At 35.5% G+C, this 144179-nt stretch overlaps 2 protein-coding genes and 1 long non-coding RNA gene across 5 annotated transcripts in view; 2 read left to right on the top strand and 1 right to left on the bottom strand.

Moving 5' to 3' along the window:
• Positions 1 to 60645, top strand: part of LOC145283836 (enoyl-[acyl-carrier-protein] reductase [NADPH] FabL-like) — a 63172-nt gene extending 2527 nt beyond the window's left edge. The window contains exons 1-2 of one of the 3 annotated variants that reach the window (XM_080132933.1): positions 40347 to 40481; positions 59185 to 60645. In XM_080132933.1, the coding sequence (XP_079989059.1) occupies positions 59197 to 59976 (780 nt within the window). In that variant the 5' untranslated portion in view covers positions 40347 to 40481; positions 59185 to 59196 and the 3' untranslated portion in view covers positions 59977 to 60645. Of the gene's footprint in view, positions 1 to 40346; positions 40482 to 41706; positions 41767 to 59184 lie in introns of those variants that run through there. The other 2 variants (XM_080132934.1, XM_080132932.1) reach the window with 2 other exon arrangements.
• LOC145283837 (uncharacterized) lies at positions 25896 to 41303 on the bottom strand. The gene is made up of 2 exons (XR_013868766.1): positions 41208 to 41303; positions 25896 to 26758 (listed from the first exon to the last, which is right to left on the bottom strand). It is a non-coding gene; the product is annotated as an uncharacterized LOC145283837 (long non-coding RNA).
• Positions 60646 to 86521: 25876 nt separating the features above from the next.
• LOC145283833 (protein TRC8 homolog) lies at positions 86522 to 133693 on the top strand. The gene is made up of 2 exons (XM_080132930.1): positions 86522 to 86827; positions 131374 to 133693. Exons 1-2 carry the CDS (start codon positions 86647 to 86649, stop codon positions 133116 to 133118), a joined length of 1926 nt encoding a protein of 641 aa, XP_079989056.1. The 5' UTR covers positions 86522 to 86646; the 3' UTR covers positions 133119 to 133693.
• Positions 133694 to 144179: the final 10486 nt, after the last annotated feature.

Genomic DNA, 144179 nt, shown 5'->3' with positions numbered 1-144179 from the left:
TCTAAGATCTTCATGCCATACCCTATCAAAAGCCTTAGATATAATTTGTTTGAGTCACCAGCTCTAGGAAGGTTGTCATCCAAGACTTGAGAGGCCCCTCTCCCCTTAGGTTTAGCTTTAGTTTTCCTTCTCCTAGACGTATGACCTGGGAAGATTTATGGGTCATCAGCACCGAGAGGCTTTGCTCTGCGCCTGGGTCCTAATCCAGGTATTTCTGCGACCCCGCGTGGGTAGTTAATGTTACTGGGTTAGTTTGTAGATGTTATATATCTACTGATAAATTACACTCCTCAAAGTGATTAAGGGACATTGCTATTTCATTGTTACTGGAGGAGGGGGGTGAGTAAAAGTTCATGCAGTGGAAGCAACTATATTTGCAACAGATGGATGGAGTTCGTATATGGTTTAATATTTTTCCTTTAAATTTAGAATTTTTGTTTTTGTCCTTATTTTTATGTTCGCTTAGGAATAGGATAACGCATTACAGAATGGTTTGATATAAAGAATTAACTAAAAATGTGATTGCTCAGGCTCTGGGTATTTTAGATGGCAGGAGGGTTAAGATGTATCTTCAATGTAGATACAAGTAATGTCATTTTTGATATGGTGTATAATACAGTACAGGTATAATTGGAAATAAAATTATAAGCTATGTTGTGTTCAGTTTGTATAATAAAGTAAATAGATATATGGGCAGATTTCCCGCAGGTGGCCAGAAAGTGGGTGCTTATTTTACATTAAATTTATATAGGAAAGTGATCCCCCACTTTTTGAAAAAGTAATTTCTTCATATCATGGAAACTACTTATCTGCCCCAAATTTAAATGTGATATTCGTTTTCAGCACCAACAAAACCCCACAAAAGTCGTCATTTTAAAGTTTTTTGAGGAGTTGGAAATAAACTTGACATTGACCCTTTTCTGTTTTTTATGTTATATATTAGTACATCAGGGGTCATTTAGAGTTAAAAGTTTATTTAATGTGCCAATCTGAACGAGAGAAAATCGTGATTAAAATGTGTATGTCTCGTGTAAATAGCTAATGAAGAATATGAAATATGGCTGACGTTCTTTACACCAGATGGGTGATCAAAAAGTCAGATCGAGCGTACCGGAAAACGAAATGAGACCAAATTGATAACTTGGAAATGTAAAATGAAAATACTTTAATGGTTAATATTTTTAAGCTAAATAATTTAAACATTTTTTATTTTGGCTGACGTATTCTGAATACTTTATTGGGCCTTTAAAAACAATTATATCATTTTTTATGCTAAAACTCATGAATAAATATCCAGAGTATTTTGCATTTATTCATACGTATTTCATAGTAAACTGCTGGATTGCCATGAAATAAAATACGGTTTTGTTTTTAAAATCTCAAAACGGTTTTCATGGTAAACAGCTGAAGATCCCTACAATAATATTAAAACTAGCGTAAATTCTTGGAGACAAAAACTGATGCAGCGATTACAAGTAATTGAGTTTCTAAAGAAGACTTGGAACTAAAATATTTTTTCATATAGTTTTGAATATTGAAAAACTCTAAGACTATATATATATATATATATATATATATATATATATATATATATGACAATTAAGCTACATAGAATATTCCGTGGTTCATTCTCCTGAGAATTCGTCAGGCTTATGCCATATATATATTTTTTATAATTGCCATTTATATTTTCATAACTTTATATATATAAAGCTGAATGTCTGTGTGTGGTCACGAATAGGCTCCTATATGGTTGACTATTTTAAAAAACTGATTACATATAATGATAGATGTATTGAGACGCAGGAATGGGCATGTTTGATCTGGCAGAACGGTGGTTCATTAAAATTGTGGGGTCTGCGTTCACGCCTGGTCCACAAAGTATGGAAAAAAAAAACGTTTACAAATGTTTTTGATATAGATGTACATAAGAATACTTTGATAAATATGTTTTAACTTAAATAGGATTGGTATAATAAAATTGTGGGGTCTGCGTTCGCGCCTGGCCTCCATAGAATGGAAATAGGCACAAACTTTAATAAAGACTTTTCATATCTATCTGCGTAAGTATACTTTGATAATTATGTTTCAGTTTGAAGAAATATGGTATAATAAAATTATGGGGTGTTCGTTCGCACATGACCTCCATAGAATGGAAATATGTCACAAAGTTTAACAAGGTTTTTTTTATATAGATCCACAGAATATTGTGATAAGTGTTTCAGTGTGAACAGGTATGGTATAATAAATTATGGAGTTTATCTATTTTATTTTTACTTTCATCATATTTTGCTTTGGTTTTGATACCCCCAAATACGAAGCTATCTCTTTACAACCCTTCCTTTTCATAACCGATCATACTTTCATAAATCAGAGTCCATTTTCTGTAGGCTGTTTTTGAACCCAGTCAACGACGGGGACTTTTGGTAGTGTATATATATAATATATATATATATATATATATATATATATATATATATATATATATATATATATGTATTAGTCTTGAAGTTGTTCAATATTCAAAACTATATGGAAAAATATTTTAGTTCCATAAGCTTGACGAATTCTCACGAGAATGAAACGTGGAATATTCTGTGTAGCTTAATTGCCATATATATTTTCATAATTGCCTGACGGATTCTCACGAGAATAGAATGCAGAATATTCTGTGTAGCTTAATTGCCATATATATTTTCATAACTTACTACCTAGCTCTACCTATGTATTGAGCACTGTCGAAGTAAATACTGAAAAATTTACGCATAAAATTATATGTCTGTATATTAATTTATGTGATTAAATGAAGTAATCATACATGTATGTGTATGACTTGAAACTTCAAAATGGCATAATAAAAGAAAGCATAAAAGGTAATTGTGACTTCTTTCCCGATTTTCAGATTTTGTAAACATGCCCCTATGCATTTTCTTTTCTTTTAATGAATTGATAGGTGCTATTTCTTTTGAGGAGTTAAGGGCAAAATAGATTCATTGATTTATATAATAATTAGATAAATGATTTTGCACTACAAAACAGGTGCTGCCAAGAATTGTGAATGTCAACATACTTAAAAGAATATTACTCAATGTCTTGTAAAGTTGGAATATAAACTTTTGTTATTTATTTGTTATATATATATATATATATATATATATATATATATATATATATATATATATATAGAGAGAGAGAGAGAGAGAGTTCAACGTGGTCAACGGCCAACTAGCACCATGTATATTTGTGTGTGTGTATATGTGTATTGGGGTAGAGAGGGCTCCCGTAAACCATGGTGAAGGCAACCTTTCTAGAAGCAAATCTCTGATTTAAAAAACCATAAAGCGGAAGACCAGTACCCGCATTAAGCTGGTCTGCAGTTTAATTTGTTGCTGGCTATCTTGCTCTTGCTTGTTGCTGGATCTCAACATTTTGAACCGAGAGAGAGACTTAGCTGTCGTACAAAGCTAAGACTCTGTAACATGTATCTCAGACATTTGGGCTCATGGATTTTAAATGTCTGAGGGAGTGGCACTTGTCTGACAAGACGTTGCAATCATCATATATATATATATATATTATATAGTCTTGAAAGTTTTTCAACATTTAAAACTGTGAAAAAAGAAACTATTAATCTTAGTGGAAAAGTCTTTTGTTTGTAACTGCCAACACCATTCCATTTTAGTATACTTTTCAAATAGTCATAATAATAAATGCATTGCCTAGCATTGAATGCTAGCAAAAGGGATAGACAATTTCTATTCAAATCAAGTTGATGACCAATTTCTTTCTAATTCTCTCTCATGTGATCTTGATCATGTGGTCCAATGGGGGAAGAGGTGGCTGGTTACTTTTAATACATCTAAAACCAAGCTTCTATCTTTCCATCATCAACACTCTGATTCCCGTCTTGCATCAATTGAAATGAATGGCTCTCATCTCGTCTTGGAGAGGCTACATGTTTTGACAAGCTTCTAGGTCTGACCTTTACTCCTGATCTGAAATGTACATCAAATCCGTTGCCAAGGATGCTGGAAAAATGGTGGGATCGTTTTACTGCTCCAGTAGATATCTCACTGCTGATGCAATTCTCTACCTGTATAAGAGCCATGTCTAAGGATGGAGTTCTGTTGCCACATCTGGGCAGGAGCTGCTAGAAACACCTTATCCTGCCTTGATAGAGTTCAGAGTGGACTCCGTAGCCTTTTATCTTTTTTTTTTTTTTTTTTTTTTTACACAGTGATCACCACTTATCAAGGCCCGGAAGCCACTCAGGGATAAGGGTTATTGCAAGTACATTACGTTAGTGAGGAGATTTGATGAAGTGTTTAATTAGGGGGGGGCGGTTCATTAGGAATTTGTTAACATTAGACTTGAAGACATCCAAGTTGTAGTCCGGAGGGAAGCAGGCAGACGGAACAGAGTTCCACAGGCGTGCAGTTCTAAGAAAGAAGCTTTGTTCATGAAATCCGCGTATCTTCCCTGCAACCTCTTTCCCACAGAAGAGACGTGACGAACCTGTTTCTGCTTTATCGTGATTTTCATGGAAGTGCTCATCTGAGCTCCAATCTGTGGTTCCCCCCTCGTCTAGCTGAAGCCATTCTCAATAATTTCCCCTACTCTTTATCTATGCCTAAACCTAAACATAGATTCCATGAACAAAGCTTCTTTCTTAGAACTCCATGCCTGTGGAACTCTGAGTTTGTCAGAGCACATTCCATTAAAATACTTGTAAAACAGGCATAAAAATGCAACATTTTGGTGATAGGACAGTGGTTGCAGCCTGGTGTTAATGCAGGATATATTAGATTGGTGCTTCTTTTTTGAACGCAGTCTCAGATTGAGAGATTAGTGGCAGATGGACCAACCCAGATGTGGCAACAATACTCCATGCATGGTGGCTTTGCAGAGGTTCAGGATACTCTCATGTGAGTAATCTTCTAGCACGATAGAGGGAACCCATCTTCTTTGCAGCAGCTTTTGCGATGTCCTCAATGTATTTATTCCAATTCATATTTCTTGTGAATGTTAAGCCAAGGAGTTTAAAGGAAGAACTCTCAGTTATTAGTAATGCTTGCTGGGAAGTCTATTATATAAATCTCACCTGCCTGTTTAAATGTATGTATGTATATTTGTATGTCTGCCTAAAACTTTCGACAGAGGCGGCGGATTTTCACGAGATTGGTATCGTTTTGAAGCTCAACCTTTCAGATGACAAATATCGAAAAATTGGCTGAAAACATTAATTTCTTCGCCTTCAACTGGGCACTTTTCTGCAAGGAGGGGTCACCTTTTTCGCCGATATTTTCGAAAGTCATCTCTTTTCGATTGACTAGGCTTAATTTGAACCTACGTCACCTACATACGTACATACATACATACATACATTTAAACAGACAGGTGAGATTTATATTATAGAAGATTATGCCATCCTCAAGTTTTATATCCAAATAAAGAAATGTTCCAGTGTGTTCACAATTTAATTATAACTCCCCTGGATACATCAAATGTTTAGTGTTTTCAAACTCGTCTTTTGATGATTCTTCTGGATTAGTATGGTGACACGTTTGTTTTTTTTTTTTTTTGTTTTTTATGTCTCATTTGTAAGATAGTCTTATTCAAAATTTTTGGCCAGTTTTGTAATGGAGGTTGGTTTAGTAGCCCGTTGTTATGAGTCAGTGCTCACAATAGTGGCTCGATGTTGATGGTCAGTTTCTGAGAGATCTTTACCTCCTGCTCCTCTGGGCAGATACAGCCTTGGTAGACACTGGTTTTTGTACAATACTCTGTAAAGTGAACATTTTTCTCATTTTAGTGTCTAATCTGTTAATGTTCGTTTGTGGCCAGTCAGTGATGTCAAAGCTGTGTGTTATCACTGGCATAGCTAGTTAGTTAATGACACTTTGCTAACTTACTGTGTTTACTCTGTTTGAGAGTCATGCAAGGTGGAATAAATGTTCACATACAAAACAAGAAAAACATTTTTATCTTAAAATCATAATTTATTATACCATTTTTTTTAAAATTCTAATTCATTCCAAAACAGGTAAATTTCCACTGATGTAAGGGGCTACTGTGAATTAGAGACCATAGGGACACTCTTAAGTAGGTGTTATGTGGCTGTTATGCTCAAACCGTGTTTGTTAAAGTTCAAACGTCTTTCAGACCCCCACACTGTCTGGTACTGCTGCAAAGGAACAAACAAACAAAAATGAATAAACCGACTTGGCTTTTTTTTTTGTTTTAGCAAAAGATATTTATTACCATTACTTTCTATTTCTTTTTTTTTTATTCTAACTATTAATTTCATCTGTCATGAGATTAATAACACCCTGCCGTCTCAACACCAGCTTAAAAGTCTCTTGCCACCACCATGGGGCCACATGTCCATCTCACTCGATACATGTTTTTCTTTCTGCTCCTCACCACGTGATGCATTTTTCTCCCCTTATTTTTCTTCAGATACAAGCCCCCACACACTTGCCAATATGCATACACACTTAAATGGCTGCTGCTGCTAATACCTTCACTAGCCATCCATCTATCGGCTGCTACTGATATCTTTACACATGGTCATACACGCTTTGTAACATAGGAAGTTGAGCAGTGAGATGTCTCTTCATATTACATTTAAATTTCCACATGTCAGTACAATCAGGAATGCAAGAAACAGGGAGTGAATTCCAAAGTCTAGCTATTCGATGGAAGAAACCATTAGAATAGAAATCTAAGGGATGCAATAGTGAAGGGGCATAATTTTGCTTCTTGTTGAGTTAAGTGGGTGTATTTACGTCGAGGAAACACAAGTATTGCAATTGATCAGAGCACATCCCATTAAAGTACTTATAAAACAAGCATATCATATTCTTTTAAAAGTTAAGTCTTGACAGTTTTATTCAAAACTATCCCTATTACCTTTGCAAATCACCTAAAATTAATACCTTTATACTAGACTTTTAAGAATGTTAAAAACGGACAAAATTTATAGCCTATTGACTTAGAATGAGTACCATATATTTCGGCGTATAAGATGACCCTTAAATTAAAAAATCATCTTTAAAAACCACTATTTCATAAGATACCGGGTGTTGCAATCTGTAACCTAGGCTAAACAAACATGGTTTCGTGATTTAACAGTCATCTTATACAACCGATATATGATAAATTTATTAAAGTTTGCTCCAATTTGGTACCTTGTCTTATCTGACGGTCGCCTTATACGCCAAAATATATGGTAATTTATGCCCAATTGAAGGTTGAATATGATAAAATTTGTGTTCATTTTTGCATTAAATACTAATCCCTGTTAATCAATATTGATTCCTAACTGTGCATCAAACATACCATCATACTTAGTTCATAACAAAGGTTCATACAAAATTTCAGTCAGATTTTCCCAGTAGTTTCCAAGAAAAAGTGGAACTTAAGTACTAATCCCTACTGGTTCCTATTAATCTCCAACTGTGTATCGAACAGATACCATAATACTTAGTTCTAGCTGAATCCACTATTGAAAACTTTCCTCACTCTTTATCTATGCCTAAATCAAAACATAGATTCCATGAACAAAGCTTCTTTCTTAGAACTGCACGCCTGTGGAACTCTGTTCCGTCTGGCTGCTTCTCATCTGACTATAACCTGGATGTCTTCAAGTCTAACTTAAACAAATTCCTGATGAACCGCCCCCTTAAGTAGACACTTTATTAAATCTCCACACTAACGTACTGTACTTACAATAACCCTTATCCCTGAGTGGCTTCCGGGCCTTGATAAGTGGTGACCATCTTGTAAAAAAAAAAAAAAGAAAGAAAATGTTTGCTGCGCCTTATAACAAAGTTCCATATAAAATTCCAGCCACACAGACAAAGAGAAATAAAATATAGATTCTCCCTTTTAGCTTATTCATATTAATGACATTATCTTTTAAATGATTGCAAGATGAGTCCTAATTCTTGCCCGAATACTGACCTCCTGTTTATTGCCATCTACCCTCCTAATAGTTTCTCTACCACCTCACCTATCTTAGTCCTAAAACTCATAATCTAATTCACACCTTCCCTGCCTCTCACTCCTAGCCTGTACTCTTTATCAAATTTATGTATATATATATATATTAGGCACCGCCAAAACTGGGGGGGCAGGTCAGTACTTTTTGACGGACCGTCTTTTTAAAAATCTACCAAAAATCAGGTAATTATCCGATCAATACGAAATTTTCAGCGATTATTAGGAGAAGAATGAACTTTATAACAGTGTACTTATTTTTCATAAACGATATTTATATATATATTTTTTTTTGCTTACAAAACCCCCCCTTGTTTTGAAGTGGGAACAAATATGCTTAAAATAATCATCTGAAACTGAACAAAACATATTGTGTTGTTGTAAGGGACAGAATTATAGATTTAAAAAAAAAAAAAAAAAAAAATTGTTTGCATACCTTATTTTGACGTCTGAATATCAGAACTTCGATTGTGTTTAATTATCCCGCTTTTGAGTTTTGAAGTGTGAAATTCGGTGAATATGTTAAGTAAAATAATTAATTTAAGTTAAGCAAAACAAAAAAAAATTTTTTTTTATATTTATACGAAAAAAGCCATTTTAAAATTTTTGATAAATAAATTAACAATTTTTTTTTAGCGAGCCGAATAATGCATGACCATTATTAAACAGAGCATGCTTTGAATAATCGATACAAAAAAAAAAAATTCGATAAATATTGTGCCCTTTGTGTTAAAAATAGCATCATTTTTTTCGATCTCGTTTGAAAACGTTTGCCGCCTTTCGACTACGGTGGACCAAACGCGCTGAAATAATTTTTTTTTATTCTGCTTTAAATTGCCCCCTCCCCCCATTTTGGGGAGCCTGGCCCCCACACACATACACATTAAAAACCAAACTCATACAAATGGTCACCCATCTGGTACTGGCCAGCCTCAGCTTAATAATATATTGAAATTTTCGTCACTGAAAAATAAGTTTTTTTGGCCTGTTTAGTCTTCCATAGTTTTCGTCTCATCGAAAGAAAACGTAAACAGAGTCGATCTGAACTCTTCGGCGACGCGAAATATCTGGTTACATATATGAATAAGTGGAATTATTTGAAATTCAGGTACTTATATTATAATATTTTTGCATATTCTCTTAGAAAATCATCCTAAATCTTAGTTAGACAATAAATGAATAAATAAATTATTTCAAAAACCCTTTTTTTTTAAATATTTAAGTACGTTTTTTGTGCAAGACAAAAAATAACAATTGTTAACTTTTTGGGAAAATTTAACATTTAAAATTGAATTAAAAATAGTAGAAAAAGTTTTACATTATTCTGTTTTCTATATGATAAAATTCAGGGTTTTATCTTTCTGGAAAAAAAAAAGTTACTCAGAAATAATGGATTTTAATAAATGTAATTTAGTTTTAAAAAACAACAACAACTTGATTTTGCGGCCATTTTTGGCGGTGCCTAATATATATATATATACATATATATATATATATATATATATATATATATATATATATATAATTATTTACTATAATAATTAAATACCTACAAACACTAGTGTTTCATCCTTTCGGGAATCATCAGTGCATGATGTCACAATTAACACCAGTCGATAGATCCGAACCCGACGACACAAGCCATCTCTGGCTTGATTAGCAAGGACCGTATAGAGATATGTGGTAAAAAAACAAGGATAAAAAGTGCTCAATATGTTAGTAGAACCAAATATGTTTTTAATTATGACAACCTCAAGTGCATTAACTTAATTCATTGAAAATTGTTTCAATAGACAGGATAAAAATTATCCGTCAATATCGTCAGATGATTCAAGTTTTAACTTGAATCATCTGACGATATTGAAGATTAAAATTATCCGTCTATATCGTCAGATGATTCAAGTTTTAACTTGAATCATCTGACGATATTGACGGATAATTTTTATCCTGTCTATTGAAACAATTTTCAATGAATTAAGTTAATGCAATTGAGGTTGTCATAATTAAAAAAATTATATATATACTAGCAGTTCAGTGCGGCTTTGCTTGGGCCCTATGTACTGTTCATAACTTTGTGTGCATATGTATATGTATATATTAAAACGTTTGACTCATGTCCAGGTAACCTACATCTAAAATTTCAAGTGTTTAGACCCAAAATTGATGGACGAGTTTGGTAGATTTTGCAAAGTCAACTCTTTCAACTTTGACCTGTTGGTAGTCAAATTTTTGCTCAAAAACTGATTAAAAAGCTTGCTGCATGTCAGAATACCCTTTATGTAAAATTTCAAATGTTTAGATCCAAATTTGGCTGAATAGTTTGCTAGAGACCGTAAAGGTAAAATCTTTTGAACTTTGACCCCTTAGTAGCCAAATTTTCGGCCATTAACCGATTACATATCTTGCCTTATGTCTGAATACACTTTATGTAAAATTTCAAATGTTTAGACTGAGTAATTTGGTAGAGACCGCATTGGTGAAATTTGTTTAATATGACCCCAATTTTGACTCCTTAACATTTATTGTTTTGAGCTCAAATCAAATTAAAAAGTTTGATCCATATCAAAGTAACTTAGATCTAAAATTTCAAGTGTTTAGACCCAAAATTGGCAAAGGAGTTTGATAGAGTTTTTAATGGTCAAATCGTTGAACTTGAACCCCTTAACAGCAAAATTTCTGTCCAAAAAGATTAAAAAGATTTTCTCAACTCTCAATACCCCTTTGTCAAATCTCGAGTCTGTAGACTGAAAATTGACAGAGTAGTTTGGTAGGGAAATGTACACACACAGACAATTTCACTTTAATATATATATATATATATATATATACTAGCATTTCATCCCGGCATTGCCCAGGTCTTTGGCTGTGTGTGTTGAGCAAAAAAAAAAAAATGGTAGTAGAAAGGCAGGCTCGAACCCGTACCGTGAAGGACGAAAAGAATGGGGAAAAAAAACCTGACGTCTTTGTCGTTACGACCATCGCCAAACCGGAAGTGACATAGGTTTAAATTAAGGCTAGACAATAGAAAGGAGAGGATGACTTTCAAAAATATCAGCGAAAAAACGACCCCCCCCCCGTGTAGAAAAGTGCCCAGTTGAAGGTGAAGATATTAATGTTTTTAGCCAATTTTTCGATATTTGTCGTCTGAAAGGTCGAACTTCAAAACGATACTGATCTTGTAAAAATCCGTCGCCTCTGTCGAAAGTTTTAGGCACATATGCAAACATACGTACATGCATGCATACATACATACATACATTTATATATTGGTAACTAAAAATTTTCGACCCAAACCGATTAAAAAGCTTGCCCTATCTCTAAATACCCTTTATGTAAAATTTCAAATGTTTAGACCAGAAATTGTCTGAGTAATTTGGTAGAAACCACAGAGGTCAAATTTGGTAGAGTTATCAAAGGTCAAATCGTTGAACTTTGACCCCTTAATAGCCAAATTTCTGGCCGAAAATGAATTACAGATTTTCCTAAATCTCAGTACCCTGTATATCAAATTTCGAGTCTGTAGACTTAAAATTGAGTTATTGCGTAGGGAAATGTACACACACACACACACGCACGCATGCACACACACGCAGACGCGTTCACTTATATATATATTTTTACTCATTTTCACCTCAGTCAAGGTATATCGCCATCTGGGCTACACTACATGCCTAAGAAAGAGTAACAAGATGGTGGTTTACATTACAGTTGAACTTCTGCATATCAGTACAGTCAGGGAAGCAGGTAACAGGAAGGGAATTCCAAAGTCTAGCTGTTCGAGGGAAGAAGCTATTAGAGTAGAAAGCTTTCTGGCATTTAGGGACCTCAACAGACGTGATTTTGTTGCTAAGCGGGTTTGTCAGAAATATGTACGTCGAGGGGGCACAAGTGCAATGAGTTCATCAGAGCACATTCCATCAAAATATTTGTAAAACAGACACCGGGATGCAACATTGCTGCGATGGAACAAGGGTTGGAGCTTAGTTGACAAAGCAGGACCTGTTAGATTGGAGACCCTTTTTTTGGACCCTATCCAAGAGCAAATTATAAATTACTGAGTATTACATTTTAGACATCATACCATAGAATTAAGTACAAACTGTTTTAATGTTGTTATGATTAGGATAAATAAAAATAAACTTTCACATTTATTAATTTAGGGCACATAAAAAACATAATGGCAAGTTGCAATGTCTACGTGAAATACCATAATGAAAATTGGCAAAAAAAAATATATAGTCGCCATCTTTATAAACAAAAAGGAATATTCTAGCTAAGGGGTAACTTCTCTTAATAATTTTCTAGTTTAAAAAGCAATGTTGATTTCCTTCAGTTATAGTTCTTCCTGAGCTTGCCTCTTACTGGGATTGTTTAGAGAGTGACTATATTTTTCGACATTTTAATTTCTGAATTGGTATGATGTATAGTTTTAATGGTTTTTTTTTTTTTTTTTTTTTTTTTTTTTTTTAGTAAAACGTGGTTTAAGTAAAAACTATATAAGTTCATTATAAGTAATATTGTTACTGATTTCACTCTAAATAATTTACGTGACTGAAATAGGAATTAACCCCAAGTGAAAGTAAAATACCTTTTAGTTTTTTCCTAAAGAGTAGGATTTGTTTGTTTGTTGTTTTTTTTTTTTTTTTTTTTTTTTTAGGGGAAGGGCATAAATATCAATAACAAGATTTATAAGTGACAGAAAATTATAAATTCAAAACAAATATACTATTTAAACAGAAGAATTCAATTTCATTGATTTGTATTTTTTTTTTTTAAAAGACAGTTTTATTTCAAACTGTGTATTTTATATATTTTTTTCCTCTTTTATCTCAAATAAAAACATGTCCTCCAAAAACAATGAAAAGGAAAATATATCGTCGCTAGAGAAGGAAAGAGTAAGGAGAGCGAGTGAGAATGATGCAAAATTTCATTTGTTGTTGTTTTTAAAAGTGACGAGAGCGAGAGAGCGGGGGTCACTTCCCTTCTCTGTAAATTATGATGCTTGATCGACATATCTTTCTAGCTAGTTAAGACATATTAATTTCATTTAAATTATCTCTCTTAATTTTATTTATATTATCCCCCTTGAAATTTTAAAGGTTTTCTGTAATTTATTATTTTTAATTAAATTACTTCAATTAATTACTGCTAATATTAACGAAACTATTGCAGAAATAGAAGGAAAATAACACAATAAAATTACAAATGAATAACAGTAATCCATTATAGACATTTAAGGAAGTTAGGCCAATTAAACAGACATTTGAATAGGTTTTTCTACACCTATTTCAAAATAATCGATTAAAGGGCAATAACCCGTTCTTAATGATACTATAGAAGTGATAACTGAGAAACGCTTTTGCATTTATTAATTTAAATTATTAATTGCTGAGAGATTTATAAAACGAGGCCAAAAGTGACTCTATTTGACGATCACATATGTTAACATACTCAACATCAGCGTGCAAAGTATTTTTTTGCAGGAACTCTCTCAGGAATACATAGACAAAGAAGGTTCCTTGGACTGGCTCAAAAGGGGAACCCTCCACCACGATCAGGAAAGGATCATAATGGTTGCTCAAGACCAGGGATTGATGACCAATGCATTCAAGAAGATGGCAGGGATCAGTAATGACAATAAATGCAGGTTCTGCCATACAGAATTGGAAAGTGTTAGTCATCTGATATCAAGTTGCAAGGTTCTTCTAGGGGACGGCTACTATACAACGAGACATGATGGAGTATGTAAGTACCTCTACTGGACCATCTTTAAAAAATTAAACATCCGGTGTAGCAGCAAGTCCTGGGAACATCAACCTGAAAGAACAGTTGGAAATGACATATACCATTACGACCATGTAATCCCTACAGCCACCTACCTTGAAAATGCTGCTGTGAAACCTGACATAGTTTTATGGAATAATAAGTCAGAGTTGCAACCTTGATTGAAGTGAGTGTTCCTAATGATGGCGGTCTGGACAGAGTTGAAAGAGAGAAACAGACCAAATACCAAGGTCTCATGTATGATATGAAAAGAAACTAGAATCTTAAGGAGATATCAATCATAACAGTTATCATATGTGCCACAGGGCTTATGAAGAAGAACCTGAAGTCCTACCTAACTAATATTCCTGGTGAACGAAGTACAAAATGGATCCAGACAATTGCACTTAAGAGAACAGCGAGGATACTAAAAAGAGCTCTCGGTTGGTTTCAATAAAAAGCAGGGCAATGTTGGCAGCTGGTTTGGCTGTCCCATACCCAGCATTACAATCTTTAAAGAAAGAAAATTTTAAAAAAAAAAAAGGTATTGTTTGTTGTGTACGTCATGGCACATCATAAGAAATAGACAGTGTCAGTTGTATTTTCAAAAAACAAAAATAGATTGTAAAAAAAATTAAATTTAAAAAATGTTTAAAACGGGTGTATTTTCAATTTAATAAAATACACTTAAAATAAAAAACAAAGAAAAGTTTCCTACAGTATTTTCCTGGCAAAAAGTACTCCTTTTTAATTGCACATGACCAAATGTAAAATAGTTCTTTATCGTTCGGAAAATAAAATACAGTCACTTTTAGAGCAGTTTTTTTTATTCTCTGAGAATTGAAACAGAAAATGGGTCATAATAATTGACTATTGCCTAATCGTGCCCATTGTACTTTATTCTATGACATCAGCAGGTTATATGACTTATGGAATGGCCTTCTATTTATGTAGGCTACATTCGAGTTGGTTAATATGTGTGATCACCACATACATATCCTATATTTCTCATGAGTTTGTATGTAGCTATGTAGGGGTACCTGGGGCAAAATGAGACAGCAGGGTAAAACGAGACACCACAGATAACTGAAATAGAGAGAGAGAGGAGTCTCTTTCGTGAGGGGTCTGATTACCAATGTCTACCATTGTTTTATTCAGCCCCGTACATCAAAAAGGGGTAAGTATTCAAAATTTATCTATTTTGATCCGTGACGAACTGTACTCTGAGAGTGCAGAAAGCTGGATAGCCTGTCAAGGGGACTGTAGGAAATGGGCACACTACGGCTGTGCAGGTCTAGACGAATGCAACAAGACCCGAATCTTCATTTGTGAGCTCTGTGAAGACTGATTTATTCAGACCAAAATCCGTCTCGTTTTGCCCCAAACATGGGGCAAAACGGGACAATACAGTTAGCTGAATAAATCATCTGTATTTCTTTTGAAAATAATTTCTCATCTTTCTTTTGTTGTGGCATTGTTTTCCAATACTTTGAATGTTCAGTACACAGAATATGGTTTATATGTCAATGCTACCTTTGACTTAAGTATCTCGTTTTGCCCCAGGTTCCCCCTAAGCTAATGTACGTGATTGCATATAACAAAATCCTACCCTTTCAGTGTAGAAGACCCTAGATACTGGAAAGCTTCTACTCTAATAGCTTCTGTAACACTAATTCTAACCCCGAGTGACATCAGATTGCCTTGCTGGCAAATTGGGACTCCAGATGTCTCAAATTCTTGAAATTATCAGAAAAGTAAAATCTTTCAATATTAAGTGAAGATGACAATTTTTGGAGCAGGTATCAACAAGAATGCCACCAAATCTGTTTTTTATTGAAAAAGAATTTGAAAGAAGCTTTGTTTTTCTTTGTTAGTATAATCTCGATAACAAAATTAAGAAAGCAGAAAAGGTTGTCATATTTTTGTTGGATTGGGGGTTAGGGGGGAGAGGACTTCCTATGTAGTTTGACAAGAGAGTTCTTTGAAACGAGGTAGAGAGAAAGAGAATTAAAAGAGATATAAGGGGAGAGAGAGGACTTTGAGAGAAAGAAAAAAATGAAAAAGTAGGAAAAGAGAAGGGAGGGAAGACAAAGTAAGAAAAAAGAGAGGAGGAAGTGCTAATCTCAGAGAAATGGGGGGCAGAATGGATGGTTTTCATAAAAACCGTTTTAGCTAGACAGCACATGTTGGCTTTTTTTTTTTTTTTTTTTTAATTATATTTTCACCCCAAACAAGGCATATTGCCACTTTGTTGTAGGGGGCTACTATCAGGGACATAGGTATCAGGAGTACTGTGTAGGGAGTTGGGCAGCAAGATGTCGGTTCACATTGCACTTGAACTTCTACATGTCAGTACAGTTGGGGAAGCAGGGACCCGGCAGGAAATTCTAAAGTTTAGCTGTCCTGGGGAAGAAACTACTGGAGTAGAAGGCTCTCTTACATCTAAGGATCTCTACTGTGAAGGGGTGGGATTTAGCTGCTTGTCGGGTTTGTCAGGGTATTTACGTCGAGGGGGCACAAGTGCTTGTAGTTCGTTAGAACATTCACCGTTAAAGTACTTGTAGAAGAGGCAGAAGGGTGCAACATTTCGTCGATGGGACAGGGGCTGAAGTAAACTGACAATGACAGTTCAGGACCTATCAGATTGGCGACTATCTTTTGAACCTTGTCTAGGAGCGAGAGACTAGTGGTAGATGCACCAGCCCAAATATGACAACAATACTCCATACACGGGCGAATGGTGGCCTTATAGAGGTATAGGATACTTTCGGGCATTAGTATCTTTCTAGCACGGTAGAGAGAACCTACCTTTTTCGCAGCAGTCTTGGCGATACTCTCTATGTAATTGTTCCAACTCATGTTTCCTGAGAGCGTTAGGCTGAGGAGTTTAAAGGATGACAAAGCTGGAGACCCATGAAAGAGCAAAATGAAGAGATTTTTTTCCCCAGAACTGTAAAGTCTGGCCGAGTCATCATCAGTAAAGTCTGGCCGAGTCATCATCAGTAAGGTCTGGCCGAGTCATCATCAGTAAGGTCTGGCCGAGTCATCATCAGTAAAGTCTGGCCGAGTCATCATCAGTAAGGTCTGGCCGAGTCATCATCAGTAAGGTCTGGCCGAGTCATCATCAGTAAGGTCTGGCCGAGTCATCATCAGTAAAGTCTGGCCGAGTCATCATCAGTAAAGTCTGGCCGAGTCATCATCAGTAAGGTCTGGCCGAGTCATCATCAGTAAGGTCTGGCCGAGTCATCATCAGTAAGGTCTGGCCGAGTCATCATCAGTAAGGTCTGGCCGAGTCATCATCAGTAAGGTCTGGCCGAGTCATCATCAGTAAGGTCTGGCCGAGTCATCATCAGTAAGGTCTGGCCGAGTCATCATCAGTAAGGTCTGGCCGAGTCATCATCAGTAAGGTCTGGCCGAGTCATCATCAGTAAGGTCTGGCCGAGTCATCATCAGTAAGGTCTGGCCGAGTCATCATCAGTAAGGTCTGGCCGAGTCATCATCAGTAAGGTCTTGCCGAGTCATCATCAGTAAGGTCTGGCCGAGTCATCATCAGTAAGGTCTGGCCGAGTCATCATCAGTAAGGTCTGGCCGAGTCATCATCAGTAAGGTCTGGCCGAGTCATCATCAGTAAGGTCTGGCCGAGTCATCATCAGTAAGGTCTGGCCGAGTCATCATCAGTAAGGTCTGGCCGAGTCATCATCAGTAAGGTCTGGCCGAGTCATCATCAGTAAGGTCTGGCCGAGTCATCATCAGTAAGGTCTGGCCGAGTCATCATCAGTAAGGTCTGGCCGAGTCATCATCAGTAAGGTCTGGCCGAGTCATCATCAGTAAAGTCTGGCCGAGTCATCATCAGTAAGGTCTGGCCGAGTCATCATCAGTAAGGTCTGGCCGAGTCATCATCAGTAAGGTCTGGCCGAGTCATCATCAGTAAGGTCTGGCCGAGTCATCATCAGTAAGGTCTGGCCGAGTCATCATCAGTAAGGTCTGGCCGAGTCATCATCAGTAAGGTCTGGCCGAGTCATCATCAGTAAGGTCTGGCCGAGTCATCATCAGTAAGGTCTGGCCGAGTCATCATCAGTAAGGTCTGGCCGAGTCATCATCAGTAAGGTCTGGCCGAGTCATCATCAGTAAGGTCTGGCCGAGTCATCATCAGTAAGGTCTGGCCGAGTCATCATCAGTAAGGTCTGGCCGAGTCATCATCAGTAAAGTCTGGCCGAGTCATCATCAGTAAGGTCTGGCCGAGTCATCATCAGTAAGGTCTGGCCGAGTCATCATCAGTAAGGTCTGGCCGAGTCATCATCAGTAAGGTCTGGCCGAGTCATCATCAGTAAGGTCTGGCCGAGTCATCATCAGTAAGGTCTGGCCGAGTCATCATCAGTAAGGTCTGGCCGAGTCATCATCAGTAAGGTCTGGCCGAGTCATCATCAGTAAGGTCTGGCCGAGTCATCATCAGTAAGGTCTGGCCGAGTCATCATCAGTAAGGTCTGGCCGAGTCATCATCAGTAAGGTCTGGCCGAGTCATCATCAGTAAGGTCTTGCCGAGTCATCATCAGTAAGGTCTGGCCGTGTCATCATCAGTAAGGTCTGGCCGAGTCATCATCAGTAAGGTCTGGCCGAGTCATCATCAGTAAGGTCTGGCCGAGTCATCATCAGTAAGTCTGGCCGAGCAGACAAACAAACCTTGTCTTAAACCTTGTAGCGAAAATCGAATTAAGTTAAAAATCCTGCATCCAAAAGCATTAGTTTGTTTTTTTTAAAACCCAAGAGAAAACTCAAATTGTTTAACTTTTCTTTGCAGGAACTGTATTTGAAATTATTTTATGCAAATAATTATTTTATGCAAATAATTATTTTTACTAAGAAAATTATACCACTATCAGCCGGTCACTGAGGTGTGACCGACAGACGTGTTATAGTAAATGTCTTAAAGCGGTCTCATGAAGACATGAAGATGGGCCAGTCATTAGGGTCTGAGTAACAAGAAGAAAATCATACCTGAGATGTTGGATTTGGGTGTGGCTCCTTTCTTTTCTCAAGATGATCTCTTCACCCTGGTGGCATTCTGGTGGGAATCTTCATCTCTTTGTCCTCAGGGCCGCCTTTCGACTTCAGACATTTATGAAGGCATTCATGGCAGACAAGAAAAATGACACGCGACACAATTGTAATATACAAAGGTATAACTAACTATTTTATTTTACATTAGAGATACAATATATATTACAAAAAAAACAATTTACAATTAATTTTTACAATAGGCTTTTCAAAGCTAACTAACCTACCCTAACTAGTGTTGAGGGAGGGGGTGGCCCCCCCCTCATTTACGGAGAGACAGTCTATGCGTCCTCACATCATGGTGGTCGTGCAGGAAAAGAGACAGAAAGATAGCAAGGGGATTATGGGAAGGGGTTTCTTTGTATCTCTACGCTCATGGACAATTTACCACCCGTCCATGCTGCAGAGTGTGTTAGAAACAGTGGCACAAGGAAATAGTGCCACATCCCTCCCTATGCTATCCGAAATTTATGAGTATTCATAAATTTCAGAAGTCCCTAATTTTCCGTGAATGGTGCGTCAACCGGCCGTCAGCAATCAATGTCCCCATGCTCTACGTTCCATCAGGAACTCAGTGAAGCAAGTTATTTTTTCTACCAGGCTCCTGGTAGACTGGTATACTGCTTCAAATACCAGAGAGGGTAATCATCCTCGCCCTCCATCGAGGCAATGACCTCATGATTTCAGTTACTGGATTTACACTTTCTTAAGCAACCAGTATAATATTTTTTAACAAAGCCGGATTTTACGTGAGTTCATCACGCCGACCTATACGTTTTTTTTAATTTAGTCTGCATAACATTATTTCCGTAACTGGATTTACGCTCCCTTCAGCAACCAGTATAATGTATTTTAACCAAGTCGGAGTTACGTGACCTCATCACGCCGACCTATATGTATTCCAAGTTATTACTTCAGTTACTGGACTTACGCTCTCTTCAGCAACCAGTATAATGTATTTTAGATAAGTCGGGGTTACGTGACCTCATCACGCCGACCTATATGGATTTAGTAAAACCTTGGTCTTCAGAGGTTCTAATCCAATTAATTCTGTTAGAGCAAGGAGTCTGCCGCCGAGCGACCAATAAAAACTATCCACCACGGAATATTTATTAATTATATAAAGAATTAACTAAGAAGGGCACTCAGCCTTCATGAGTTAGAATACTCAATTAGGGGGGAAAAAATTTCCAAAAATAAACAATTCAGAAACCTGGTATACATTAAATCAATGAAATAGGGTGTTAACAATTTTTTTTCTTAAAAAGAAAACATTTTTAAAAAATCATTTCAGAGCACCTCGGTCACAATTAGAATTTGTTTACACAATGCAAACGCATTTCAGTCATTACATTCATAATTAACTTTTTCCCAAATTTCAGGGTACATTTAAAAAGTATATGTATTTTTTCAAAACTTGATTTACAAAAGATCATTAAAATTTAATTCCAAAATTTAAAAATTATTTCAAGTATTTTGGTTCATCGTTAAAATCAATTTATGTTAGTTAACTTCTTTCCAAAGTAAGTCATTTATTATTATAAAAAACAATCTTCTCAAAAGGTCATAAACTTCGAATAGACCCATTTTTCGTAATACAATTCAAAAATTATTCCAAACATTTGGTTCATTATTAAAATTAATCTTCCGAAAAGATCATAGAAAATTCATTTTGAATCAATTTACCCTTCACAATGAGATTCAGAGACATCCCAAAACTTTTTCATTTCGTAATTATTATTTTTAAAATTCAGTGTACATTTAAAGTTATTTAATTGATTCTTAAAAATCATTTCTTCTTTTAGACCATTATCCAGGTCATTTCGAATTCAGAAACTTTTCATGTTAATTAACTTTATTTTCCAAAGTAATTATTTTATCATTTAAAAGCAATTCTTTTCCTAAACTCACTCACAAGGATTATTTCGAATTAATAAACTCCCGCCACACCTGGGAGTTACATTAGTTAACGACCAGTTCTGTATAGTTAAAAGCTCGAAAAAATTAAAATTTCAATTAAAGAGAGATCTTTCTAGACTGAGGAAATCTTTTTTTTTTCTTAAGAATTAATTCAATTTTATGTATATACTCCTCAGTCAATATTTCAGGGACCCCTATCATACGGTCCAATTTCAAATAAACCTTCAAATAAAGAGTTCGCTCGAATAATTCTTCCTTAAAATCATCTAGAGTTTAGGAAAATCTCTTTCGTTAGTCAAACAATATTTCCCTAGAAATTATTAAAAATTCAGAGAATATTCGAAATGTAATAGCGTAATTTTTCTTTAAGAAAAACTATGAACATTTCGGAGAACTCTTAAAAAATTAACGTAATCATGTAACAGTTGGCTCTTCCAAACACTCGAAGACTTCAAAAAAGTACTTTAAGTGCTGTTTGAATAATCGTCTCAGTTTTTATTCTTTATAAAAACCAATTGAAGACATCATTTAATGTAATTTAACGAAGCATAAATAATTTTGTTATTTAAACCTGGTAGAAAAATTTAAAAAACTCCAAGTTAATTCGTTATTATATGCCCTCCTGCAATCAGCCATGGGGGTTTAGCTATACAATCATTAAAACGCAAGAGTAGAGAAAGAGAATGAGGGGAAAAAGAAGGGGATAGAGACAGAGCGATGCCATTACACACCCCACCACCCTCATGATATCATTACGTAATAACAAAAAAACTCTTCGATTTTAAAAGTCACTCTCTCGTCCCCAAAAAAGCTTGCAGAGGGTGAAAGAATGGTAGACAACACGAGAGGTGGTGAAAGAGAGGAAGAGAAACAGAGGCAGGTCGCATTGTTCCACCACCCATCCCTTAACAACCTCACAAACACCATGACGAGGTCATCTTAGCTTATCTTTCCCATGTGCGGCCATTGTTTTAAAAAATGAGTGACAGGTAGACATTAAACACCTCTACGAGTTCAAAAAAAAATAAAATAGAAAAAATCTTGTTTTTATCAATTTTGTAAGGCGCTCACACAAAGAAAACTTCGTATTCTGTAATCTAAATTTTTAGCGATAATATTTTTTCTTTCCCTTCTTTTCTTTTTTTAACAGACAAAAAAAATAAATAAAAAACATTATCAAATCAAAAAGTCCCCTTATGTTTCAGCGTAAATGGGTACCTAACCTGAAAAATAAACACATCAACTGTTCATGGAATAAAATGTAATGTAAAAGTTCTATTTTTTCAAATCTGAATCTAACACTTGCAAAGTCAAAAGAATTTTTTTTAAAAAGTCCTATATTTTTATAAACCTGAAATAAAGATCAGATAAAAAATGTTAGGTATCCTTTATTTTCTTTCCTTTTTTTTTTCTTTTTTAAATTTATTTTTCGAGCTTCGTGTTTGAAGGATTTTTTTCTTTTTCTTTCATGTAATAACAAGATGCATAGATATACACACATATCGATATATATCCGGAGAGAGACAGAAAGAGAGAAAGCGTGAGAGAGAAAGAGATATTGCATATTCTAGAGACACTTTTTTTCTCATCTCTGTTTTTTTTTGTGTGGGACACATTTCTTACTTTTTTTTCGAAGGGTTACTTTCAATACTCTTTTTTTTAAATCGATCTTTTGTAAACTGTTTTTTTTTTTTTGTAGGTGCCAGACAATTTTTTGTTCAGGTTTTGAGTTTTCTTTTTTGAGTGCGTTTTTTTTTTTTGTGCGCGTGTGTACTGGTCTGCCATTTTTTAAAAATTTTGCCAGAAATAATAGTTTTTTCCGTTTTTAAAGACCGTGGACCATTTTTTTTTTTTATTCGATTCGTCTAGTGGTCATTATTTTTGGTTGTGCCGTGGGTTTAAGGGTCGAAATTATTTCCATGCTGGGAAACAATATGTCTTGGTCATAGTGCATCATTTATACTGCGACACAGATGCGACGAGATCCGTCTGGTAATTAACCAGGGTCAATCCTGAGTCTTAAGGCAACATTTATACCACTATCAGCCGGTCACTGAGGTGTGACCGACAGACGTGTTATAGTAAATGTCTTAAAGCGGTCTCATGAAGACATGAAGATGGGCCAGTCATTAGGGTCTGAGTAACAAGAAGAAAATCATACCTGAGATGTTGGATTTGGGTGTGGCTCCTTTCTTTTCTCAAGATGATCTCTTCACCCTGGTGGCATTCTGGTGGGAATCTTCATCTCTTTGTCCTCAGGGCCGCCTTTCGACTTCAGACATTTATGAAGGCATTCATGGCAGACAAGAAAAATGACACGCGACACAATTGTAATATACAAAGGTATAACTAACTATTTTATTTTACATTAGAGATACAATATATATTACAAAAAAAACAATTTACAATTAATTTTTACAATAGGCTTTTCAAAGCTAACTAACCTACCCTAACTAGTGTTGAGGGAGGGGGTGGCCCCCCCCTCATTTACGGAGAGACAGTCTATGCGTCCTCACATCATGGTGGTCGTGCAGGAAAAGAGACAGAAAGATAGCAAGGGGATTATGGGAAGGGGTTTCTTTGTATCTCTACGCTCATGGACAATTTACCACCCGTCCATGCTGCAGAGTGTGTTAGAAACAGTGGCACAAGGAAATAGTGCCACAAAATGATCTTCGACGTTCTCATTAATTATTGATTTCCTATAATTTGAGAGTACCCCAGTTGATTCTAGACCTACCCTGAAATCTGATACTCAAGCAGTAGCCAAGAGAGGCACATATTAGTCATTACCAGACCACTTGTGGACGAAGAAAAAACTCAACCACAACATCTGACAACAAACGGCCAACCAATACGTTAAAGGTGTTGCCACACAGACTTAAGGGTTGTGTGTGTTTTATGCACTCTGGGCATCAGAGCGGTAAATCCAGTGACCAGTAAGCGTTTGATTACATTTTAAAAGGTTCATCACTGGACAAAGTTAAAGGTTCAACAATAGTGACTTAGGGTTGGTGCACATCTTGCCCGGGTGCACAACCTGCCCATAGAGGGATTACATTTATGGTGCCATTGTGCAGAATCATGTGTAGCCCCTCCTCCCCAGTTTATATTACATTTCCCTCTCTGTTACCTCCTATCCTGACTTTAAATATAATATAAACTGATATCTCGTTTGTCTCCTTGCATAGTCCCTTGTAAATGTGGTCCCAATTAGTACACCCTTACATCCAAGTGGCAATATGCCTTATTTAGAGTGAGTAATATATCTCTTGATTTTGATAGCTTCTCTTAATTTCCTCAAAAATGAAGCATAATAGGCTCCTGTAATTATGATACCCTTTGCCAGGAAATCTTTCATCACTACTCTGTCCTGGTCCCAGAAAACTATGAGTATGACCATCGTAAAATAAATAGGCCTGTCCACTGAAAAATGACATCATGCCTAAAGTACTATTTTTGAGCGATTATCGATACTCTGCAAGTTGACCATCTCACGTCGGCCATTTTTTCTTTTTTTAAGATTTTGCACTAGTGTTTCAAACTGAATAAACGCTTTAAAATAAGTTCAAACACAAAAAAAAAACTTATCCAGATAGGTAGAGGCCCTGTCGGTGGGGCATTAGAATACGCTGACTGCCCCCCTGCAGAGGGTAAAAGTCCTTCAATGGGGGTCCTGGATATGACCTTAAACTATATCCAGTGGTGAGGCCCCAGCTTGTGGGCTTTGGGGAGTGTGGAGCCACCCTTTAATTACCATTGCTCCCAGGTCCACTCTGACCTGGAGTGGTAGTACCTATTAGGGTCCCAACTATGGGTTAAATAGAAACCGACGTGAAAACAACAAATATATTCTATTAAAAAAATTTTTCTTCCGAATCTTTGGATTTGGCATTAAATAACCCAAAAAGGGTTGATATGCCGTAAAACAAGACCAACCAACCAACCAGATAGGTAGAAGAGTAACTTACCTTGCCTTTGGTAACATTTATTTATTATATATTTGTATTTTAGCCACTTTTTCGTTTTTGTTGTCTGTGCTAAAAAATGCTAGAAGAATAATTCAACATAATATTTGCTATGTAATATGACTGATAATTCAATGAAAACTTGTATTTATTACGATAACAGGTTTAGAAAAAATCTCATGTAAAAATTATTTGTTTGATAGTTGTAAATTAAAATCTTTTTTAGTTTTAAAACCTTTCTCTGGTAGACATATATGCTTTTTTTAGACACTGAGAAAATAATAATAATAATAATAATAATAATAATAATAATAATAATAATAATAGATTTTGCCACAGGTTGTTCTCAAAAAGAAATCTTTGATGTTTACCTGTGTAAAATCTCCTAGTGAGTTGATGATGATGATGATAATAATAATAATAATAATAATTAAATACACTTTTTAAAAAATATATAGATATTTCTTATTTTACTGTATTTCCACCAAAAGAAATTTCCTTTTTAATTGCGCATACCTAAATGAAAAATAATTCCTTGATTTTAGGAAAAGAAAATACAATTACTTTTGCACCGTTTTTTAGAATTCCTTCGCAATTTGGCTCAACGTAACCACTAGTCACATTTGAAAATTAAAAAAGGAAAAAAGTCATTTATCTTTTTCTAGTGATGATGTAGGGAAATTTAGGCAAAGAAAAGTTTATTTAGACACTGCGGAGTTACTTCCCTTTGGATAAAAAAAAGGACAGATATTTTGGCCTTGACAAGAAATGTAAGGTTTTACCCCGGTGAGAACATTGTCCCACTATGAGACAAAGTAGGACTTTAACCACTTCTAAGTGAGTACCAAATTATTGTTGTTCTGTATTGTGGTGTTACACGACTGTCATGTTTGTCAACTTGTAATAAAATGTGTATTTATGTACTTGCAAACTATCTGCATTTGTTAAGTATTTATCTTTGTAAGCATTTCTAGTTTCAGTGATTCAACTGACTATGAAACCCAATGATTTATATCTTTCAACGTCTGTGACATCAGCAGATCATGTGACTTTAGTGCAACCGCCTTCTAAAACTTATGTTACGGTGGTCTTGGCATAACTCTGCAGTGGAGGGCTACACCTTTGACTTCTTTGAAGGTGGTGAGTTCAAGTGCTTTGGAGCAATGATAAAGACAAGAAGTCTAATTCTAACATTAAATAACAATTTTATTGATAATCTTCGTTAGGTTTGCATAGAGAAAAGGTTAGGATTGGGAAGAGTTCCTGTGTAGAGACGCTGATAAATAATTATACAGGCCTGTTGAAATGGAAAGAGTTCATGCATATGTGTGTCTAATTTAGTAGTAAAAATATGCATCTAGACACAAAAAATTAGAGACAGTGCTGTAGGAAGAAGAGTTTATTTATGTATCATATTGAAATTCATTTGCCACGTTGGATTCATTGTTTCTCCATCTTAGTCAAACCCTTGGCCTGAAAGCCGGGATGGGTTGCATGGTGTCCTTAGAGAGAAGTTGGAGACAGATCCATGCCACATGGAGTTGTTGTCAGTCTAAGATCCGGGAAAAAAGAGAGAGGGGGAGAGCTACCGGTTCCTTTTTATAAACTCTGTCATGTAACTGGGAGCTGGTTTCTGATTGGACAAGCCGGAAAGGCAGTATATTCAAAATCTCGAGCCATGAGAATTCACCCCTGCTGATGTTCCTTACAGTTCTGTCTGCTACAGCTTCCACTGTATTGACTATGCTTTGGGTTCTGGATCATCGTGACAGATCCAGGTTTCATCCTGTGTAATTAGTTTTTGGAAAAAATTTGACTCCTCTTCTTGATACGTCTCCAAATTCATTCCGAAGCACTCAATGCATTCTTGCTTCTGCAAATAGTCATAAATGATAGTTTCCACAGACCCTGTATTAGTTTTGGGCTCTTGGCCGCATAGTCATGCCTCGATCTTCCAAAATGGCAGCATCAACTTGACTGACAGATCTCTCATAAATCACAGAAGAGGCGCATACTCACTACCAATGGGCATGCTAGAAAAATGGTCTCAGCTGAAAAAAAAAAATAAAAAACAATATAGCAAAAATAATGATACAAATTCAAAGTTTCGTACAAAATAAAACATTTCAATATTTTTTACCAGAAATCAAAAATCGGTTCTACTTACTACCCTGAACAAGTTGGACATGTTGAACTCTTTCTCCAGACAGCGACTTGAGATATTTGATGGGATCATTTAGTGTTGGGATGATTAATCAGAATTGGGAATCAGAAAAATCAGAACTTTTCGGGGTATCAGAATTGGAATCGGAAAAAATTATGCCTATTTTCTGATGCCAAAAACGATTCTTTTAATTTTCTTTTTTTTTTTTTTATTTGATTGTTTAAAGCAAAATCTTTTACTGCTGATAAATGAATATCTATTGATTTTAAACTACCAATAAAACAAATTGATAGATCATCCCCCACAAGTGTATTTTTACGTTTGAGAAAATAGCTGTACATTTAACATGTGTTTTTACAGTAATCATGTAAAAAATAAGATCTTTATGGAATTGGTAATTGTATCAGAATAGGAAAAAATATTAGAATCGTCCCATCACTAGTATTATTATAAATTTGGAAAAGAAGCAAAGAAATGCATCGGGCCATACATTTTCAATTCAAGAATACAACACTTTCCACAGCCAACAACAAAAATACATACGTTTAGCTGTTATAGTAGTTTATAAAAAATGCTAAAATAACTATAAAAAGAGAGAATATTACTGCATTTCATGATACGAAAATATGCTGAGACACATAGTCAAAAAATTATGATGATCGGTTAATTAGTTTAAGAGTTTAACCCAGACAGGCATATATAAAAACATACAACTGATTCAATATTATAGAGAGAAAAAAATGCAAAAAAGAAAATCAGTTATAGTCAGCTAACATACTTCATGATTTCCGGCATAGTGCTAACAGAAACGGTGATAAGACCAATCAGTTCCTTCACTTTTTTTCTCTCATGCGTATAAATTACATTATTTTGATTTCATAATTTTATTTTTTATACTTTCATAAGCATTTATTCTATAAATTGAAATAAAAAACTTATTTTTAAAAGTAAAAAAAAAAACATTACTTTTATAATTTCATAAGCGTATGTTTCTTATAAAATTTCAAACAAAACAAAATCTTTTCTTTCTTAAATTTTGTTATTAAAAGTGAAAATAATGACTTATTTTTATCTGTATAATTTTCTTAATTTTTATTGTATACTTTTCAATAATGTTCTTTTCTTATAGTTTATTATGATAAATCGCTTCACATACAGAAAAATCTGAAGAACAATAAAAGTGAAAGAAGTGATCTTCCGGTAGTGCTGAGCTGGAAATGAGGAAGTACATTAGCGGACAGAAAATCATAACAGATGACAATTTTCAAAAGTGTCCCCTTTATGCTCTAATACTACTCAGGTGGTCTAGAAATTTTGGGAATCTTTTTAAATTAGTCTCCAATACCTATGGTTTAAATTTCATGCCAATTGGCTTGTAATTGATATGGAATTAACAGTCAATTGAGTTATCTCCCCTTTGCAGATTAGCTGTTTAGATAGTTTAAAAGCTAGGTGACACTGACTGGCAGTCAATTTGCATAGGTAGTAGTGTTTTCAGTACAAAAACTGCATTTTATTTATTTATTTTTTTAATTGAAGAGTGTTTTATGAAACAAGTAAAAGAAGAAAAGCCTGACATTAGTGAGATTTGCATTTTTAGAGAGCGCATCACTTTTAATATCTCCAGAAATAAAAATAAATATGTGGTTATTTGAGTTTCAAAAAAGAAATTGTTTAAATACTTTCACAACCTCTAACATCTTGGATGTAGAGCTGCTGTCAAGTTAATTAGTAACTCTGTTTGAATCATCAAAAAGCGATATAAACATAAATAGGGTAGATATTTTTATCTTGGCAGGAGTTAATATGTTCACGAGCCTACATGTAGATAAAGTAGGTAACGGTGACTATTTGTTTACTATCATTGATCCATTTGCAATATTTAATTTTGGGGAGGGAGCATCACTTTTAATGTGATCATCAAAATAGTTATTCGATGCTCCAAAGATAAATTTTTTAAACAGTTTCCCAACCTCTAATGTCCTGGACGCCAAATTAATTCACAATGCTGTTTAAACTAATGAAAACAGAAATAGGGAAGATATATTTATCCTGACATTCAAGCTATGATCAAAAGCAGGATAGACAGAAAATAATCATCAAACCCTTCCCCTCTGTCGGAAATTTATCCTCTTTCAGATAAATTCGATGTGAAACTAATAGCCTGCAGAAAAAAAATAAAAGGATGAAATAAAATAGAGAGGTCTTGTTTCAAAAGGAATAAGAGATTTTATCTGTAATATAAATCTCACCCATCTGTTAAATGTATGTATTATGTATGTATGTTTGTATGTCTGCCTAAAACTTTCAACAGAGGTGGCAGAATTTCACGAGATCAGTATCGTTTTGAAGCTCGACCCTTCGGATGACAAATATCGAAAAATTTATTAAAAACATTAATTCCTTCACCTTCAATTGAGCACTTTCGCCGATATTTTCGAAAGTCATCTCCATCTTTTCGATTGTCTAGCCTTAATTTAAACCTTTGCCACTTCCGGTTTGGTGATGGACGCAACAGCAAAGATGTCACCTCTTTTTTTCACATTTTTTTCCTCCTTCGTGGTACTTTCTTTTTTTGCTCAACATACACCTCCAAACACCTGGGCAATGCTGGGCACCCAGGCTAGTTTACAATTTTGCAAATCTTTCCCTTTGTAGGCACAAAAATGCAAAAAATGCCAAGTTACACAAAATATAGCACAAAAAAGCAAACTACTCCACAAATGTAACCTCTTTCCCACAAAAGAGACATTCTGAGCCTGGTTCTGCTTTATCATTATTTTCATGGCAAGTGCTCACTGCTCATCTGACTTTCAATCTATGATCTCCCCTCACCAAACTTTCATCTAGCCAAAACCACTGTCAATAATTTCCCCCACTCTTGATCTGTGTCTAAACCTAAACGTAGATTCCATAAACAAATCTTCTTTCTTAGAACTGCACACCGTGGAACTCTAACCGTTTGCCTGTTTTCCAGCTGACTACAATTTGGTAGTCTTCAAGTCCAACGAAAAGAAGTTCTTGATGAGCCGTTCTCCTTAAGTAATCCAATTTACCAAATTTCCACTAACGATTACTACAATATTATCCCATTATACTGTATACTCAATCTTTATTCTCAAGTGGCCTCCGGGCCTTGACAAGTGGTGACTCCTATGTTAAAAAAAAAAAAAAAAAAAAAAAAATTGTAAACATCATCACAACAAACAACTACAGTTGGTGTCATTATCTTATTGATGATGTCAATGGATTAGAAATGACAGAATGATCGATCAGCTTTTACATAATGGCGGCTTTATTATTATTGTAAACAAAGGAAAACGTGCACCGGTAAGGGACGCAACTCGAGACAGTGAAAAATCTTATTAGTCCCTCATGCAACATCTTCCCTTTTCTCAATGACAAAACAGAACAAAAAAAAAAGTCTAAGAATGAAAACAGAATCTATAAAATATAATGATCTAGGCATTTATTAGGCTGACTATCCTCATACCTAACAGGGATTATTCTGTCCTTTCACTTATGTTGTGAAATCCCTGGATCTCACAGGATCTCTTACTATTCTTCCCGACCGTGTTGTCCGCAATCTTGGTTTTGTTGGGGATGGGGTCGGGTTTGGGCTTTCTCTTATTTCACCTTCATATTGAGGTGGTTCTGTGGTGCATATCTCTTCTGTACCCTGCCCTGCATTCTTGGGTAACTCTCTCTGCACTTCATATGGCTGGTGTATTACTGATGTGAGTGGTGGTGTCTCTGCAGTTTTCTTCAAATCTACTCTATTCCATCAATATAATTCCCATCCACTTTTATATGGTACTAGTGGAGGGTACCCAGCGATGCCCGGGTATCTTGAGGTAAATCAAAACTCCGGGGGGTGTTAAATAATAATAAAAAAATGTTTTGGTAGGTGAGTATGAGAATCGAACCCGTACCCTTGAGTTGGAAATTAATGTGTGAAAAAAAAAAGTGCTACATGGCGACAGACAACGTTAAGCAGGTTTGAATTTATTTATCTAACTATAAAAACAGGCGTGCACAATAAAATTAAGGTCAAATAGAAGTCACGCAGTTGTTTACCCAAATTTGACTGTATTTTTTCCCCAACAGTTGTTGGGGAAAGGGAAACCAGCTCCCAATTGTCCAGATTGAATAACAATTGTCTGATGTACAACATTGATCAAAGCTGATTGCTTCTGGACATTTCCCGGCGCAATGCCGACGACTTGTTAACTTTGAATTAGTTTCGCTTTTTATACGAAAAAGCCTCATCAACACGCGAGAAGCCAAAATAGCAATAATTTTGTAAAAGTCGACGTAAATAAATCTAGATGCGACGCGCTTTCCCAAATCGTACATATTATTATTTAGGACCCATATAAACAGTTGTAAGCTATCGTAACGACCCCGGAACCATGTGCGAGAAAAGCCTTTTGAAGACATACACAAAATGGTCACACACATTTTGCCTTTTATATATAGAGATGATCGCTCATCCAGTCTCCGCCCTACCACTGCTTTCCTCCACTCTTTTTGACCATTTATGTGTGGTTTCATTCGTACTACATCTCCAGGATACAATGGTTTCAGTGGTTTTACTTTGTGGTTGAAAGGATGTTCTTGCCTCCTGCGGTCTTGCTTCACCATTTTTCTTAGATTTTGGGGCAATTCTGGCTTGAGTAAATCCTCTCTGGTTGGGAGAAGTGTTTTTGTTCTCCTTGACATCAGCTGCTGAGCTGGTGATAAGAGACCTCTGCCTGGTGTATTCCTGTGATCCAACATTGCTAGTTATGGTTCAGCCTTATCTTCCATCGCTTTCTGGAAAAGGTTTTTTGCCATCTTTACTGCAGATTCCACCTTACCATTTGCCTTGCTATTGTACGGACTGATCAGTGTATGTGTAAAAAAAAGGTAGAAAATTCCTGACTACTAAACTGAGGCCCATTATCAGTTACCACCTGATCTGGTATTCCATGTCGTGCAAAATGGTGTTTCAGTTTAGTTATCACTGTCTTTGCTTGTGTATTGAAAAGATGATCAATTTCCCAAAAGTTGCTCATGCAATCAACTGTGCAGAGATAGTCTCTAACTGCAAACTTAAAGAGATCTATTCTCACTTTTACCCAGAGTCTGTCAGGAACTTCATGAACCCTTAATGGTTCTGCCGGATTGGCTACTTCATATTTTCTACATGTGGGGCATTTTGAAACGTTGTCCCTTATGTCACTGTTCATATTTGGCCAATACAAGCATTCTCTTGCTCTTCTGCAACATCCCTCTACTCCCAGGTGTGTGGAATCCAGCTTTTCTTTCAACACTCCCCACTGTGTCAGTGGGACCACTACCCGGTTTCCTCTGAAAATTAACCCATCTTGCACCATCATTTCACTCCGCATATTAAAATATGGTCTCACCTCTGAGTCAAGATGTATTTTGTCTTCTGGTCATCCTTCCAGAATTACTTGCTGCAACTGCTGCATGCTTCTGTTCCTTCGTGGCTGAGCGCAGTTCAAGTGCCTTCTCTCTGTTACAGGAATATATTCTGCTTCCTTGACATCATCTTCATTGTCCACATATTCACTGCCCAATCCATAGATATATGCTCTTGATAGCGTGTCTGCAAGGAATATTTTCTTACCTGGATGGTACAGAACTGTAGCATCATAAGCCTGTAGTCGCATCAGCATGTTTTGCAGTCGTTTTGAGTATTTCACCAATTCTTTTTTCATGATCGTTTTCAGTGGCCTATGATCAGTTAGTACTGTTATCTGTCGACCAAACGTATATTAGTGAAACTGTTCACATGCGTAGACTACTGCTAGTAGTTCCTTCTCAATCTGTGCATACCGAGTTTCTGTGTCGGTCAGTGCATGGCTGATATAGGCTAGGGGTTGACCCTTTTGCAGTAGTGCAGCCCCCATGCCCTTCTCACTTGCATCGCATTGAATGACCAAAGATTTGTTGGGATCATAATACCTTAATACCGGTGTCTCACTCACTAACTCTTTAATTTTTCCAAAAGCCTCTTTATGAATTTGGGAAGATATCCATAGCACATCTGCCTTCATTAAATTTCTAATTGGGGCCATCACATCAGATATGTGTGGTAGAAATTTTGCCAGTTAATTTACAAATCCAACCAATTGTTGCACTCCCTTCACATCTGTTGGGCACGGCATCTCTTTTATGGCTCTTACCTTCCCAGGATCAGGACTTAAACCATCACTGGTAATCATGTGTCCCAGGAAAGATATAGACGTTTGTCATAGGTTCAATTTTTCAGCATTCAATCGCATGCCATGATCACGACATCTCATGATCAATTGTGGCTTCTTCCATCGTTGCATCCTTCCCAATCACCAGAAGAACATCCGCTTTGTTAACCACCCTCTCTAAATCAGACACATTGTCAAAAAGGAGCAATCCCGAAAGGTAAAACTTTCCACCGGAACCTACCATATGGTGTAGAAAATGTTAAGTGACTGCTGGCTTTGTCTAATTTTACATGCCAAAATCCATCTCGTAATTCCAGGGTAGAAAATACTTTGCTGTCAGCCAGTTCTGGTAGTAAATCGTCCAGTGTAGCTAACTGAAAATGTTCCCTCTTCAAAGCTTTATTCAGTGGTCTTGGGTTTATGCATATCCATAGGCTTCCATTTTTCTTAACTACCAGTGCTAAAGCACTTACCCATGGTGTTGGCTCACTCACTGGATCAATAACATTCTTCTTAACCAGTTTTTCTAACTCGACTTTTAGCTTGTCCTTAAGTGCCACTGGTATTCTCCGTGTTGCTGCAACATTTGGTGTTACTCCTGGATCCACCTGCAAAAATACCTCTCTTGGTAATTGACCCAATTCTTCATTGAACGCATTTCTGAACTCATTGATAATGCTGTCTGAGTACTGACTGCTGGATTCATTCATTTGGGAAACTTTGGCGACCATTTTGAATTTGTCATTATTAATTGTGACAAGTTCCATTTTCTGGATTGCATTTGCTCCAAGTAAGGGATGGAAATCCTCTTTCACAATGACAAACTTGACTGCATATTTTTGCCCAGTTTTGGGGTTTATCATTTTTACTCGAGACTCTCCCAATGGCTTCACTTCTGCTCCATTCCACATAACAAGAATCTTATTTAAATGTTCCGGTGTTTTTTTCCAATCACGTGTTTCTCATTCAATATGTTCACGGACGCTCCACTATCGAGCTGAAAGGCAATTAGTTTTCCTTTCACCATCATTTCCGCTTTTATCACCTCTGGACTTACAGCATTCACCTTTTCCTTAATTGTTACGCTGTCTACATATCCATAGTCTGAACAACTACTACTTTCGTTTTCCTGCTCATAATGTTGGGTTTTGACAGTCTGCACCTTCTTTTTCCTTGATAGTTTGCATTTCACGGCAAAGTAGTTTTTTCTCTTACATTAAAAACAGATTTTACCAAATGCAGGACATAACTCTTTGCTCACTCCATGCCGTAATGCACACGCCCAGCAGTCTCTGTCAGATTGTGCCGATGTCTTTCTCCTGAGTTTACAATCAACCCTATTCACTCCTTCAAGCCTTAGGATTCTGGACTGGACTGTAGCATTTTCAGACAGGTTACAGATGTTAATACTTTTTTGTAAGTCTAACTGTCTTATTTTCAATAACTCAGCTTGTGTCTGGGGGTTGTGTATTCTCAGTACTACCTGATCTCTGAGTACTGATGAAACACAATTGTCACAAAAATGCACGTTTTTATCAACATCCGAAGTGCCATAATGAAGGATTCCACAGTCTCTGATTCTCCTTGCTTTCTAGAACAAAATATGTAACGCTCGTAGGTTTCGTTTGTTTCCCCTATAGCATATTTATCAAATGCCTGAATAATTTTGGTGGGTGTTCTTTCGTCCTTGGATGTTGAAAATTGAAACCCGTAGTAAACTTTCAGTGTGTCGTCTCCCAACGTATGAAGCAAAAGTGCCCCCTGATATTGTAATGACTGTTTTGTCAAACATGTAATAATGGCGTAGTTATACCATTTCAGTTTAAGCAACTTCCAATTCACCACTAAATTGTCTTCCATACATAGGGGAGCCGGAGGCCTTATGCCAGTCACTGGTCTGTTTGTTTCTTCCATGTCCGCTTCCGACATTTTTTTTTCTCGTTTATGTGATGCACGTATAAATTACAATTCGAAACAAGAACAATAAAGTTACTTATCTGTTTCTGCAAATAACTTTCCGCTTCTTACTCTTTTCTACATCTTACTTGGACTGTTTTCATCCCACCGCTGCCGCCATGTGTCATTATCTTATTGAGGATGTCAGTGGATTAGAAATGACAGAACGATCGGCTATTACATAATATCATTGTAAACAAAGCAAAACGTACACCGGTAAGGGACGCAACTCGAGACGGTGAAAATTCTTATTAGTCCCTCATGCAACTACAGTTGATGAAAAAATAAGTACAAATACTAAATCATGCTCACAATAAATTTGATAAATTTCAAGGAATGTACTCACAAAATTGAAGGTGGACAGTACATTTGCCTTTTTTTTTGTCAGTTTAAAGGCTTTGAAATCACTCCAAATTTATTTCCCTCAAAATATGTGCATACCAGTACCGCATATATAAAAGTTTAAAGAATTATTTGCCTCATTGCGACCGGACATTCTTTCTTTTTGCCAGGTTGTACTTCTAGAAGGAAAGGCTCAGGAATCCTTGTCCACAGCAGGCAATGAATCACACATCCAACCTCCTTGCTGCAGGATTCGAAAGAGGCAGCTTTTCACGCTGGAACCATTGATGTCATTTTCAATCAAATTAAAGGGTAGTTTCGTACAAACCCAAAATATACAAAACTAAGTTCAATAAAGGTACACAGAAAATAAAATATATGAACCAGAATAAAAATATAACAAATATGGGGATACACAATCGTTAGTACAAAAAAAATTCCAACACTTCTTCCACCTATAGACTTTTGATACACTTGTACTTAATTTGTAAATGATTTATATATTTTTATTCACGGATTAATAATTGAAAGTGTAGCATCCGTTTTGTCTCTAAAGGAGATGGGGAAGGGCTTATCCCAAGCATTAACTCCTCTTATTTTTGGAAAGGTGTGGATTTGTTGTCTGCCATCTTTCATGAGAGTGAAATGGATTTTCCCTTGCAGTAAAAAAAATTACGATGTACATATGTTACTCACCAAGTTGTCGTGAATATATATTCCAAAATCCATAATGATCGGTTGATAGTTTAACAAATACAAAATGTATTATGCAACTTTACATATAGAGTAGAACCCGGGGATACTGTGGCCCTAGGATACGGTTTTTTCAGGTTACAATGTGGAATGCGATGTTTTTCTGGACCCTGGTTACGGTATTTGTCCCGCCTTGTTATAATGTTATTTGATTATATACATGTGTATTATATACATGTGTATCATATGTGTATTTGCTTTCTTTGGGGTGACAACTTGATCGTTCCACCCTGTATACACACAATTTGAGGACTGGGCTTCATATATAGATGACGCCATTAACAAAAAAAAATCTATCCAATTTTTATAAAGTACTAACCTCCAAATGGCACATGTTAAAATGTGAGCCCAATATTTGAATTCATACGGAAACTAAGACATGTGCATGTGAGTATTATGCTCTTTCTAAACAGTTCACTTTGTGTAAGTAAAAAAAAAAAATACTCGAGCTGAGATCGAAACCAAAACCTAAAGACAGGGAGTCAAGTATAACTATTAAGCCAGCTTGACCTGATCTTTAAAAAGTGTTTTCAAACCTAGTTATTCTTAATATAATAAATCTGTCAAAAATCCGACGAACACACACACACACTAACACATTTTCGCTTTTATATATATATAGACTAGCGGGGGTGCCTGGTGTTGCCCGGGTGTTTGGAGGTGTGTGTTGAGAAAAAAAAAGTTGTAATGGGCAGATAGGCTCGAACACGAACCCTTGATGCAAAGGTGGAAAAGAAATTGTAAAAAAAAACCTAACATCATACCGCTTGGCCACTATGGTACAGGAAGTGAAAAGGGTTCTAATTTAACGATTAAAAAGTTAAATGACAGGTGTGTAAATTTAATGAGGCCAAACATCACGCCATAGGGGAATGAAATCTCACACTTAACTTTGCCTGCGAGGCAGTTTTTTTGGTTTTGTTTCCCCAAGATGTTGAGGGGAAAACCAGCTCCCCTTAAATAGGGGAGTGTCCAAATGAATAGCAATTGTCTTGTATGACGAGTTTTCCCCGCATTGATCAAAGCTCATTGCTTTCTGAACGCCCCTGGCAAGAAAGTGCCAGGTAGACGGCTTGGTTCGGATTTAGTTTCGCTTTTATACTGAAAAGCCAAACAAACACGCGGAGAATTAAAAATATCGCAAAAATAGCATGTAAAAGTCATTGAAATAAAAGATACACACGACCTCGTTTTGTGAAGTGTAGATATTATAATCTAGGTAGCATATAAAACGTTCTAAGAGTGACTCCCTTGAGTACCCCCCCCAAAAAGCCTTTGGCTGACATACAGAAAAAATGCACACACACTAACACACAGTTTGCCTTATATATAAACGGATGGTTTACAGCAATATGAAAACAGAATGCTCATGAAGATTTTTAGAGTTCTTGTAAAAACAAGGGGTTTCATTAGCTGAGACATTAGAGGAAGTCTAGATCGATTAATTAAGAGTTGTGAGTTTCAGGGGTAAGGAAAATCGTATTCAAAAGTTTTCTGCTCAATTGAATAAATTATAATTCATTGAAAGATGTTTATAAGAGTCAGTTTTCTTTTGATATCATTTTATTATTGGAGTTCAGTGAAAAAGATTTTAATATTCCAATGAATAATGTTTATGTAGATTGGCAGATGATAATGTGATGAGTGGTGTGTGTCTGTGTTCGTTAATGTTTGTGCGCATGAGTGGAAGGAAATGTTGCAAAAACGAGCGCCCACTGTAGGGCATCATTATGACACTGGTCCGTAGACTAGGGTCCACTGGTTTATTGAAAGAAAATCAGGCTTTTATTTTGAAAGACCCACTTCAAATAAATTCAGAAAGTTTTCTGATTGATCCAAAATATAATTATTTGTTTTTTTTTTTTTTAGGATAATGTATGCGCAAACGACATGCATACACACTTTTATGCATTTTGATTTTGTACGTCAATGTGTAAACATCGATGCTACAAAATTGCTGATTTCAGCTTTTGTCCAATGAAGAGTCGACGCCTAAAACAACACTCACTGTCGCTGCTATTTCAAGCAATAAGAAATATATTAGCATATTTCAATGCTTTTAATGTACTTGACATCGTTTCCAATATAAATAAAACCTTCATTTATTGTGAAGGTTATTTTCAAATAATTAATTTTGAAACATGTAAAAAACATAATTATCTGTTTTAGTTAGTTCTTTTACTACAAAAAAGTCAGACCATTTATTTATTTTTTTAATAAAAAAAAGTAGTGTGTAAAAACAGCAACGTTCTACATTTTAACTTTTAAAGATTTTTAAACATTTTCCCAAAAATCAAATTTATGTAATATAAAATGTAATGTAAGTTACAAGATTATTAAATTTTTTATATTATTTATCACACCCACCCTTCCTAAATTTCACACACCCTTCCTAAATTTCAAACTATGCTTTTGAAGGCCATTATGCATGAACATTATGAAGAAATTTGGGTAAAAAAAATATATTATTTAAGAATTTAGATTGAGGAATCAGTTTTGCATATAAGTTTAACATAAAATGATCGCTTGCTTTCAGGCCAAATAGCGTTTGAATGGCATCTAACCATTCTACTTAAAACTCAGACGTACAGTATTCTTCCTTTGGCGGGGGGGAGGGACATCTGAACTTAAGGTTAGTGATAAGATTAAGGGAGGAATTGGGGGGGGGGGTAATGTTGCTATCTAGACTTAGGATTTGTGGTAAGGTTATGAAGTTTTTAAATCTCCACACACACGCCACACACACACACACACACACGTGCACACACTCACAATTTATCATCTTTAGCTAAAAAATCTGGTTATATGCTTATTCAGATAGATGATCAGCCTGAAATCAGTGATAAACTTACGCTAATTTTATATGTCAACTGATCCCTCATTTTAAATTCTAAATTTTTTTTCTAACACGTAATCACCTAAAAAAAAAAAAAAAACCCTCATTTTTGAGTGAGTGAGATTTAACTAAGCGTAATTATCTAAAAATTTATCAACAAGATAGCGCAAAACCAATCAGTCAATCTGGAATAAAAGAACATAAAAAACGAATAACATGAATACATGGAGAATGCATTCCTACATTCCTTCCCCATCGGTGCTAAAGTTCTTTTAAAGGAAGTTTGTTGAATGGCTGTAAATTTTTCAATGCCCGTGCCGTGACATCTGCTGAACATTCGCCTTGGGTTTAACAGTGGGTACATCAGCTGTGTCAAAAACATAGTTCGAATATTCTTTAAAGTCTTCTGGTGTGCTTTAAAAAAATATGTCAACTATAGAATGTCATATTCCTTAGCACAAATGTATTTATCTAAAATAATTTTCATTTCCCCCCACCCACCTCCAAAAAAACTCGATTTCAATTTCTTAGAGAACATCTTTGCTTCATCACTGCTAAGAGAACAGTACAAAACTAATTAAAAAAAACAAACAAAATGACGAAATTATAGCATTAATAAAGGAACAAACGAAAAAATATTGAATTTCAAGTAAAACAAAGAGTACCTACGTAATTGTCATGTCGCAAATAGTAACATATCTAAAAATTGCAGAAAACAATAGGGTAGAAAAATAATTATTAATGAAAAACTGTTTTTAATAAAGTTTATATGGGGAATAAATTTTGTCCGACATTTTGAATTACGTTTGTCACGTGACAAACGAACCTAATTGTCTCCCCTGTCAACTTCTTGGCATTCGGGTCAAGATCAAAGTGTAGTTCTTGTTCTTCAGATCTACACTTCAATTTCTTGTTCTGTCAGTGGAGGAGAAATCCTTCACGACTGAGACAATTTTTATTTTTGTTCCTTTTCTCCACATTAAAAAAAAAAACGACCCTGGTGTCTAACTCTGTCACGTGGGGAGGCATTGTAAATAGGAACTTATCTCTTATTTTTATTTTATTTATTTGTTTATTTATTTATTTTAGTGAGCATAATATAGTGATTTCTATTTCTTTCACAGATTTCTTTTTTTATTAATAATTATTTTTCTACATTTTTTTCGTAATTTTTGAATATGCTACTATTTGAGACCTGACAATTACATAGGTACCATTTGTTTCACCTAAAATTCAATATTTTTAACGTTTGTATAAAATAGAAGCGCCAACTTTTCCATTTGGCATTTTTATAGTCATTTTTTTGTTTCTAAAAATGTGACTTCAGTGTTCAATTTGGCCTTTTTTTTTTGTCTTTTTTCATGACAAATTTGGCTTTTACATTTATTAATATGGGCTAATAACCCTACGCCCCCTCCCACTCCCCCCTCGCACACGGTAAAAGACCTAATTTAACGCCTTCCTGAAGAAAAATCAGTAGAAAACAGAAAAATCGGACGATTTCAAATAAGGCAAGTACTATTTTCTTTTGGCCGATCTATTTTTTCTTTCGTGCGTAGGTAGAAGGGTAACTTATCTTGCCTTTGGTAGCATTTATTTATTATATATTTTTGTTTCTTTACCACTTTTTTGGTTTGTTGTCTACACTAATAAATGCATGTTTGGTCGTGGAGTCTACTTATAGTTGTTCTTAGGTAACGTTTGCCCTAATTCCACGTTGTGTGTGCGGCACAACGGGGAATTAGGGCAAATGTTACCTTTTAATTATAACAAAAACATCGAGCACTTTAGTGTAGTTAGTAACAAATGATTAAAAGAAAAAAAAAAAAAATACCCAGCCAGACATGCTATTTATTTATTTTTTAATACTCAAAATTAGGACATTCTGATTTGGAACTTTCTGTGAAATATTTTTGGGTGTTTGTTAAGCTAGTTTTTTTTTTTTTTTTTTTTTTTTTTTTTTTTTTACATGTGTTTATATGTTTATTACTTATATGTTTATAAGTAAAACCACCAACACTTAATTATTTAACTGTCATGTCGAAAATAGTAATATATCCCAAAATTACGAAAATTCATTGAGTAAGAAATTATAGTTAAAAAGTAATTTTGGTACTCATGCCATGCATGCACTTGCACTGGGTTTGTATTACTGTACAGTGTACACATAGATTCGAAAAAGTTGTCCAAAAACAAATATATAACAAATAAACGTTATCAAAGGCAAGATAAGTTACTTTTCTGTCAAACTGGATATATTTTTGGTTATCCTTTACGGAGATGGTCCCGACGTCCGCCTCGTTCTGAGTTCGGGGAGAGGCCGTCTGACGTAGGCGGTGTCGAGGCAGAAAATTACCCTAACCCTAAAATATGCGATATGTCCCAGACAGATGGTTTTATAAATATTGTGAAACAAATCACAGAATTTTACAGGGTTAACTAACCACGTGGAACTATTCTAATCATGTGGACTGTTTTTTTTTTTAAATTCTAATTGTTTGAACTGTTTATTTTGTAAAATTCCAATTATTTGAACTGTTGAATTATCAAAAATTTTAACTGTTTATTTTGTAAAATTCTAATTATTTGAACTGTTTATTTTTTAAAATTCTAATTATTTGAACTGTTTAAAATAAAAAAATAAAAATTCTAATTATTTGGAACGGGTTTTTTTCTCCTTAAGTTAACAACTGGGCACTTTATTGAAGGGGTAATTTTCTGCCTCGACACCGCCTACGTCAGACGGCCTCTCCCCGAACTCAGAACGAGGCGGACGTTGGGACCATCTCCGTAAAGGTTATCCATATTTTTTGTTTTTATTCAATGTAACATATTTATTCAGCTCGAAAAACAGTAATCTCCAAAAATACCGTTAGGGCTTACAACATGGCCGCCACAAGAGTCACGTGATCCGGTTGATCCAAAACATGAATCGTGCAAATGGAAAACGCAGCCTTGAAGGCAAACTTTGACAAACAATCACAATTTGTTTGTATTTAATTTTTTGTTGATATAATGTTGTTATAAAAATAGGCAAACTTTGAGAAACAATCTTAGGTTGTTTTTAGTTAAAACAGTGTTTATAAAAAGTATTTTATTCAGAACAAACAAGTGGTCGACTAGGTGTATCAGAATTTTAGACGGAATTTTTGACACCCCCAACAAAAAACTGCGAATAAAATATAAAAACTCGTAATTTCTGTTTTTAAAGTGGGTTGTCAATTTTCTTTATGAAATATACTTCCAAAATAAACTATTACAGTCGTTTAAAACATAATAGAAGTATTATTTTTTATTTTTTAAAAACAATGTTTACAAAATGTCTACGCACGTTCGTTGCATGAATTGGCTATCAGACGTCTCTGTGCAAGCCATGTCAATATGTGCACGTCATCTGGCATTGCTAACATTAGCTGAGACAATGTCATAGTTTCGCCAAGTATAGCGTTATTGTCATGAACACGAGGAACGAGGAACAAGGGTGATACGACGTTAAGGGCCATTGATATTTTTGTAATTCTCTGAGGTAGGTAGCAGTTCCAATTTCAGGAATCGTCGTGGTTCAATTCCAGGAATTAATTGTCATGGTTCAATTGCGTTCCGTCGACCACGACCACTTGTTTGTTCTGAATAAAATACTTTTTATAAACACTGTTTTAACTAAAAACAACCTAAGATTGTTTCTCAAAGTTTGCCTATTTTTATAACAACATTATATCAACAAAAAATTAAATACAAAGTGTGATTGTTTGTCAAAGTTTGCCTTCAAGGCTGCGTTTTCCATTTGCACGATTCATGTTTTGGATCAACCGGATCACGTGACTCTTGTGGCGGCCATGTTGTAAGCCCTAACGGTATTTTTGGAGATTACCCGAAAAACATACAGTGTTTACCGATGTATTGGAACATTCAAGATGGCGTCTGATTCTCTCTTTAACACGGTAAGTGTGGGAAAAGATGTTATAAATAAAAAACCTGATAAAATACGGTTAAAAACTCGCTCAATATATGTTACCGTGACATAGGTTGACATATATTCGGCGGGTTTTTAATAGTATTTTGTATAGTTTTTTTTATTTAGAACACCTTTTTCAAAACTTACGGTGTTAAAGAGGGTGTGAAACGCCATCTTGAATTTTCGAATACATCGGTAAACACTGTATGCTTTTCGAGCTGAATAAATATGTTACATTGAATAAAAACACAAAAAATATATCCAGTTTGGCAGAAAAGTAACTTATCTTGCCTTTGATAATATTTATTTGTTATATATTTGTTTTTTGACAACTTTTTCGAATCTGTGTACAAACCCCATGCATGCACTTATTGATCTGTGCTGAAATGATAACGCTATTATTTAAAAAGCCATTCTTAACATGGGGAGGGTGTTTCGTACCAATCTGTACTTTAACCTTACAATTGAATAAAAAAAACATAAAACTTTAATTAAACTTGGAAATACGATTTAAAAAATAGCGCGGATCACTCGGATCAGCAAGTAATTTTTACTGAACATTAGGGAAAATTGTTGGAATTTTTTTGTACCAACAACTGTGTATCCCAATTTATTTGTGGTAAATGTGTAGTTTAGCGGCGTAAAGTATTTGACAAACAAAAATTTATAAAAAATATTTATTTTTATATAAAACACATTAGATCCAAGAATCACAATCACGACACTTTAAAATTACCACTTTTAGAGGTTTTCGGGGGCGCTGAAAACGAAAATAACGTTTAAAATTACGGCAAACAAGTAGTTTCCAAGATATTATTTAGCACGGATCAATAAGTGCACTAGTACATTTACCACATCCTCCCCCCCCTCAAATAAACCTTACTTTCTTTTTCGGCAACGCCGGTGGTGGGGAGGGAGGATTCCAATTACATGTGGAATATTTAGCTTCTTTTGGCGTTTTATCGTTATTGGAAAACAAGATGGTCGCCATTAAAAATGATAAGGATTACGTTGGATACTGAATGTCTTCAAATATGGATAACTGCGTGTTTGCGCAAAAAATAAATGCGATATTCGTTCTCATCGTATCTGAAAACGTATAAAAGTCGACAAATTAGAGATGAATGCTGAGGAGTCGGTAAACTAAAAATTTACCGTGAAATCTTTTTTGGAGAACTTCATTCCATAATGGATACGTACAATTTAAACTTTTTTCCGATATTTTCATTTTTTAATGTCTTGATTAAACTGTACAAGTGCCAAAATTTTAGTTTCAAAAAGTGAGGTATCACTTTTCTATAATAATTTAACGTAAATTTTTTGGATCAAGTAAAGATTAGATACCCTGTAGCAGACGACAAAAATAGGCGAACAATTCAAGGGGCAGGGGCACCGTTTGTTCGACCGTGCCGTTAGTTGTTTCTAAACTTGTAAACCGGTCAAAAAGCAGGCATATTCGAATGTTCGCGAGGAAGATTTTTTTAAAATATAGTTACAAAACTTTTAAAGATTTAAAAGAAAGTAAAACATTTTGGGTTTGTATTACTGTACACATAGATTCGAAAAAGTTGTCAAAAAAAAACAAATATATAACAAATAAATGTTATCAAAGGCAAGATAAGTTACTTTTCTACCAAACTGGATATATTTTTGTGTTTTTATTCAATGTAACATGTTTATTCAGCTCGAAAAACATGCAGTGTTTACCGATGTATTGGAAAATTCAAAATGGCGCCCGACTCTCTCTTTAACACGGTAAGTTCAGGAAAAGGTGTTATAAATAATAAACTAGACAAAATACTGTTAGAAATTCGCTCAATATATGTTACCGTGACATAAGTTAACATATATTCAGTGTTTTTTAATATTATTTTGTCTAGTTTATTATTTATAACATCTTTTCCCGAACTTACCGTGTTAAAGAGAGTCGGGCGCCATTTTGAATTTTCCAGTACATCGGTAAACACTGCATGTTTTTCGAGCTGAATAAACATGTTACATTGAATAAAAACACAAAAAATATACCCAGTTTGGTAGAAAAGTAACTTATCTTGCCTTTGATAACATTTATTTGTTATATATTTGTTTTTTGACAACTTTTTCGAATCTGTGTACAGTAGGCACCGCCAAAACTGGGGGGGCAGGTCAGTACTTTTTGACGGACCGTCTTTTTAAAAATCTACCAAAAATCAGGTAATTATCCGATCAATACGAAATTTTCAGCGATTATTAGGAGAAGAATGAACTTTATAACAGTGTACTTATTTTTCATAAACGATATTTATATATATATTTTTTTTTGCTTACAAAAGTGGGAACAAATATGCTTAAAATAATCATCTGAGACTGAAATCAACATATTGTGTTGTAAGGGACAGAATTATAGATTCAAAAAAAAAAAAAAAAAAAAAAAATTGTTTGCATACCTTATTTTGACGTCTGAATATCAGAACTTCGATTGTGTTTAATTATCCCGCTTTTGAGTTTTGAAGTGTGAAATTCGGTGAATATGTTAAGTAAAATAATTAATTTAAGTTAAGCAAAACAAAAAAATTTTTTTTTTAATATTTATACGAAAAAAGCTATTTTAAAATTTTTGATAAATAAATTAACAATTTCTTTTTAGCGAGCCGAATAATGCATGACCATTATTAAACAGGGCATGCTTTGAATAATCGATACCAAAAAAAAAAATTCGATAAATATTGTGCCCTTTGTGTTAAAAATAGCATCTTTTTTTTCGATCCCGTTTGAAAACGTTTGCCGCCTTTGACTATGGTGGACCAAACGCGCTGAAATAATTTTTTTTTATTCTGCTTTAAATTGCCCCCCCCCCATTTTGGGGAGTCTGGCCCCCACACACATACACATTAAAAACCAAACGCATACAAATGGTCACCCATCTGGTACTGGCCAGCCTCAGCTTAATAATACATTGAAATTTTCGTCACTGAAAAATAAGTTTTTTTTGGCCTGTTTGGTCTTCCATAGTTTGCTTTTTATCAGACGAAAACGTAAACAGAGTCGATCTGAACTCTACGTCAACGCGAATATCTGGTTACCTATATGAATAAGTGGAATTATTTGAAATTCAGGTACTTATATTATAATATTTTTGCATATTCTCTTAGAAAATCATCCTAAATCTTAGTTAGACAATAAATAAATTAATTAATTATTTCAAAAACACTTTTTTTAAAATATTTAAGTACGTTTTTTGTGCAAGACAAAAAATGTCAATTGTTAACTTTTTGGGAAAATTTAACATTTAAAATTGAATTAAAAATAGTAGAAAAAGTTTTACATTATTCTGTTTTCTATATGATAAAATTCAGGGTTTTATCTTTCTGGAAAAAAAAAGTTACTCAGAAATAATGGATTTTAATAAACGTAATTTCGTTTTAAAAAACAACAACAACAACTTGATTTTGCGGCCATTTTTGGCGGTGCCTAGTGTACAGTAATACAAACCCAACATTTTCTTTAATATTAAATATTTACAAAACTTTTAAGGATTAAAAAAAACAAACTTTTTTCTATTTACACAAAATTTTTTGTGTAAGTAACAAAAAGAACGTAAATGTAACAAAATATATTCAAATAAATGGGAGTCTTTCTGAGTGCATTTTTTTAAATATATTTACAGAACTTTAATAAAACTAATAATAATTATTATAATTATAATAAAAATAAAATAAAAATTAAAAAAAATGAACTATATTAATTGCAAAACATTAGAAACTGAAATTTTCGGACGCTAAACTTACTTGCACTTAATTATATATATTTATAGAGAAGTAAGCAAATAGTTTTTTGTTTTTTTAAATAAAAATAAAAATTATAAAAAGATTTGTATCTTGTGATACTAAACTTCATCTTTATAAAAATAAAAGTTATAAAAGATATGTGAATAAAATATATTTTTTAAAATCTCGATTGTTTATAGTTGTTATTTTATTATGCATAAAAAATGCCTCGGTCTAGAAGAATTTCTCCTCCACTGACCACCTACATACATCGCACTTTAAATAAATATTGAATTGTATTAAAAACGCACGAAGAAAGATAAACACACGCGCGTGCGCGCTGTACATAAAAATTAATCTTGGTCGCAAAAATCCGAACAAGTCAGTTATTTTATATTTGTTTCTGCCATAAAAAGTTTGGTTATAATAATTTTATTTCATTTTTTTTTTTTTTTCAAATTATGTATTTTTTAATTGACATCATCCGAAATTCTCATTTATAACCTCGGTTTATTTATTTATTTGGTATTATTTTACGACCTGCCCCAGCGTAATATAAACACCCCAACTACCCCATGTTAAGAACGGCTTTCGAAATAAACACTTCCCAACCTCCCCATGTTAAGAACGGCTTTTGAGGTTAGGGGTGTTTTTTTCCGAAAGTTGTTCTTAACATAGGGAGGTTGGAGTGTTTATAATATGCTGAGGAGGCAGGCAGTAGGCACTGAGGCAGAGGCACGTCGTAAAAATTCACCATTTATTTATATTATTATTAGTAGTAGTATTATTATAATTATTATTAATAGTTTTATTAAAAGTTCTGTAAATAAAAGAACGTACTCAGAAAGACACCCATTTATTTAAATACATTTTGTTTAAATACGTTCGTTTTATTACTTACATTAAAACGTTTTGCGTAAATAGAAAAAAAATGTAATCCTTAAAAGTTTTGTAAATATTTAATATTAAAGAAAATGTTTTGTAAATATATTTTTCCTTTTAAATCTTGAAGTTTTCTAAATATATTTTTAAAAAATCTTGCTCGCGCACATTCGAATATGTCTGTTATCTGACCTGTTTACAAGTTTAGAAACAACTAACGGCAATGTCAAGGTCGAACAAACGGTGCCCCTTGAATTGTTCGCCTATTTTTGTCGTCTGCTACAGGGTATCTAATCTTTACTTGATCCAATTTTTTTTTGGGGGGGGGGCTTTCTTTCCACCCTCGGAAAATCCTTTAAAATTACCACTAACGTTAAAAATTCCGGGAAACAAGTAGTTTATAGGGTCAATTTTTACGACGTGCCCCAGCGTATTATAAGCACCCCAATCTCCCCATGTGAAGAACGCCTTTCGGAATCCCCACCCCACCCCCCAACCTCGAAAGCCGTTCTTAACACGGGGCGGTTGGGGGTGTTTAATCCGAAAGCCGTTCTGGGTTTGTATTACTGTACACATAGATTCGAAAAAGTTGTCGAAAACAAATATATGGCTAATAATTGTTATCAAAAGCAAGATAAGTTACTTTTCTACCTAACTGAATAATTTTTTAGTGTTTTTTTTAAATTTAATGTAACATGTTTATTCAGCTCGAAAAACAGTGTTTACCGTGTCAAATAATTTATGCCGCTAAACTTCACATTTGCCGAGAAATATTTTCAAAAATAAATATTTTAGAGTGGGGGATCACTTTACTATATAAATTTAATGTAAAGTGAGCACCCACTTCTTGGCCACTTAGCGTTCAACGAGACATGTCACCGTAGCATTATTTCAAGTTTTGCGAGCGCGGAGAGGGTGTGGAAGGGAGACAAACATGACAATTTTGGGGACGGAAGAGGATTACATTTGAAACATAAAATAACGATATATTTAATTAAAATTTTAGTGATGTTGTGGAGGGGTGGGGTAAATTTAAAACATAAAGGCGGGCGTTGTCGAGAGTGCCCCCCTAGCAGTGTCAGAAAACGCCATTAAAAATGCGTGATAAAAAATTGAATAATTCGACCTCCTATCTTTCGAAGCTTGTAACTACTTGAAAAATGTAATTCAAACCCTATTTTTTTTTCCAATTAAAGGAGCAAAGACCAAATTTTAAAAAAATAATAGGTTTAATAGCAAATTATGTAATATTTGTTTTTTTTTAAATCGGTTTTCTTTAAAAAAGATTTTTAAAAAATCAAATTTTAATTTACTTCGATAAAATATATGTATATATAAACTCCAAAAAATCACTTACCTATAAAAAATACTATTCAATAGGTACTTCCATTCTTCATTATTAAGAATTTATCCATATTTATATTTTATATTCCATGTCCTGTTTAAATAAAATACTTTTTTAAGCGAGTATTAAAAAATATTGCGACTTCAGCTCGTCACAAATGAAAAAAGGGGGAGATAACCGTCTCTCTTTCTGAGAGCTATGAACTATAGTGGCCTGTAAGCAACAGAATTAATGTCTCTTTCTATTGCTGGCTGTAAACAAAAGTTAGTTAATATGGGCCACCATAGTTGGAAAATAGTCCCAGTTTTTGCCAATAAAAAAAAACAGTCGAGCGATTTTTTTTTTTTTTTTTTTTTTTTTTTTTTATTCATTCTCTTAAAGAAATACATGAGTTTTTGATTTAATATATTCTATTTCTTTATGGAGTGAATTTTTCTTTTTTAATATCTAAAAAAAAAAAAAACATTGAATGAAATAGAAATAATTGTCGTAATTAAATGAAACTTTCTGTGCAATATAACAAGATTATAAGGTTTCACTTAAAAAAAAATTCAACATGGTTTTTTGAAAAAAAAGGTTTTAAACTTTTGACTTTACGGGTAAATTTGCAAATAACTGTTCTTTTTTGTTTTAAATTAGCTTATTTTATTTATTGATCTTTTATCTTCAATTTGTCATATAAATTTGAGGTGAGAAAATTAATTATTTTCATTTTAATAGACATTTCAAAATGGAGGGGGGGTTTAAAAAACAAAAAACCTTGTCTAGAATCGTAAAAATTGAACCAATAGAAAAATTTGGATAGATTTTTAAAATGAAAAAATTGAAAAAAATTTAACTCGTAGAATTCAATTGATTTCATTACGTAAACAAAATGGCTGCATGAACGCACGCAGGCACTTTGTAAACACTGTTTTTTTTTTTTTTTCTTTTTTTTTTAATAAAAAATAATATTTCTATTATTTTTTAAATGACTTTAATAGTTTGTTTTGGAAGTATATTCCATAAAAAAAATAAACAACCCACTTTAAAAAGAGAAATTACGAGTTTTTTATATTTTATTCGCAGTTTTGTGTTAGGGATATGAAAAATTCTCTAAAAATTCTGACACACCTAGTGCCACTCCCCCCCCTCCTCCAAATTCCACAATTTTCACTTATCAAAAAAATTTTCTTGCAAACATCATCGATTACAGACTTAAGTTTCACATTATAAAAAAAATTGAAAAAAGAAAAGTTTTCATAACTTTTCACGTGGGAGTTCAGTTTTCAATTATAATGTTGTACTAAATTCAACATGGACTTTGTGACCATGATGAAAAAAAAAAATGGCAACTCTCTCTTATGTGACCGGAAGGTAGGGGTTAGAATGGATGAGGTAAAAAAAAGAAAAAAAGGAAGATTTCTTTACTCCTCCTCTTCCCTCCTCCCACTCTAATCTATGTACCTACCCCCTCTCTCTCTCATCTATCTATGTATCCATCTCATCTATGTATGTATCTATTCCTCGTGGTCAGAAAGTTTGTGTTCAATTTAGTACAACTTTATAATTGAAAACTGAACCCCACGTGAAAAGTTATAAATTTTTTTTTTATAATCTGAAACTGAAGTCTGTAATCGATGGTATTAACAGGAAAAAAGTTTAAAAAAAAAAAAAAGTGAAAATTGTGGAATTTAGAGGGGGGGGGGGCACTCTCGACAACGTCCTCCAACATAAAATAACACGATAAATTTAATTTTCGTGTCAGGAGGGGGGGGGATAATTTCTTTTCATATTATTATTCATAAAGGCCATTTTAAGTAGATCTTCATTTTTATTAGGTGTTAAGCAACACTGTTTTTTATTGAGGAGGAGGAGGAGGAGGGAGGATTAAATTGGAAAGAAAATAACACGATAAAATGAATTCATTTTTGGTAAATATGACCTGGTAGACCAACAGACAACCTACCTTTAAAAAGAGCTGCTGATTTATTGATATGCAACTTAAGACATATCTTAATTACATGCTTCCATGATCCTTATAGATTATCTTGCATAAACCTATGCCCAGGGCTTCCAGACACAGCTAGTACTTACTTTTATTTATTGATCTTTAATCTTCAATTTTTCGTATATGAATTTGAGGTGAGAAAATTAGTTATTTTCATTTTAATAGACATTTTAAAATGGGGGGGGGTGAATTTAAAAAAAAAAACCTTGTCTAGAATATAATATTCGGTTTATTGGAAAGAGCATAAGACACAGCTAGCCCATGCTACTCGGCTTGACACACCTAGCCCATGCTACTCAGCTTGACACAGCTAGCCCATGCTACTCGGCTTGACACAGCTAGCCCACACTACTCGCTTGACACAGCTAGCCCACGCTACTCGCTTGACACAGCTAGCCCACGCTACTCGCTTGACACAGCTAGCCCACGCTACTCGCTTGACACAGTTAGCCCACGCTACTCGCTTGACACAGCTAGCCCACGCTACTCGGCTTGACACAGCTAACTCACGCTACTCGGCTTGACACAGCTAGCCCACGCTACTCGGCTAGACACAGCTAGCCCACGCTATTCAGCTTGACACAGCTAGCCCACACTACTCGGCTAGACACAGCTAGCCCACGCTACTCGGCTAGACACAGCTAGCCCTCGCTACTCGGCTAGACACAGCTAGCCCATGCTACTCGGCTTGACACAGCTAGCCCACGCTACTCGGCTTGACACAGCTAACTCACGCTACTCGGCTTGACACAGCTAGCCCACGCTACTCGGCTAGACACAGCTAGCCCACGCTATTCAGCTTGACACAGCTAGCCCACACTACTCGGCTAGACACAGCTAGCCCACGCTACTCGGCTAGACACAGCTAGCCCACGCTACTCGGCTTGACACAGCTAGCCCTCGCTACTCGGCTAGACACAGCTAGCCCATGCTACTCGGCTAGACACAGCTAGCCCTCGCTACTCGGCTTGACACAGCTAGCCCATGCTACTCGGCTAGACATAGCTAGCCCTCGCTACTTGACTAGACACAGCTAACACTTACAGCACAGCATTTATAAGTTCCTCATTTAAAAGCTCTGACTTTTTTCATAAATGCCAACTAAATCGTATTTTAAGTTCTTTATTAAATTGTGACGATTTTTCTCATAAAATCCAACTAAATCATTCTTAACTTCTTCATTTAACAACACTAAATCTTTTCATAAAATCCAACCGAATCACATTTTACTCTTCTCCATAACTTGACGACGGTATTTCTAAAAAATCTGACTTGAATTGTAACTGTGACTAGCCAGGTAGTGAGTGCTGGCTGTCTCTAGCTGTGTAGTATGGGCTAGCTGTGTCTGGAAGTCCTGGGCATGGATTTATGTGAGATGTTCATAAGGATTAGTTAGATATGCATCAGCAGTTCTAAAATAACATAAAAAGACCAAAGGCGAGTCGGCATTAAATAACCCACAAAGAGTTGATATGCCGTAAAACAAAACAACCAACCAACCAAAGGCGAGAGGACAGGGAAGTTGTTAGCACAAAAAATATGAGATATATTAAAAGTTGGGTACTCATGCACTTATTGATCTGTGCTGAAATAATAACATAATTTAAAAAGCCATTCTTAACATGGGGAGGGGAGGGCGTTTTGTACCTATTCTGTACTTTATCCTTACAATTGAATAAAAAAAACATATCATAAAACTTTAATTAAACTTGGAAATATGATTTAAAAAATAGTACAGATCAGTAAGTGCATTAGCACTAAAAAGTTGTGCACATGCTGGCAATATTTATTTTTATCTTAATTAGACCACAACTACAATGGTGTGCCTGGGTCACAATCAATTAATCATAAGTGGCTAGCAGGGGTACCCGGCATTGCCTGGATGTGCCGAGGTGGTGTAGTAAGGAACCGGGGGGTAAAACAGTGGTCGTAGTGGGAGGAGGAAAACAACAGTAAGCAGCCCGGGTAGAGAGGAGGTGTTAAAAAAAAGTGGTAGTAGGCAGTCAGGCTCGAACGCATAATGCAAAGTAGAAAAAAGGTTAAAAATGTGTCCATAGTAAAACCGGAAGTCGCGTTAGTCAATCCAATGGAGACAATAACAACATTGGCGAAAAAAGCAACCCCTCCTTGTAGAAAACTGCCCAGTTGAGGATGAAGGAATTAATGTTTTTGGCCAATTTTTCGATATTTGTCGCCCAAAAGACCGAGCTTCAAAGAGATACCAATCTGATCAAGATCCATCATGTGTGTTGAAAGTTTTTGGCAGACATACATACAGTCATACATACATTCACACAAACCAAAGATTGAAATTTATATTATAGACTAGCAGATGGTACCCGGCGTTGCCCGGGTGTTTAGAGCGGGGAGGGGGGTAAAATAAAATCAAAATAAATCGGAGTAATAACCCTGTTTAAATTAAAACAATGTTAAAACTTCTAAAAAGAAATTGGGGGGGGGACAATTAAAAAAACAAATGTGATGCAATACAAACAGTCCAGTGGTGCTCGTGTGTTTGAAAAAAAAAAGTTGAGTAGAGGGAGGTAAGCTCGAACCCCAATCCTTGAGGCGAAAGCGAAAAAAAAAAGCCTGATGATTTAACTAAAAAGTGAATTAGGTCAAACATCAATTCCGCAGTTAAGTATGGCTGCGAGGCAGTTGTTTTGGTTTTGTTTTCCACAAGATGTAGTGTTGGGGTGAAAACCAGCTCCCCATAAAAAATGGGGGTGTCCAAATGAAATGACGGTTTCACCACCATTGATCAAAAGCTGGTTTGGTTTCTGGACGTCCCTGAGGGCCGGGCCGAGAACACAAATTCGTTTTCAAAGTTTCGCTTTTTTTATACTGAAAATTGAAATGAAGACATGGTGATCAAAAAAAAAATCTCAAAACTAGCGCGTAAAAGTCAGGCAAATTAAAGATAGATGCGACCTCTATTTGTAACTTGTATATATTATGATTTAGACAGTATGTAAAAAGTTTTAAGGGCCCGACCGAGCGTCCCTTGAAAAAGGGCTTTGGCAGACATACGCAAAAAATATACACACACACACACACACACACACACATTTTCGCTTTTATATTATAGACTAGCAGGGGGTACCCAGCGTTGCCTGGGTGTTTGTAGGTGTGTGTGTTGGGGTGGGGGGGGCAAAGCAGAACAAAAAGGAAACTTAACCCTGTTTAAATGTAAAAAAAATGATGTTAAACTTTTAAAAAAATAAAACAAAAAAAAAACAGTAATTTTAAAAATGGAAAAAAAAAAAATTTTGTAGGTGTAAAAGAAAAAAAAAAGTGGAATTGAATGTTTAATGAAATTTTTTTGGTAGCAGTAGGCTCAAACTCGGACCCTTAAGGCCAATAGGCTGACGACATACATCTGCGCTACGGTAATGTAAGATGTTAAATTGTTATATCCTTACTTTACAGCAAGACACATGGGGTTATGGGTGAAAGACAAAGGGGTTTATTTACAAGGGAATACATGTGACATAAGAGTTACTGGACATTTTTTCTTATTCTCTTCCTGTCTTTTTTCCTTCTGCCTCAGTCATTAGAACCTTTATTCTGGAGATCCCAGGATGTCCCATGTGAAATTCTTTTAGGATTTTCTTTTGTAATACTTGCGGTATTACCACTCTGTCTGCGTATATCAGTTTCATCACACATAGAAAATGGAAACACTTTTAATCCTTTTCTATTCTTTTCGTCTTGTCCCACTTGTTTTTTTATCTTATTAATATATTTATCTGTTTTCACTGCTTTCTTTATTTCCTCAAGTGTAACAGGAAGTTCCCTAACAGTATTTATTAATATATCTGTTAGTTCATTTTCTGCTTTTAGTGCTGCTATAACAGTTTCTTCAAATTCAGTTTTACTGGGGATCAATCTCGACAAACCATCTGCATGTGCAGTTTTACTAGATGCTAGGTGTTTCATTTTGAAATCGTAATTGAGCAAAATAATACTCCATCTCTATAATCTATTTGCCGTATGAGTAGGAATCCCTTTTTTCAAATCAAAAATTGATAATAATGGTTTATGGTCCATTTCCAAGAATGAATCCATGAAACTTTCTCATGACATACACAATCGCCAGACCCTCTTTTTCGATCTGACTACTTTCTTTCAGTGGGTAATAAAACCCTCGAGACGTGAAAAATTGGTTTAGTAGATCCATCTTCCATTCTGTGTAGAAGCACCATTCCTAAACCGTATTCACTCGCATCTGCCGCTATGATTAGATCCTTTTTTGGATCGTAATGTGCTAACGCTAGATCCAATGACAAACATCTTTTAATTTTTTGGCATGCTTCCTCACATTCTTTAGTCTAGAGCCATTTTTTATTCTTCTTCAATAATTCATTTAATGCTGCTCTTAGTTCATGCATATTTGGGATATAAGAATTATAGTAGTTTGCTAGACCCAAGAATGACTAACTTCACTACATTGTCTGATCTAGGCATGTCTCTAATTGCTTCTGTCCTATTTGAGTTAGGTCTTCTACTTTTCCAATGAATTATTTGTCCCAAATATTCAATCTTGTCCATACCAAAATTACATTTTTCGAGAGCCACTTTAAATCCATAGTCTTCTATTTTCTCGAATACCTTCCGAGTATGGTTTTTATGTTCTTCAACATTTTTGCTTCTTATCAAAATGTCATCTAAATAAGCCATTGCAAAATCCAAGCCTGCTAGCATGGCATTCATAATTTGTTGAAATAAATTTTGGTGCTATTTTCAACCCAAACGGCAATCGTTTTAGGGAAATTAATCCTTTGAGTATTCATTGTCAGGTATTTAGAACAATCTTTGTGAACTTTGACCTGCAAATATGCTTGTGAGAAGTCAATTTTTGTGAAAATTTTTCCTCCATTTAACTTAGAAAATATTTCCTCAGGTGTAGGGAGTGGATAGTTATGATCCTTTAAGCAATCATTCAGTCCTGTCGAAAAATCCCCACATACCCTGATTTTTTTTATTTTTATTTTTCACATAAACTGTGGGTATCACATACATTTTAGTTTTTAATGTATTTTCATTCAGGGTCATATTAGTATAAAATTCACCCTTAAATTTTAATCTATTTCCAGACATTCCTCTGGCAATTTTCTTTTGCAGCTTTGGAAAACCAATTTTCTTCCATGTTGTTTCATCAATTAAGGATATGTCACTTCCAGTATCCAAAAGACAGTTTACTTTCCAGCCATTAATTCTAACTTCAATATATTTCCTTTTTTTTACCATACATGGACTCTTTTTTAGAATCAATGATCTTTATTCAGGTTTACAGTATTTCTCCTTTTTGCATATGGTTGACTTGTGTTCTTTACACCTGCACTTATAGCATATTTTGCTTTTGAAGTAGCATTCTTTTGTGAAGTGATTTTTTCCTCCACACGTCTTACAGTATTTTTTTACATAGTGGTCACCTTGCTTTACCCTTTGTATTTTGTCAACATTTTTCTCTTCAATACTAGTATTATCCTGTTTTAAATTGAACAGTTTCTGGCATTCCTCAGTAACTTTCTGTAAGGTTATTTCTATGTCTTGGTTCATAATGGATAATATCCTAGAACGAATCTTTTTATCCTTCGAGGATGCACGAATCTATTTATCCTTCGAAGATTGCACAAATATCAAGCATTTAAACATGCCCTCTTTTAGGTCTTTCAACTTAAATAACTCGCATTGGGCATTTACTCTCCCAGCATAGGCGACAGTCTTCATCATCTTGTTTCAAAATATTTAAATACCTATAACGAATAACGAGTATAAAATAAGCTATCCCGCTCACCAAAAATGTTTAATAAAATTTCTATAGTCTCTTAAAAAGAAATATCTTCGGGTTTCCTTGGGAGTATAAAATTGGTATACTTGGTATTTTCATGGGAACCCAGTTTTTGCAGCAGTAAAATAATTTTTTCTTCATCCGACCAGACCTGACATCGTTTGGAAAAAATATTTTCGTATCTACGATAATATGCTGGAAACGTTAAGCCATTAGTTGGTTAATATAAAAATTCTGTCAGCGAATTTGCAATTCCTTCTGGAGTGAACCGACAATCCTTTTTTTCTTCTTGTTTCATTAATATTGTTTTTAATACTTTATTTTGTTTTAAACTGTTCTTTTTGCAAAAATTCCATCTTACTTTGTTGGGCCGGCCAGTGCTAATTGTATAGTTTTCGTAAACTTGGCTAATTGTTCCATGTTGAAGATTTTTGTAAAACGGACAATGTATCTCTGGGCTTTAAATTATCAATGAAGTGTTTGGCCCAGGAACCACTACTGAATGCACAGCACAATGGTTGTTTAAGAAAATTTGCCATGGTGATGAGTCTTCATGATGAGTGTAGTGGTTGGCTATCAGATGTTGACAACGATCAATTAAGAGCCTTAGTCAAAGCTAATCCATGCACAACTGTTTGAGAACTTGCTTCTGAATTAGACGTAACGTATATGATGATTTCCAACCACTCGAGAGAAATTGGAAAGACAAAAAACTGGATTGAGCAATCTTTGGATCTGAATATTGTTCTTCAAATGCATTCTATATTTGGAGGATGTAGTTTTATCTTTTTTGTGGCATGATGAACAGAATGGTTTCTATATCTAGTATATAGTCATCAAAAAAACTTGACCTTGTAACAAAAAGTCCATTAGGTTCAGAAACTTTTGCAATTAGTAAAATAGCTGATGCTGGTATATTGATAGCCTCAATGCTTCAAAAGATATTCAGGCTACCTAGATTGCATGAAATTCTTTGTAAAATTGACAATGTGTTGAAATTCATCAAATCTTATGAGTGATGAGGCAGTGAAGAAAATGATGGTGAAGAAAGAAATTCAAACTTAATGGATCAACGACGGACAACAGATCACAGATTTTCTGACAAAGATGGAAGCCTTTTTTGAAATTTTGAGAGACTTGTTGCAATGAAGAAAACTTATTTTGCTTTATATTTTTTTTTTTTTTTTAGGGAACTGTAATCTTCATAAGAATCCAACAGCAATATTAAATTGTTTCCCGTTCTATTAATAATAAGTTCTGTTCTTTGTGTTAAGTTCTTGGGGTGGTCTCCCTTGTTTGTTGTTGTGGATTATTGATTGGTAAACATAGATGGAAGTTTTGATAAACGGCCATGTTTCTGTGATTGGAGTTATGTGAAGAGCAAATTAACTGTCAGATTTTATTTAAAGCATTATAGTTTAGAATTTTATTTCAGGGCAAAAAAATACAACTTAATCAAAGTTTACAATTTGATCAAATTATGTCTGGTAAACGAATCATAAGAAGAAACAGACATGTTCTTAATTTATTATTACTAAAAAATCCAACATTATCTGGGATTGAACGAGGAATTCTATGTACTCTTCCTGCCTCTAGCCTATCATATATTACCCATTTAATCTTTGTGTTGGCTTAGAATATTCAGTAGCTATCTCTCTTGAACCCAATCTAATGTATTCTTCTATTTGGAAGTACAGAAAAACTTGCATCACATGTGTGCAAGACTCAGAAACATGGGTATCATTAGCGGCATTAGGTGATCACTTTTCCGAGGAAAAAGTTCAAATCCTGCATGAGTCTCATTTTTACTTTGTGTTATTCTTTGCTTATTTCCAGCCCTGCGGATTAAATTTGTGCTTGTTTATCTTATCTGAACAAGCAATAGCATCAACAAATTTAATCTTCATCTGAAATTAGCCTTTGAAAGTCACATTACACATTCGTTATATCATTTCTCTTCATGCAACACATGTCCTCTACTCTCAACGGCCAGGATTTACTTCTGCATGATTACATGCATGCAGTATGTATGATATGAAAAGAAACTGGAATCTTAGGGAGATATCAATCATGCCAGTTATTATAGGTGCCACGGGGCTTATGAAGAAAAACCTGAAGTCCTACCTAACTAATATTCCTGGTGAACCAAGTGCAAAAGAGATCCAGACAATTGCATTTAAGGGAACAATGAGAATACTAAAAAGAGCTCTCGGTTGGTTTCAATAAAAAAAGCAAGGCATTGTTAGCAGTTAGTTTGACTGCCCCATACCCAATCTTCAAAGGAAGAAAATTAAAAAAAAAAAAAAAAAGTGGTAATGTCTTGTTGGTTAGTAATCTTAACACATATTTTATTTTTTTATTTTACCTGTGTATATTTGTATTGTACTCGGTTCAATTAAGTGAACAGGCCAACTTGTTCACCTTTAAGAAAAATATATAGCTTCCAGAAATGTGCACGATTATTCATGACTTTATTTGATTTCATTGTTTTTGTTTCCACAGGAACCTAACAGAATGTCATCCAAAAAGGTAGCAATTGTCACTGGTGGTACAAGCGGCATTGGTTTAGCAACGTCTCGGGATCTTGCTTCACAGGGCTTCAATTTGATTCTTGGTTTCTTAAATGATGCTGAAAATGCAGCCAAGTCTAAAGAAATGCTGGAAAAGGAGTTTAGTACGGAAGTCCACACAATTCAAGGTGATATTTCCAAGTCTGAAACAATTGACAAATATTTCCAGTGTCTGGAAGAAAAATTTGATAATCATTTGACTGCAATTGTCCATGGTGCTGGTCTCTATGCGCCAGATACACATTCCACTGATCCATCCACAAAATTTACAACTTTTGAGTGCTACGATTATTATCAAAGTATCTACCCAAAATGTTTCATACGACTTGTTGAGAGAGGAGCAAAATACATGACTGATGGAGAAGGTCGTATCGTATCCATATCGAGTCCTGGTTGTAATTCCTGTATTCCTGTACGAGTAGATTATATGATGCCAGGGACTGCTAAGGCCACATTGGAATATTTGACACGCCATTATGCCAAATTTTTTGCCCCTCGGCAGATTACAAGCAATTGTGTTATTCCTGGCTTTGTTAAAACCAAACCTTGGAAACCCATTTTAGAAAAAGTAGGTGATGATTTTGGAAAGAACCGAACTCCAATGGGTCGTTGGGGAGAGACAAGTGACATTGGAAATGTAGTTGGGTTTTTGTGTTCTTCTAAAGCAGGATTCCTGACTGGTGCTACAATTCCTGTCGATGGTGGTTTGCATTTGGTATCTTAAAGTAGTCCTTTTGTTGCATTTATTTTAGGTGCTAGTGGAATTGAAGCTCCTCTACTATTAAAACTTCCGTTGAATAACTAAAAAAATATACTACGAATGTTGATACATTGAAAACTAAAACAAGGAACAAACTATCCCATCACTCTATTTTTGTCAACATATAATTCAAAACAATCCTCAGTAACCAATTGAATACCAAACCTTCACAGCAAAAACTCATCTTTTTACCAACACTGCAAAGAACTTCTTCCTTTCTTCCTCTGTAACTCAAACCAGATGAAAATTCCATGAACAAAGTTTATTTCCAAGAACTTCACACCTGTGAAACACATTACAGTAGGACTGTTTCCCTAAAGACTGCAACATGGTTGTTTTAAAGTCTAATGCAAACAAATACCTGTCATCTTCTGAAGTAATCAAACTTTGGTTATTTTGTCCATCACTTTCAATGTTTTCATAATAATCTAACTGACAATCTTGTTAACCCTTATCCTCAAATAGCTTTTAGTCTTAGTAAGTGGTGAAGCAAATCTGCTTTCATTTCTACTTTTGGTAATTTTCTTTCTTTATTTTTTTCACATGTTATTTGTACCTAGACTTTTGATCCTATTAAAAATAGCCAAAAATTAAGGGCTCTTGACTTAGAATTGATGGCTTAATGTGGTTAAATTTGTGTTCATTTATTAATTAAATACTAATCCCTATAAATCAGCCGGATTGGCCTAATAGTTTCTGAGAAAACTTCTAGAGTAAATGTGATATCGTGATGACTAATAGCTATTAATCCCTAACTGCACATCAAACGGATACCATAATACTTAGGTCCATACAAACACTTGTACACTATTGGGACGAAATTTCGGAAATCACGATACTGAATTTCACATGAAAACAATGGCATCTACGTATTCCTCGTATTTTTAAGATGATTATATCCAAAAATTACGAAAATTATTTATTAAAGAAAAATTAGAAAATTATTTATTAAAGAAAATAAAAATAGAATTTGATGAAAATGATAGGAAAACACAGGAAAATTCAAAAGGGAGGTAATTTTCCGTTTTGATTTAAACAAGATGGTGGAAATTTTTCATCTGCTAACACGATTAAAGTTGTTTTGTTTAACAATTCAGTAATATTCGGGTAATTCCGACTGCATAATTTGGAAGCTACCATTGTAACTTATCAGAATTGACAAAAAAATCAGTTGAAACCATTCTCTTTTTTTTTTTTTTTTTCTGAAAACGCTATTTATCAACTACAAAATCTCGTTCCAATTCTGTAGAAGTGGCCAAAATTTCAGCCATATTGGCCCAGTACTTTCTGAGATAAAATGGAACAGATAGACAGACACAAGATTAATATAATATAGATGTTATTTTCTGAACTCTCTACACAATCTTCCAAGTTTGGGTGTCATACGTTGGTGTCATAAAAATGTAAGGTTTTTGAATGGGTCATCTCGAGTGGTTTCTTCATAATTGTCATCAAGTGGGATTTTTTTGTTTATTTAAAGTATTCAATTTATTGTTTTAGTCCATTAAGAGATCGATTCAACAGCTCTTCAGAATGTAATATGAATAATATCTGAAACAAAACTTTTAAATAATAAACATTTCACTTGTATTATTTGGATTCGTTGGACCACTGTTCTCATCTTTAGTGCTATTTTCACAACGTTTCGGTTGATGTAACCTCTGACCGTCTTCAGATGTATCTTTTTAAACTTGGGAATCGCTCTGTCAAACTGGAATCTGCTCGGTTCTGAATGGATTCCGAGTGTGACAGAACGATTCCTGCATTGGACAGAAAGATTCCCGAGTTCAAATCCAAATAATACGTCTAATCAATACACATCTCCAAAATTTAGAAACATAAAACAAACGTTTGTGCGTTTATTCATTTTGGGTAATTTTGATACAAATTTATTTTATTTTACGTTTCCAAATTTTTTTAAACGAGGATAATTTGGATTATTCGGACTACTGTTTTCATCTTGAGTTATTTTCACGTTTCAGTCAATGTAACCTCCAATCTTCTTCAGGTGTATATTGTCGAACTCGAAAATCTTTCTACTGAACTCGGGAATCTGAATGGAATTTCAAACAGAACCCTTTATTTATCACAAGGGTAGCCTACTCTTGTTTTATCAACCATCGATAGAACGATTCCCGAGTTTGACAAGATACACCTGAAGATTTGAGGTTTCATTGACCAAAACATGAAAATAATGCTCAAGATGAATAATTAAAAAAATATAAATTTTTGTTGTTCATTTCACATATTTTACTGTTTAAATTTTTGTTCAGGAAGAAATGAAAACACAACCTAACATAAACAAAATTGCATTTATATGGGTAATAACATCTTAAAAGTTTTCAACAACTAATATAATAAAAAGGGTGGGCTCCCTATATTGTGCTAGAATAATACTCACACTAGAAGGCATCCTATATGTTTGGCCACAATTCGCCCATGTATTGAGTATTGTTGTCACATCTGGGATGGTGTATCACTAGTCATTCACTATTAGACACAGCCCAAAAAGAGTCTCAAATCTAATCTGTACTGTCGGCTAAGCTCTAGCCTCTGTCCCATCACCACAATGTTACATCTCTGTGCCTGTTTTACAAGCACTTTAATGGAATGTTCTCTGATGAACTGATAGCGCTTGTGCCCCCTTGATTAACCTGACAAGCAGCAAAATGATACCTCTTCATTGTGGATGCAGGAAAACCTTCTACTCTTATAGTTTTTCCTCCGACTGCTAAACTTTGGAATTCCCTCCCTGGTTCCTGCTTCTCTGACTGTACTAACCTGCAGAAGTTTAAGTGTAATGTGAACTGACATTTCGCTGCTCAACTCCCCCTCAGTTCTGTTAGACACAATCCCAAATTGTAACCTTACCTTTCAAGTGACAATGTGCCACGTTTGAGTTAAAAAAAAAAAAAAAAAAAAAATCATCATGCAAGTATGCTTATTAATTTGTGCATGGCCTACTATACATTATTATAGTAGGCCATGATTTGCGGGTACTTGTTGTTAGTGTTGGGTGTTCAAGTGCATCAAATGCAATGGTTCCCAACCTTTTTTACATGGCGGCACGCTATTGAGTTTTGTAAATTTTCCTGGTACACCTATCACAAAAAATAAATATTTTCTAATTATAAATTTTGCAATAAAATAAAAACAAAAACGAAAGGAGTTTTTATTCACATAAATCAACATATCCTGTATTCAGTATTTGACATGATTTTCATATCAAAATCACGTCTAAATTATTCAGCTGTGATGCTGATTCCTGATTCTTTAAAAAAAAAATCTTGATATTTTGATTAATCGTCCCAGCTATATATATATATAAAAGTGAAAATGTGTGTATGTATGTTCGTTCGCTTTTTGTCTGTCTGCAAAAGTTTTTTTTCCAGCGGGTTCTTGAGGCCGTCGCTCATTTGTAAATCTTTTTATATCACGTCGAAATCATAATATCTACGAGTTAACAACGGGGGTCGCCTGTCTATTTAATTTTCCCGATTTTGAAAACCTAAATGTTTTACATTTTTGGATCGCCGCGTGTGAATTTGGCTTTTTCGTATAATAAAAGCGAAACTAGTTCGGAGCTGGCGTCATTGGTCTGGTCGCGATCGCCAGGAACGTCCAAAAGCAATCAGCTTTGATCAATGTGGAGTTTCTCCTTATATCAGACAATTGCTATTTAATTTGGAAAATCCCCTTTAAATGGGGAGCTGGTTTATCCCCCACCATCATCTTGGGGAAGCCAAAACTGCCTTACATTGAAACAAAGTAAACAAACCCCAAAAAGCTGCCCCGCAGTAAATAAAAAAACTGCCACGTCATCGTAACGCTCCTGCGATGACCTCATTAAGCGGCCACCTGTCAATCAAACCTCTTTGATTTGACTAACTTTTTAACCCTTAATTTAACATGCTTATCAATTCCTCTCCCCTTGTGGCCGAGATGGTTAGGTAGCTGGCTTTTTTTCCCCTTTCGTTTCCACCTTCGCGTCAAGGCTTCGAGGTTCAATCCTACCTTCCTACTAAAACTTAAAAAAAAATTTTTTTTACACACGCACGTCCAAACACCCGGGTAACACTTGGTACCCCCCCCTGCTAGTCACTTATATAAACCATAAAAAAAACCTTATCAATTAGTTTGCACAAAACGTTTAGATTCAAGAAATTCTGTGATTTTGAGTTTGATGTATCTATTGAACAAATTGAAATTTAATGGCTTCTAGCTATTAATCCTTTGCAGCACACCAGTAATCATTCCACAGCACATTAGTTGGGAAACACTGGTCTAATGAATGTAAGTTTATGGGTCTGGGTTGTGCAAGTATTTTCTGCTTTGATTCACTTTGAACTCGTTTCTGCTTTTTTTTAAGTAATTTTTATTCGTATTCTTAGGACTGTCTGCACTGAGGATTGAACCTTCAGAAGATAGTCACTTATATTTGGTCATTACATGTCCCTGCAGCTAACATAGATTACACATATATATAACCCATCCAAATACAGTTGAATACAAATACTATCCAGAGATTAAAGCACACAAGCAAAAACTTACAGCATCTCCACAGGATATTTATTCATAGAGCATATGATCTATGGCGGTCCATTCGGTCCAACAGTCAGCAAGCAAAAGAGAAAGGATTAGAATCTTAATTCCTGAGTGTTATCACAAAGTCTTGTCATGAGATTCCCCTTTTTATGAAAGGGATTTGTAAACCCATTTCACCAACCGACGCAACTCTGGCCCAGAAACCAACTTTTCTCAAAGAGATTAATTTGAAGTGAGATAATTGTTTTCCTCATTGAAATAAAATTTGTTGAATTTAATAGATTCATACTGCGCAGAGAGAAAACAGTGCAAGGGAGAAAACTCTTGAATTTGTAATGCAATCCTACCAGACCTGAGCTATTGAACTAATTTTTCCCTGTGTCTGTCCTCCTGGGTAAAATTGTGAAAAAAATTTAAACATGTTAGTAATTTTTTGCTGCCGGCATTCAGCCTTCGTGTGCCAGTCTGCCCAGCAGGTGGAGCTCTCCTTGATGCACAGGTCCACCTGCATCATCAGAATTATCATCGCTTTCTCCTTCATTGATATATTCATCATCACTAGCGTTACTTGATTCAGGAACATACTACTGATCAAATTTGCCTTCGACTGAATCAGAATTTGTCACTTTATTCAACACCTGTTGTACCGTGAAACTCCTTGGTCTCGCTCTTTTACCTGTCAAAGTGCTTGGTTCGTCACTAGCTCGTATCATAGCTACTTTAGTCTGCAAAACAAGTCACAGCTATGCCAAAGCAAAGGAAGCTGTTTTTCAGAATGTTAGGCTTGCGATAAATCAAGGCTAAGCAGCGATTGAGTAGCTATTTTTAGCTCCTTGAAAATACAAACACGTGGTCGGAAAAATATTGGTTTAGTGGTAACTTGGTATATAACATTTTTGGAAATTATCAGTAACTCAGTCTGGTAGGATTTACAACTTTTAACTTCCTCTCACAACTGCTCAAACCCTTACTCTCCTCTTACCCAGGGCATATGAGTAGTTCAAAGTCATCAAAAGGCTACACACTCTTCAATTCCAACTTTTGCAACAAATACGTGTTTAGCCCCGATGTTGTCTCCCTATACACATCCATCCCAGTGCACTCAGCCGTGGACTTCATCACGGAGGACTGCATCTCCAACAATGATCTCTAGTTTTGGTTTCACTACTACCAACATACACCAGTTATTATGCATAATAATTAGCAATACACATTTCAAGTGTAAACTGCAAACATACAAATATCAGGTTTATCCATGAGATCCAGCCTCTAGGGGATACTGGCCGTTATAAATATATGAACAAGCTAGAACAATGTGCCTTACGAAACAGTCACTCTAGCATATTCTTCACAAGATATGTGAACGATATCCTTATCCTCACATTGTCTCGAGAAGAAGCCAATAAGATCCTCATCACCTTTCAAAATGCTGACCCGTATATAAATTTCAGCATCGAACACTCTGACACATCTGAATCCCTCTCACTTCTAGACTTCATCCTTAATATTATCAAAACACGACACATACGCACAAAATTCTATAGGAAGAGCGCTTGCGGGGACATCTTCATAAATTATAAATCTGCCCTCCCCACCAAAGCTAAAATAGGATATGCTATGAACGAGGCTGACCACATCCTTAGCAAATGCACCAATCACATAGACAAAGCCACCTCGGTTAGGCGTTTTCAGCAAATACTTAGAACGGATACTCTGCAAACACTAAACATCAACTCAAAACACCTAGAAAACGACAATACACACTCTCTCCAACACCTGCTTCTTAAAACTATTTTCTATGATAAAATAGCATCAGTCATCCGCAAAGCCATTCACAGAGAAAAATTAGACACTCAACTCATACACTCCAGACCAACACTGAGACAACACTTGTCAAGAACTAAAAAAACAAATTGACAACAATCCCTGCATTCTACCAAATTACCCCATCAATAATATAGAATTATGTAAATGCACATATTCGGTATATCAAATACAATGTATGGTATGTGGTGAGTTTTTCATCAGCAGCATAGTTAGGCCATTGCACATAAAGAAACACATTACAACCAAGGCATCCTCATTCTATAAACACCTATGTAACAATCACAACCCCAATAAAAACATACAAACAAAAATATTAGTCACAGAAAGAAATCAAGGTAATCTGAGACTTAAAGAATCACTATTAATAAAAAAACATGAACCCAAAATAAATAACATAATATAAATCTCACCTGTCTGTTTAAATATATGTATGTATGTTTGTATTTCTTAAAACTTTCGACAGATTTTCACAGGATTGGTATTGTTTTGAAGATCAGCCCTTCGGATGACAAATATAAAAAAATTGGCTAAAAACATTAATTCCTTCACCCTCAATAGAGCACTTTTCTACAGGGAGGGGTCGCTTTTTTCGCCAATATTTTCGAAAGTCATTCCCCTCTTTTCGATTGATAATTTAACAGCAAAAATGTCATGTTTTTTTTTTTCACATTTTTGCCTACTACCACTTTTTTTTTTTTTTGCTCAGCACACACTTCCAAACACCTGGACAATGCCGGGCACCCAGGCTAGTATATAATAAATTACTAAGAAATTTAGATGAAACAGAGGAGGAAAAAAAATATATATATATATAATTATTTACTATTTTATTACATTTTTACTTGTTTATAATAATTTCTTTATTCTGCTCATTTATTCAATATCTACATATTTATATAAAAGTCAAAACGCACGTGAGAGTTTTTGTATGTGCAAGAAGGTTCCGGGGATTACTATTGCTTAAAGGTGTTTATATACCCTCTAGATAATAATATCTAGGATTTGCGAACGTGCGTCGCAGCTAGATTTATTTACATTGAGTTTTACACAATTCTTGCTATTTCGGCTTCTCGCGTGTTGATTCGGCTTTTTTCGTATAAAAGCGAAACTGATGTTAAACTAATGAGCAGTTCTTGGCTACGGGCCGGGAACATCTAGAAAGCGATGGATGTTTGGTCAATTTTGGTTTTCACCATCATATCAGACAATTGCTTTCATTTGGACACTCCCCTAATAAAGGGGGAGCTGGTTTTCCCCAACATGTGGGGGGAAACAAAACCAGACAAAGTTCGGTAAAAAAACAAATCCAAGAACTATCCCGCAGTTAAAATTAAGTGCGGAATTAAATTCTGCACGCACATGCCACCTCTCACATCACTTTTTAATAATTTTATTTCACACATTCTCTGCAATCGTAGTGTGGCGGAAAGTCATCAGCCTATTGACCTCAAGGGTTTGGGTTCGAGCCTAACTACTTACCAAAACTTTTTTTTCTTTTACACTTCCAAACACACAGGCAACGCCAGGTACCCCCGCTAGTATATATATAAATAAATAAATGAATAGAATAAATAAAAAAATTAAAAAATAAGTGAACAACAAATAAAATGTAATAAAATAAATAAATTTAATTAATAGAATAAAACAAATATATGCATGTGCATATGCATGCATATGTGTATACATGTGCATGCATGTATGCATATTGATGAATGCACCTTAGCAAAGAAACCAGTCTATGTACACTTACAGTTATCTCTCTTAGACCATTCTCATTATCCCAGACGTATCCTAGAAATTGATTTGACAACTTGACTGCAACACTGACTTCCGGCCACAAAAAAATAAAGAAAGGAAGAAAAAAACATAAAATAAACAAAGGAAAGCCTTGCCGAACAGTTACAGATGTTTTTTCTCCCCTGTGTTGCTTGCTTCACGAGGGAAAAAGAGAACAAAAAAAAATATATCACACGCAGCAGCACAGTCCCCCAACAATTTCGTCCACGCGACCCGACACAATACTGAACAACTCCAGCAATTCAAATCAAAACACCTCCATTGATTCAACATGAATGATTGTTATCAGTTTTTTTATAGCCTTTCGATAAACTCATTTTTGCCATAGGTAGGCCTGACTTGGACACTGGCATACAATTCTTGAGTGCCTCCGTGCATGGTCGTCATACCCTGATGAAGAGATTCTATTCTTGAAAATTCAGAATATCAACACCTGCCATCCTGTATGATACATTATGTTGGTAAATAAACATAATATAATTGGAAATTCTTTCAATTATTATCTTTATTTGTTTATACAATAACTCGTGCCTACTGTGTTTCCCATGAATCGCATTGATATATATCCTTCAAACACAACTCCTTTCACACTACGCATAATGCTTCAAGCAAACATCATTCTCAACTTTTTTTTAAAAAAAGAAAAACCTGTTAAATTTAAACTACAAAACTTTACACACACAGATTTTTAAGTATTAGATAACATACATATTCTTTTAGTGGGGCAGGTTATCTTAATATTCCATAAAAATCTTTCACTTAGTGATACAAACATCAAGTAAAAGATTGTTTCAGCAATCTGCCCCACTATTTGTCCATTACATAAACTAGAAAAATATCAAAATCATCTTTTCTGTCTTATAAATGAGTAGGGATGCCAATGTATGAATATATGGTCAGGTTTTATGTTTTAGAACATGCCATATTAACTCCATATAGAGCAAAACAAAGGACATTTAAAGCTTGAAATAACTTTTATTAAACAATAAAATCTTAGCTTGAATGTGAGTGTTCAAAAAGTTCCATTCTATGTGTAATACTATTTCAAAACAATAAAAACATTTTGATGCAAAAATAAAAGATAGCTATCACTAGGGCTGTGACAACAACATATTCTTTTCATTGTTTTGACTTTTGAGTATATATCTGTAAATATCTTATGTGTTTTTATATAGACTGTTGTTATTCTCGGTTGATTAACTGTATCGGATATATACTCGAGAGTCAGCAGAATGAAAAGAATATGCTGTTGTCACCGCCCTAGACATCAGTGATTAAAACCTTGAATTTAAGTGATTTCTTCAATTTTTTAAAAGGTGAATTAAGACTTTACTAGGTACAAGAAATACAGTTTAAGGCAAAAACAATGTTATCCAAAGTTAAGTAAGGCAAGGAATGTTTTAACAGCTTTTATAGAAGCTAATATGTTTGGAAGGAAAAAAAAATTGTAAGGTGTAGTTATTCCTTTCTTCTTTTGAAGTATACGGAAGCAGTTATCAGCAGAAAAGTGGTCGTCAGTCAGCTCTTAGCTTCGAGGGTGGTTTTGACTTCTCGCTTGATGACTGTGTCTGTTTCGTACTTCGTTAGATCTTTCTTTTCTCTTCTCCCTGGTTAACGACACCTCGGCTTTTTATATTTCCCTGTCGTTTTGAACACGTCAGCTGTTCATATCTTATTTTATGCGTGCAAGCTTTCCATTGGCCAGGTTAATTTTTGATTATTGGGAGTTTTATTATTTTATTCATAGATCCCCACACTTTCATATTTTTCGCTTTATTTTTTTTTCTTAGAAAAAATGGTACAACTTAGAAATTATCTCCTTTCTTATTTATTTATCTGCTATATTTCTTGTTTTGATCGACTTGTTCTTAATTCTTTGACAATAAACTAAATGTGGAGTTGAATGTAATAGTCAAAGAAACAAGCGCCCACATGTGTGTGCCTTGTGTGGCGGTACAACTTACCTTCAGGTGGGATCTGAGAGAGATTAAAGATGGCGGCCGTGACTTTATAAGGTGTGGTCTCATGGAATTGCTTGAAATCACACCGCCCACATATGCAAATGAAATGCAGTAATTTTTTTTTAAATAAAACGCCTGTTGGCAGAGGTGAGGGCGACAGATGCGTGCTGGAAGTTGAGAGAGAAAATTGTGAGGAAGAGGAAATACAGTGACGAATTCTTTCTGTGAACTTTTGTTTTTTTTTTTCTTTTTCCCCCTCCCCGCAAACTACCAGCCCATTTAATTGCAGTAAATTAATAACCGATGCTTTTTCTGACCGACAAGATATGCATGGAGCTGATGCGTAGTGACACTTTGTAACAGCTGACAAGTCAACATCCAGTTGGGAGTTTTATTATTTTTATTTATAATTCCCCACAAGGGAATCGTTTTTTTTAATATATCTTGTTTTCTGATATATCTAAAACGCTTTGGAGATCAGAGATAATTTTTTCCTAGATTATTTAGATCTCTCCTTCCCGCAAAAAGAACTAAGTTTTAAAAATTTGTGAAGATACAGAAAATTTCATTAAGTTTTTAGAACTTTTCATGCATTTGACAACTTATTAAAATTTCATAAAGAAAATTTATAAATATTCTTTTTTTTATGGAGAAAACAAATGGTGTAATGGACACAGACAGATTATGGAATTGTTTAAGCCGAGTTTAAACTCTGTCAGATTTTTTTTTTTTTTTTTTTTTTTTTTTTTACACAGTGATCACCACTTATCAAGGCCCAGAAGCCACTCAGGGATAAGGGTTATTGCAAGTACATTACATTAGTGTGGAGATTTGATGAAGTGTTTACTTAAGGGGGCGTTTCATTAGGAATTTGTTAACGTTGGACTTGAAGACATCCAAGTTGTAGTCTGGTGGGAAGCAGTCAGACGGAACAGAGTTCCACAGGCGTGCAGTTCTAAGAAAGAAGCTTTGTTCATGGAATCCACATTTTGATTTAGGCACAGATAAAGAGTGGGGGAAATTTTTCACAGTGGATTCAGCTAGACGGGTGTTTTTCGTGAAAGATTGGCGAGGGGGGACCAGAGATTGGAGTTCAGACGAGCACCTGCCATGGAAATAACGATAAAACAAGGATAGGCTCGCAACGTCTCTTCTGTGGGAAAGAGGTTGCAGGGTAGAGAAAAGGGCATCCCCCACTAAGCCACAAAGATCTGATGCATTCACTTAAAATGTAAAACTGTAGAGAAAATGAAGCTGAATAGGATTGTTAATCAAGGTGTGGCAGTGATTGAAACAAAAAAATCCAGACAATAAATGAAAATATATTTAGAGTTTTTGAGGAGTGTTACATGAAAGGGCTGTCTCTTCTCATGTAAGTAAGAAGACATACTAGATAAGTGAAAATTACATCAGGATAAGGCTAAAATCGAACCCTGAAGGCAAAGGTTAAAGATAATGGAAAATTGAATGTTAAAAATTCTGTCCATTATTAATTCTGTTAGAAATAGTTAAATATTGTTTATGTCAGAAAAAGAAATCTGGATATGTCAATTAAATGAATGCACAATGCAAGTTAAAATATAGTTTAAAAATAGGTTATAATTAGAATTGAGGAGTCTTTGTTTGCCAAAAGTGTGTTGGACGGACATGTGTAGAAAACATGATATAGTCTCGTTAGTAAACACACTTCTGAAGTCATAAACAAAGGAGATTTCTCAATATAGGAATCTGAGGGTTCAAAGTTAGAGTTGATGAGAGAAAGTCAGTTGGAGAGGAGAGCCCCTTTAGAAGCGAAGGGAGGAAAATAGACCATGTAAATCAAAGTCTGAATTCCTGACATCACCGATCGGTCGATTGAAGAATAAAGAAACCAACTATGTTTGTAACTGTTGTTTCGTGTTGTCATTCCTTACAGCAGAGTTTATCATCATCTTGTAATGAACTTTGTACAATCCTTTCAAGTATTATGTGTCCCCATCCCCACCATCATAAGTGACGTATCTCCTCCCCTCTATATGTGTTAAGAACTGTTGCATCATAGCTCCCAATCCGCATTAATATGAAGTCCTCAAGAATCATCCCAGTCTGATATAAATGTCTCCCTCCATATGTATCATCACAGTCGTCATGATGTTCAAAGAACGGTTATAAATGTCTCTCCTTCATCATCACCATCGTTTCGAGTAATATGAGTCCTCGTTATATATGTCCCCGTTAATGTCTCCCAATATGAGCCCCCTGCTACATGACAGGAGTGGTTATGAGTTTATGACAGAAACACTTTACGGACAGTCTTGGGTTTGCGACAGTTAAGGACAGTTTCAAGTTAGACAGTTGAAGGAAGGTCATGGCTTAGACCAGATCGAGAGAGCTTTAGGAGATCAAGATAAGCTGACATCAATTGACAAAGATGTCTCTTATCCTTGAGTGGCCTTTTAGCCTTGATAAGTGGTGACTCTTTGTAAAAAAAAAATGTGGTGATGATTAAGGACAAAAAGAACGGTCAATACATTTTAGAGTTGGGTTTAGGTGTGGTGATGGATTTTGTGACAGTTTACAGCAGCTGTGAACAGTTTGCAGACAGTCTTTGGTTTGTGACAATTGATGACAGTGAGAGTTGATTGAGGAGAGTTGTGAGTTCAACACAGTCAAATGCAGATGGTTTGGAAATCTTTAGAGTATCGAGATGAACTGACATCAAATGACAAACACTGTTTTGACAGAACGTAGATGTGGACCTTAATGTCGATGATGTCACACAGGACCTTAGCATCAATGGTGGACCTAATGGTCGATGGTGTCACACACAAACCCAGATTGCGACTGATATTTTCAGAATGTGTCAGAGTTTGTGTTTTTTGTATTTTGTTTTATTTTATTTTTATACTTGTGAACCAGTGCATCCGTTCAGCAGTCATTAATGTATGGGAGACGATGGTATGGCCAGAAGAAAAGACAAAGAAGAAATTTGTGGCACACAATGTTGGGGTCAGTGATTGTTGTCAAGCGGGGTAGTCCTTAGTAATCTTAGTAGTGTTTATGTTGGACTTGAAAACAGCCATATTGGGTTTAGGTGTGGTGATGGATTTTGTGATAGTTTACAGCAGTTGTGAACAGTTTGCAGACAGTCTTTGGTTTGTGACAATTGATGACAGTGAGAGTTGATTGAGGAGAGTTGTGTGTTCAACACAGTCAAATGCAGATGGTTTGGAAATCTTTAGAGTATCGAGATGAACTGACATCAAATGAGAAACACTGTTTTGACAGAATGTAGATGTATGGACTTTAGCATGATCAATGGTGTCACACACACACCCAGTGTTCGACTGATATTTACATAGAATAAGACTACAAAACAACATTGGGGTCTGCATTTGTTGTCAAGCAAGGTAGCATGTGGTCCTCTTGCACTAGCGATAATAACCGTCCATGCCAGTCAAAGCACCAACAACTTGTATGCTGTGTTTGCGATGGAACAGTGACATTGGTTATTCCAAACAAGCGGTTGTAAACAGACATACGGGACAATGAAATGAAATGTGTCCATTTTTGCAAATGATTCCTGTTGCTGACCAATCAATGACATTTCAAACACATCTTGCCTAGTCAATCAGTTTGACGACTAGCTTGCTGCTCAGATCTAGTCAGTTTCCATTATAATCTTGCTTTTGTTTGTAATAATCAATGTTTGTTGAATATAGTGTTCTTTGGAGGTCCTGTGATATGAAGGTGATATTCGTTAACAACTTGTAGTGTTTGGTCTGTCCAAGTTTAGTTCAGTTAGAGACTGGTTGACCTTTAGCTTCCTATTTATGCTGTCCTGTGCTGTCCTGTGAGCGTCAGGGTACCAGCAGTACCCCCCATCCAGTTTTATTTATTGAAGAAAAGTATGAACATGAAGCCTCCCCCCCTCCAGCTATGAGTAAAATATCATCTTGTATTCAATGAATCCTCTACAGTATATATTAAATAACCTGAAAAGGGTTGATATGTCATAAAGCAAACCAAATTAAATTCTTTTGTGCTCATGTGATAATAACAAGAAATTCAATCAAAATGACAACATTTTCATTTAATTCACGTCGGGGAAAAATAAACAAAAGAAATATCTGTCATGATGTCAGTTTGCAAAGCATGTAAGCAAAGAAAAATAAACAAAAAAAATCTTTCACATGACAAAAAAAAAAAATGCTGAGCAGACCATTAAAATTTTTCAACACAATTATTTATACATCATTTGGATTATTCAAATTACTGTTCTTATATTTAGTGTTCTTTTCACAGTGTTTTGGTCAGCGTATCTTCTCAAACTCGGGAATCTTTCTATCATGGTGTAGCTAGATATGGTACATGGTAAACTTTAGTTACAAAATTACACACTTTTAGATGTTGAAGGTTCAATCCTCAGTGTGGGCAACACTCAAGAAACAACTGCAAATTATTAGGACTTCTACCCAGTCATAACTGACAGAACTAGGGTATGTTACTCTCATGTTTGAGATTTTGTACAGATTCCTGGGTCCGACAGAAAGACTTCCAAGTTCAACAAGAAGATTTTCTGTTTTGTTACTGGAGTGGGACTCTAATTAATATTAGTAGACTTTTATAAACCTGACTTAGTGCAATTTGTATGCCGAGCAAAAAAAGTTTTATGATAAATGACTCTAAGGTTCATATTTTCCAGAAATGACATACCATAAACCCCGCTATACAACAATGCACCAGAATTTTGTGATTGTACAAAAAAGAAAACAATCATTAGAACTCCTTCTTACCACCACCACAATTCATACTTACTCCTCTTAACTTAATTTTTAACGTTTGTTCTCTCTCTCTCTCTGCTGTTAAAACTAAATGTCCATCCTCTCCAATTTGTTCTTCTTATAGCCACCACTCCCCTCAAATGCAAATTTATGTCATATGTATATAAATCTATAAATTAAAGTTTTTCTGTTCTTTTTCCTTCCCTGATTCTGTCACAGATATACAGAGGCACCACAATGATGAAGAACTTAGTTTATGGTTGGAAAAAATATGGTTTAACACCAGCATATCACCTTTAATCGAATGGTTTAGCAGAAGGAATGGTGTAGACTTTAAAAGCGTGTCTAAAAGTATGTTCTCAGTGAAAATTAAAAAAAAGGGATTTTTCTACAAAGGCTGTTTTTCAGCTATTGCACAATACCATATGCCAGAAGACTAGTATGCTCATCAGCTTTAATGGAAAGGCTTTGCGAATGATGTGTTCCACAAATGGAAAAATGTGGTACAAAAAGAACAAAGAATCAAATCCAGACAGGCTGAATTTATCATATAAAAAGGACACAATACATCTATATTAAATTGAAAAGAGCTGAACAATATATTAACCTATGCAGATCAAAAAGAACGTGTAGATTAAATAAGGTCCCAAGATGAAAATGAAGAGCAAAACGATGAAGAAATTTCTAATTCCAGAACGGGCTGCATTTATTATATAATCTCCTATATAATAAAATGACTGCAGAAATTCCTCTTTGCAACAAATAAAAATTCATTACATCTAGCCTAATAGCCACTTATTAATGTAGCTTTCGAACACCATTTTAGACATATTCAGTCGTTATAATAAAATGCTACATTACATCCGAGGAGTGACATCATCAGTATCGCAATATCTGCAAAGGAAGGAGTTATTTCCATGGCAAGTGCTCGTCTAAGCTCCAATCTCTGGTCCCCCCTCGCCAATCTTTCACGAGAAACACCCATCTAGCTGAAACCATTGTCAATAATTTTCCCCACTCTTTATCTGTGTCTAAATCAAAACGTAGATTCCATGAACAAAGCTTCTTTCTTAGAAGTGCATGCCTGTGGAGCTTTCTTCCGTTTGCATGTTTTCCACCTCACTACAACTTGGATGTCTTCAAGTCCAACATAAACAAATCCTGATAAACCGCCCCCTTAACCAAGACACTTTATCAAATCTCCATTACTAACAATTACTACGATATTATGCCATTGATTACTGTACACGCAATTCTACATTTTCCTATGATAATCGGAAAAATCAGAACTTTTGGGAGTATTGGAATCGATATCAGAATGGGAAAAATTTGAGTCTCATTTCTGAATCCAAGATCAATTCTTTGAAGACGTTTTTCTTGACAGCAAAAAATGAAATAAACATGTATTTATTAGAAGATTTGCAACATAAAACTGAAAAAAGGCCAAAGACTGCAGGTGAGGAATCCCATTCCCAGATGTAGCATTGCATCTTCAGTCTAATTGATTTATTTTTATTGCTGAACTATGCAAAGTAAATATTCTAGAGTTCACTTGCTTATTCCTTAATCACATTTATTTTAACACCTACTTGGTAAACGCTATCTGACACTTCTCAAAGAGTTCACAGTTTCATGTTAAACTAACGGGACCTACGGAAATACCACAGGGGACTCATTCATATGTAATATATTGATGTTGGCATTCTGTAGATGTTCAACGTAAATGGAGACGCTCTGATATTATTGTAGCTCTTTTGTTAAAACTGCAAAAATATTAATTGAAGCAAGCAAGGACGCCCGGCATAGCCAGGTCGTAAAATATGCTTAAATATGATATTTTAATTCTTGCAGATTTCAAATATATTATTATCGAGTTAATGTTCTATCGATTTGTATATATTATAAAGTTGTGATGTAAAAAATAACACCACTAATAGTAGGAGCACTAGGAACAATACCAAAAAACTTTGAAAAAAGAATGGAAGAGATTGGAATCAGAGGGATGGCTGAGAAGATACAACGTATAACAATAATGAAAACGGCTGAAATATTAAGATAAACCCTTGAATGCAGAGACCAACACATATGAACTACAGACACAAAATGAACATACAGATGTAAAACACAAAGGAACATTACATGGAATCATGAAAACTGAAACGGTATAATTGTTAGATTTTTTTTAAAATTTTGTGTGTGTGTGTGTGTGTGTGTGTGTGTGTGTGTGACCATAAACTGGCACCACACCAATAAGTGAGGAGGGTCAAGGAGGATGGAAAGACCGAGGAGAGAAAGCACTAGTCAGACCTCTGCTGGTTAAGTGTAAAGAGGAATGGGACCTTGGGGAAGCCACCCAAATTCCAGATAAGACTAATGGTCGTTACCAATGAGAAATCAATGGTAAGTGGCTGTTGTGATAATGCAAATTCTTTTGCAAAGGTTATTGAAAGAGGTGGAGAGTACTGAAAATCTGAGGAGACTTGTTGTCACTCAAACTCCAGGTAACACTACAAGTTGTTCTCCAAGAGAAATCTTTGATGATGGCTTGTGTTAATATTCCTAGTTGGTAAATAATAATAATAATAATAATAATAATAATAATAATAATAATAGCCGATGCCAGTGAGAAATCAATGGTAAGTGGTTGTTGTGATAATGCAAATTCATTTGCAAATGTTATCAAAAAGCTGGAATGTACTGAAAATCTGGGGAGACTTAATTGTTGCTCAGCTTCCAAGGATAACCACAGGTTGTCTTCAAAAAGAGATCTTTGATAACCTGTGTGAAAGCTCCTTGTGAACCAATAATAATAATAATAATAATAATAGAATGGGAGAGATTGAAATCAGACGGATGGCTAAGAAAATACAATGCATAGCAACAATTAAAACACCTGAAATATTAAGAAAAACCCTTGAATATGGAGACTAATACACATGAGCTACAGGCACAAGCCGGATATACAGAAACTGCTACAGATGTAAAACAAAAATAAACACCACATAGATCTATGAAAACTGAAACTGTAAAATTATATGTTAACTCCGTCCTGTGCCCCCCCCCCAAATAATTAAAAAAACTAAAAATAAATTTGTATTTTCACCATAAACTGGCATCATGCCAAATAATCAAGGATGGTCAAGGAAGATGGAAAGACCAAGAAGAGAAAGCAATTCAAAGATCAAATAATGCAAGAAGATGGCCTTGTTTTAAGCATAGTGCTGTTACACATTAGGGACCCTACATCAATAGCGATTAAATCAACTAGTGTGAATTTTGACAAGGGTCACACTGAGTGCATGTCATGATAATCCAGATCTGTAGAACGGAATCATTCCCAGAGATGAGTGATGTAAAGTTGAGGCAGGGGGCAGAAGGTCAAACAGCAGACAAAATGGAGATATGACTTCACGTTTTTCGAAACAAAGGTTTTTCAGATCAGTCTCTCCATGAAAACCTTGCGAATGAGACACTGTCAATAATGCAGAAACTTTATATTCGAAGTCAAATGTTACTTTGATATCTCTGTCTATGCACGTCACTCATTTTAGTTAAGTTAAAAAGTTAATTTGCGTATTCATTTTATTTCTCTCTCTCTCTCTCTCTCTCTCTCTCTCTCTCTCTCTCTCTCTCTGTGAGATTTAAACCTATCTCGCACTTACATGTTCAATAACAAAATGGAAGAAGTATTCTTTATAGAACAAGCTTGGTATAAAAATACGCTTTTCATGAAGAAAGAAGACACAAGGAAACGTTCACTGAGAGTTTTCATAAATAGTTTAATTTGGAGAGAATTGACTCAAGAGAGAGACTAGTGGTTCCTTAGCTGATAGTTTACTTTCTAACTTAACTTATTTTTTTATTTTTTATTTTTTTTTTTAATCCTTTGAGATGAGGCTTCATAATTTGTGTATTCATTTTTTTTACAGACTGTTATCCTTATCTTCATAGTTGCTGTTGTTTTTACCACGTTTCGGCCAACTCACCCTCTGGCCTTCTTCTGCAATGGGATAGGAATGCTAAGTCTTGTAACTGCATCCCTAGTAATTAGAGTCTTTCATAATTGTTCTCGTCTCACCATGTTTTGGCCAACTAATCCTTTGGCCTTCTTTGGGTATGATTGAAACTGCTATCTTCAGACAATGCTCACCTGAAACAGTAGAGACTCAACACATCTATCCACCGGGCCCTAGAGGGCGATCTAGGTTGGATTTTATAGTCTTATAAATCTAAGAAGGCCAGAGGATAAGTTGGTTAAATACGTGTGCCGAAAGTCAACCGATATAGACCCTAATACTATTCGATATTTTTATATATTAGTACTGATAATAAATTAAAGTCTATCTTTTATATGATAATATTTGTTATGTATTTTAACTTTAGTAATTTAAAACTCCATCCATTACTTATTGTGGTCTGAAAGGTTTAGAAAGTTGTTACAAACCTGCCTTGGGCAACTTGTATGAATCTGAGTGGACCAAAAATGAATGAAGAAAAAGAAATAAAAATGGCTGCCTTATCTCTTTATATGCCTATAATATTACCACTTGACATGCAAATGAGATGCTCCTGGTTGAAGATAAAAGAGGTTTGATTTTTCAGAGGCGGTGTTCATTTGGAGTTGGATTTTGAAGGAGTGAGTTCGATCAGCAAAAGTGATTTTGAAGTTGAGAGAGTAATAGCAGAGAGTTGAGTTTTTGGACTAAGGAATTTTGGCAATTGAGACTTGACTACTTTAACCACACTTATGATAGTGTTATTATAGTTTAACTTTAAGTTAAAATCCACCAGCCCCATATGATAGTGTTAATATTTTAAATAAATTCCATCCTTTCCATGTGTATTCGTCATATATTTTAAAGTACTTCCATTAAAAAGTCTCCCATTGTCGGACGAGATTAAAGTTTTAACTAGTAATTCCATTCTCTCAAACAAACCGTTTGAGTGAAACTAAGTAGGATTAGTAAACCAATTACTCAAGAATAGAATAGAAAACCTACCCTTTTCACTTACTTGTTTACGAAAGACAAATGGATGACAAGGGCGGGTGTTTTTGTTTTGTTTTTTGTTTTGTTTTTAATTAATTTGGTTATATTAAATGACCCAATAAATGTATCAATTCGATAAGAACATAGCAATTTTATTATATTTTATTTATTTATGTTTTGAAAACATGCTTCTTTTTCATTGGCTGACTTGCAAATAGGAAGAAGAGCGGGAATTATAAATTCTGGAAAGAGAACAGTAGCTCAAATCTTTACAAAATTGAATAGAATTGGATAACAGATTGGGAGGGGGGCTGTCTGAGACGATCTGGTGAGTAAGAACCCCAAAATCGGCAATGAAGACAGCAATCATCACCAGTTCCAGCTCCTGCCTTCCTAGTTCCCATTGTTGTACTACACATCTGTTCCTGCTGATTCAGCTCTCAAGTACATCCATAGGGACTAGATCTACCTGAGGTTTTTTTTTTTCTTTTTTTACATGGGGGTCACTACTTATCAAGGCCTGAAGGCCACTCAGGGATAAGGATTATTGCGCGTACAGTAATCAATGAGATAGTATTGTAGTAATCATTAGTATTGAAGGTTTGATAGAGTGTCTTACTTAAGGGGGCGGTTTGTCAGGAGTTTGTTTATGTTGGACTTGAAGACATCCAAGTTGTAGTCAGGTGGGAAATAGGCAAGCGGCAGAGAGTTCCACTGGCGTGCAGTTCTAAGAAAGAAGCTTTACTCATGGAATCTACGTTTGGATTTAGACACAGATAAAGAGTGGGGAAAATTATTGACAGTAGTTTCAGCCAGACGGGTGTTTCTCGTGAAAGATTGGCGAGGGGGGACGCGAGATTGGAGCTCAGACGACCACTTGCCATGGAAATAACGATAAAACAAAGACAGGCTCACAACGTCTCTTCTGTGGGAGAGAGGTTGCAGGGAAGAGAAAGGGGCATCCCCCACTAAACCACAAAGTCTATTTTGTACTCTGTCAAGGCAGGATAGGCTGTTTTTTTTAGCAGCTCCTGCCCAGATGTGGCAGCAGTACTCCATTCTTGGACGTACTTGGCTTTTATACAGATAGAGAATTGCATCAGTAGTGAGATATCTTCTGGAGTGGTAGAAGGATCCCACCATTTTCCCAGCGTCCCTAGCAACAGATTTGATATACGTGTTCCATTTCAAATCAGAAGTAAAGGTCAAACCCAGAAGCTTGTCAAAACATGGAGCCTCCCCAAGACGAGAGCCATCCATTTCAATTGATGCCAGATTGGGATCAGAGCATTGATGATGTAAAGATAGAAGCTTGGTTTTGGATGCATTAAAAGTAACCAGCCACGTCTTCCCCCATTGTACCACGTGCTCAAGGTCAGAGGAGAGAGAATTAGAGAGAACTTTGTCATTTACAGCTTTTGATGTGTTGCCATAGATGGTCGTGTCATCAGCATAGATGTCAATGAATGATGTAAGTATGTGTTTCGGGAGATCATTGATGTAGATCAGGAAGAGAGTTGGGCCCAGGATGGACCCCTGGGGGACTCCAGCATTAATACTGTGGGCCTCTGATTTCTGCCCATCAACCACTATTATGAACCTATCAGGGAGAAATGATTTAATGATTGAGAAAACATTTCTAGTAATACCGTAGCTGGAAATCTTGTGAAGTAGGCCCTTATGCCATACCTTATCGAAGGCCTTCAATATATCAAGAGCAATTGCCCTGGAAAGGAAACCTTTTCAAGAGATTCACTAATCCTATGTGATATAACTGTTAGCACATCTGCTGTAGATCTTGCAGAGCGGAAACCATATTGCATGTCAGTAAGAAGGTTGTTTCTGTTGAGGTGGTTGACTACTTCTTTATTTAATATGGATTTCAACAACTTACTCATGACACACAGGAGACTTATTGGTCTGTACTGAGAGGAAGATGACTTTTCACCTGAATTCTTAAATACAGGGCATACTGATGAGGTTTTCCAGGGTGTTGAAAAGCACTTCTCCTTAAGGCAACGCTTAAACAGTTTTGTAAGTATGGGGGAAAGTTCTGGTTGGAGCTTTTTCAGCACTATAACTGGAATGCCGTCAGGGCCAGTTGCTTTACTGGAATCAAGATTCTTGATTAGCTTGGCGACCTCACGCACAGATATTTGTATGTTGCATAGTGTGTTGTCTGTTATAGGAGGAAATACAGAGAGTTGATGGTCATTATCGCATCGGGTAGAATTAACTGCAAAGTTCTTTTCAAATAGTCTGGCCTTGTCTGATGCTGACGAGATGACCTGTTCAAGATCCTGTTTGCTATTTGCCAAAACTGGTGGGAACCAAGCCTCTGCTCAGCTACTTTGGATTTAACAGACTGAGCATATAGCTCTCTTGCATGTTTTATTACTCTTTTACAGTGGTTGTTGGCAGTCCTGAAGGCAGCTTTAGTCTCAGTACATCTATTACGTTGGTAGCTATAGAAAAAGTGATTTCTGTGCGCGATGGCAGCAGCACATTCAGGGGAGAACCATGGCTGGCTGTTAGGTTTTTGCTGGAATTTTTTGGATGATATGAATCGGTCTATGCCTACAATTAACCATTCGGTCAGGTCTGATACTATAGAGGACACATCCTTTTTAAACATGGAATGCAGAGGTAGGTCAGATATGAATGTACGGAAGCTATCCCAGTCAGCCATAGAGTATCGATATACAGTACGGTGGAGAGGTACGTCTGAAGACTTATTACATTTCATTTTTATCTTAACTGATACAACGGAGTGGTCAGAGGATCCCAGAGGAGATAGAACAGAACATGAACACAGCTCAGGGGAAGTTGTGAGGAAAAGGTCTAGAAGGTTTGCATATTGACCGGGTGTATCGGGCACACGGGTGGGTTTGTGAACATCTGTGAGGTCATAGGCAATGGCAAAATCATGACAAAATCTCCCCTTGTCATCGGTTTTATTTGAGTGGGTCAGCCATTCCACATTATGGACATTGAAGTCACCGCAAATGTGAATGTTAGCTGAAGGATGAGCAGACAGGATGTGGTCAATTTTCTCAGATGCACTTTTAAAGATAGTAACCCCACTGTTGTGGGGGCGATAGAAGGCAAATATAAATGCAGTGGTGTAAGCTAGTGCAACCCGGAAGCATATATAAGGTAAATTAGGGTCTTCTTTGGAGATATCCCTACCACATGGAAAGCCATCTTTGATGTAGGCACATATTCCATGCCCATGGCGGAAGTGGTTGGCCCTATGCCAATTTCACTTAGAAATAATAAGTCCGGTTTTGTCTCCTGTAATTGTGTTTCAATCTCTGGAAGGTTGGAACATAGACCCCTGATGTTGGAGAAGGAGACCTGGTAGTAGGGGTCTATGTTGGAGGTACTTTTATTACATCCCAGGGACGTCCATATACAACATGTGTAACGTCAACCCAGATTCCAGAGATGACGTTTCTGTTCTTTCAGCCTTTTGTGCTGTCTAGGTTTTAGAGATACTCCCAAGTTTTACAGTCTTCCTGTTTCTAGTGATGTCATTAAACCTATTTTTCTAGTTCTTTTCTACGCTATGTTTTGTACTATTTGTGCAATAAATACGGCCTCTATTTTATACCATTCATCTGCGTTTGTCTTTGATAAATTAAAAAAAAAGATTACATATTTTATTGCCTCACTCAGACAAAATTATGAATCAACAGCTAAATAAAAACCATCTTTCATTTTCTAATTCATCCATAATGCATGCAAAATTAAATGAGGAAATGACAGCTACATTAAAAATTATCATATTTTGCTTATCTTACTTTGGCATTTAAAATTCAATCATAAAAGAAAAGCTGTATTTTTTGATAACCTTTTTGGTACAACTACACTATAATAGTGAAATTTAGAAAACGAAAAAATTGATTAAAAAAGAAAAAAACAATGGCATCTACTGACTTTTTGTGTCAATTTCAACTAATAGCAATGATATCTACTTAATTAGCATGTCAGAAATACTTAAATATTACTGCATTATTAAAAAAAAAAACAAGAGTTTTCGATTTTTAAAAGCCCTCGCCATATTGTTTTGAGAACACGTGACATAATAACAAGGGAAGTGACTCAATTATGCTAAAATCAAGGCAAGTAGCTTATATTTATGACTGTTAACACACAATTTATTTAAAAAATGGACAATAGTTACACACTTGCAATTTTACGGTGTTCTTTTAGCCCACCATTTTATTTTTGCTAATTTGCGTCAAAAACTCTTTTCTTTAATAATTTTTTCTACCTTATCGTTTTTTTTTTTTTTATATATTCATCTAAAAATCACGATAATTATGTAGAGACTATTGGTTTGCCTCGGAATTTAATATTAAAAATTTCGATTTTCTACTATCTATAAATATAAAAACGAAAATGTGTGTATGTTTGTATGTTTGTATGTGTGTTTGTGTCCGCTAAAAACTTTCGACAGACACGACAAAAATTCACAAACTCAGTATCATATTGAAGCTCCATCCTTCGCTCGAAAAATATTGAAAAATTGGCCCAAAACATTAATTTTTTCACCCCGAAATCGACAATTTTCGACGGGAGGGGGAGGGGTCAACAAAAACGGTCCTCTCGTGACGACGACCGGTTCTACGCATGCGCCAGATAACATCATGACCTGATTTACTTTAAATAGTTGAAAAACTGACTAAATTTTATTTACGTCACGTTAGCTTAGTTGATTCGTTATCTAAACGTTTTTGGTTCGAATCGTGGTGTGAGATGTCTTCTTTTATTTTTTTAAATTTAAATATTGAACCAGTGTTATTTAAGCCATTTTTCACGTAACGTTCGTTTTTCTGTGTTTTTTTTTTACCACCCCTGACCACACACCCAAAAACACCCAGGTACCCACTGATTTTTTAAATTTTAATATCGAAACAGGCTTATTTAAGCCATTTCTTTTTTGTTTTTTCGATTTTTAGATTTAACATCGTTTGTTTGCCTTACGTTAGGTTTTTTTGTGTTTTTTTTTTCGATGTTTTGATTACCCCCTCCCCCACTGCTTAAATTTTAACGTTGTTTTCCTTTTTTACTTCGCTTATAACAAACAAACCTGGTCATTGACCTCATTTGCTGAATAGCTATTGCTCTACGACTTCCGTGCGCGCACCTGTCAATTTGGTTCTTACTTAAATAAATTCAAACATCTTTCAGTAACTCATTCTGGCTGGCCGATTTTATTTTCAAACTTCGCCTCAGGTTCGATCCTACCAACTTTTACCCCCCCCCCCGGTTTCTTTTTTATTTAACAGCACACACACCTCCAAACACCCGGGAAACGCCGGATACCCCCTCTAGTTATAATATAATTCCAACACATTTTTTAATTACACACACCACCCATGCGAATTACGAAACAGCGGCTTAATTTTGTTAATTATCCCCCCCCCCCACAACGACGGCTAAATTATTATTATTATTATTATTATTATTATTTCACTCTTCCTTTTTCATATTCTTGATATGCATGAAAAATGTCGGTACTTGTCCAGAAGTCGACATAATTAAAAAACAAAAATACAAAAATAAAAAATAAAAAAATTGTATGATTGATGTATGTAGTCATGTTCCAAAAATCACGTAAATTGATCAAGTACTTTTTTTCTTTTTAACTAAGAAAATTTAATTTTATAACGAAGCTTGACTGTTGTCTTGATCGGCCATATTGTTGTAAGTATTTGGGGTCTCAAAAAGGAGACAACTCAATTCCAACTAACGAGATTTTAAAATCAGTCTTGTAATGGCTACGATTTATTATTAATTGCCAAAAGTCGTTAAAAAAATGGTACATGTACAGTTTAATCAAGGCATTACAAAATGAAAATATCGAAAAAAGTTTAAATTGTACGTATTTGTTATGGAATGAAGTTCTCCGAAAAAGAATTTCACTTAATTTCATCAAGTAGTTTTTATTTTACAGCAAAAAAAAAAAACAACAAAACAATTTGTTATGATACCGAGCAAAAGGTTCGATTTTTAGGAAGAAAAGCTAGTAATAAAGATGGGGAGGAGGGAGTGTCGGCGCTTTAACTGGAGTTATCTCCCGTGTCGTGTTAAAAATTCAAACAAATTAAAAAAAAAAAACCAAGATGACTGCCTTCAACGTGCTGTTATAAAAACGTGTTTTTCCGCTGTAAAAAACAAAAAACAAAAACAAATAAAAAAAACAAAAAAAACTACTCGATCAAATTAAGTTAAATTTTTTTCGATCTTCAGTTCAAAATGGATACGTACTATATCACATTTTTTTCGATATTTTCATTTTTTAATGTCTTCATTAAACTGTACAAGTACCTAAAAAATATTTACTGTATATATATATATATATATATATATATATATATATATATATATATATATATATAACTACTCGTCAATTTAGGTGATTTTGGGAATATGACATTTACGTTCCGTGACGTATCAAAGATTTTTCTGTATTTTTATTTATTTATTTTGAATTTTTAGTTGAACTCTTGATAAGAATAAAAATTTTATTACTAAATTAAAGCTGAATTAAAAATAATAATACTTTTCTACATCCCATTCCAAAATAAAATTACGAAACGACGGCTAAATTAAAAATGTTACACTTCTAGTCAGAACCGGAAGTTATAACTTCTCCGAGAAGATTATTTTTCGTGTTGATTGACAACATTGACCGTATCAATATTGGTGCGAAGTTTCTTTTCTCAAGTTTTCCTTTCATAAACTATGACATGGAAGGACAGATTAAAAAAATTACTGGGCGTTGCTTTAAGGATACCCCCATTGTTTGTAATGGATGCCATACTGAATCGGCAGACGTCTTCAGGTCTTTGGTTTCTGTTCAACTTTGCCGATGGCCTGTACACCTGGGCACTCCATGTTCTAACAGTATTGTTTGGGATTTCAGGTAAACAATTTTGTCGTTTTTTAAAGACAAACATTTGGCGGCAGGTTTATCTGCTTTTTATGTATTTTTTATTAGTAATTTCGTGGTTTTATTGCTTAGGTACTTATAAAGATTGAACCCCATAGTTGTCTGTATTGGTTCCGTAAACAGTTACAACAACCGAAGGCGACTACACAAAATGAAAGCCGGGTTCATAATATTAACTGGGTTCTTTAGAATTCAACCCAATAAAAAACAAACAAACAAAAAACAACAATCATGCAGGAAAAATGTTTATCACGGAACGAAGATTCCAAAAATAACTTTAATTCATCAAGTAGTTTTATTTTGGTATTTTTTTACGACCTGCCCCAGAAACACTTCCAACCTCCCCATGTTAAGAACGGCTTTCTGAGTTGGGTGTTTATTCCGAAAGCCGTTCTTTGCATGGAGGTTGGGGATGTTGGGACAGGTTGTAAAAAAAAAAAAAAAAAAAAAAAAAAAATTTATGAGTAAACGAAAAGACTGTCTACGTCGCCATCTTGAAGAAAGTGCAGATAAGTTCACAATAATTTAAACTTGCGAGATCACCTTCGTAATGCTACTGATTTCACAATTATCGTTTTTAAATTGTTTAAAAATAATTTTCTTTATATGATAAAAATAAAACTACCTGATTAATTTACGTAATTTTTGGAATATGACATTTCCGGTGTGTGGTGTGACTGGTAACGGACATAGATTTTTCTGTATTTTTTTTTTTTTCGTTTAATTCGAAATAACCGGTACTTATGTACTTACCGTGCTAAAATAATAACGGTATTATTTAGAAACTCCTTAACATTTGGAAGGAGTTTTGTAATTATAACTAATTTTGGTTTGTTTTTCTATAACACATAAATTCGAAAAAGTTGTCAAAAAACAAATATAACAAATGTTATCAAAGGCAAGTTAAGTTACTTTTCTACCGGGAACCCTTTCTACCTAACTGGATAAGTTTTTAGTGTCTTTATTTAATGTAAAATGTATATTCGGTCCGAAAATCATAGTGTTTATCGATATATTTGAAAAAGACAAATGGCGGCGAGGTCTCTGAATAATAATACAAAAAATTGATATCGTAAAACTCGACTTTAACGTGAAAATACGATTTTAAAAATAGCACGGTACATAAGTGTATAAGCACCCAAGAACCGTATAAATTACAATGCAAACATGCAAATATATATCAGAAAATAAAGTTTAGTCATCTTTTGGCTATTGTACCGTTGTTTTTGGTTGTTGTACGTCAGTATTGGCATTCTCGAGGTAAGCACAGTTGATTAAATCAACTGTCGAACACGCTGTATTTATAAAATTTTTTTACCAACGTGTTTTAATGTCAAATATTGATCCAGTTGTTATAACGGAATGAAATGTTCAAATGTAAACCATTTTTAATCAAGATTATTTTTAAATACTAATAAAACTGTTAAAACTTATTTTTAAATACTATTTGATTGGCTAAAGTCTGTATTATCACCGCAAAGTCGAATGTAGAATCAGTATAATTTGTGTCCTTCGTTAGCACAGCCATTAACCTTAAGGGTGGTTTTTATTTTCTTGCTAAATTTTTTTTTTCGTCCGTTTTTGCGGTGGCATAGACTTTTAGCGAAATAAATAAATTTAAGGTTAACGATTAAAAAAAAAAAAAAAAAAAATTATTCATAGATTGACGGTTGTGCAGTATGGAGTACCTTGGGGTTGCCGGGTTGGGTGAAATGTGTCGGTAATGATTATTTTCTCAACTTTTTTTTTTTTTGTCATAGTTTAATCGTAGCCTTCGTTAAAAAAAAAAAAAAAAAAATGCGCTTGCGCGTACACAAATGGCTACCACTGATAGCAAAGAATTACATTGTTAAATATCTGGAAAACTACTGGTTTGCGGCAAATTTTAATGCAGTATTCGTTTTCAGCACACTCGAAAACCCATTAAATTCGTTATTCTATAAAAGTGGTTGTCGTTAAAGTGGAAATTAAGTAAAAAGTTACCAAAAAGGAGTAAATTCCCCCCCCCCCCATGGTAAATGTTACCTTACTCTACAATAGAACACCGACCACTCTAATTTTTTTTTTTTTTTTTAGGAAGTATTCGCTGACAACGAATTTGATAATCAAACCTGTCGCAAATTTACCGTTTGCATAGTATGAATCCCTGGACCCTGGAACTATTTTACGCCATTTCACCGCCTTCAGTAGCGTTTTCTTATAGTGAAGTGACTTATCACATCGCGGAGGAATCTTTAGATATTTGAAATAAGTTTTAAAAAAAATGGTTTATTTTTGTGTGTGTGTGTGTGTGTTACGTAGTTTTAATGCTTAAAAAAAATTATTTTTCACGAGTGGTTTACAAAAACATGTTTTTCGTTCTCTTTTTGGGGGGTATTCAATAGAACTTCAACTTGTGTAGTTTAACGGGCGCTTCTGCAGTTTAAGTAACCGTTTTTCCATAAGGCGCCGACATTTAACGAGTAGGAAAGCGTGTAACATTTCACAAAAATTCTGTTTACATTGAGGGGGCGGGAATGGTGGCGGCGCCCGCCCTCCTCTGCATGCTTGGTCGTCTTGACCCTGTCTTGCCAGGACCAAGTATGTGGGGACGAGAATGTGGTAGATGCAAGTGCCCCAGCCCTACACTTTAAACTCCAGCAAGTCATAACAAAAAAAGGTGCTAATGCAGAGAGTGATCCGCGCTATTTTTTTAAATCGAATTTCCACTTTTAATTTAAGTATTTTTTTTTTTTTTTTTTTTTTTTTAATTCAATTGTAAGGTTAAAGTACAGAATAGGTACAAAACACCCTCCACTCCTTTTTAATAACGTTATAAACCACTGTTTGTAGGCCTTTATGGTCTACTACAGGTGAGGAAATATCACGTAACGACAAATTGCCGAAAGAAATTATCGTATTTTTAATTTTTTTTATTTTTTTATTACATTTTAACCCCAAACAAGGCACATTGTCACTTCGATGTAGGGGGGGGGGCTACTATCTGGGACATAAGCTACAGGGGTACTATATGGGGAGTTGGGTAGCAAGATGTCTGTTTACGTTACACTTGAACTTCTGCATGTCAGTACAATTGAGGAAACAGGAAACTGGAAGGGAATTCCAAAGTCTAGCGGTTCTGGGGAAGAAACTACTGGAGTAGAAGGCTCTCTTGCATCTAGGGAGCTCTATTGTGAAGGGGTGGGATTTAGCTGCTTGTCGGGGGGGTATTTACGTCGAGGAGAGGTACAAGTGATTGCAGTTCGTCAGAGCATTCACCGTTAAAGTACTTGTAGAACAGGCAGAGGGATGCAATATTTCATTGATGGGACAGAGGCTGAAGCTTAGATGACGGTTCAGGACCTATCAGGTTGGCGAATCTCTTTTGTACCTTGTCTAGGAGCGAGAGACTAGTAGCAGATGCACCAGCCCAAATATAACAACATGGGCGAATGATGTCCTTATAGAGGTACAGGATACTTTTGGGCATTAGTAGCTTTCTAGCACGGTAGAGAGAACCTACCTTCTTCGCAGCAGTCCTGGCAATGCTCTTAATGTAATTTCTCCAACTCGTGTATTGCCAGGACCGCTGCGAAGGTGGGTTCTCTCTACCGTGCTAGAAAGCTACTAACGCCCGAAAGTATCCTGTACCTCTATAAACCCACCATTCGCCAATGTATGGAGTATTGTTGTCATATTTGGGCTGGTGCAGCTGCTACTAGTCTCTCGCTCCTGGACAAGAGAATCGCCAACCTAATTGGTCCTGAACTGTCTTCTAAGCTTCAGCCTCTGTCCCATCAACGAAATATTGCATCCCTCTGCCTGTTCTACAAGTACTTTAATGGTGAATGCTCTGACGAACTGCAAGCACTTGTACCCCCTCAACGTAAATACCCCCGACAGACCCGACAAGCAACTAAATCCCACCCCTTCACAGTAGAGGTCCCTAGATGTAAGAGAGCCTTCTACTCCAGTAGTTTCTTCCCCAGAACTGCAAGACTTTGGAACTCCCTTCTGAGACCCTGCTTCCCCAACTGTACTGACATGCAGAAGTTCAAGTGTAACATAAACCAACATCTTGCTGCCCAACTCCCTACATAGTACCCCTGTAGCTTATGTCCCTGATAGTAGCCCCCTACTTCAAAGTGGTAATCTGCCTTGTTTGGGGTGAAAATGTTGTAAAATGTTTACTGTAAATGTTAGGCCGAGGAGTTTGAAAGATGTACTTTCAGATAGTCTTTGGCCATTGCTATTAGTGGTAGAGATGGTTTTTTGTAATTATTGAAGGAAACCAGTTTAGTCTTGGTAGCATTGAATGTGACCATCCATTTTTGTCCCCATTCCACTACAGATTGGAGGTCATCCTCTAGTGTTTCTGCCATTTCTTTAAATGTGTTCATTTGTTTTCCTGTCGTGTCTGTTATAGAGCGTGGTGTCATCAGCATATATACCCATCTCAGACAATTTTGTCAGGGAGGTCATTTATGAATATTAGGAATAATAAAGGTCCAAGGATAGACCCTTGAGGCACTCCTGCATTTATATCATTGTTTAGATGTACGACTGTCGAGGACAACCTGGATTTTTCTCTTATCTCAGAAGGATTTAATTATGTTAAGTATTCTTCCAGTGATACTATATATGATTTTCCTGAGAAGACCTTCATGCCATACACTATTAAAAAAGCCTTAGATATATCTAGAGCTACTGCTCTCCCCTCCCCTCCCCTCCTTTGTCCAGTGAATGGTATATACGTTCAGAGATTACAGTGAGGATGTCTGCTGTGGAACGGGCTTTCCTAAATCCATATTGTTGGTCAGTTTGAAGTTTAGCATCTGTAAGGTGATGGACTAGAGCTTGGTTAATTATGGACTCAAATATTTTGGTAAAAAGTGGGAGGAGGCTAATGGGGCGATAATTTGATGGGTCAGTTCTTTTGCCAGAATTCTTGAATACTGGTACTACAGAAGCAGTTTTCCAACAGCCCGAGAAGCACGAGTCATTAAGGCATTTGTTGTAGAGTTTGGAGAGAACTGGAGCTACTTCAGCTGAGCACTTTTTTAATAGCACAGCTGGGATGAGATCAGGTCCACATGCTTTTGAAGTGTCAAGGTTTTTTATGATAGCATGCATCTGAGAAGGGGTGATTTTCAGATCGTCTAGTGTGGTGTCTGTCCGCAAAGGAAAGTCAGGGAGGAGGTGGTTAGCAGGGTCCAGTGTGGAGTTTGAGGCAAACCGACTGGCAAGCATGTTAGCCTTCTCGGTTGCTGAGTGAACAACCTTGTGATTGTTGGCTAGTGGGGGAATTGTTGATTGCCCATTATTTACTACACTGTTGTAGATGTTGCAGAAGTCACGGGTTCCTAATTTCTGTGCTTCGATGCGTTTTTTGGTTGATTCAGTAAATTTTTTCTTAGCTGTCGCTATTTCTTTCTTACAGTTACTTCTGGCTTCTATATAGTTTTGTCTGTTTGAACTGGACTTATGTTGGTTAAATCTGCGGTACACATACTGCCTTTGTGCAATGGCAGCTGCACAAGTAGAAGTAAACCATTGGGGAGAGTGGAGCTTGCTATAAAATTTCCACGTGGGAACATGTGCTTCAATTGCCGTTTTGAACCATTCAGTGGTCTCATTTGCGCACTGTTCAGATATTTCGCCATGGCGCATCTTTGAGATCCCTGATGGCTTCCCAGTTACCCTTTTTATAATACCTCATTGTTTTGAGCACTGGCTCTTCAGTTTTGGCTCTAGAGTTTAGGACGATTTCAACCATTATCACTGCATGATCAGCGTTCCCACGTGGGCTATAGGCATTTGTAACACAATCATCGGGAACTGTTGTCAGAAACAGATCTAGAAGTGATGCATGTTCTTGTTGGTCTGGGAAACGGGTTGGAAACGTAACCATCTGTGATAGGGAATGAGATATGACATAAATGCAGAAGCTATGTGTTGTGCTACCAGCTGTGTCTGTAAGTAGAAAATCCAAGCCGGTTGCTGTGGTGGACATCGAAGTCACCAAATACATGCACTTCTGCGTTAGTGTCGAGGGAGAGTGCTGTATCTATGCTGTCAGAGACTTTGTTTACAGTAGTACAGGGCACAGTCCTGGGTCGAGGGAGAGCGGTAGAGAAAATGCATAGCTATTTATCAATTTTCTTTTTTGGTATCGATTCTTCAAAGCGTTTCCTATTTAATTGTATATGAGCAATATTGAGTTCACTAAAAGAAAATGAATTTATTTTTCAAAGATTTAAAAGTAGTGTTTTTCATAAAAATATTGAAAATATATTTTTTGGTGCTTATGCACTCTTTAAAATAGTATTTTCAAGTTAAAGTTTTACGATATTTTTTTTTTTTTTAAATTGTTAGATGAAAGTACAGAATAGTTATAAAACACCCTCCTCTCCCCATATTAAGAATGGCTTTCTAAATATTATTTCAGCACGGTTCAGTAAGTGCGTAAGTACCTATCTTTTTGCTAATCTGCAAGAATTACCATATTCAATGAATTTCACAGCTCAAAACAATGGATGAAAAATTGAACACATTCAAAACTCGAATTTTTAACCTTAAAATCTGATACGTGTGCACGTCTTCTTTTAACTACAATCCTCACCCTCCCCAAAATACAATATATTTTGTTCAGTTTTGGCTGATTATTTTAGGCATATTTGTAACCACAAATAAAGAGGGGAGTTTTGTAGGCAAAATATATATCTCGATTATGAAAAAAAGTACACCGTTATAAAGTTTATTCTTCACTTAATATTCGGTCAAAATTTTGTATTGATTAGATAATTACTTGAATTTTATTTTTAAAGAGACTCCAACAAAAATATACTTACTCCCAACTTCCGTTTTGGCCGTGCCTATATTAAATATATTGGTCAATGTGCGCTGCTTGGCCTACCAAATACCTACCTTTTAGAATGTTGACTTTTTAAGAATACACAGGGGTACTCCCGTCTGCTACGAACGAATATTGTCTTTAAATTTATCGACGTATTTTTTAATTTTTTTTTTTTTTTTTTTTAGTATTAATGCATTCAGTGTGCAATGTTATTTTCTAGTATTTTGTATTGTCCGCCATGTTTGTTAATGAAAAGAAGTTGTTCATGGAGCATGTGCAAATGTTGTTTGAGTTTTGCAGCAGACGTGTACTACTCTTACTGAATACCTGTAATTGAAGAAAGTCTCCCTCAAAAAAAAAAAAAAATCAACCAGTTTGCTCTGTTTTTCATTTTTAAATAAAGATATGCAAAGTGTCACTTTTTATGGGTATTACCCCTAACTTCCTTATGTTAAGAACGGCTTTCAGAATAAACACCCCCAACCTCCCCAATAAACAGCCTTTGCAGGTAAGTCTTCAGTGGGACAGCCAGGCCACATTGACCCCATTTTTTTTCGTTTCTTTCGTGTTTAGAAAGTGTTTTTTCTTTCCGTTTGCATATGCACACAACCTGCAGTTTCCCTTAGCTGCTAAAGCTAAAACAATATGGCTGCCAGGCAAAACTACTACAGGAAAACATGGGATGATGAAGTTATACCTTTAGAACTAGTTGTCAGGGATAAATTTAAAGGTGATATTCATTCGTAGCGGGCCAGATTACCCCTATATCTTAAGTCAACATTCTAAAGGTACGTCTTTAGTTGAACAAAAGCAACACACATTTACCAATATATTAGCACAAGAAGTGTTGAAACTGGGATAGTTTTCATGCAATGAAGTGTTTCTGTATGGTTTCGTGTTTACTTTCATGCTTGGTGGCTTCTGTTCCGTATTAATGATCTTCCAAATCACATCCTTACATCATTCGTAGACATTTTTGCTGACGACACTACCATCTATGGTAGCACATCTAAGACAGTAAACGACCAAGTTCTCTCCGATTCTCTCTCCTCTGATCTTGATCACGTTGTACAATGGGGAAAGGAGTGGCTGGTTACTTTTAATGCATCTAAAACCAAGCTTCTATCTTTACATCATCAATGTTCTGATCCCCAATTAAATTAAATCAATTAAAATGAATGGCTCTCGTCTTGGGGAGGCCTCAAGTTTTGACAGGCTTCTGGGCTTGACCTTTACTCCTGATCTTAAATGGAATAGGTACATCAAATCTGTTGCCAAGGCCACTGGAAAAATGGTCGGATCCTTCTATCGATCCAGTAGATATCTCACTGCTGATGCAATTCTCTATCTATATAAGAGCCAGATACGTCCAAGGATGGAATACTGTTGCCACATATGGGCAGGAGCTGTTAGAAAAGACTTGTCCTGCCTTGATAGGGTTCAAAATAGACTTCGTGGCCTGGTGGGAGATGTCCTTTTCTCTTCCCTGCAACCTCTATCTCACAGAAGAGATGTTGCGAGTTTGTCTCTGCTTTATCGTTATTTTCATGGAAAGTGTTCGACTGAGCTTCAATCTATGGTCCCCCCCCTTCGCCAAACTTTCACAAGAAACACTAGACTAGCTGAAAACATCAATAATTTTCCACACTCTTTATCTGTGCCTAAACCTAAACATAGATTCCATGATCAAAGCTTCTTTCTTAGAACTGCACGCCTGTGGAATTGTCTTCCATTTTCCTGCTTTCCAGCTGTCTATGATATGGTTGTCTTCAAGTCCAACGTGAACAAGTTTCTGATGAATCGTTCCACTTAAGTTACCGAACTTCCATTACTATCGATTACTATATTGTCCTTTTGACTACTCTACACTCTTTAACCCTTATCCTTGAGTGGCCTATCGGCCTTGATAAGTGGTGACACCTATGTAAAAAAAAAAAAAAAAAAAAAAAATTTTTATCAACTGTATACATTTCTACCATCTTTGTTTTGGGAGCGCAATTGTTAGATTGCAAAATTTTTTTTTTTTTTTTTAAATATTATGAGGAATCTTTTTGAGTTAAAATCTATTGAGAAATACCGAGGCTACCGAGAGTAAAGGCCGGTGAACATGACAGCGTGACGTCGTTACCAGACCAACGTGTAGGTATATGGTGCTTAAAGTTTGTGTTCAACCACGTGACCATGCTAATAGCCATAAAAAGTATTTTTCATTGCCCCTTACGTAATGTCTGTGGTAGGTAGTTCAAACATACATGTATTTTTTTTTCTAAAGAGAAAGAACAATTCTCCATTTGGATAATTATATAATTGCAATAATTGCACATTGGGATAATTTTAATCTAACAAATATAGCAGTAAGTGAACTTGTTTTTGAAACTTTCTTGCATGTCTATCGAAGCAAATCGAATATTCCACTTTATTTTTTTAAACTGCAAAACAAACAATTTTATATGAGAATATTTTTCAGTCCGTTCTTTTAATAATAAAAACTTTTCATTGAGTATTTTCAAATATTTCTTCCTCTTGGTGACCTCGGAAATACATGTTAAATATGTGAACATTAGATAAAACAAACAAGTTATCCAAAATGGCCACCAATTTCGGCCATATTGGATAACTTTCCTGGTGCTAGTGCATTGTATGAAACAGAAGTCGGTAATTGTGTAGATTATGAACAGAATTTCTCATAAATATCCGCTCAAGCTCAATTGGCAGCTGACATCGTCATTGGAATATGCCAAGTGTCCTTAAAAAACGTATCGAAACCAAATTTTCTAAATAATAAATTCAATTTTTACAATATTTTTGTTTATTAAATTGTTAGATGACGGTACAGAAGAGTTACAAAGTACCTTTCCCACGTTAAGAATTGCTTTCTAAATGTTATTTCAGCACAGTAACATAGATGTGCAATAATCCCCCATCCCTCTCCCACATTGTTAGTCCAGCCATACCTGACGTTTAGGAGAAACCTGGTTCGTAATATGCGGCAGTAATGACATCCGGGTTGTATAATGCATGAGTACCTGGATACCTCCATTTTATTTCAAGAGATGATGGATACCCCCTATAAGAGTAGCTGCATATAATTGTGAAGCAAGGGTTGCGCAATCTCAATCACACCTCCTGAATTGGCACTGCTGGAGTCTAGTGGCAAAGAGCAGTCCAGGACTACTGGAAACAATGCCGAGATAAACGGAGAGCATATGCAGCACCTGGATTTCCTAGAATTTTAGTACTGACCCGGCTCAACGTTGCTTAACTTTGGTGATCTAGCGGAAACCGGTGTGTCAATGTGATTGTGTCACTTTCTCTAATGTTAACATATTTGAAGTGCGTATTTCTCAATAGATTTTAACTCCGTTTTCTTGTAAAATAATACTTAAAGCAAAACAAAGTTTTTAATACCTACACAGAATTTTTATTTTATTTTTTTTTTCTCAGTAAACTCATGATTTAGTGACTTAGCCCATTTTTTTCTACTTTGCAATCTGATGAAGAGGCACGTGTGTGAATGCCAAGATATACATTTTTTTTTATTTATAAAACATTTTGGTGATTTCTGTATCACTTTAGAACTCTAGTCTATAACCTTCTTAAAGTGAGACGGTTATATAAGTAAAAGCCTTAATATTTTGATGAGAAGCAAGAGTTGATCCGGCTTCATTTACATCTTCACCCCAAACAAGGCACTTTGATGTAAAGGTGGGGAGGGGGGGGGGCTAATATCAGCGACATGAATTGCAGGGATACTATGTAGGGAGTTGAGCAGCTAGATGTCTATTCACGTTACACTTGAACTTCTGCATGTCAGTACAGTTGGGGAAGCAGGAAACTGGAAGGAATTCCAAAGTTTAGCAGTTCTGAGGAAAAAAAAACTTAAAGTAGGCTTTCTCTATTGTGTAGGGGTGGGATTTTGCTGTTTGTCGAGGGGGTTTGTCAGAGCATCCACCATTAAAATACTTGTAAAACAGGCAGAGGGACGCAACATTTCACTGATGGGACAGAGGTTGGAACTTAGATTCTAGGGAATATCAAATTCACAAGCAGTCTCCAGTCGCCTTTTTGTTTCCCATTCCCGACCAAAATTCTGCATTGGTGGAGTTTTGGTTATTTTGGAATATTCCAGGTATGAGTGTGTCTAAGTTCATTTTATGTTTGTTTCACATTTGTGAGTTGCTTGATGTGACATCTGCCATAAGTATGGGTGCTTCATGTGTTACCAAGAGATATTGTTTTTTAACAGCATTTTATTGTGAAATGTATGCAAAAATAAACTTATTTTAATGTGTTGTTGAAAAAAAAACTACTATGATTTAAAAAAAACAACTTTTCTATGCTTTTTAATATAGATGGCTCTATTCACTTGAATATTTTTTTTTTCAAGATGCGTTAAAGTACCTCATAAAACTTGGTACGTTTTAGTGTTATACTGAACACTGCCATGCTTATTTGACTAAATGTGCATACTCCATGTGTCACACTGAGCACATTTTCTCCATGTTTTTTCAAACTTATCAGATGTACAAAAAAAAAAAAAGCCCCAAAAGTGTCCTATTTCACCTCGGCTTACCTGTTGTAAAAAGAAAAGAAACTGCTATTGTTAACGATTTTCGGTGCTTATGCACTTTTGTCACCATGCTATTTTTAAATAGTTCTTTTATTTATTTATTTTTTTTTTTCCAGGTTAAATTCAAGTTTCACAATATCCTTTTTTAATTCTTAGGTGGAAGCACAGAATAGTTACAAAGCACCCTCCCCATGTTAAGAATAGCTTTCAAAATATTTTTTCAGCACAGTAACAAAAGCGCATAAGTACCCAATTTTCAACAGAGAACAAGAGTCAAAATGAAAAAAAAAAAAAACTAAAACAAATAAGGAACCAGGTTGCCAACATCTATGAGTGAATGGGAGTCAGTGGAAAGAACTGGATTTGAACCTTGCACATCCAGATTGTCAGTCTGTCATTAAATACTAAGCTACTGTTGCAGCTGCCTCTTTTTTTTTCTTTTTTCTTTTTTTGATATTTTTCCATTGGATTACAAAAAAAAAAGAAAATTACAAAAAAAGCCTTTCATTGGAAGGCTATCTCTTTCTATTATGATGGTGCAAAAATAATGTCGTTTTTGACGTTCAACTATTATATATATATATATATATATATGTAAGAACATTATTTTTTCACCAACCTAATAAAATAGCAAAGTCACTACAAACGAATGTATTTGAGGTTTTTCATTTTTATTTTTAGGAGTTCTTCCCGAGCGAGTCCAATTTGTCCTTTTTTTTTTTTTTTTTTTTTTAACATTATCAAGGCCAAGAGGCCACTCAAGGATAAGGGTTAAAGAGTGTACATTAGAAATTGGACAATATAGTAATCATTAGTAATGAAAATTTGGTAAATTTGATAAATTATATGGAACGGCTCAAGAACTTATTTACGTTAGACTTAAAGACAACCATATTGTAGTCAGCCGGAAAGCAGGAAAACAGAAGACAATTCCACAGGCGTGCAGTTCTAAGAAAGAAGCTCTGTTCATGGAATCTACGTTTAGGTTTAGGCACAGATAAAGAGTGGGGGGAATTTTTGATAATGTTTACAGCTAGACGAGTGTTTCTTGTGAAAGTTTGGCGAGGGGGGACCATAGATTGAAGCTCAGTCGAACACTTTCCATGAAAATAAGGATACATCAGAGACAAACTCGCAACATCTCTTCTGTGAGATAGAGGTTGCAAGGAAGAGAAAAGGACATCTCCTACGAGGCTACGAAGTCTATTTTGAACTCTATCAAAGCAGGACAAGTCCTTTTAGTGCGTTTTGCTGCCTATTTGACTGACTTTGATCTTCTCGGGGAAAACACAAGTTGCTGAATACAAAGATTGCATAAAAGAATTTAGTCTGAGAGATCCTGAAAGGGTTTGGGTTTGATAAAACTCTTGAGATTGATGGTTAGTTCTAAAAATTGTAGTTCAAGCTCTCTCACATCTTTATATCCTTTGTTAGTTGTTTGATTTAACTCTGTTTAAGAATGCGTCTATTCCATATTACTTTACTAGACGATTCTGTAGTTATTTTGCAAGAGCAAAGATTGGTGGGGATAGGATTAGTAATTTTCGGCTGTTAATGATGTTAAATACAGAGTTTAAAACTAGTGAGGAAAAAAAGTGAATTTTGGAAAGTAGATGCTAAGAAAGCCTTTCCAACTTTGAAAAGCATGCATTTTCCCAAGAAGGATGCACACAGTTTGCTCAGAGGGGAGTACCTCCTTTTACCGCGAGTGTTGATGAATGCTGACGTTTTTACATCTGAAAGGAAGCCTCTCTTGCATTCTGCTGTTGTCTTGAAAGGCATATTCAATTATAGTGAGATAGAATTGAATGGCTTGGTTTGACAAATGCTTAAGTTTGCTCAATCCTGGTTATGGATGTTTGGATTAAGATGTTTCAATAACAAAGAGGTATCTTAGACCTGGCTTAGACAATAACAAAGAGGTATCTTTAGATCAGTGAAAAACCTTATTTAACTTGACGGATTCATTTGTTTGCAGTTGGTGCGATTATGAAATTTAGTCTAAATCACGCGTTCCTCTCTTGTCCTATCATGCTGTCGTTAATGATCCAAAGCTTTATGGTCTGCATGCTTAATGTGATGCTTTTTGAACTAGAACATATGTCTGTAGCAATGTGGTTCTAACTATGGATAAGGAAAAACGTTATTTTGAACCTACGAGCAGTTGTGAAAGGAAGTAGTATGGTTGACGTGTATGAAAGTGTTTTACAAGAACCTTTACTTTTATCATGCTTGCATCTTCAAATCTTGCATAAACGTGTGCATTAAAGCTGAGAAGCTAAAAGCTCTCTTCCTTTGATGAAAGGTGAGTGAGAACTGCACAATTGTGTAGAGTGAGATCAGCTAGACTTGAAGGGTATTTGGACGTGCCTTAAGCAAAAGAATTGAAGGGTATTTGGACGTTGCCTTAAGCAAACATGGATCATGATCCACTTGAGTGAGCACTAGGATAATTATTTTTAGTTTATTAGCATGTACATGGTTTTATTGAGATATGCTTTTCATTTGTCCCCTTTTTTCTCCCCATTTTGTTTTGATAATTTCCCAATCTTGCCCCCAATTAGGTGACGGATTACTTGATTTGCCAAAGATGTAGGTTACTCTTTGAAATTTTTGAAGTGTTTTAATAAAGCTTGATGTCTGCATCGACTTTTTTTGACTCCCAAATCTGCCTCATTTCTAGAAATGGGAAAGGGAGAGGTCTTTTTATGTCAGTGTATATGTTTTCATTTTGTCTATAGCATTTTTATTGCCAAAACTTCCCATGAAGATTTTTTTTTTTTTTTACAAAAGTCATCACTTACCAAGTCCTAGAAGCCTCTCAAGGAAAAGGATTAATGAGTTTACAGTAGTCAATGCAACAATATCGTAGTAATCGTTAGTAGTGGAAATTTGGTATATTCGATTATTACAGGGACGGCTCATCGAGAACTTGTTTACATTGGACTTGAAGACAATCAGATTGTACTCGGCTGGAAAGCAGGGAAACGAGTTCCACAGGCGTGCAGTTCTAAGAAAGAAACTTGGTTTATGGAATCTACATTTAGTTTTAGGCACAGATAAAGAGTGGGGGAAATTATTGATAATGTTTTCAACTAGACGAGTGTTTTTCATAAAAGTTTAGCAATAGGGGACCATAGATTGGAGCTCAGACGAGTACTTGCCATGAAAACAAGCCAATAACTATATGGTCCCCTGACTGATGCCTTGAATTTTAGGAGAAAAATAAAAATTAGCCCCAAAAGGTTTTTCACCCCTAAAATACCCTGGAGCTCTAGCCCCAAAATTTTCCAGGGTCAAATATTACGTTTCCAGATGTATATCCATGTGATATTGCTTTTGGGTAATTTTCATCAAAATCTAATGATCGGAAAAGATTCTATGTCCCCAAAAGTACTATTTTGGGCCCTTTTAACCCCCTGGAAGCGCAACCAGAATTTTTATCAAAAATCTGAGAATGTTACATTTCCTCCTTTTGGGTAGTTGTAATTTCATGCAAAATTTCAGAAAAATGTAATGAGTAGTTACTGAGAATTTTGGGGACGAATGTATGAGGGTGAATTCTAAGGTCCAAATCCGGCTGTTGGTGGAACAATAATGATAAAACAGAGACAGGCTCACAATGTCTCTTCTGTTGGAAAGAGGTTGCAGGGAAGAGAAAAGGGCATTCCTTACTAGGCTACAAAGTTGATTTTGAACTCTGTCAAGGCAGGATAAGCTACTTCTATTTGATGATTTGATGTAAGTGTTCCATTTCTGTAAGTAAAGGTCAAACCCAGAAGCTTGTCAAAACATGGAGCCTTCCAAGACGAGTCATTCATTTCAATTGATGACAGTGTTGATGTAAAGATAGCTTGGTTTTAGATGCATCGATTAGATGGATTAACCAGCCACCCCTTTCCCCATTACACCATGTACTCAACATCAGAGGAGAGAGAATGTTGCATATATAATGTGTGTATATGTGGGGTGGGTGGATTAAGTAGTCATAGTCATGATATGAATTCTGTTGGTGAATGACGTATGAATGTTCAAGTATAAATGAACTATTTTATTGAATGATGGTCAGAAATAAAACTTGAAAGTAAAATTGCTCAGTAATAGTGTTTTTTTTTTTTTGTTTTTTTTTCTTAGATGAAGATTGATAATTCATATTATTTGGATTATTTAGACTATTGTTCTCATCTTGAGTGTTATTTGCAAAATGTTTTCTCCGACCTTCTTCAGGTGTATCTTGTTAGACTCTGGAATCTTTCTGTTAAATTCAGTAATCTACACATAATTTGAAACAGAACCTTTTATTTAATACACATGGTTAGCATGTTCTCCATTCCATCAAGTTCTAAGCAATTGAGTATCGTCTGCACTGAGGATTGAACCTTCAACATCTAGAAAAGTGTAACTTGCAACTGAATTTTACCAAGTACTTTATCCATTACACAAGAATCCTTATCAGTGATCTAATATATCCATCCATCCAGAGCGGCCGTAGCTGAGATTGAACTCGCTACACGAGTTTGCAGTGTAATTCAAATCTTGTCGGTAGCTGAATACTTGATGCTTCGCCAGGGTTATCAAGGGTATTTTTTATTGTGACGCCATCACTAGATGGGGTGTCTATCACCGCTTAAGAGGGTCCCATCTACCCTTGAGAGAAGGATAGACAGTGCCAGTTTCTCAACCTGGTATTTTACCTCACGGTACATACAGCGCCTTGCCTTCCCAAATGGTCACCCATCTGGTACTGGCCAGGCTCAACGTTACTTAACTTTGGTGATCTGACAAGAACCGGTGTCAGCGTAATTATGCCACATATTGTCAACAAATTTTGCACAAACATTAAACATGATATGACTAAAAATGTAACCGAACTGATTTCCTGAGAAAACTCCGGTTGCCCCCCTAGGGGTGCCTTTCGGATTAAAATGGCTAAAATGGACACTTTTGTGCTTACTAAAAAAAGTGATGCCTTGAATTTTTATAAAACTTTCTGAAAAGTTGTAATTAACTGATTTTTATATAATTTTGTTTGTCTATACATTGCAATAACTCTTGGGTCTGCCCCAGGGGCTCTTTTAGGGCTAATAAAAACACTCCATTTTTGGACTGTTTTATCATATTTGTCCAAAATTTTCTGTGTATGTCTATTTAGCAGTTTTGCATGGTGCTGGACTCAAATTTAAATGTTAAGGCCTTGCGGACTTTTGGGGCTAAATGGGGAGGGGGGAATGATGGACTTAGTCATTTCTTTTTTTTTGCATGGTGCAGAACCCAAATTTAAATATATTAAGGCCTAAAAATGCACCGTTCATTTTCACCACGATTTGACTTTTGGGACTAAATGGGGGGGGGGGCTAAACTTTTTTATGCCTCATTCACCATGCACTCACGGAGGTCCATGCATGTTTTACTTGTCATCAAAATCGGTGAAATCGATGATCTTTCAATCAAATCGATTGTCTGCTCTAGATAGGGACCCATCGTGGTGCACCTGAAAGAAAATTCACATTCCTCCCTACAGTGACCTAGTCCACAAATTTTAGTCTACATTGCACTGTAGAGAACCTACTGTTAATTTTATAAAATTGTTTTATATATAATGGCTTGAATTAAAGTTTAAAATGCAAAAGTCATGTATCATAGTTCAGTTGTGCTCTAAACAGAAACATTCATTTTGAATTCGCTCCTGTCATATCAAAGAAGCTACTGTTGATTTTTATGTCTAGTCTTTCGACTTGTGTAGTCATAAAACTTCTCAAATGCATTTGCGATGTTAGGTTGTGTAAAGTGTTATCTTTGGTTAAAATCGCCTGTTCCTTCTTTTGTCGGATTATTTCAATTATCAATATTTGTCGAAGATATTTCTATACAAAACCTATCTAAGACCACTGCCAGGCACATAAAAATCGGCCTAGCTGTTTTTGAGTCCATATGGAACAAACTCGTACAAACACAGTTCCCATATGATAGTAGAGATAATAAAAGGTACTGTTTAATGCAAAGGCATTCAAATGTGTTAAAGAATTTCTAGCATTTCAGGGCAGTTAATTTTTTTGTAAAGGAAATAAATCCTCTTTGTTTTATTTTTTAAGATTGTGTGATTTTAAGATGGTTTATAAGGGGTGCTTGCCACTCGGACTTAGGGTTATTGGTAAAGTTATGGAAACTGAGGGTGACTCGTCCCTCTGACTTAGGGCTAAGGAAAGGTTTTGGTAGGCCACTTTGGCCTAGGGTTAGTGGTAGTGTAAGTAATTATAATCTTTTCGCTAGCTTTTCAGCGTGAAAAAATATTGGGACGGAGGTAATTACAATAAAAGGCTAAAATCACCCCAAAATGAAAGATCATTTATATATGAAACTGATCCTGCATACTCTAAATCAGGGATCGGCTACTCATTTGACCTTGCAGGCCTAGATTGTGTTATTATGAGTCTTTGGCTGGATTAAGGTCATTAATTAAAGGCCGATAGCCTTTAGTCGCATGCTCTCGTGTAATGAATGAATGCGTGAATGTAGGATTGACATGAAATTCTTAAAGATAAACTAAAATGATCGAAAAATGGGCTGAAATGACTTAAATAAATAAAAAGTAAATGACTTAGAATGAATTTAATGAACTTAAGAATGACTTGAATGCTTAAAAAATAACTGGAATCCTTCAAAAACAACTTGAATGATCTGGAGAATGACTTGAATGGCTTTGAGACTGACTGGTTGTAAAGTGGATGATCATTTTACATTAAATTAATACAGAAAAGTGATCCCCCACTTTATATCACAATAAGTACAGCATGTAAGAACAGATACTACACTTTGAAATATTAAATCTTTTATTCAGGCAAAAAATGAACATGAACAAAAAAACTTAGGCACAAGGCCAACTCAAAAGGGGGGCAGATGGGGGTCGTTGGTCATCCTTGTCACTCTAGAACTAAACAAAAGTTTCTCTTAGCTAGAATTTTCTTTCACCATAATACTGCATTCTTCCTTTCATACGTGGGGACGTCCTACTTTCCACCCAATTGTTTAAAACATTTTTTATTTCTGTGTAAAAATAAAAAAGATAACAATGATGATAGGATAATTCATTTGTGTCGAGGGCGGGGAAAGAAAAAATACAAAAGTGGTTAGTAGGACCCTCCCAACCCCATCTAGTTGATAGACCGTCTGTTCCACTTTGGTTTGTAAAGGAACCTGAGCTCTTGCAGACCGGTCTCTAAGTAGCGATGCTCTATAGATGGGACGAAATGGAGAAAAGAAAATTTTGTGGGTGGGGGATGGGGAGTTAGTGATTGATTTCTTTCTCTCCAAGATGGGTGAAATTTAGAGTGAGGAGTGAAAAGAAGAATTGCAGATGGGATGGGGATCTTGGAGGCTTCCTAGTTGGGGAGGGATGAAGCATTCACTCGGCTAGCTAAGAGGCTGAAAATGGATTACACTTGATGGAACTGTGCGTTCAAACTTGGCTTCTTTTCGTACACACAGACTTGCTACATGTATCCATCTTCTGTCAAATGCCGTATGATGCAGCCTTCTATCACATCTGATCTTCACCCGTAGTTGGTGTTTAAAGAAAACGATCAGAAAAAGACAACACCTCTCCCGACCACCCTGCAGACGCGACATCCAAATCACCATTCTCGCCACAGCCAGGATCGTAATGTAGACCATTTGTCTTTCCCGGTCCCACGACGGTCTCACTTTGTCAACGACATTGGATACTGTAATCGGGCGAGGATGCTCGGGATCAATGTGAGCCATTGCCTCGCTGACATATGACCAGTACTGACGGAGTTTGCGGCAATCGAAGAAAGCGTGATCAGTCGTTTCTACGGCCGTTGTCCCGCAACGTGGACAAGCAGGTGACTCCAAAAACCCAGAACTGCATTGTATATTAAGTGGAAGTGCATTTCGAGCCAATCGCCAGGTCAGAGAGAACTTCGAATTGTTCAGACGACTCTAATCTGGCATCCAACTCCACGCAGAGCGCATCTCACTCTGCTGCCAACCTAAACGCGTGCATAGCGGGTTGTCGGCGCCCCCCCCTCACTAGATCCCTGTGGAGTTCCCTATGGGTAGCAGTCACAAGATCGCTGGACCTTGGTAGTTGTTTTAGCGCGGCTCTGCATGCTTTCAGGAAGGCTGAGTCTCCCCGCGGCCTGCGACGACTCGATAGCGGGGTCAAGAATGAATTCGGGAAAGGCGTCGGTAATCGCGGTGTGCCACGGTTGATCTTCTTGAAGGTGGTGACTCAGGAAGGCCAGTCTTTCGGCGTCTCGATGATACTTCAAGTCCGGCATTCCCAAACCTCCCTCACCCAGTGTCTTCCTCTGTCCCAAAGGAGCGTGGACAAGAGTTCAACAAGAGCTTTTAGGTGTTGTGCAGGTAGGGGAAGTACCACCAGTCGGTAAAGGATGAGAGGGAAGACGTATGTGACGCACGCCTCAGCTCTACCCTTTAAGGAAAGTTTTGTAGGAAGCCACACGTTGACCGCAGCCTCCACCTTTGACCGTACCTCCAACCAATTCTTATCAAGCTGGAGACCAGGTTCGAACCACACGCCAAGGATCCGAACCGGGCCATCCGTCCAGCTAAAGGGCGCTGGGAGGTTTGCGTTGCCACCCCAGGCGCCCAACGGCAGTCCGACAGACTTACTGCGGTTTATCTTGGCCCCCGTGATTCTTTCATACTGTGCAAGCGCCTCCGACACGATTTTGATGTCTCTGAAGTTCGACACGAAGACCGTGACATCATCGGCGAACACGGATACTTTGGCAGCTGAGCCTCCAGGCAGAGCTATTCCACCTTCCCACGTCTCCGTTTGCGGAGCAGGGGCTCCAAGGTCAGGACGTAAACCAGGGGTGACAGCGGACAACCCTGACGAACCGACTGAGAGATAACAAAGGGTTTCGAGCGCTTTCTGTTGACTTGCACGACAGTCGTGGGCTGTCAATACATCACGGAGATCCACTTGCAGAAGTCTGGTTTAAAACCGGCAGCCTCTAAGACAGATGTCAAGAAACGATGGTCGACCCTATTGAACACTTTGGACTGATCTAAGTTCATCATCGAGGCAGGGAGAGTCGGCCAAATAGTCGTTAAACTCAAGGAACGGAAGATAAAACGTTCTTTAAAATGTTCTTGAAACCCCTCGCAGATCTGAGTCGATTCCAGGGTGCGTCCATCCAGATGCCTGACTTTCGCAATGTATTTGTCCGAGCCACGCCTAGAAACCTCACGGTGCACGTCTGCATCAGATTTTGACTGCCTTGTTGCCTATCTTTTTAATCCTAGCTCTAACTACTTGGCCTTCATAACGCTCGCGTAGAAGGTCCTGCTTAGCTAGTTCCTGCTCAAGGTGGTCAGGTTTTTCATATCCTGACCTTCTCTCACAATGCCGTCAATGTCCAAAGGGAAAGTCAATTTAAGGGCCCTATAGAGTGACGGATGAACCAATACTGGGACCCTTCCCTTGCATTGTTTTGAGAGTTCCTCAAGGGAAGGTAATTTTTCCTAATCAGTTCAATTGTAAGCAGTGGGGCGTCCTGGAAATTAGGAGACACTAATGTCTCTTCCTCCTATCTGTTGGCAATCCAGCAGAGATTTTAAATTTTTTTTCTCTGCCAGTGGTGTAAATCCATTGCCACAGACAGGGGGTCTATAAAACAGTTTTTCCCTCATTTTAAGGGAAAGAGTCTCTGATGCAGTAAGTCCATGAGCGGAAGAAGCTGAAGGGTCTCTCCCCCTCCCGGGTTCACTCTTTTCTTTTTGGGGGGGTGGCTCAGTCTGCATTTGTGGGGACAGGTGTTTGTGCCGTGTCTGGTGTTTGTGCAGTGTGTGGTTTGGAAGTGGTTTATGTTGTTTGGGGTAGTGTATGCTCACAAGGAGTGGTGGCCACTTTTTCTTCCCTTTTTTCTTTTTCTTTCTCTGCATTTCGAATGAACTGAAGAATGGTGAGGTTGGGTTCTTCTTCCTCTCACTAGCTGATTCATCCTCAGAGGAGCAGTTTTTTCTCCGCTTGGTCCTCGTCTCGATTGGTGTGGGGACCGTTGGTTGTTGCTGCTCCCGTTGTTGGTTGTTGCTGCTGTGGTGGTTGTTGGTGGTTCTGCTGCTTGTCTGGCTGTTGTTGATGTTGCGACAGTTGTTGTTGCAGCTGCTTTTACGGCTTTGGCTGCTGCTTATGTTGTTGCTGCTGCTGTTGTCATTGTGGCTGCGACTGTTGTTGCTGCTGTTGTGCAGGTGGTTGGGTTGATGTGGAGATGTGTTTTTCCATTTACGCCCTGCCACCGTACTCCATTCATACTTGGGCTTTGCCAACTCAAGGGCTGATGTTGGTGATTCCTTAGTTTCAGTGGCTGTTGCCACCCCCGCTACTGAAACTGTTTACTTGTGGCGCTGGTTGGCTTGAAACTGCTTTTTGGGGGCAGTTCTTTGTCATGTGGCCCTGCTTTAGACAAAACCAGCAGTGAGAGCGCCGACCCTCAACCACCACTGTCATGTTGGTTTTCTTGAAAGATATTGTTGCTGGTATGCCTAGGAAGCCTTCTTTTTTGACCTGCATTGCTACTGTATAAATTCCCAGGTGGACACCGTTTTTGGAGTGTGCCGGGTCCATCCGCTCCACCTCTCCAAAATTACTGAGGAAAGCTCCCAGCAGTTCTGTGCGTAGATCAGTAGGAGCATTTGTACTCGGATTCTCCTCCTATCCCGATACTCTGGCAGTAACTTGATACCTGCGCATTTAAGTTCTGTGCATGAGAACTTTTCTGCTTCATCCTTGTTGGGGAGCAGTACGCGAAGCAGTATGCTTCATCCTTGTTGGGGAGCAGTACGCGAAGCTCCTCTGGTGTATATACTTGGCGGGTATATTCAGTTTCTGGAGGAGCTCAGCCATTTCCTCTTTTTTCATCCCCTTGAGCTGATTTGCCCGGATGTCCGAAGTGATGAAGGACAGGATCTTGTCCTCCATCGCCTCCCAGTCCCCAGATATTGGCTTGAGGACATTCCCCTCAATATATTCCTTGTACTTGGTAAGGTACAAGTCTTTATATTCCTGTGGGGAGAGTCTCTTATCAGCGGTTTTACCCCATGCAGATCCCTCTGATGTTTTGGGCGAGGGGTCTTTTGTGGGGTTAAAAGATCTTTCCGCTGTCTTGGAGTTTCCCTTTAGAGGTTGATTCTCCCACGCTTTGCTTGGGTGTGTCCACTACTGCTCCCTTATTTGGGGAGCTTCCCTTTGGGGGAGTATCCCCCTTCATAATGTCTCTTGAGGCGGCTACCTCCTTGCCAGCGATCATTTCTGGGCTGTATGCCTCTTCTTTTTGGAGGGAGCTGCCCTTGTGAGGAGCTTCTCCCCCGGTAATGTCTTTTGGGGCTGCTGCCCCTTGATTTAGAGGATCTCGTGGGTGTGCCTCCTCAGTTTGGTAATTTGCTCCCTCTTTAGGGGAGCTTCTCTCTGGGTACAGTCTTTTGGGGCTGTTGCCCCTGCTTTCATGTTGTCCGGGCGGTACGCCTCTTTGGTTTTGAGTGTTACTCCTCCATGTGGGGAGTCGTCCTTTGGGGGAGTTATCATTTCCTTGCCTAGTGTTGTTTCTTTTTTCTCTCTTCCCGTATCTGTGGTTTCCATGGTCAGTCAATGTGTATGGTAAAATCCGAAAAAAAAAAAAAAAAAAAAAAATTTTTCACTATTTTGACTGACGTGGAGACGGCGTCCAAAGTGGGGAGCAAAGGCGGCAAGAGGGGAGATAGAACTGAGAGAGGGAGTGGGAAGTTAGTGGAGGGAAGAGAGAAAGTGTTTCCGACCCTCCCTCGCGGGAAGGTCATAAATTATCAGCTTGGATCCCCCCGTGAGGGAGGAGAGCAGAGAAAGATGGACAAAGTGGGGGTGCGGACAGAATGCTACCCAAAAAGCTCGTCAGGTGTTCCGGGCACGAGAATGTGTCGCCAGAACAGCACTGCCTCATGCGATGTAGGTATAAGAACAGATACTACACTTTGAGAAATTAAATCCTTTATTCATGTTAAAAATACAGCAAAAATCAACAATGAACAAAAAACTTAGGTATATGAGCCTGGCCCGAAGGCCAAGAAAAGCTTAAAAAGCTAAGAACAGCATCTATTAACAACAGACCTTTGATCTTAACCAAAAAGGCCAAGCACAAAAGTGTTACAGACCGACCGACGGAGTGACTTATAGAGTCACTTGCACGCGACTAAAAATAAGGAAAATCACATATGCAGACCTGTCAACCTAAATATTTAGAACCATAATGAAAATAAACATTGAGAATTGGAAAACAAAATACTTAAAAATCTAAAAAAAATTAGTTTTCCTCAAGGATTGTCATAATACTTCAAAGCGAAAAAAATTAAAGCGTTTATGTTTGAAAGTGTAATTGAAAATTGTTTCTCAAATGACCCCCGCCCACACACACACAAACAAAATACATATACACATACATACGAGTACAAATAGTTGCAAGCATATAAACTTACATGTGTACACATGCGGTAACATCCACACTTCATGAGACATGAAATAGAAAGCTGACTGAGACAACATTGTCCCTTTGAAGCTGTCCTTGTGTAATGTCTGACACAGATAAGTTGGCCAAATTGGCTCTCGGTTTGTGTTTCATGTCTTTTTTATTTATTTTTATACTTTACGAAGAAATGGAGATGATTGGGTGTTGATCATGCTTTTGTAATTTTCTGCTAGGTAGTAATTGTCTGTATTTTTGAGATGAGGTGTTTTCATTGATTGAGATTGTCGGACTGACTTTCTCATCTTGGTTGTTATAGTCACGTTTCGGCCGTTTTGCCCTCCGGCCTTCATCAGGTGTTTTGTATCGAACTGGGGGACCGTTTGTTAGGAGTCTCGAACCCAACCCTTTATTATTATTATTATTATTACGGGGATACCGTGTTCGGACTCCAGCTAGGCTCTGGGACATAGTTGCTGATTCTCTGTTTTGAATGTTACTTTTCACTGCCTTCATTCAGGATTGAACTCGGCACCTTTGGGTAACTGTAAACTTTGATACCACGTCTAGGACCACTCGGCCGTTTACAGTTACCCAAAGATGCTGAGTTCAATCCTGAACGAAGGCAGTGAAAAGTAACATTCAAAACAGAATCAGCAACTATGTCCCAGAGCCTAGCTGGAGTCCGAACACGGTACCCCCGTAATAATAATAAAGGGTTGTGTTCGAGACTCCTAACAAACGGTTCCCCAGTTCGATACAAAACACCTGATGAAGGCCGGAGGGCAAAACAGCTGAAACTTTGTGACGATAACAACCAAGATGAGGAAGTCGGTCCGACAATCTCAATCAATTTCTGCTGGGTGGATCAAATGGAATAGCAGGCCTTTAGTTGAATTTGAAAGGATCTCATGCTAAAAATGGAGTTATTGGTAATCAGGTTCATAACCCAGTAAAAATACCTTCCGGACTGGATCCGGCCTGCAGGCCATAGGTTGCCAACCCTTGCTCTAAAATATATATTTACTTTGCTTTTCTTTTTAGTAAGTTTTTTTAGTGTTCACATGTCATTGCCTAAAACATTGTGGAATCTTTTTCAATTAATGGCTAAAGAGTTCTCGCTACGATTAATTAAAAGTTCAAAAGTTAGGTATTAGAACTCTTAAACCTAGGAAAACTGCATTTCTCGAAGGTTGCCACTATTTTATAAAAAAACATGCAAAATGCATCAATTTTTTTTTATATATTCAGTTCATTTGAGAATATTCAAATGCCATGCCAAAAAATAAGCTTTTTTAAAATAGTGTAAATATGGTTTTAATTTAAATTTATATATATATATATATATATATATATATATGTGAATAAATAAAATAAATTTTAAATGAATAAATTTTAAATAAATTTTTAAATAAATAAAATAAATCTTAAATAAATAAAATAAATTTTTAAATAAATAAAATAAATCTTAAATAAATAAAATAAATCTTAAATAAATAAAATAAATCTTAAATAAATAAAATAAATCTTAAATAAATAAAATAAATCTTAAATAAATAAATTTTAATTAAATAAAATAAAATTTTGAAAATAAAAAAAAGCTTATTTTTTTGGCATGGCATTTGAATATTCTCTCTCTCATATATATATATATATATATATATATATATATATATATATATACACTTGTGCCCGATATTATTCATACCCCTCGGATCTTTGAGATTTCTATAAGAATATTGCTCAAACCAGAAGGTAGACAATATTAAAGGGATTTCAAACAATAAATCAAGCATAAGCATTTAATTTAAACTCAACAAATAAATAAATTATGCAAGTTTGAAACATTATACAAAGAAAAACAATAATGGCACTAGTTCAAAATTATTCATACCTCTCTTACTAATAGTCAATAGCATGCCCTTTATTCTTAATAACTGCCTGTAACCGTTTGGGATATTTATCAACAAGGTTTTTACAAGCATCAACACTGATTTTTGACCATTCTTCAATGCAGTAGTACTCCAAATCCCTCAAATTTCTAGGTTTCCGCTTTTTAACCTCAGTTTTCAATATGTGCCAGAGGTTTTCGATAGGGTTCAGGTCGGGACTCTGGCTAGGCCATTCCAAAACATTAATTTGATTATCCTCAAACCATTTCTTGACTATTTTGGCAGTATGTTTTGGATTATTATCCTGTTGAAGGACCCAGTTTGGTCCTAAATGGAGCTTCTCCGCATCCTGTCTAATGTTTTTCTGGAGTATCTCAAAATATTGCTCCTTCTTCATGGTTCCATCTATCTTGACCAAACTACCTGGACCACTAGCCGAAAAGGAGCCCCAAAACATTAGGCTACCACCACCATGTTTCACCGTGGGTATGGTGTTCTTTGGGTTGTAAGCTTCTCCTTTCTTCCTTCAAACGTAAGAAGCATCCATATGGCCAAACAATTCAATTTTTGTTTCGTCAGTCCACAAAATACTTGAGAAAACGGACTCTGGAGAATTCACATGGGTCCTAGCAAACTTTAGACGTGCTGCAAGGTGTTTTCCGGTGTGCAATGGAGTCCTTCTTGGTCTTCTTCCTTTCAGACCATTTTCATGCAGAGTCCTTTGCAATGTTTGCCTTGATATTTTTATGCCAGAAGACTCCAGATTTTCTAAAATGTCCTTATTAGTGGTGGTTGGATTTGCATTAACACTTCTTACAATATTCCTGGTGGCTCTAGCAGACAGTTTCCTTTTCCTTCCTCTACCAATCAAGTTGTTTGTTGTGTGGTGGCTCTGGAATTTTTTGATGATGCTCTGTACTGTTGCTGTAGGGACCTCAAATTTCTTGGAAATTGACTTGTAACCTAAACCATCCTTATGTGAATTCACAATTTTAGTCCTAAGATCATTACTAAGCTCTTTTTTCTTCCCCATTCTAATAATTTTTATTCTTTTTATTGGTTTTCAGTTGATATCATTTTAATTTCTGAAAAATGCAAAAAACGAAATGAAATTAATCAAAGGTTGTATAAAAGAATTCAAAATAAGAATCAAACAGAAAACAAACAGTCAGAAACTCGATTAATACTGAAAAAATAAGGGGGTATGATTATTTTTGAACATTGCAGATTTTATAAATAGCTGTATATTTCTTTTATTACAAGTATCCCGAGATTTTAAAATGACGAAAATGATCAGAAGAGGTTTATTAAGAATATGTATCAATATGGACGTAAACAATAAATTCTTACAAAAGTTACACCTAATAAACTCAATTTTCAAGGGGGGTATGAATAATATCGGGCACAAGTGTATATATATATATATATATATATATATATATATATAGGTATTCTCAAGAGAAAACTCATGAATTTAATTAGGTTATTAAGAGTGCTCAATAAAACAGCAAGATATATTTTTATTAATATAAACAAATTTACGTGGTCCTGAGACTGGACATGCTAATATTTAGGACAGATGGTTGGTTAAAATCGCAAGTGCTTAACTATAGTGTTTATAACCCATTTTTTTTTTTTTTTTTTACACCTCACCTTCCCTCCTCTATAGATAGTTCATTTGTTCATCCTTTCAGCTGTCTAGTACCCCCCCCCCCTTTACATTGAGAACCTTGGATACTTTACCCCGTCCCTCTTTTTTCTGCATTCATTTGTAATGTCTGGAGTATGTGGCATGACCTCTCTCCTTCTAAATTTTAATGTTTTATTTTTTTAAACAAATAGAGCTTCCTTATTCTTTTGAGAACTGGTTTTCTTCGGTGGAAGACAAGCTTTTTTTTCTTTTTAAGTTGCCTGACGAGGACTTGTGGTTTTAACCAACCATCTGTCCGAAATAGCATGTCTAGTGTCATGACCTTGTAAATTTGTTTATATTATATATTTATATGATGATCTAATAGCTCTAAGTAAATATTTAAAGAAATTTTTGATATTCATATTTTTCATTTTTCAAATTTGTTCTGGAATGCAAATTAACAAAAATCGTGTTTGCTGATATCGTGACTATTACAGCTGATGCTAATTCATTGAAATGCAAACAATATTTTTTTTTAGATAAGGTAATTCAAAATTGCTACTACAAAAAGATAAAACATTAGTATTTCTTGTTTTTATCGGACTATTGTTCTCATCTTGAGTATTATTTGTGCAACTTTTCGGTCAATGAATCTTTCAACCTTTGTCAGGCATGTTGGTCGCCATCTTAGAAAAGAAAGGACAAAAGTTACTGGCTCCGTAGATGGTTTCATGTTCTTGAAATTGTTTTTTTTTGCTGTGGTTTTGTGTGCGAAAAAATTTGGTTGACAAAGAAGTAACTCTAAAGTTTGATGGGAGATTCTCTCTTTTAACTTCGAAATTTTAAGGAGGGGTTTGTACGATTTTTGTTTTTCTTAATTAGAGGTTCCCATATACTACTGATCTCTCTGCTCGATCTGCTTAGTAACAGTCAGCACTCGTTTCAAAAATTCAGAACTGACATAGTTTTAATAAATAAAAATAATCTTTTAAAAATGTTCAATCAACACAATGTCACATCCCTGTACTTTTTTTTTTTTTTTTTTTTTTTTTTTACAAGTATTTTAATGGAATGTGCTCTGATGAACACATAATATTTGTGCATTTTCGACATACATACTCCTGACTAACCTGACAAGCAACAAAATCCCACCCCTTCACAAAATCTCAACCTTTTGCATACACAAAATAAATTTTTACCTTGGGATAACAGCAATAAATAAATGAATGTATATATAATAACAATAATGATATTAAAAACATAAGTTAGTATAAACAAGAATATAAGCAAATATATCTGCCCACATCCAGATTAAAACTAGGTCCCCTTGTAATACACAAATAGATGGCTCTATCCTCTCTAAAAACAAAGGAAGGGGTAAATTACCGGTCAAGTGAACAACTTCCTGATAAACGCACAACTATTGGCTGTGATAAATATGTGTATGAATAAGAAAGAATCAGATTGGCTAACTGTGTAGTATCTGTTTAGATGCTGCACTTCAATTTCTTGTTCTGTCAGTGGAGGAGAAATCCTTCACGACTGAGACAATTTTTATTTTTGTTCCTTTTCTCCACATTAAAAAATGACCCTGGTGTCTAACTCTGTCCCGTGGGGAAACTCATGTGATAATATCAAATCTATTATGCCTAACGAATCCTCAAAAGGATGAAACGTGGAAAATTCTGTGTAGCCTAATTGCCATATATTTTCATAAATTACTAGCTATTGAACACTGTTATTTTAAACATTTAAATAGGTGGGACAAAAAATACTTGATACTTTTCCAAACATTGCGTTTTCTGTTAGTGACGTCACTTGTTTTAAATAACATTTATTGTTTCTTTGTCGTAATTCTTGTAAAGTTTCACAGTGGATATCAAATGCACTCTTAAAAAAAAAAAAAAAAACTCCCTTAATCCTACGTCTAACCCTAGGTATGAGTGGCAAGCCTCCTAAAAACTTTAGCCCTAACAAAAACGCTAAGTCTGAGTGGCAGAGCTTCTCCTTAAACAAAATTTCTCAGTAAACTATCAGTTTTCGGCCAGAAATTTCTCAATAAGCTATCAGTTTTCGTCCAGAAACTTGGCTGTTAAGGGGTCAAAGTTCAACGATTTTACCTTTGAGAACTCTACCAAACTCCTCTGCCAATTTTGAGTCTAAACAATTGAAATTTTAGATATAGGTTCCTTGGGCATGGATCTAACTTAATAACTTGATTTGAGCCCAGAAGAATAAATGTTAAGGAGTCATAATAGCGGTTGAAGTTAAAAAAATTTGACCTCTGCGGTCTCTACCAAAATACTCAGACAATTTCTGGTCTAAACATTTGAAGTTTTACATAAAGTGTATTCAGAGAGGTATTCAGAAGCTTTTTAATCGGTTTGGGTTGAAAATTTGAGCTACAAATATATAAATCTATATATGTTTGCATGCCTGGCTAAAACTTTCGACAGACGCAACATATTTTCACAATATCAGTATCGTTTTGAAGCTCTACCCTTCAGACGACAAATACCGAAAAATTGGTTAAAAACATTAATTTCTTCACCCTCAACTGGGCATTTTTCTACAGGGACGGGGTCGCTATTTTTGCCGATATTTTCAAAAGTCATCCCCTCTTTTTGATTGTCTAGCCTTAATTTAAACCTACGTCACTTCCGGTTTGGTGGTGGTCATAACAGCAAAGACGTCACGTTTTTTTTTTTTTTTTTTTTTTTTCCTGTTCTTTTCCTCTTTCGTGGTACGGGTTCGAGCCAGCCTTCCTACTACACTTTTTTTGCTCAATACACACCTCCAAACACCCGGGCAACGCCCGGCACCCATTCTAGTAAGTACATAAAATAATAATAGTTATCCACACTGTTTCACAGCTCTTCAATGTGGCTAGACTAATACTCATCTGAAAGCTAAGGTCGAACCACAACCATTGAGTTGATAGTCAGTAGGTCTATCAGGCCATAAAGCATTGTGTGTTAATGATTATTGTAAATTGCTTAGAAAGTAGGATTAGTGGATTAGTTCCTAGTAAAATTATTCTTTATTTAAAAGGGCTTCACACATGGGCAAATTTCAAGATCCAACTTGTTTACAGTGCCCCCCCCCCTTTTTTTTTTTAAGCGGTGCCTGGCCATGGTCTAATAAGCATTTTCATTTTCAGTGGATGCTTCTGAAGATCTAACGTATGTATGGGAATCTGGGATTGGTTGTGAATTACATTACAGCATTGCATAAGTGTTAATGCCTGCTCAAAAATGTCAGTCTTAAGCAAGGTTTAAAAGTCACAACTACTATTCCTCGATATTCAAATTTCATTCTAATCAATTTTTCTTTTGCAATGAATATGTATTTCCAAAAATACTTATTCCGGTTTGCTGATTATCGCTTTGCAAAGTTTTTTAATTTAAATACTAGAAATATTAAATTAAAATAGCTTCATAAGCCCAAAGCAAGTTTTTATCATTTATCCATATAGATAGATAAACAGATATATTTTAGTGATTTTATATATATATATATATATATATATATATATATATATATATATATAACTAAATTTTTTGTATGCTTGTTTCAAACAGTAAATTTGTCTAAAAATTCTATATTTTTACTTCAGAATTTAACTATAAATCTTACAATTTTTAATTTGCTCTATCTTGATTATTGAGCTATTTTATTTGGCTGGGATTGTCTTATATAAAAATATTTCCTCAATATTTTTATAAGGCTGTAAACCACAAGATTAATTAATCTGTCATTTAACTAATCTCATTGTTCGGATATATATATATATATATATATATATATATATATATGTATATAATTTAAAGAGGGTTAGAGCAATTTTTTATAGAGCAGAGTATATTTTAATGTTATAGTAAAAATACTAAATTAAAATACAGGAAAAGAATAATGCTCGTTGTAAAGCCGATGTATCAAAGCACAATAGGTAAATATCCTAGAGCTACATTTGTATTTGGTAAGGTGATTAATAATTTATAATTCCAAATTAAAAATCCAAAATCCGTTTCATAAGAAGTCACAAAGCCAATAAATTGTACAATCGTTTCGGAAACGATGTTTTTTATTGTGACATTGAGTCAAGGACAATAATTTTTAGCATATAGTTTTTTGTGAAGTCTCCTCCTCAGCAAAATATTGGGTGTTTTTTTTTTTTTTTTTTTTATTTTTTTTATAAGACACCATAAATAAACCTAGCATTTAAGTAGTGCAGATGTAAAGTAATATTGGTTAGAATAAAATTACATAGCTGTGTTTAGATTATGTATAATGTTATAATAAGATGCTATTAAGAGAATTTCAACAAATATAAGTGTGTGTATATATATATATATATATATATATATATATATATATATATATATATATATATATATAATTTCTACTTTAAAATGGTTCATCCTTTGAAAGCCGTAATAAACCAGTGTTTATGAATGCATGTCGATAGTAGTTCCCCCCCCCCTAAATTTAACAAATAAAACACCATAGCTCATAAAAACCTTTCTTATTAATAATATATCCTAGATTTTCTAATAGAATATCTTTATTAATAAGATGTGGATCATCATTATTATTAACAAACTTACCATTATTCAGTATCTTAGTTAAATCTCTATTCAAATTTAACCCTTGTAGGTTACTAATTTTATTAATTCCAAGAAATAAATAAATAAAACAATTATAATACTACTAAATTTACTCAATAAAATTATCTTATACTACACGAAAAAACAGCATTAGGACGAATAATCCCCCTTTGACCAAATTATTAGACAAAACAAGATTATCTCCCTTCATTTTGAATATTTTTTATTTAAACCTAAATTAAGCGATGATGAAATAAACTAACCGTTAGGAAATTCCCCTTTTGGCGTTTCAATTTGAAATTTAGCAGTTAGAGCATGTGCTAGAGACATCTAAATGAATTGCTCTAAGGATCATTACGGCTTTCAAAGGATAAACCATTTTAAGGTTATATATATGGTGTAGGTATTTAATTATTATAGTAAAAAAAATAATTATGACAGCCCCTTTAAGAAATACGTTTCTTATAGTTGAGCACTTTCTGTTGAATAAAAGTCGGTCAATTTAGCTCTTATGCGTAGATCGTCGTATAACGACTTGATCACTGTCTGTCTGACGTAATGAACATTTAAATTTAAAATGTTTAAAATTCAACGCTATTTCACACGATTAATGGTAGCCGAATGGATACGGTCTCCGCTAATCGAGCCAGAGATGTCTCGTGTCGCGGGGTTCGAATCGTTCGACTGGTAGTAATTGTGACACCCTGCACTGAAGAATCCCGAAAGGATGAAACACTAGTGTCTGTAGGTATTTAATTATTATAGTAAAAAAAAAAATAATTATGACAGCCCCTTTAAGAAATACGTTTCTTATAGTTGAGCACTTTCTGTTGAATAAAAGTCGGTCAATTTAGCTCTTATGCGTAGATCGTCGTATAACGACTTGATCACTGTCTGTCTGACGTAATGAACATTTAAATTTAAAATGTTTAAAATTCAACGCTATTTCACACGATTAATGGTAGCCGAATGGATACGGTCTCCGCTAATCGAGCCAGAGATGTCTCGTGTCGCGGGGTTCGAATCGTTCGACTGGTAGTAATTGTGACACCCTGCACTGAAGAATCCCGAAAGGATGAAACACTAGTGTCTGTAGGTATTTAATTATTATAGTAAAAAAAAAAAAAAAAAAAAAAAAATAATTATGACAGCCCCTTTAAGAAATACGTTTCTTATAGTTGAGCACTTTCTGTTGAATAAAAGTCGGTCAATTTAGCTCTTATGCGTAGATCGTCGTATAACGACTTGATCACTGTCTGTCTGACGTAATGAACATTTAAATTTAAAATGTTTAAAATTCAACGCTATTTCACACGATTAATGGTAGCCGAATGGATACGGTCTCCGCTAATCGAGCCAGAGATGTCTCGTGTCGCGGGGTTCGAATCGTTCGACTGGTAGTAATTGTGACACCCTGCACTGAAGAATCCCGAAAGGATGAAACACTAGTGTCTGTAGGTATTTAATTATTATAGTAAAAAAAAATAATTATATATATATATATATATATATATATATATTTGTTGAAATTCTCTTAATAGCATCTTATAACATTATACATAATCTAAACACAGATTTTTATTATTAACCAATATTACTTTACTTATCTACATCATTAACTATTTTTCCTTATATTTTAATATTTTACAGATTCATCTGCACTACTTAAATGCTACGTTTATTTATGGTGTCTTTTATTTAAAAAAAAACAAAAAACCCACCCAATATTTTGCTGATGAGACTTTGTTTTCATAAAAAAGTATATCCTAAAATTATCGTCCTTGACTCAATGTCTGTCACAATAAAAAACATCGTTTTGGAAATGATCGTACAATTTATTGGCTTTGTTGTGCTCCTTTTTATGAAACGGAATTTTAATTTTGAATTATAAATTATCAATCATCTTACCAAAAATATATATCTATATGTTATGCATAAGGCTGACGAATTCTCACGAGGATGAAATGCTGAATATTCTGTATAGCTTAATTGCCATATATATTTTCATAACTTACTACCTATCTCTACTGATGTATTTGAGCACTGTTGAAGTAAATACTGAAAATTTACACATAAAATTACATCTTATATTAAATGAAATATATATATATATATATATATATATATATATATTCAGCTTTTAAATGTGACCAAGGAAAAAATCAATTTTCCTTTTCACTTGTAATTTTTTGAAAATAAAGTTTGAACTCCTTAAAGTACAGAAAATAAGTCAATATTGTGAAAACAAATCATTTAAAGTCAAAACCATCATTGGAAAAATAAAATGAGTTACAGTACTGCTTTGTCATAAAGGTTGCTATTTGGGACCAAATGTATAGGGATACAATGTAGGAAGTTAGACAGCAAGATTTCTGTTCACATTACATTTGAGTACAGAGAAGCAGGGACTTGGGAGGGAATTTCAAAGTGCAGCAGTTCGAGGGGGAAAAAAGCTACTCGAGTAGAAGGCTTTCTTGACATCTAGAGATCTCTACAGTGTAGGGGTGGGATTTTGCTGCTTGTTGGGGGTATTTACATCAGTGGCGCACAAGTGTTTTGAGCTCGTCAGCACTTTGCATTAAAATACTTGTAAAATAGGCATAAGGATGCTACATTTTTGCGATGGAACAGAGGTTGGTGTTTGGTTGCTCGTGCGGGACCTATTAGGTTGTCTACTCTCTTTTTTTTTTTTCTTTTTTTTTTTTTAAAACTCTGTCTAGGAGCGAGAGACTAATGGCAGATGCACCAGCAATACTCCACATATGGGCGAATAGTGGCTTTTGTAGAGATACAGAATACTCTCAGGTGTGAATAGCCTTCTAGCTCAGAGAGAGCCCACCTTCTTTGTAGCAGCCTTGGGAATGTAATGTATTTGTTTCAATTCATGTTGTCTGTGAATATTAAACCTAGGAGTTTGAACAAAGTACTTTCAGGTAGTGTATTATTATCCATAGCAATCAGTGGTTGGGGTTTTTTGTAGTTATTAAAGGAAATAAGCTTAGTCATGGCAGCTTGATTGTTACCATCTATTTAAATTAAATTATTTTTTTTTTTAATTAATAAAATGTCGTTTTTCAAACCAATATGCAAATCGGTTAACCTTGTCACTAATATCACATGCATATTAAAAAATATGATGCATTTATGTGTGTTAAGTTGAATTAACTGAAAATAGAGCGTTTTGACTTTATTATGAGTGAGAAGTGGGCCCAGCTTTCACAAAGGGGGACTCTCTCTACCATCCTAGAAAATTAATCCTGTATCCCTACGAAGCCACCATTTACCTATGCACGAAGTATTGTTGCTCCATCTGGGCTGGTGCATCTGCCACTAGTTTCTCCCTTTTTAGACAGGGTTCTAAAAATAAGTCTCCAATCTAATAGGTTCCACACTATCAGCCCAGCTGTCCCATCACTGCACTGTTGCATTCCTGTATCTGTTTTACAAATATTTTAATGGGATGAAATCGTAGCACCTGTGCCTGCTCAATGTAAGTACCCTTAGCTAACCTGACAAACAGCAAAATCCCACCTTCACTGTAAGCATTCCTAAATGCTGTTCCATTGAATTTACTCTTAATGAGTAAAGTAGGCCTTCGTAATGGTGGAAATTGGATGAGTTGATTCATTTTAGAGGACGGCTTGCCAGGAACTTGTTTGTATTGGACTTGAAAACGACCATGTTATAGCCAGCTGGGAAGTAGTTCTGCAGTATTTTGTTCCAAAGATGAGCAGTTCTAGGAAAGACTCTGTTCATGGAACTCTCGCTTAATTTTAGGCACAGATAGAGAGTAAGGAAAATTGCTGATGATAGTTGCAGCTCGTCAGATGTTTACTGCAAATGCCTTAGAAGGAAGGGGGGCATAGAGTGAAGCTCAGTCGAGCACCTGCTATGAAAATAACGATAGACCAAAAGTAGGCTCGTAACGTCCCTTCTATAAGAGAGAGGTAGCAGAGAGGAAAGAAACAATATTCTTCATTTACTTCAAACTCAATAGCTAACGTGGGAGCTACTTGCCTAACACTTGAGGCTTGCAGAGGAGGAGAGAGGATGGTCACAAACTTCTTACTCTGATGTTCAAATCTCAAACTTATGAGAAAGAAGACATTCTCTCATCTCAAATTGCATTGATCACGTGACACACAACAATTCGACTAATGAAGACTCCAACCTTGCAACTGTCAGAAGGTGACAAGCTAAGATTTGAAAAACCTTGTCACATTATTTTGCCATTGCTGCATTTTAACTTTCCTTGTTTTACATTTATAAGAGTTTGATTCAGAGCAAAGGGAGATAATCATGGAATTTATGGAACTTTTGCAGAAGTTTTAGGAATAGAAAATACATTAAAGCATTAATTACTGGAACTTTTATTGGATTAAACGAGTTATTTTTTGTTTTTTTTACATAGGCATCACTTATCAAGGCCCAAAGACCACTCGAGGATAAGGGTTAAGAGTGTACAGTAGTCAACTGGACAATATAGTAATTGTTAGTAATGGAAATTATGGAAGAAAGAAGCCCTGCTCATGGAATCCACGTTTAGGCCCAGGCACAGACAAAGAGTGGGGGGAATTATTGATAGTGTTTTCAGCTAGACAAGTGTTTCCTGTAAAATTTTGGCGAGGAGGGGGGACCATAGACCGAAGCTCAGTTGAGCACCCCCCATAATAACGACAAAGCAAACTCGCAACATCTCTTCTCTGAGATAGAGGTTGCAGGGAAGAGAAAAGGACATCTTCTACGAGGCTACAAAGTCTATTTTGAACTCTATCAAGGGAGGACGTCCTTTCTAGCAGCTCCAGCCCAGATGTGGCAATAGTACTCCATCCTTGGATGTACCTGGCTCTTATATAGATAGAGAATTACATCAGCAGTGAGATATCTATTGGATCGATAGAAGGATCACAATTTTTCCAGTGGCCTTGGCAACAGATTTGATGTACATGTTCCATTTCATATCGGGAGTAAAGGTCAAGCCCAGAAGCTTGTCAAAACATGAGGCCTCCCCAAGACGAGAGCCATTCATTTCAATTGATGCCAGATGGGATCAGAGCGTTGATGATGTAAAGATAAAAGCTTGGTTTTAGATGCATTAAAAGTAATCAACCACTCCTTTCCCCATTGTACCACGTGCTCAAAATCAGAGGAGAGAGAATTTACGTTTACGGTCTTAGATGTGCTACCATAGATGGTAGTGTCATCAGCATAAATGTCTACGAATGATGTAAGGATGTGATTTGGAAGATCATTACTGTAGATCAGGAAGAGAGTTGGACCCAGGATGGATCCTGAGGGACTCCAGCATTAATAATGTGAGCTTCTGATTTTTGGCCATCAACTACTACTCTTTATAACCTATCAGAGAGAAATGATTTAATAATTAAGACATTTCCAGCTATACCATAGCTGGAGATCTTGTGAAGTAAACCTTTATGCCATACCCTATCAAAAGCCTTCGACATGTCAAGCAATTGCCCTAGAAAGGTTGCCTTCATTGAGAGATTTGCTAATCCTATGAGATATCTGCTGTAGATCTAGCAGAACGAAAACCATATTGTGTGTCACATTATTTTTGCTGAGATGGTTGATTACTTGAGTTTAAAAAACATTTTTTTTTTTTAGCAAACATATCTCTATTAGCAAGCATATTTCTTTCTTTTTTTAACAAAGTTTTTGTAATAAATTTAAATTTAAAAATCAAGGAAAGCAACAGTTTCCAGATAAATGAAGATTTATAAATAATTTAAAATAGTTATTAGTGGGAGAACTTGCGATTTCTTTTATTTTTGGGGAAACCAATTTTGTAATGAATTTTAATTTCCAAATAAATAAAAAACGAACCGTTTATTTACACCCATTTCCAGAAAACATTTTCTGATTGTCTCCACTTATCTCAAATTAAACTCTTAAAAAATGAAAATCAAAGAAAGCTAAAATGCAGAAGTGACCCCCCCCCTCCTTTTTTTCTCTTTCCAGCAGATTTTTCGTCATCATGCACGCCTATATTATTAATGGAGATTTGATATGTCTGAAGCCAAAATATACTAATATTTCTATTAATGTAATATTGTACACTTTTAATGCTCAATTCAGTTAAGTATTAGCAATGCTCACTGCTCGTTAAAGGTCACTAAAATAACATAGGAGGGGGTCCATCAGGAAGACACTCAAGTCTTGTCAAACAAAAGGAAGTTGATTTATCTATAAGCTTATCGGTGTTATGTGTATTTTATTTTGACTTTTTTATCAGAGAAAAGAAAAATTGTATCATAAAGCCATTTCTTTTTTTTTTTTTTTTTCTTAGAGCACGTAAAGTTGCATGTTTAACTCTATTTTAAAGCAGACAGTCATGGAAATTTGATAAAAATTTGTCTTTAAAAATCAAGAAAAAAATGCTTTTTAATGTAATGTTAGAATTTGGTTGGTTAAATAGTTTGGTTATAATTGGATTACCAATGTTTGACCATAATGTTTCAGTAAGTTTTCATTAAAAAAAAAAATTTAACAGAAATCGGTGATACAAAGGATTTGAACATTTTTTTTTTTTTTTTTTTTTTTTCACGTAATTATCGGAAAGACCTATCCAGAAAGTTTTTGGAAAATTCAGAACAAAGTACATCAAAATTTTACAAAAAAAATTCCATCTGTGTTCATTCTTGTAAATTTTATATTTTTTGTTGACTGCAATATCAACAACAATACTAAAAGAAAGCCATTATTTTTAATTATTTTTTTTTTTTATCTCGGACAAAAGAGGGATTGAACCTAGTAATTCACTCTCCTTCGTTTATTCGCACTTTTCTCCATAACCACGCCTTGGATTTTTTAAATTTTGCACAAATATTAGTCGTAGAGAAAGTAAATTTTGCACTCATGGAAAGGGGCCCCTACATGCTCATTTGTTTTTTTTGGGGGGGGGGGCGTTTCTGTAATGGGTCTTTTTAGCCGGTTAAAATAGTTTTTAAGGGGTCAAAAGTGGGTCAAACTGAAAAAATCGTTAAACATTTTGTACATCCATTTTTATTTTTAATTGGTTTATGCGCGTGTCACCCATGTTGTAATGTCACCAGCTTTGAATGCTACAGTTTTGATTCTAGCTGATCGTATCTAAAAACTTTATTTTTGAAAAACTTAATAATATATACGAAATCTGGACAAATTAAAATATCATATTTAAGCGTATTTTACACTGGACAAAACCGGGCCCCCTCCCCCTGCTAGTTGAATATTAAAATTGAAAATGTTTTTAGTTATAGCTTTTTTTTTTTTTTTTTTTTTACATAGACGTCACCACTTATCAAGGCCGATAGGCCACTCAAGGATAAGGGTTAAAGAGTGTAGAGTAGTCAAAAGGACAATATAGTAATCGATAGTAATGGAAGTTTGGTAAATTTGTAAACTTAAGTGTAACGGCTCATCAGAAACTTGTTCACGTTGGACTTGAAGACAACCATATTATAGACAGCTGGAAAGCAGGAAAACGGAAGAGAATTCCAGAGGCGTGCAGTTCTAAGAAAGAAGCTTTGATCATGGAATCTATGTTTAGGTTTAGGTACAAATAAAGAGTGGGGAAAATTATTGATAATGTTTTCAGCTAGTCTAGTGTTTCTTGTGAAAGTTTGGCGAGGGGGGGACCATAGATTGAAGCTCAGTTGAACACTTTCCATGAAAATAACGATAAAGCAGAGACAAACTCGCAACATCTCTTCTGTGAGATAGAGGTTGCAGCGAAGAGAAAAGGACATCTCCCACCAGGCCACAAAGTCTATTTTGAACCCTATCAAGACAGGACAAGTCTTTTCTAACAGCTCCTGCCCATATGTGGCAACAGTATTCCATCCTTGGACGTATCTGGCTCATATAGAGAATTGCATCAGCAGTGAGATATCTACTGGATCGATAGAAGGATCCGACCATTTTTCCAGCGGCCTTGGCAACTGATTTGATGTACGTATTCCATTTAAGATCAGGAGTAAAGGTCAAGCCCAGAAGCCTGTCAAAACTTGAGGCCTCCTCAAGACGAAGGCCATTCATTTTAATTGATGCCAGATGTGGATCAGAACATTGATGTAAAGATAGAAGCTTGGTTTTAGATGCATTAAAAGTAACCAGCCACTCCTTTCCCCATTGTACAACGTGATCAAGATCAGAGGAGAGAGAATCGGAGAGAACTTGGTCGTTTACTGTCTTAGATGTGCTACCATAGATGGTAGTGTCATCAGCATAAATGTCTACGAATGATGTAAGGATGTTATTTGGAAGATCATTAATGTAGATCAGGAAAAGAGTTGGGCCCAGGATGGACCCCTGAGGGACTCCAGCATTTATACTGTGAGCTTCTGATTTTTGCCCATCAACTACTACTCTTATGAACCTATCAGAGAGGAATGATTTAATAATTGAGAAGACATTTCCAGCAATACCATAGCTGGAGATCTTGTGAAGTAAACTTTTATGCCATACCCTATCAAAGGCCTTTGATATGTCAAGAGCAATTGCCCTAGAAAGGTTGCCTCTGTCGAGAGATTCGCTAATCCTATGAGATATAACTGTAAGCACATCTGCTGTAGATCTAGCAGAACGGAAACCATATTGTGTGTCACTAAGGTTATTTTTGCTGAGATGGTTGATTACTTCTCTATTTAACAGATTCCAGCAACTTACTCATGACACACAGGAGACTTATTGGCCTGTACTGAGAGGGGGATGAACGATCACCTGAATTCTTAAATACAGGGCATACTGATGAGATTTTCCAGGGTGATGGTAAGCAATTCTCCTTAAGACAACGTTTAAACAGTTTTGTAAGTATGGGTGCTAGTTCTGATTGAAGTTTTTTTGAGTACTATAATTGGAATACCGTCAGGGCCGGTTGCTTTACTGGAATCAAGGTTTTTGATTAGCTTGGCAACATCACATACAGATATTTGCTATTTTGTTTCAGTGTGTGTGTGTATATATATATATACATACACTCCTATAATCATTTTTTTTTTTTTTTTTTTTTTTTTTTTTTTGTATTGATGGCATTACGAATATGCATGTGTAACGTAATAGCTATTGGTTCATGTTTCTTGCATGCATGCATGTGTAACGTAATAGCTATTGGTTCATGTTTCTTGCAACAAAGATGTTTTCATAGATCAGGCATTAACGTCAAAAGAAAAATAAATTTTAAGCTAAACGTTTTGATTTTGATTCTCGGTGGTCGCACAAGTCTTTTTTTTTTTTTTTTTTTTTTTTTTTTTTTATTAGTCCAAGATAATAAATATGAAATCTGCATTAATCAAAATATATTTAAGTGTATTTAACTGCCGGGCAATGCTGGGCGGCCTGTTAGCACATATATATATATATATACACACACACATAAAGAAATAAAAAGGAACAGAGTTAAGTGTTCATCAACGTTTCGTCTTTATTTTGAAACTTCCTCTGGATGAAATAATGACAGAACGATAATGAACACATAACTTGGTTTGTTCCTTTTTATTTCTCTTTCGTCAGAATACGATTTCTATCCTTCTCAACATATATAAACTACGTTTACACATTTGTGCATTCAAGCATTCTTCAAATAATTTGACAAAAGCTTTTCTACTCATTCTGAGAGATATTGTCTTTTTGAGTTCAAATACTCGATTTTTCAACTTTAATTCTACTCAAAAATTATTTTCTAGTCGCCAATTTATTTTATTTTTAACAATTTTGTGAATGCCTTCAAAGAACTTAGCAAAAAATTGATTTTGGAAGAGGGCTCATTTCGCATAGGTTTAACCGTAAAATGATCCCCAATTTCCAGACCATTTTAGGCATTTTAGTACCCCCTCTTACCCTCCAAATTATTTTTATACATTCTCGTAGTGAAAACCCCTACAACTAACCAGTCAAAGTGGCAAATCCTGAATCTGAGATACAATTCCTCCTTTTCCAAAAAAAAAAAAAAAAAGCTACGCCCCTTCCCAACAAAAACCCTTTAAAAAAAAAAAAAAAAAAAAGAAAGCAGACCCCCCCCCCCCCAAAAAAAAAAAAATAAATAAAAAAACACCTTTGTGGATAAAATTACTTATCAAATTTCTCAATGAAAATACAAATGTTGACAAAATATTTTGGAGGAAAATGTAGTTATAAACATTTCAAGTTGAAAAAATATTTGAAAAGATTATGGATGAATTTTAATTTTAAAACTAAAAGTATTTGATTTATTTATATTTTATAAACATCCAATTTTTTTTTTTATGTATATTAATTTTTTTGTGAGGCTTGCTATTATCAGGTTGACAAAGTTCTTGTGATTTATTACTTGTAAATTCTGATGAACATATCTCGGCTCAAACAAAAATTTATTGAAGTAAGTGCCATCAGAATGAACACACTTTTGCGAACGCAAAACAACTGTATTAGTACCTTTTTTTTTTTTTTTTAACTAAAAAATCTTGCGTTCTGGTGGCAATGAAGTTGTTGAAGGCGTTTTTGATGTCACTTAGGTCTTTGAAGCATTTCTCATGCAAAAAGTTGAGATGCTTGAAAAAGTGGTAATTGGTAGGTGAAAGGTTTAGAGTATTGTGGATGAGGCAGTTTCATAGGCCAATTCATTCAGCTTCTGTAGGGTCGGTTTAGCAACATGCGGTCGGACATTGTCGTGGAGGAGAATTGGGCCATTTCTGTTGGGTGTTATCGAAGTTTCTGATGGATTTGTTGAGTACTTCGACGATGTAATGGTTTCCCCTGCATTCAAAAAACTAATGGACGAGACCGGTCGCAGACCACCGAACAGTCAACATGACCTTCTTTTGGTGTAACTCTGGTTTCAGGAAGTGTCATGGAGTTTAGTTGGCGTCTATCTAATCGCTGAGCTGAGCATCGCTGCTTGTTATAAAGAACCACTCTTCATCGCAAGTCACAACCCGATTGAGAAACGAGTGGTTCTTGTTGCATAAAAGAAGGGAAGATGACACTTCAAAACAGCGTTTCTTTTGGTTCTTATTCAATTTGTGAGGCACCCATTTATCAAGTTTGTCTTTCCAATCTCAACTGGTTGGAAATCGTTAAGTTTAATTCAGAATCAAATTCTCAAACACTTGGGTGTTGATTGGCTTTTGACTAAGGCTCTTAATTGATCGTTGTCAACATTTGATGGCCAACCATTATGCTCCTCATATTCAAGACTCTCATTGCTGCGATGAAGTTTCTTAAACCACCATTGTGCTGTGTGTTTAATGGTGGTTCCTGGGCCAAACGCTTTGTTGATATCGCAAGCTGTTTCAGCAACTTTTCAGCCTAGCTTGAATTGGAATAAGAAAATTGAATTTGCTTTTTCATTTTGTATTCTGAAAAGATAATTGTTTAAAAACGATTGTAATTTAAAACGATTAGATAGAGTGAAAAATATTTAAAATGATAAAGTAAAGGTATTACAACGAAAACTTATTTGAAAATACATCATTTGAAATCAAAATTAAAAATTCTGCAAGATCTTTCTTTTCAACCTAACACAATACTATTTCAGACTAATGTGACATCCTTTTAGAGGAAGGGGGGGGGGAATGTTGTATTTGTTCTGTTGTCATGGTTACATCCTTCCAGTTTTTTTATTATGGGAGGACCTCCTCTTTATGGTTCTAATGCCATTCTTGCAGAGATTACCGCTTTTGGAGGTGAGAGGGGAATAGTGATATACAAATTTCATCTGCTAGTTGTTATCTACATATTAATATGATGGTGTATGTGTTCTTTTGTGTGTCAAGCTTACATCTGGGATTGTTATGTTCTATTTTTTTGTCATAAATAATTTTACCAAGAATTCATAAGTTTTGGTTTCAGTTTCGATTATGGTTGAAGGAACTCCAGTTATATATATATATTTATTTTCATAAGTTTTTATTTCGGTTTCGATTCAAACTAATGCACCCAAGTCATATGGATATATTTTTTATTTTTGAAATCGCAACTTTATAACATAAAAATTGATAGAACATTAACTCTATAATAATATATATGAAATCTGCAGCAATTAAAATATATTTAAGTGTACTTTACGACCGGGCTTTACCGGGCATTCGTGCTAGCTTAGATAAATGCTTTTGCAGTTTTAACAAAAAGGCTACAATAATTTCAGAGCGTCTCCATTTACACTGAACATCTACAGAATGACAACATCAATATATTACATATGAATGAGTCCCCTGTGGAATTTCCAGAGGTCCCGCTAGTTATTATTAAATAGAATAGTATATTCTACATAAAATGTGCTATTACACTAATTGTATTGTACAATGTTTTCTCATATTCTAATGTCCTTAAAGTTTGTCTCAAGATTATTAGTTGTTGATCCTAGCGTTCCACTTACTGACTTAGTTATAAAATCTTAGCAATCTTATTCAGACCAGTGTTTTTGGAGTTTTTAATGGACCGTTCTTTTCTAAGTCTTTAGCCGGTTAAAATAGTTTTATTCGTTTTTGTGTCTTGTTTTAATACATTTTTGTTTTCTTTTCCAGGATTCCTTGCTGCCTTGGTTGTGTTCTGCCTTGAACTGAACAATGTTCTCCTGGTTTACTCTTACCTCATCTCATTCGGGGTCATCTTCATGTATCAGTACATTAACAAAGAATTGCTTGAACTCTTCATATACCACAACAGCCTGTTTCTATACGGAGGTGAAATAGCCTTCAAAAACCTTGGCTATTTCATTTTTCTTTCAGTCGGGACAATTTTGTTGACAAACATTTTCATTTATTTTCGAAGGAAAGATTCCGTATGGACTTTCTACTGGACAAAGTATCTTGAACCTAGTATTTACTTTTCTAGTTTATTAATAGTCATGTTTAAATTAACCACGACCATTACCATTCCTCATCATTTTATATACATTCATAGCATCTACACATTTTCCTTGCTCGCCCTGGACCTTTTCCTTGCAAGGAGGGAGATCTTAAGCTTTATTCAGGAAACTTACGTCTATATCCGCCAGGATGTTTCCAGTTATGGAATTCAAATATTCCTCGAGAACCATTGGTTGCGCCTTCACTTACCGCAAGTTTTTCGACTTTTTTGGTTGAGCCGTTCTCTTTGCCAAATGTTCTTTTATGCAAATACGATAAACTCGCCGCTCTATCCGAATCATGACAAGGTGTTCGCAGCTCTGGTCTCCGATAAACTTCCCGAGACGACTCTGGATATCTGGACAGTCATTAGCAAGAGCCTGCTTGTGCGTGGTTGTGATACAGTAATTGCGCTGCTTGGCCTCACCAGTATCGTCTCCCTTATATCTCATTATATTGGTATGTTTGTTGCCCATTTTGTTGGCACAGACATGGACGAGGATCGAAATGCCGACAGAAACGTTGGTATCTTAGCTGCCATGTTATTCTTCGTCCTTGCATTGCAAACTGGTCTTACAGGTCTTGAAGTTGATGCTCGACTTGTGAGGTTGTTCCGCAACTTTTGTCTATTGTCTACGGCTATTTTTCATTTTGTCCACAGCATGGTGCATCCGATCCTGATGTCTGTAAGTGCGGCCCGCAATGCCCTACCCAATCGGCATCTACGACCACTAATCATGTGCTTTGTCCTGCTCTTGTTTCCTTCCTTGCTTCTCAAGTACCTGTGGAGCCAACACTCAGCAAGCACTTGGCTTCTGGCTGTGTCAGCTTTCAGCATTGAAATTATCGTCAAGGTTCTCGTCACATTAACTGTCTACCTACTGTTCATGATTGATGCGTACAGGAACACCGCCTGGGAAGCTCTGGACGACTATGTTTATTATATCCAATCAACTGGTAATACGATAGAATTTCTTTTTGGGATATTCCTCTTCTGCAACGGCGCCTGGATCATGTTCTTTGAATCTGGTGGAACCATCCGAGCTATCATGATGTGCATCCACGCGTACTTCAACATTTGGGTGCAGGCCAAAGAAGGGTGGAAGGTGTTCATCCGTCGGCGAACCGCAGTCAACAAGATCAACTCCTTACCAGCGGCATCTCCGGAACAATTAGATGAACTCAATGACCTTTGTGCTATCTGTTTCGAACACTTGTACACAGCACGAGTCACTCAGTGCAACCACTTTTTCCACGGCGTTTGCTTGCGCAAGTGGCTTTATATCCAAGACAAATGCCCTATGTGTCATAACTCTATTTACAAAAATGATGAAGCCAATGTTCCGGTTGTAAATAATGAACAGGCCGGGGTTGCTGCTGCTGGTGATGAAGATGACGACGATGACGAGGATGCAGATTAAGTGCAATAACAAAAGAAAAAAAAAAAAACTTCAATCATTTTCGTTTTGCTCTTTCAACGCTTCCTGATGGTAAATTATGTCATCGTTTTAGGAAAAAAAAACCTTAATAGAACACAGAAGCCGAGTTATAAACTTACAAAGAGATTTTTTTTTTCTTTTGAAATCAACAAATTCCACGGGCATCTCTGGGAAAAGAAAGAAAGAGTAAAACAAAACAAAAAAAGAAATTTTACATCTACTGCTCTTATGTAAGTTTAAGTGTCGACAAAATTTATTCACCATCACCACACGCAACTCCTTCGTCTTTGGTTCTTAATTTTGGTCCAAAGATGAACCCAAACCAGATGAGCAGTCCCAGCTTTTTTTTTTTTTTTTCTCCTGTATACAGATAACGATTCAGCTTTTATTTTTCATTTTTTTATTTTTATTTTTTTGTTTCCCTTTCATTTTTTTATTTTTATTTTTCATTTTTTTTCATTTATTTTTTACCCATATTTTTCTGTCAGCAACTAACTTTGTTTTTCCTTAAAAAAAAAAAAAAAAAAGCTAGCAATTTTTATAAAAGGGAATAATTACATCTATCTATATACTTATGGCAAGTAAGCTGCACAGAAACGTTTGTTTCATTACGGGAGAAAGCATCAGGCTAATTAGCTTAATGACTTGTCCCCAGTAATGAAATGCATTTCTGTGTAACTTACATGTACAAGTATATTTTGATACTACTAGGTCTACTCATGTATTGAGCACTATTGAAGTAAATACTGAATATATATATATGTAAATAAACTTTTATATAAGTTCATATACATGAAATTGTACTAAATTGTATATATGTATCTGTAAGATTGTTAGAAAGAAAACCAACGGTAGTCGATCATTAAAATACAGTTTTTAGAAAAATTGAAATTTAATGAGAATTAATAATTATTTATATATGCTATTATGGACAGTCAATTAAAATTGCATAATACCGTCGGTTTCAAGTTCACAAGTGTTAAAATTTCAACCTCTATCCTTGGGGAAAATTGACTTGAAACCGATAATATGCTGTTTTAACTTGACCGTCTGTTTTATATATATATATATATATATATATATATATATATATATAATGAACATAGCACCAATAATTTTTCAAAAGTGCTCAATACAAAGAACTTTTTAAAAAAACTGGTTTCCTTATATATATATATATATATATATATAAGAAACAAGTTTATTTTTGTTAAGCTCTACTTTGTAGTGAGTACTTTAGAAAAAATATTGGTTCTAAGTTCAATCTTTCAAAAGCCCAAACATAAAAACAATAGTATGTGTTTAATATCATATTTAAGACTTGTTCCGTTGCATGTTACAGATAACTTGTGTCTTCATATTTTTCTCTTGATTCTTTCGTGATGCTTGGTTAACTTTCGACTTCCATACTAGAACTGGCTGATGAGTTTGCCATACTCACTGTATACTCGGATACTTTTGGTCTCCATCCTTGGAAGAGGGGATATCGAGTGAAGAACATGTATTTTTAAATGCTTAGTTTACACCAAAACCATCATTAAACGTTTAAACATGCATAGTTTTTACTCAATATCCCTCCCCCATAAGGAACTAAAGGTAATAGGTTACACAGGGTATTCACCAACTTCATCCGCCAGTTTCAGACTGAAACTGAAAAATATATCCAGCATCAAGAAGACAAAAAATTTGTACACAAGTCATCTGTAAAATTTAATAACATGCACTATATATATATATATATATATATATATATTATCCAAAAAGTCACTGAAGAGTTTTGAACTTAAATAATTCTTTATTTTTGACATCTTTCTGTAATTTTAATACAAAAAAAGAAAAAAAAAATCAACAATGTAAAAAATATATACTAATGCATATAAATTTAATTGTCCATTTGATAAGAAAATTACATCATTAGGAATAAAAGATGAAGATGCTTTTTATACCTTGGTATTTCAAAATCTAATACTTCTCATCAGAAGAGGAGAGGGAGTGCTAGGTAACAGATTGGAAATGTGACCTCTAGCGTAGATACCTTAAAAACAAAATGTTACGTCTGTCTTCTGGGAGGTTATTTTTTTTATTTATTTTATCTTTTCGCTAAGGATCGCATTTGGAGTTTTTGTTCGACTTCTCAAACTTTGAATAGTGATATCAAAACAAGAAAACCTTTTCTGCAATCGACTATAGTTAGCTTTTAACCCTCTAATGTTGTCTTTTGTTTGGTTGCAAAAATTGGTGGTGGTATGAAGCTAAGGCCTGATGGCTGACCCTAGTTAGCTTCTGTCATGATTATCATGTCACTTCAAGAGGAAAAAAGTTAACATCAATACTTACCTCTTCTCGCCTGGTGTATAAACGAATTGAGGGCTCCTTTTTATCCTAGGTGCTGGCCTGCCAGTATATAGATTTGTTTTTATTCATTTTTATTAGTTAGTTCCTCATTGTCGACGGCTTCTTATTTGATAATAGAAGCCACTCTCTATAAATATAGCGGGTATCCTCGTTTCACCAATGTTGTTGAATTAAAATTACAGAAAGGTATCAAAAATAAAGAATCTTTTTAGGTTCAAAACCCTTTAGTTACTATTTGGACACCGTGTATATACAAAAGAAAAAAAAATTGACAATGTAAGAATATATACTAATGCATATAAATTTAATCGTCCATTCTGTAAGAAAATGAAATCATTAGGAATAAATGATATTTATACCCAGGTATTTCGAAGCCTTATGCTTCTCATCAGAAGAGGAAAGGAGATGCTAGGTAGCAGATTGGAAATGTGACATCTACCGTAGGTACCTTAGGAACAAAATGTTATGTCTACCTCGTTATAAAAAGCATTTATATCCCTTATTATTGATGTAATTTACTTATTGAATGGGGGAGTAAGTTTATATGCACTACTATATAGTATTGTATTGCAGTTTTCAACTTTTGTATTTAAGCTCCACCTTACATGTTGAGCTTCTTGTTATTTTGATGCGTCTCGTTTAAAGAATTCTAATTCTTGGTTCCCCTCTTATATAGTTGTATGAAAACATACGAATCCCAAATGAGCTGCATAGAAACGTCTGTGTTTCATTCCATTGTAGCAATTCATCAGAATTGAGAATTATAAATGGAATGAAATTAAAATGTTTCTATGTAGCTTACTAAGGATAAGTATCTTTTTATACTGTTTAGCTCTATTCATGTATTGAGCACTGTTGAAGAAAATACTGAAGTAAAAAGATATATATACATAATATATTATCTTATAAATGTATATATTTGAAAAAATAATGCATGTGTAATATATATATATATATATATATATTGGCAGCATTTTTTTCACTGGCATATTTCATTAAATAAAATAGACGTTTTTTGTCTATTAATTCTATTTTCAATTCTTTCCAACTTCCGAATAACAGTCTCCACTTCTGACAAGAATTGGCTGATGTAATCACCATACTTATCATAAGTCCGTGTACTTTCCAATCCTTTAGGATTCATCGTTCATTTGTGGAGTTATTTATTTTAATAGCTTTGCAAACATATCAGGATGTCATTAATTTTAACCAATGGAAAAAAAAAAAATAAAATAATTAACCAATAAAGAGAAAAAAAAAAAAGTTTATAAATTGTTCCAAACCAGTTGGATTAATTTATCCCTGATGATGAATCCTGAAGGATTGGAAAGTATTCGGACTTATGATAAATATGATGATTACATCAGCCAGTTCCTGCCGGAAGTGGAGACTGTTATTCGGAAGTTGGAAAGGATCGAAAATAGAATTAATAGACAAAAAACATCTACTTTATTTAGTGAAATATGCCATATACATATATATATATTAGGTGCCTACACAGATGCAATAGCGTTTGATCCCAGATCTCAGGCCATTTCTGACAAGATCTGGGCTTGAAAAGCAATCGCATCTGCATAGCAAGGTAACATACTAAAACTGTGTTTAGAACTATCAAAATAAATACTGGAGAAGTATCCAAATTTTTTTCATGGTATTTTAAATTTGTAATTAAAAAGAACTTAACACTTATTATAAAATTTTATTTAACAGGCTGTGTGTGTTAAATCTGTTCCTATTCTTGTAAGTTGATTTTTCATACACACATATATATATATAATCTTGAGTGACTATAAAAATATACACTTCTAAGGTATACATTTCTTATGAAATAGTTGAAATAAGTTCAATGAACATGTATCATTGCGTTCAGAGCATATACTGTAAAGTTACATTCCGGTTACAACAAAAAGTCAATCCACATTTTTTTTTTTTTTTTTTTTTTTTTTTTTTTTTTAATATATACTGGCGAATTTTTATATTTCCATAATTTTAAAATCGTTTATTTATGGAAAAAAAAAAAATCCCTAAATTTTCCTATATAGTTTAAAAAAAAAAAAGTGGATTGACTTTTTGTGGTACTTGTAATGTAAATTTGCAGTGTGTGTTATATATGCTAGAGAATTTTGTGATATAAATGTAGTGAATTGTTCACATAAGTAAAATAAGTGAGTATTGGTTTGAATAAAGGAATATCTTTGACATTCTCAAATGGATTGATCTCAGTTTAAACTAATCCCTCCAAATGTGATTAGAAAGAAAAAAATTTTCTCACCTTCAATATCCCGGATATCGTGTAAGAGTTAAATCATAATACTCAGTTGTGTCTATTTTATATCAGATATCTACAAAGAAAGTTATTCATATTGCGAATACTTTTGAACTTAGACTGTGTTCATTCACCTTGGCTTTCCTAGACACAGTGATGAAATTATTCCAATCTACAGAGATTGAAAAATAAAAAAAAAATAACTACTGCAAGTATTGAGCCTATGTGAAACATTAGAAATCGTCTTTTCTATCATGAGTTATCAGCCCCATTTTTTTTTTTTTATATATATATATAGTCACAACTTAAGGCCAAAAGCCACTCGAGTTAATGAGATAGATTTTTAGTTGAATGAAGAATATTATTGAAAGGCTGGAAAATGAACAAAATTTAATTGTAGACAGTTTATGACCCCATATTTGTTGATTTTTGGATGCGAAAATGACAGTTGTAGCCTGCAGTGATGCCATCCCATGGTAACAAGTTTCTAAAATGGGAGTTTCTTTGAAAGAAACTCTGTCCATGGAAATTCTGTTTGATGAAGAAAGCAAATGGTAGTAGGGTAGGTTCTTGCTGTGAATGTCAACAAATTTGATGTCTAAAAACTGCTACAACATATCAGATTCTCGTTTGCTGTTCTCTCGTGTGATTTTGTTTATCTATGCGAGTTGATTTCTTTTCGCAATTGTAATAATTGGTGTCTTTATCAAAAATTATCCTCCATAAGAAAAGCAGGTTCTTGTTTAGAATACTAATAAAAAAAAAACAAAAAAAAAAACAGAAAAATATTTGATATACGTACCCATCATGGAACAGAAATATCATATTCCAAAAATCATAAATTGATCAAGTAGTTCTATCTTTATAAAGAAAATGATTTTTAAGCGATTAATGGGAATCCATTGGAATTACAACATAAATCTCGTACATTTGAATTGTTGAGTTATCTCCCTTTGTTTTTTGACATTTGTTTTTCATAATGGCAGCGAGACGGTTATTTCTCAGATACTCATAAAATTTGATTTTCTTGATTAAAAATAAAACTACTTAATCAGTTTACATGATTTTTGGAATATGACATCTTTGTTCCATGATAGGTATGTAGATCATAAAGATTTATGTATTTTTTTTTTTTAAATTAGATTGAATTTAAATAAGAACTGAAATAAAATTAAGATTATAATTATTTGTAAGATTTAATTTGTATTAGAAAAGGAAGTTAGAAGATAATCCTTAGACGTCTTTATAAAGGAGTAATTAAGGAAATATAAATTAAATTTTTGTCCTTTAGAAAAATTAAGTTTTAAGATATATTTTTCTCTTTATTTTTTAACTTGAAAGTTTTTCTAACAAAGCTATAATCTGTGATTCACCTCCTGTCAATCTTTCATACTTCTTGTAAATAGCCACGCCCCCTTTTTTTTTGTAAATAGCCACGCCCCTTTTTTTTCTCCCAGTATGACAAATCAGGGGAGTCATTTGTATAATTTTTTTTTTTAATTGGATAAAGAGTTGGACAGTTTTGTCTTTCTCCCCTCTCCCTTCCTCCCCTGTCTTTCTCTTTCAGTCTCCCTCCCCCTTCTGTCGCCTCTCCATCTTTTTTCGCTCCTCTCTTCATTTTTTATTTTTTATATCTTAACCTTTTTATTTTTATTTTTTTTTTTTTTAATATCCCCCCCCCCCCCCCGAATTTAGCAAAATATAATGTTCATTGGGAGGAAATACATGACACTGGTGTTCTCTAATAATAAATTTCATTTATTTTTTAATTTTTTTTTTAATTCTATTTTAATTTTTAAATCGATTTATTTATTTATTTTTTTTATTATAATCTTGAGAAAATCCCTCGATTCCCAAAGAATTCTTGTGTTTGAGTTGCTGTGTCATGATCTGTTATTTATAAGAAAAAATTCAAATTTTGTTTTGACGTGAGTCAGGGGAGGTAGACAGATATCCACCCTCCCTTATCGTTTGGCCATGATTTATCAAATTTTTAAGCAAAAAACAAAAAAAAAAAAACACAAAAAACATTGAATTGGCCTCTCTACTGTTGATTATTTTAAAATGCAAATAAATCTTTTCTTATATGGACTATTTCAGATTTTTTTTATTCACTTTTATTTTTTAAATTTTTTCCTAATCTGCTAACTTCTATTTCAGTGGATTTCAAAATTGAGAAAAAGAAAGACAACACTCCCCAGTTTGTGGTGTCATTTCTTTTCAGGCAGTGCTGGAGGAGCGTGGAAGTATTTGATTGGCCAAATGGCTAATTTTTTTTTTTTTTTTTTTTTTTTTACTCCTGTTCACCCAAAACAAGGCGTATTGCCACTTGGACGTAAAGGGGCTACTAATTGGAACCATGCCTAAGAAAAATTAACACAATGTTGCATTTGAACTTCTGCATATCAGTACAGTCAGGGAAGCACTGAAGCAGGAAAGGAATTCCAAAGTTTAGCTGTTCTATGGAAGAAACTAGTAGAGTAGAAAGCTTTTTGGCATTTAGGAACCTCAACAGTGAAGGGGTGTGATTTTGTTGATAAATGAGTTTATCAAGGATATGCATATTGAGGGGCACAAGGGTAATGAGTTCATCAGAGCACATTCCATTAAAATGTTTGTAAAACAGGCACAGGGATGCAACATTGTGGTGACGGGAGGTGGAGCTTAGTTGACAAAGTCGGACCTATTAGATTGGCAACCTTTTTTTGGACTTATCTAAGATGGAGAAACTAGTGGTAGATGCCCCAGCCCAGATGTGATAACAATACTCCATGCATTCCAACTTTTTTCTGTTTTTTTTTTGTTTTTTTTATCAATATCCTTACAATTTATAACTCACAATTTATCACTCTCCCCGAAATATGCATAAAATAGTGACATGTGTTCAATTAATTGTATACAATTATTAGCAATAAATATTATTTCAGCATTGAATGAGCGAAAAGTAATATATCTGCTATAAAACAACCAAATTCTGACTTGTGCAGCACTGCGACATACAAGGGTTTTTTTTTTTTTTTTTAATTCAAAAACTAAAACATTGAAGAGCTACAAAAACGGGAGTGGTACCATTAAAATGAGCAACCTTTTGTGCTCCAGAATTATTCTCAATGCACTTTTGTCACATCTCTATTGCCACTCTGAAATCAACAAAGCCATCTCCTTTACTGTGTTGACATCAACTGCATCGGCTTCGTAAGAGTTCAACAGGTGCTGATAGGTTCATTTTTTTTTTTTTTTCTGCATGATGAATTCAATGATGTATCTGTTTCTGATGCACGTCCATGATGGGTTTCTTAAAGTCTCACACTGTTAATATCCACAACAGATGAAACTTTCAGGTCATGAATGCACAAGTTCAGTCATCAAAACAATGCAATTTTCAACCCTCCTCTAATTCATTTGGCTGGAATGAAAAATAGGAGACATTACTTTTTGAACGTTCCTCGTAATAAAGTATTGTAAGACCCGAAATAAATGCCTTCATCATGAGATGACCATTGATTGGTTAATCCATTGTAAACTGTCCTTCCTCACCTGCCAATGGTCATCAAAAAGATTGTAGTTGGTTGGTGGTCAGATGCGTCTTACTGATCACCAGTTAGTTTGTATCTAATCGGGTGTTCAGCTGAATGATTGTGATCGAACACTTTAATCATAAATTAACTCTGACCAAGTTGGCATGCCTAAAGCACCTAATTGACCAATTGGGTGGTCCATCGGCTAACTTCACACACCTTTTATACATCTACTAATAATAATAAATAATACAACCAAAATATACATATTACAGGGTAAAACAATAAAATTACTGCCCTAGAAAAGAGGACATGATTCCATTTCCATTTGATAACCGTTTCTTTTTTATTTTTTTTTTTTATTTTTTTTTTTTTTTTTTTTGCACACCATCTACTAGTGGGCCAGTTGTGTACAAATTCTAAGAGCGATAGGAGCCTTCTATCATGTCTGAAAGTGACACAATGTTCAACGAGCGAGATCGGAGATGTGCCGCTGCACAACTCGTGCTCTCTACCAATCCAAGTTTTGCCAACAGGACCATTGTCAACACCCTCAAAATGCAAATCCAGCTTACAAGGACGTGCCCAAGGTGATGAAAACTAAACAGTTGTGGTCTTTGGTGTGGTTTCAAGTGAGAGCCTCATTATGCCACATCTTTAAAATCTGAAAGTCAACACCAAAGTGTACCTGGATGTACTGAAGAGTGGGGTGATCCCTGGTGCAATCAGGTGGCCGCTGGCAGATACTGGGTGTGGCAGCAGGACTCTGCGCTGGCCCACAAGTCCAAAGAGACCCAGGCTTGGCTTCAGGAGTGCTACAACTTTGTACCCTTCTTTCACTGGCCCTCCTCCCCCAACCTGAATTACTTCGTTTGGTCATACATTGAGAACATCACCAACATGACCTCCCCCAACACCAAAGCAAGCCTGATCATTCAAGCTGCACCAGCGCTTGTGGAAAAGGCATGCTCCCAGTTGCAGATCTGTATTGAGCAGCTACATTTTTTTTTTTTTTTTTTTTTTAACACAGGCAACACCACTTATCAAGACCCAGAGGCCATTCGAGGATAAGGGTTAAAGTGTACAGTCGCCAATTGGACATTATAGTAATCATTAGTAATAGAAATTCAGTAAATTTGTTAACGTAAGTGGAACGACTCAAGAACTTGTTTATGTTGGACTTGAAGACAACCAGCTGCAAAGCAGGAAAACGAAAGACTGTTCCACAGGCGTGCAGTTGTAAGAAAGAAACTTTGTTCATGGAATCTACGTTTGGGTTTAGGCACAGATAAAGAGTGGGGGTAATTATTGAGTGTTTTCAGCTAGACGAGTGTTTGTGAAAGTTTGAGGGGCGATCATAGATTGAAGCTCAGTCGAGCACTTGCCATGAAAGGTTAAAAATTAAACGACTTTAGGACATGAATATTTAATTTTGAACATGTGCAAAAGAAAGGGCAGGCGTTTTATTCAACATAGCCTGTCATGGTCAACTGTTTTGTTCTCAATTTTGACCCCTTAGCAATTTTTCCAACTAAGAAACAAATCAAATATCCTATATATAAAATTTAAACTATGTAGATCAAATATTCAGGAATTTGGTAGACTTTTTACGCACACACACACACACTGTTGATTTTGACATATGAGCTTCCGCCACATCAAGTTGCTTGAAAATCCAGATTTGTTTATCGTGATGAAGGCTTTGTGTAGAACCATTCACTTTTTCGTATTACTGTTAACCTTTGTCAGTGCAGATAACTGACACACAGGACAAAGTAGACTGCAGGTTTTTACATCAGTTTCCTTCTCCCAGATGCAATTTTTTTTTTTTACATGATAGTCACCACTTATCCTTGAGTGGCCTCCTGGCCTTGATAAGGGTTATGTCTTAACAAAGACTGAGGGTGCATCTCTCCCAGCGAATTAACGTGCCCCAGATACTAACCTGGAAATTTCTACCACTCTGCCTAGCTTTCCCCAAATGGTCGCCCATCTGGTACTGGCCAGAGTCAATATTGCTTAACTTTGGTGATCTAACAAGGACCGATGAGTCAACGTGATTGTGTCATATATGTGCGCGTGTACTCGAACGTTTCCATTTTAAATTCTACGCAATTAGGTAGAATCTAGAAACCACGCAGAAATAAAATTCAGCGTCGTAATAGTGAAATTAAACAAATCTTCTAAGAAACCATAAAAAAAACAAAAAAAAACAATGAATAATTAATTAACACTCGTTTTTCAAAGGAATATGCAAATTAGTTAACCTTTATGGAGTCGCTCGCATATCTATTACAATGTTAAGTTTGTTTTAATTTTTAAATAGAAAAAATTTTAATATCAATGTTAGAACGAGAGAAAAAAAAAAAAAAATCAACTTTAAATATACTAGCAGGCCCCTGGCATTGCCCGGTAGTAAAATACACTTAAAGGTGATGTTTGGATTAATGCAGATTTCGTATTTATTATATCCTATTGAAATATTAAAAATTTTGGCAGAAAGGTTCCCAAGTTCGACAAAGTACACTTGAATGTATGAGATTACATCGACTGAAACGTGAAAATAGCATTTAAGATGAAAAGTTGTCCGAATCATACAGATAATCAAAATTGGTAAATGATGTTAAACATTTGTATGCAGCAAGATTAGAGACAGAAAAAAACGTTACAAATGGTAATTTTTCGCACAAGGTTAGAGTAGTGGAAAATTCCATTAGTTGTGGACAGACTAGTTATGATTGCATCATGGGATATGACGTCATGGGAGGAAGTACATGACAAAGAAATCTATTCTGCCTTTTTTATGTACAGCGTCAAAGTGAGCAGACATCTTTTTTGAGGTAAACCAACCCTTCAGGTGTGGTTTTGAAACTGCAGCTCATCTTATTATGGAAACAAACTAAA

Source organism: Euprymna scolopes, chromosome 8 (genome assembly GCF_053919585.1).
Source record: "Euprymna scolopes isolate OS-2025 chromosome 8, ASM5391958v1, whole genome shotgun sequence".
Taxonomy (NCBI): domain Eukaryota; kingdom Metazoa; phylum Mollusca; class Cephalopoda; order Sepiida; family Sepiolidae; genus Euprymna; species Euprymna scolopes.
The sequence above is the reverse complement of the archived record's forward strand: the minus strand, read 5'-3'. Positions and strand labels throughout refer to the sequence as shown.

Excerpts from the sequence above, each read along its gene's own strand:
- LOC145283833 (XM_080132930.1), top strand. The coding sequence starts at position 86,647 with ATGACATGGAAGGACAGATTAAAAAAATTACTGGGCGTTGCTTTAAGG. Across the intron at positions 86,828-131,373 it reads AGTATTGTTTGGGATTTCAG|GATTCCTTGCTGCCTTGGTT; the intron begins GTAAACAATTTT and ends TTTCTTTTCCAG.